The 110,660-nt window shown below is 36.3% G+C and overlaps 5 protein-coding genes across 5 annotated transcripts; 3 read left to right on the top strand and 2 right to left on the bottom strand.

The window, feature by feature from the left end:
• The first annotated feature begins 4,483 nt into the window (after positions 1 to 4,483).
• On the top strand, positions 4,484 to 7,019 carry LOC129279926 (echinoidin-like). The gene is made up of 3 exons (XM_064112386.1): positions 4,484 to 4,684; positions 5,641 to 5,815; positions 6,643 to 7,019. Exons 1-3 carry the CDS (start codon positions 4,554 to 4,556, stop codon positions 6,892 to 6,894), a joined length of 558 nt encoding a protein of 185 aa, XP_063968456.1. The 5' UTR covers positions 4,484 to 4,553; the 3' UTR covers positions 6,895 to 7,019.
• Positions 7,020 to 15,896: 8,877 nt separating this feature from the next.
• Positions 15,897 to 27,797, top strand: LOC129279973 (monocarboxylate transporter 12-like). The gene is made up of 4 exons (XM_054916035.2): positions 15,897 to 16,201; positions 23,098 to 23,238; positions 24,969 to 25,898; positions 26,609 to 27,797. The coding sequence occupies exons 1-4, from the start codon at positions 16,000 to 16,002 to the stop codon at positions 26,731 to 26,733; spliced, it is 1,398 nt and encodes a 465-aa protein (XP_054772010.2). The 5' UTR covers positions 15,897 to 15,999; the 3' UTR covers positions 26,734 to 27,797.
• Positions 26,775 to 33,555, bottom strand: LOC129280607 (cytochrome P450 2U1-like). The gene is made up of 3 exons (XM_054916611.2): positions 32,929 to 33,555; positions 29,320 to 30,291; positions 26,775 to 28,259 (listed from the first exon to the last, which is right to left on the bottom strand). Exons 1-3 carry the CDS (start codon positions 33,314 to 33,316, stop codon positions 28,072 to 28,074), a joined length of 1,548 nt encoding a protein of 515 aa, XP_054772586.2. The 5' UTR covers positions 33,317 to 33,555; the 3' UTR covers positions 26,775 to 28,071.
• Positions 33,556 to 36,202: 2,647 nt separating this feature from the next.
• Positions 36,203 to 46,737, top strand: LOC129281051 (cytochrome P450 2U1-like). Its single transcript, XM_064112004.1, has 4 exons — positions 36,203 to 37,836; positions 38,684 to 39,469; positions 40,948 to 41,928; positions 42,694 to 46,737. Exons 2-4 carry the CDS (start codon positions 39,115 to 39,117, stop codon positions 42,888 to 42,890), a joined length of 1,533 nt encoding a protein of 510 aa, XP_063968074.1. The 5' UTR covers positions 36,203 to 37,836; positions 38,684 to 39,114; the 3' UTR covers positions 42,891 to 46,737.
• Positions 46,738 to 55,689: 8,952 nt separating this feature from the next.
• Positions 55,690 to 76,395, bottom strand: LOC129280143 (uncharacterized). Its single transcript, XM_064112590.1, has 6 exons — positions 76,374 to 76,395; positions 74,428 to 74,684; positions 68,861 to 68,942; positions 63,114 to 63,278; positions 60,915 to 61,011; positions 55,690 to 59,167 (listed from the first exon to the last, which is right to left on the bottom strand). Exons 1-6 carry the CDS (start codon positions 76,393 to 76,395, stop codon positions 58,312 to 58,314), a joined length of 1,479 nt encoding a protein of 492 aa, XP_063968660.1. The 3' UTR covers positions 55,690 to 58,311.
• Positions 76,396 to 110,660: the final 34,265 nt, after the last annotated feature.

Below are 110,660 nucleotides of genomic sequence, written 5' to 3'. Positions count from 1 at the left end.
TTATTCATAATGTGTTATGCACTATACAAGAACTGACTTTTATTATTATATTGGGTCCAGAAGAAAAGAGAGAGGTGGGTTTTTCTACTGATACTTAGTACAACAAAACCCTTATACTTTGACTACAATTTATAAAATATTTAATGTATAAGCAGCTTCTGGCTTCAATTAACAAAATAAAGAAATTGGATATAAATAATTTCAATCTTTGTTCAAACATTTGAGATTTCAGAAAATCAATACTGATTAATTCCTAAAGTTTTAAAACCTTATCATAACACTCGAGTATTTGAAATGTATTTAAGAAAATTATTGCTTTGAATTGATAAGAACTTTGGATATTCACAGAATAAATTAAACACAACACCCAATCACACACAATCATGCATACGCACAAAACCTGTGGAGCGTTTCATCAACATTCTCATCCAACAAGTCGTCTGATCTGACAACTTTCCTTGACTTTTATTGGCTGAGAACCACTGTTGCTATGGTAACTGTCGGGTAAAACGTCCGACAAGTCCTTTCATGAAACGCTCCCCTGGAATGATGACAGTGAGCTGGCCTTGATGATGCCAACGGTAACAACTATAAGTTTTGATGTCCCCAATGTGGTAGCCGACTCCAATCTCGAGAATAAAACTACATAAAGATAATAATCCAAATGTCTTTCCAAGTATAATTTCCCTTAAATGTTTAGACATATTTACCAAAAACAAGCGTTCACATTCATCCACATGTATGCAAACTGAACCCTGTCCGTTTCATTTACATTCTCCTTTTATCTAAATCATTAAAGATGTGAATTAGTCTTTATATTAGACACAAATATATCCAAAGATTGAGTTACACTGTCATATGCTCCATCATACATCTACAAGAATTATCAATCAATGATTAATGATCGAATGATTACAAAATAGAATGTTTCTATCGTCTTGTCTAATCATTCCATTGTAAAAAAAAATATTTAAAAAAAATCAATAATTGATTAAAACCTCGCTTATGTTTTGATAAATATTAATGTTAGTATTTTACAATTCTAATGCATTCGAAAGCTGTATTCTGCCCAATATAGAAATTAATCGATAATTAATGCTTAGCACCGCATTGAGTTTTCAAATACATCACAAGGACGACTCCTCCTTTCTTCTGATAATTTAATTTACAAACTTTATCCAAATGATGTAGGTGTTCACCTTATAAAAGTGAGAATGCTTTGGTGACTTAAACAGCTTGAAGCCTTGAAGACAGATAAATCATGAAACATAAACATGGCGACTGACGGGAAACTCAAGCGATTAGATGTTAACTTTACGAAAGCACAAACAAAACAAAAAACCTAATACCTGCACTAACCAATGCTCATTGGGCCCGTATATAGTTTGGGTGTGGCACGTATGTGTACGCCTTATACAGCGTGTCCCACGAAAATATTAATGACACTCTAGAAGGGTATACTATAATATTAGAATTACATTATGCTGTTTAAATTTTTACATTCCTTACACCCGTAAATTACAATTCATTTCTTACAACTGGATTAAGTTTTATGTGATATGATTCAATCATCACAAAGATAGGGTAAAAGGAACACATACAAATTGTTCCCTCAGCAAAATGACAGATCAACCATTTATAACCCACTCCTATTTTAACTTGTCACAATGTAGTACTTGACCCTTTACACCATGGGTTAGGCGCCCAAATCATATACCTCAGGCAGATATTAAACTATGTCGGGTTTTTTTCTAACGACAGTCAGTTTAGACCCCATTTTTGGAAGCCATCTTGGATTTTCAACATACAGGACCACTAAAAATGTCCTTGTAACTTGTCCAAAATTACTTAATCCTTTAAACAATTGGTTTAAACACCAAATCATATTTTCCCAGGCGGATATTAAACAAACTATGTCGGGGTTTTTTTAACGACAGTCAGTTTAGACCCCATTTTGGAATCCATCTTGGATTTTTGGACGTACTGGACCAATGACTATATATTTGTAACTTGTCCCATTGTACTACTTGACCCTTAAAACCACCATTAAATAAAAGTCAAACTAAAGACCGTAAAATAGGTAATTATGAACGCGAATTTGTAGGCTATGTAATAATGATAACGATACTAATTGTTCTCATACATCCTGGTATTAGATAGGCTACATATAGCCTATAGATGTCAAAGGATGTTTGAAAAGTGCTATTGCCTGGGGAAAATGTTATTCAAGGAACTTGTTTTTTCCTGCAAATTGATTTTGTTTTATTATCATAGTGCGTTAAAAACAGCCGTGTATGACTTCAGACAAAGTAGGCCAATTGAATTTTTTTTTCCTGGGGACGGGATGGTAGGAAAGGGATATGAATATGCCACAAGCGGATCCAGGATTTCATAGGGAGGAGGGCCAATAATTGGAATCAATATGGTAGATTTTGGTGGTGTGTATAGTATTGGTAATAACTCGTCAGGGAAAAGAAGGGAACTTGAAGGGAATTTAAAGCACAATTTTGAATTCATGAAAATGATTTGTATATGCCTATCAGACAGTTAAAAAAATTGCAAGTGCGAAGCGCGAGCTAAGATTATGATATATTGACCTAAAAACAGTTTAACCTCATCAGCAGGAGGGGTATACGTAACATTAAAGGCATAATGCGCGAAGCGCGTGGTGATTTTTTTTAATATTATTATTACAAGCACCAAGTCATGATATAATATTTTGATATAGGCCTACTAGGTCGATGGCTGCCTTCTTCTCGTCACTGTTTTGTATGGAGGGCAAGGCCGTTTTGGCGCAGCCTTTTTCTCCCGCTCTTCCTTCCATTTCTCTTTTCCTTTCAATTTCTTTCTCTTTTTTTGGTTGTGGGAGAATGGCAAGTCCCCTTGCCTTCTGGTCTCGCACCTGTCAAAGGCAGGATCATGTGACACCCGATTTTTCAGTTTTTCTTCCATTCCTCTGTAGTAGAAAAAGTACAAAAAAGAAAGATATAACTAAAAAAAAATGCACCGACCTTCACGCCGTCCTTCCCTTTCCCCCGTTTTCTTTCCTCTCCGTTTCCCTTTTGTTATTTATGTTTTTCCTCTTTTCGTTCATTTATTTCCCTTCTCCCTTTCGATTCCTTTGCTCCTCTTTCCCCCTCCCTCATCACCTTCCACCCCCCTCCCTCTCTCTCTCTTGCCCTTCTTTTGCTTCGTTTTTTTTTCCTCTCATTCCCCTTTCCTTTCGGTTGTCCTCTCACTCTGTCTCTAGTTCCTTCTCTTCCCATTCCCTTTCTCCCCTGCTCTCTTTCCATTCTTTTCTTTCTCCCTCTCCTTTCACCATTCTGTTTCCTTTCCTTCTCCATTTCCACCCCTTTTTTGAGGGAGGGGAGGGTATGCCCCTCGACCAACTCTTGATCTGTACCTGGTATACGCATTAGTGATTGGCGTCATCCGTAGTCATGGCAGTGTATTACTGAGAGACATCAGTGGCGTATCACGTTGAGAATGCCACTTAGGGCAGAAGATAGAACAACGAACGTTCACCCTACTCCCCCTTTTTTTCTGCCAATGTGATGTTCATCAGATTTTCATGAATTTTTCGTTTTGTCTATTTTGAAATCCCACATTGTAAGTATTATATTATTTGACTCTTGAGAAGGTTATACATAAGTTGTTAATTATAACATGTAAATATTTTGAAACAATAAATCCTCAAGGAAGAGGCACAGATAAAATAAAATTGATAGCCCCAACCCCTTTATTTAGCTACGAATCACACATCTTCTCTCGAAAGGATTTCCTTCATATTAATTACCAATTAAGGATTATAGTTTCTACGTGGGGGTCTAAGGGGCGACCTCCCTTTGAAGTTTTTTAGGAGTGAAAAAAGGGGTGAAAAAGGAAGAAAAGTGAAGCCCAAAAGAAAGAAGCTTATTTAGAAAAAAGCAACTTGGTTGGGCAAATCTCTTAGTGGAGCGTTGTGGCCCAGTGGATTAGTCTTCTGACTTAAAAAAAGAGGGTCGTGGGTTCGAATCGCAGCCATGGCGTAATTTTCCTTTAACAAGAAATGTATCCACATTGTGCTGCACTCAACCCAGGTGAGGTGAATGGGTAACCGGTATAGGGAGAAATTTCTTGAATGCTTGAGCGTCTATGCAGCCCAGCTAAAGCCGGGGTAATGATAATAGCAGGGCCCGCTGGGAGAAAGGTTTTCAGAACTGAAATGGCTTCACTGGGTAAATATACCTATATTATCATTTATTATTATTATTATCATTATTATTATTATCATTATCATTATTATTATTATTGTCCCCATATTCATGATATCATTCAATCCAGAAAAAAATGACCTCACAATTTGGTTGTCCTGCCCGTCCCTTCTCAAAATACTCCATTGCCGCCCCTGCGGGGGTCGATTACAACACTTAACATTTCTAGCCAGTGAGATTTCCTCAACTTCCTCATCATGGCATAAAGTACACAACTAGAAATGTTAAATACACCTCTTCGTCAGTTTTATATGAGCAGCAACCAGTTGCGAAAGAACAGCTGCTAATTTTGAGGCCAAAATGCTGAAGAAGATGTTGACCCTCTTGGCCATCGCAACGTTGGCTGTAATGCTGCCGACCCTACCGGGCTGCCAAGCCGACGGGTGTGGGTGTCCCCCACTGTGGACCCCTTTTCAACATAACTGTTACAGGTAAGCACCCTCGACGGATAGAGCCATGGTTGTTTTTCCACAGTATTTTTACCTGTTAATTCTCCTTGTAGGAAATTTTGATTAATCAGTCAGAATGATCTTGCTTTTGTTTATGTAGAAAATTCAAATTCGCGATTCTCTCATGAATATAATAACATTATCATTTCAATTTCAATTTACTAACTTGTTTTCTATTACAATTTTAATATCAATGCCAAGGCCTAAGATTTTTATTGTGTTTCAATTCGTATTGTTAGGACCCAGTGTGCTTCCGATCAGTATTATAAAAGACCAACAATACAAATAATTTCGAGGGACGGAAGTCTGTGTCACGCTTATGTTCACTTGACTCGTAGTAGATGATCATGGGGAAGAGGTAGGGTACATGTATGTCCCCCAATATTGTAGATGGGGGATGGCCTGTATCAGTTAACAATGATTGTATCGAAAAACATAAAGTTGCCTCATTATGTATGATATTAAAATACTAAGTCGTTCTTCATTCCAAGTGTTTATGCGAAATGTTCCTTTTTTCAGCCTCTTCCGTGTTCAAGGTAATTGCTTTCTTTGAAGTCTGAGATCGATTAAAGGGCAAGAGTCTACCAAAATTAAACATTTCGAGGAAAGGGATCGGGTTATTTGCAATACATTCGCCTTGACAATTTAAGGCACTGTGCAAGATTCTTATTAAATAAACGCTATTTCCTCGATTAACTTGCAGTTGGGGTTAATGAGTTTTCATATATCACATTTTCAAGCAATCAAAACGATCGCATGACACCGACCAATAATAAATAAAAGTGTAATTAAACATGATTCCAGAAAACCGATGACGTGTCTCGTGTCTCAAATAAAAAGCAAATTGAAGCGTATTTTATTTTTTAAGATGGAAACGATGATAATCGTGAAGTCTTATTTTTAAACTTGATATTGTCGACATCTTGCCAATTTCTTAGGTATTTCTCGGTGAAGAATATCACTTGGCTTGGAGCTGAGATGCACTGTTCAAGTTTCTCCGTTCCTTGTACTGGAATCGATGCTCCCCTTAGCCTGGGACATCTCACTTCTATACATTCTAAAGATGAGATGGATTTTCTTGCAGTGCTATATGAAGACCTCCGCACTAAAGTGGTAAACCTTTCATTCCTTTCCCTTGAAAACACTATTTTCATTTCATTCATTTGCAATTCAAGATTAAAAGTATTTCATACGTACATATCATTTTACAAACAAGGTTATACACATGTCTGTCGTGGGAGGATGCAGGACAAATACATAGATGCGTTGTAGGAAATGATCCTCGCAAACATGGGCGGAAATCTCTCCCCAAAGGTCGGGGGACCAGGGGCGGATCCAGGTTTTTCCAAGGGGGTGGGATTTGACAAGCAAAAAAAATAGGTTATCACCTAAAATGTAAGGTAATTTCGTCCAAAATAAATTTGACAAGCAAAAAAAAAAGTTATCACTTTCAAAAGGGGGGTCACACTTGGGAAAAACGTTTTTTATATTACAAATAGTTGGGGGACATTTGATATTTTGCCCCCCCCCCTTCCAAATCATAGGGGTACGCGTCCCCCCCCTGGGATTTCCGCCCATGCTCGCAAACCTACCGAATAAAAAATGAATTAAACTAGGAAACATTAAAATCGAAATTCAATTATATATAAAATGTACAAAATGTATAAAGAAAATGAAGAAAGCAACTAAGAATGGTAAAGAATCAATTTCATAGATCATTGCATCTGATAAAAAGAAGATATTGTCTTTTGAATTTGGAAATTGCCGTACTATTAAGGGAGATGGAAAATTGTTCCATAGAATGAAGTCTTTATAAGAATAAACTGTCTGCCCATATTCCACTTCTATGGCCCAGCCGTCCATATTACCCATATTGTTTTTTATGACCATTTTTTTCAAGAAGAACAAAAGAATGTTCTGCTATTATTTCCTATCATCAGATAACGTCCTTTACTAGAGTTTGGATTGGATTTCATGACAAGAGTACAGAAGGTAGTTGGGAATGGAGTGACGGCTCGAGCGTAGACTACAAGTATTGGGATACTGATCAGCCGAACAACTATGGAGGAGGGCAAGACTGTGCCGAGTTTCACACGTCCAACGAATATAAGTGGAATGATCTTGACTGTGACACAGACAACGACAGCGAATTCACTGTGACGGGTTATATCTGTAAGCTGCCACAGTGGTAATGTGTGGAAATGCCACAGTTTTACTGTATGGAGGGTTCCACTGTGGTCGTGTGGAATATATCACAGTGGTAGTTTGTATCAAGCTCCACAGTGACAGTATTACCCAGCCCCCGGTCATTAAGTAAGTATGTGATGAAAGCAAAGAATTGAACTTGGAGAGAATTATACCACAGTAGTACGTGAAAAACAAACTTCCCTAGTTCATATGGAATTCACCACAGTTATAATGTACTGTCGAATAGATAATAGTTCAGATGAATTGAAGTTTAGCACTCGGTACAATTAATAAAGGAAGTTTAGTGAATTGGTAATTCAATTTACAAAATACCCCATCAGGGACCCGTCTTACAAAGAGTTACAAATGATCCAATCATCGTAACTCTATGGAAATCCATCAGTGTCATAATTTTGTTTACAGGAAATTTGCCAAATTTCTTTTTTAAACAATGGAGAGCACACCAAATTGTCAGAAATCAATGAATTTATGGATATGCATTCATATCTAGATTTTTTTTTACAATCATGCATTTTAGATGTTGACGTTGCTGGCCGTCCATAGTTGTAATTGGTCTGATCAATCGCAACTCTTTGTAAGATGGGCCCCTGGAATAACACATTGTGCTTACATGGTGTTCGTATTGTGTTCACAATGAGCTACAATGGTGGACTATATGAAGGTAATTTCACACTCTGAATACCTATACAGTGTTTTTAGATTGTGATCACAGGGGCGGAAATCTCTCCCAATAGGTAGGGGGGACACAGGGGCGGATCCAGCCTTCGCCAATAGGGGGGGGGGGCGGAAATTTGTTTCAGCCATATTTTCCCCGATCAGCAGCTCGAAGATGATTTTTGTTTGTTTCTTTGAAGGGGTAGTCCTCATTAGTCACTTCTTAGCTTTATTCTTATAAATTAATATATAATATCATAATCCTTATTTATATGATGCGAGCACGAAGCGCGAGCAATTTTTTTTGGAAATTTTAGGTATTTTTTCCTTAAATTTGAACTGATTATGGGCAATGTTTGTTATCCTGAAAAAGATGTATATGCAACTTAATAATTACTACGAACGCAAAGCGCGAGCAGAAATGAACTGATGGAAAAGATACCTGTTAAAGTAGCATTTAACAATCAAATAATGCGAGCGCGAGCTGATTTTTTTTTACATTTCACCTAAATAATGGAAATTCTAAGCACTTTTTGTAACTCAAGCAGAATAGGTATATAAGTAAACAATTAATGCGAGCGCGAAGCACGAGCGGAAAATTTCGAGATTTATAATCGTATAATATTTACTGAACGAGACACTAATATACATGTTTTGTAAATTCTGAAAAGGATGAGTATTAATAATGCGAGCGCAAAGCGCGAGCAGAAAATTTTTATATACGTTTTGAACTGGTACCTGTTGAAAAGGTACCTGTTAAGGACTGCTTGCATTTAGCCATGAAGGCGTTACATATTTCAACAATCAAAAAATGCGAGCGCGAAGCGCGAGCTGAAAAATTTTGAACTTTCTAAAGAAAGAATGGAAAATTTTAATCAGTTTTTGTAATCGTGAACAGGATAGCTATATAATTTAACGATTGATGCGTGCGCAAAGCGTGAGCAAAATAATTCGAGATTTAGACCTAAAAATGGGCCAATCTGTTCATGTTTTGTAAATCATCAAAAGGATGAGTAATATGGGGTCTTCCTACAATAATAATGCGAGCACAAAGAGCGAGCAGACAATTTTTGATATTTTGATCTGAAACTGGATAATGATTTAAATTAGAGCACAAGTTGAGTATCTGAATAAACATGCGCGAGCGTGTTTCATATTTAGACCTAGAATCTAGGCATTCTAAATACAACTTTAATCATGAAAATCATGAAACTTTGATATTCCGATCTGAAAAAAGAGTAAATTTTAGCTTTATATTTTAAGCCCTTTGTAGAAAAATTGTAAGGTGGATATTGATCGCACTTTATAAAAGAGAGCTGATATTATTATTACTTTGAGTTTTGACATAAGACCGGGACATTCTTATACGACATGTCATCATATGAAAATTATGACTATCTTCCTATTTCTCTTGCTAAGCGCGAGATGAAACAAAAGGGACAATTTAATTATTGAATTAATATCATATTTATTAATGGCTTATGAGGGCGCAAAATCTGATGATATCATGGCATAAAAATTGGACATTTCACTTTTGTGATTATGAATAGGATGCATCAGTTAATATATTTTTAACCATTAATGCGAGCGCAAATCGCGAGCTAAAATTTTTGATGAACTGTCATGAAAAGGGGATTTTAAGTAGTTTGTTGTGTAACCAATATTGAAACATTTATCATGTTTATATAACTCGCCAATCAAAATGCGAGCGTGCAGCGCGCTAGCTGATACGTCTTGACAATCAGACCTGAAAAGGGATATTTTGAAAGCTTTATGGAATACACGAAAATAATAGGTACCTGATGAATCATAATTTGCGAGCGCGCAGCGCAAGCAGCAAATGTCAACATTCAGACCATAAAACTTACATTTTTACAGAACACTTTGTAAAAACCAATTTGTAAATTACACAAAATAATGAAAGTTCGATTTCCGAGGTGAAATATGTTTTGTATATTGACTTCCAAATTTGATATTCGAACTCCATATTGAACAAGATATGTAAATCACCTAAAAGGCAATGCGAGCGCGAAGCGCGAGCGAAAATTTATGTAGAGGCACGAAAGATTATTTTCATTTTCCAAGTCTTCCCCTCATCGTATTTTATGCACTCGTCGTCCTTCTCTTCCTTTTCTCCTCTCTTTTCCCTCCTTTTTTCCTTCTTTCTTTCCTTTTTTTCTTTTTTTGCTCCGCCAAGAGGGGGGGGGGGGGGCCCTCGGCCCCTGGATCCGCCTATGGGGACATGGGGCGGGAAAATTTGACAAGCAAAAAAAGGTTATCATCGCCAAAGTAAGGTCATATCTCGTCCCAAAATACATGTTTTAATTCGATTTAGAATGATGTATTTCTTACCATCATAAAAGACCAAAAATAGTAGGGGGGACATTTGATATTGTGTCCCCCCTACTATTTTGAGTAGGGGGGGACACGTCCCCCCTGTCCCCCCTGGGATTTCCGCCCATGTGTGATCATAGTGTGTTCACAATGTGTTTAAATGGGGGACTATGTTAAGATAATTTCACATTGTGAATACTTATACAGTGTACTTATAGTGTGTTCATATTGTGTTCTAATGGTGGACTTATTTGAAGATAATTTTACACTGTGAATACATATAAAGTGTGCTTATATTGTCATCATAGTGTGTTCACAATGTGTTATAATGATAGACTATGCGAATATAATTTCACATTGTGCTTACAGTGTGGTTATAGTGTGTTCACATTATGTTACAAAGGTGGACTCTGTGAAGAAAATTTTACACTGAATACCTACACAGTGTTTTTAGATTGTGATCATCGTGTGCTCAAGGTGTGTTGCAATGGTGGACTATGTGAACATAATTTCACATTGCAAATACATACACAATGTGGTTACAAAGTACTCATAGTGTGTTCACAATGTGTTACAATGGTTGACTATATGAGGATAATTTCACATTGTGAATAATATACAGTGTGCTTATAGTGTGTTCACACCGACAGTGTGTTACAATGGTGGACTATGTGAACATAATTTCACACTGCGAATACTTACACAATGTGGTTACAAAGTACTCATAGTGTGTTCAAAATGTGTTACAATGGTTGACTATGTGAGGATAATTTCACATTGTGAATAATATACAGTGTGCTTATAGTGTGTTCACACTGACAGTGTGTTACAATGGTGGACTATGCGAACATAATTTCACAGTGCGAATACTTACATAATGTTCTATACAGAGTACTCATAGTGTGTTCACAATGTGTTACAATGGTTGACTATGTGAGGATAATTTCACATTGTGAATAATATACAGTGTGCTTATAGTGTGTTCACACTGACAGTGTGTTACAATGGTGGACTATGTGAACATAATTTCAAACTGCGAATACTTACATAATGTTCTATACAGAGTACTCATAGTGTGTTCACAATGTGTTACAATGGTTGACTATGTGAGGATAATTTCACATTGTGAATAATATACAGTGTGCTTATAGTGTGTTCACACTGACAGTGTGTTACAATGGTGGACTATGTGAACATAATTTCACATTGTAAATACATACACAATGTGGTTACAAAGTACTCATAGTGTGTTCAAAATGTGTTACAATGGTTGACTATGTGAGGATAATTTCACATTGTGAATAATATACAGTGTGCTTATAGTGTGTTCACACTGACAGTGTGTTACAATGGTGGACTATGCGAACATAATTTCACACTGCGAATACTTACATAATGTTCTATACAGAGTACTCATAGTGTGTTCACAATGTGTTACAATGGTTGACTATGTGAGGATAATTTCACATTGTGAATAATATACAGTGTGCTTATAGTGTGTTCACACTGACAGTGTGTTACAATGGTGGACTATGTGAACATAATTTCAAACTGCGAATACTTACACAATGGTCTTTACAGGGTACTCATAGTGTGTTCACAATGTGTTACAATGGTTGACTATGTGAGGATAATTTCACATTGTGGATACTTATACAGTGTGCTTATAGTGAGTTCACATATGGTTACGAATGTGGACTATGTGAAGAAAATTCCACACTGTGATCACATGTGCTGTGTAAGTGTTTAAATGTCTTCACATAGTGGACTATGTAAGTGTGAGATTTACAGTGTTGAATTTAAATAATTGTGATTTCACCGGATGGAGCTTACTATTAGCTTCCTAGTTTAAGAACTCATTCAAACTTAAAGGTATTGTTTAACTTTGTGAGCAGCCGATTTAAAAAATTCTCAAACCAAGATGAAACATGTGTACAAGTGCATGTATTAGAACTAATAAACCCTGAAAACAACCATTATTGAGAATTAGAAGCTAAGACTACAAGGCAAACCCCGATTTTGTATATAGGCGTCTTATAGACTCCTAAATAGTACACAAAAGTGTATGGGATGAAATTAAGATGGTGTTTTTGGTCACTTTATATTTCAGTTTTTGAAGCACTAAATAATTATTTTCGAACGCAATTTTTTCTGGGCTTCATTTTTGTAACATATCACAGACACAGGTGACAAGTGTGACCTTCTAGCTCAGATTTTTTTAAAAGTCAAACCAATGTTAAGCAATCACTTTAACCGTTAAGAGGAATGTGAATAATTGGGCGTGGCCTATGATGTTAATCAAAACAATTGCTTTTAAGTGGCAAGGTGGGAACGCCCAGATTCTTGAGATACACACTCCCAAACTACAATTTTCAGCAAAAATACATATAATATGCTATATGTTAGTTTTCAAAACATGTGATCTTTCGTATTTAGTTGTATTATTTTTTGTGCCCCAATTTGAACTTTGAAGACTTTAAATGGCCTTCAAATAACATGCTATTTAATATTTTAATGCCATGCGATCGATATATTTACTTTTTTAAAGCTTTTATTTGATACCTAACACAATATGATTATTTTGTAAAATTTGAAAATAATAAATAGAGGCATGTGTAAAAATCGGCGTGGCTTATGACGTTAATAGAAAAAAAATCTTCAAGGGTGCCCAGGTGACACCCTACAGATTTTGGGTATAGATACCTTTTACTACATCCTTGAGTAAAAAAAAATGCATATATTCCAAACTTGACGGTCATGTTGTGTTTCTACTGGACTTGTATGTCGATAGTCCTTGAAGATATGGATAGATTGGGCATAAACTAGCTTGAGCTAGATGACTTTGCGGTAAGTGAATTTTTCCTAATAAAATAACAATCTATGAATGTCCCGACCATGTCCTGACTAATTGTATACCACACCTAATCATATTGGATTTTGCACATTTACTATTTCTAATTATAATCTGAACTTGAATTTTATTTTATTTATTTTTTTAAGTTCTATCAATGTATACACTCTTCATGCTCTTATTAAGGATTGTTCAAAGGATCTGATGATGAATGTTTGCTTGATTATCAAAGGTCAGGTCCTTCTCTAAAAACGCTGATTTAAATCAATAGAAAAAAGTCAAACAAGCTGATCGCTGAAAATTTCGTCAAAATTGGATGTAAAAAATGAAAGTTATAACACTTTAAAGTTTCCCTTGTTTAGTTGTTTTCACAAAACAGCTCAGTGATATGCAAATTAGAGCGTCTTTGATGTACTTCAGTTTCTGTTTCTTTTTTTATTATTGTTATTGTTTAAATTATACATTATTTCAATATTTACAGATTTGACAACGATGACCGACTAGTCTGAACCACAAAATGTTCTATACAAATGGTATTTCCACATGTTCAGGGAGGACTAAAACTTTGTTTCACATGGCAATGAGGAGAAAATTTAAAAAAAAATCATGATATTGCATTAAATGAAATACAAAGGAAATATTGAGTGGGTGATGACATCAGTCTCATTATATTCATATTAACCAGGATGTGAATATAACTGTTTAGTGTAATTAAGCGAAACTTTAAAATATATCTTTCATATTTTACATTCGATTTTGATGGAATTTTCAACGCTATGCTTGTTTGATTTTTCTCTTTTTATTAAAAACAATTTTTTGTTGGGGTGGACCTGTCCTTATAAATTATGGTAGTAAACATCCAAAGTTTTGTTAGATTGTAACCAATTATTTGGTAAAATTATACCCCCTTTTTGGTCGGGTACATTCAATTTTACATAGAGAAAGAGGGGAAATGGAAAGCCGTGAACGGGTTGAGTATGAATACGGATAGTAAAGCGTAAGAATATATAATTTTGGGATGTGTGAGTGTGTTGGCGAACGTTTATGCGTTGTGTAAGAAGCGTGGGATGGGTGGGTGTGTGTTTGTGTGTGTGTGAGGATATATGTGTGTCATTTTATACAATATACATTGTGTATAAAAACGGGACAGTTTTGAAGACTCAAAAATTTATTTCAAATTATGATGTCAATAGATGCTCTAAAGTCTTATCTTTCAAATGCCACTAAAATTAAGTTTCGTTCATGCTTGAGCGCACACGGAACGTTTTTGTCAAGGGTTAAAAAAAGAAGGTTGCGCCAAATGGCAGGAAATGAGAAAATATTGACGATCAGACATCTTGCTAATCAGCAGACTTCCTCTGAAGCTTGTTAGTGTCTTTGTAATAATTTTCAATTATGTTTTCAAATTCCATTTTCAAAGCATTCATTTACTTGAATACTTTTTTTGTATTTTCATTTAACTATGTTATCTTTTAGCATTCCTTTCTAAACAAGGAAACAAATTGTTTGTTAACCCAAGCAAGGAGACTTGAATTATTAATTGGCAAGCTTGTAATTTATTCAAATCCTTTTCTGTGAAACAAAGGTTATGGTGCCTTTAAAAGACATGGATTTAAAAAAAAATCACTAAGAAATTAAGCTCCTTTTGATTAAGAGAAATTTGACAAGCAAGAAAAAAAGTTGTTAAATATTTACTTTTTAACGCACGTAACAGTTATCCAGGGGATGCTGTCTATGATGAATAATACACGCATCACCCCCAGGGAATCTTGGGGGGGGGGGGGTGCTATTCCCTTGGCAATGGTGCTTGACAGAACAATATTAATTCTTACAGGAAAAGATTCAATTATTTCAAATGCACCATAAACTTTGTAGCACACAATGAAAAGATTTGAACAAATTACTTACTAGCTTTTAATTATTGGTTTGACATTTTTTTGTTTTTACTTATGAAGGAATATTCATTGCTAAAAGATAACATATTTAAATGAAAATACAAAACAATTCTTGTAAATTAATGCTTTGTAAATGGAATTTGAAAACATAGTTCGAAAATTATTACAAAGACACTAAAAAGCATTAGAGGAAGTCTGCTGATTAGCACGATGTCTGATCGTCAATATTTTCTCATTTTATGCCATTTGGCACAAGCCTTATTTTTTAACCCCTGACAAAAACGTTCCGTGTGCGCTCAAGCATGAACAAACTTTTGTTCTTTTTAAATGACATTTGAAAGATAAGAATTCAGAGTATCTATTGACATCAAAATATACACTTTTCAAAACTGTCCCGTTTTTTATACGCACTGTATATGAACAGTTAGGGGAGAGACAGGAAGAAAGAGAGAGTGTGTGAAAGGTGCAATCCCAACTCCCAGTATATAGTAACATACTGTAGGCCTATACTTCGCAAGTTATTAAGATGTTACCATGATTACAAAACTAAAATAAAATGCCAAGGAAACTAAATGCATCCCCAAAATAATAATAATAATGATAATCATAACAATAATAACATAATAGATATATAAATGAAAATACAAAAATAGATAAACAAACAATAAATAAATAAACAAAAACAAATAAATAAATAAAGAAATAACATAAAATGAAGACCTGTGTATTCATGCATTATTTACTCATCTAATTGAATCCTAAGTCGAGTTAGCCTTACAGAGTTTGGTCACATTCGTGCTTTCGAATTTTCATCGCATTAGATGATTAGTCGCACGGCCTCACATGGCGGAATATTTATAAGCGTAAAGAGCCAACAATTTTGTGGGGGCTAGATATGGTGTATCGCATATAATTTATAATATGTTGAGAGCAAGCAAATATTTCGGTATTTTTATTTTTTAAATTCAATTTTACGAACTGGCTCAAACCCCATGTATTTGTCAAAATTAGCACCTTCTAAAATGCATACACATGTGTTTCATTTCAATTATTGAAAGAATGAATACGAATTGCGAACAAATGTTGTATATTTTAAGATAATAGAATGTATGCCTTGAATTGGTATAAATAATTGCTCTGGTTTCTTTCAAGCGCGAAGTTATGAGCCTGTAAAAAAATCCAAACTTTGGACGCGATTATCTCGAAATCATGTTTTGGAGACCAACCGAGGTTTGAGCCAGCTCGTAAAATCACTGACGAATTGATGTAGGCCCTATCTGACCGTTTGAGAACCCAACTAACAACAGACCAAAACGTTAGATGCTTTGTAATAAACAGCTTTTATTGTGTTCATAATGGCGGAAAACCTGCCTGAAGATTCTACCGACCCTTGGAAATATGCCATTCTCTTCAGTAAGTTCTTACTTTTCTTCATCGATGGCGGGATCACCAAGTCGTTTGGAGTTCTTCTCCCCGATGTCGTCGCCCGGTACAACAGCGATTTCAAGACTGTTGCTTTGGTTTTGGGTCTCCCAAGCACCATGATGTTCTTCACCGGTGAGTATATATACTCACATGTTTATTCTATTTCTTCCTCGTTTTTTTACGGAGTACAGATTTTAGTGGTCACGCGCTCACCGGGCTTGGTGAAGGATAATAAAGAATTCACTCAAAAGAGCAAAAAAACTAGGCTTGTGGGTGCTTTAATCATTTAACCTTTCCTTTGATTGGGGGGTAGACTGATTCCTACTTTCCGTCTACTTAATTCTTAAGGAACCATTTTGGCTCGTGAAAACGCGAAAATTACCATCAAATTGTTATTTTATATACGTTCAGCCCCCGACGTTGGCTCACACATCCCCGCCCCTAGCTTCTTTTTTTACTGGGGGTGCTGAAGTAAATTTGACAAACTAATAAAAAAGGAGGGACACTTCAGAATGGTGGTTACTCTGGTCCCCAGAAATTTGACCCCCCCCCCCAAAAAAAAAAAGGATTTCACTACAGAATGGTTGTTATTCTGGTCCCGACAAATTTGACAAGGAAAATAAAGGGTTTCACTACAAAACATAGCTCATTTTGGCTACTTTTTTCCATTTTTAACCCCTACCAGAATTGTGGGGATGCTGCCCATGGAGAATAATACACACATCACCCCTAGCTTGCCAGGGCCATGCCACTACCAGAAAAAAAAACCACTGGCCTGGATCCAATCAGGCATTCACAATATATTATCTTTGCCCGGAAGCCATGCATTGCTTTTTAAAAATCCAATTTACTATGGAGCTATAGAAGATACAACAGCTTCAACCTTGTAGAAAGTCCGAACGATTCATTTTGTATACAATGTGTTGAATGAATAAGAACAAACATATAGAACTAAAATGGAGTTCCCTCTGCCCAAGCAAAAGGTCGGGGACGCAAAAAAAGGTCCGAGATGCAAGCCAGGGATCACGGCAAGTATCGTTCATCTTTCCCCGAAAAAGAAACATACACCAGACTTAATAAGGCAATGTGGGAGAAGTATAAAAAGGTGAACAAGACTATAATGATTATTTGTTTTTAATCACCACTTATACTGTATAGGAACCCTTTCTACTTCACAGACAGAAACATGGCATGGTGATTTTGAATATTGTATGCCCCGCTTTGAAGTCCGATTGTGATCCTACACGATTCTGGTCCTTTGTAAACGCTCAAAGAAAAAAATATAAAGTGCAATATGCTTTTCGTACACGGATGAGCCTGTTGAATCTATTTCAACGATTGCCCAGGCTTTTTATCATCACGTCAGTGGCGGACCGTGACCCGAAGGAGACAAAGCATTGGAGGGTCACTGTATTGTTTGTGAACAATGCTGTGCCCCTCCAATGCTTTGTTTCCTCCGGGTCACTGTCCACCACTGCATCACGTAATGTAGGAAACTTTTCCACTTTACAGTCAGAAACATGGCATGGCGATTCTGAATCTTGTATGTCCCACTTTGAAATGACACTTCTGAATAATTTTGAGATAGACGAGTGTAAGAATTAGTACGATTGGAAGTCAATAACTTCCTGGCCCTGATGGCATTTCCCAATTTTTCTTTCAAAACCGGTGACACTGCCATATACTCTAGGCCTAACAAAAAATTTCAATCCAACCTGAAGCATGGACCCGGACCAAAACAGTAGTAGTAGTAGGTATGTGCCGCGGGCGAGACAAAAAACGGGGGCCTTGGAGCGGGCTTATTGTAAAAAGGAGGGTCCTATCGGAGCATGGATCGGTACTCAGGTACTGGAGCTAGCTTACGTGGCTCCACTCCATAAGAGCGGTGACCGTAAGGGAATTGAAAACTATCGGCCGATTTCACTTTGCTCCGTTCAATGCAGGATGACCAGATTTGGACAGTCGAATCGGCCTGAAATAGATTAAAGGGGTACCCCGGGGCTGAATATATTTATATTTGAATAAATAGAGTAAAATCCATAGAGCAAAATGCTGAAAATGACAAATAACGAAGTTATTTAATTTTAAAGATTAGCAATATTTTGAGAAAACAGTTATATGCACGTCATCATGAATATTCATTAGGTGGGATGATGATGTCACATCCCCACTTTCTTTTTTCTTATGTTATTACATGAAATCATTTTTTCATACATGTGTATTAAAATGATGCGTCTCCATTATAGTTTCTGCAATAAAATAACTAATGCACTTAATCAGTTGTCAATCCAATTGTTTTAGTTCTTGGTAGAAAATTTTTGAATAAACCTAATTTCATATAATAGATTCGAAAGAACAAGTTGGGATATGATCATCATCAGTCTGCTCACTGAGTATTCATGAAGACATGCCTAGAACTGTTTCCCCGGAATAATGCAATCTTTAAAATTCAATAAGTTTGTTATTTGTTATCCGATTTTGATCAAATTTTCAGCATTTTGCTTTGTGAATTTTACTATATTTATGTTTACTGCAAAACCAATACTTTTGTGTGAGCAGGCAAAATGGACGAGGCTATATTTTTAAAAAGCTGCGAGCGAGAGAATTTCGACCTTTTGGATACTAAAATATAATTTGTGATAGATTTTGAAGCCTTTTTTATTTTTTTGTTGTAGGGGGAGCATGGCCCCATGCAAGGCCCCTTCGTTTTGTATGCGAGTGGTTTACAATTTTCTCAGTAAGTGGTGTACCTTGGGTCACAGCAGTCACGGTTGGGGAAGTACATGGGAAAATAGTCATTGTAAGTCCAATATTGAGAAACTTTCCACGAAATTGAAACGAACTCACATAAAAACTGACTTTTCAAGTAAAAACATATAATATGCCATGTAAAATGCAAGATCAGTGAAGAATGCAACTACTGAACCTGTCGACTACATATTTAAAAATATATGCCCATTCTGCTTTATAAACGTATTAATTAATTTAATTAGTTTAGTTTGGGATTGTCATTTTTCTTCAAGCAATCTGCTTATGATGACAATCCTTCTCCTGCAAATTGTGAATATCATATAATAATTTGGTAGTTAATCATTTTTGTCTGGAATTGTTTTTATTTTTTTTAGTACACTTTATTTATGATTCATGCCAAAAATGCTAACATATTATGTTTATTATGTTATGGAAAATGTATTATACGAATGTTCCATGGATGCAGAAGAAAACAATAAATCAAATCAAATGAACTGGACGTTGTTTCTATTTGTGAAACCTGGCTCACACCGAACGACGCTGCTGTTATTAGCCAGCTGACACCATGTTCATTTACCTTCAAGCACATTCACACAGCTTGTAAACATGATAAATGATAAGTAGGAGAGGTAGCTGTGCTGCTCAAAAGTCATCGAGATATCACAATGTAACATCATTTTGAATGACCCAGTTTATGCACAATTGCATTGGAAGTAACAATGGCAATTTGTCGTTGTTTGAATATGCCTTTGTTTGATTACTACTGTTTACTGTCCGGTCAAACTATTTCCTAACAAAACGATCTAAAACGAGGGCAAGTTTAACTATCTAGGGTTCAATCAACTAACATATTATGCAGTGCGGCCCAGAAAAAAGGAAACCTGTAAATATTGTGATTTAATCTGATTTTTTATAAAATTATAAATACAAAAAAAGGAAACCAGGATTCACACATCTTTTTTTTCTTCAAAGGCAAATTCATTATAATATTTCATTTACACAATCATGCAATTCAATCATTCCGCTACATTTTGATACCTAATATGTGACAAACAATTCACGCATATATGAGCAAGACGGGTTTGAAATTTTAATGTCAAAATCAGGTTGCGCAGAAAAATTAGACATGATTGGTTCGTGATACGATGCTTATTCGTCTGGTTCATTAGTATTTCTTTTTTATTATTTGTTTAGTTTCTCTCACTGATCCCTGAAATGAGAGTGGATTCAGATTAACACATGAATTTCTGCACAATTCGTTTCTGATAGGCCTCAATATTTATATTTTGTAATCTGCCATGCGTAAATGATTTGCTAAGCTGTTAGTGTCAATATTAAAGATGAGATTCCACTCTTACCATTAGTATCAATTTCATAGTAAAAACATGGTTAATAATTGTGAAATCTATCTCTGAAAACGGGTTTCCTTTTTGTGGGAAGCACTGTACAATTAAATACTTAACAAAAATAAAGTTTAAGCTTCTTAAATTTAAGCTATATTCAAGTAGAGCTATGTCTGAAGTTTCAAGAAATGCATTTTTTCCCATGATTTTTTGCAATTTTTCATACTCTTTTGCATAAATTAACAGATATGATAATGAAATGTGACAATTATACAAAAATAGCATACAGTTGACCCCATTTGGATTGTAAATGCTGGTTTCCCAACTTTGATCAATGTTATGTCAAGATATGACTATTCCTCTTGATTTAAACGTAAAATATGAGTGTAAATTCATTGTATTAAGATAATTAACAGACTGAGGAAATTAATTACCTTCAGATGTCACACACGTGACCCCTAAACACGCAAAGTTTGTGCCCCTTCTAAACCAACGCTCTGGTATTAGCATTATTTTTTCTCCAAAGCTAGATCTAGTGTGCCTTACATCTCACCAAATATGAATCCATGATAATTGTTAATTAGATAAATAATTAGCTACGAAAATGGTCACACACGTGACCCACTGGTCACGTCTGTGACTAACAATGCTTTTTGCCTGAAAATAAAACATGTTATTGCGAGAATATATAGATGACTTGACTCTATAGCCCTCCCTAGCTTATTTTTGATCAATTTTTATTAAGCAAGAATCGCAAAATTGAATCACACACATGAATTCAAAACGCAAAGCAAAAACAAGACATATGTGTAGGTGCAGCTTTTCAACTAGTGGCGTCGCCAACATCAAATTTTCACAAAGGTTAGATTTTGAGATGTCATAACTTTATTAAGTCTAAGAACTTTGTTTCTAAAACTTGGACATGGGAGTAATCAAGTTTTAATTAACGTAAGTTTCAGGTCACATTATCAAGGACAACTTTGACCTTGTGGACTTATGATTTAATATTCAAAACTTAGCCAGAGTTAAGATTTTTAATTTCCAAGATAATCTTGAGAGTTTAAGTCCCTATATTATGAAACTATCATGATTATGAAGTTTTGGCAAATGGATGAATGTAATTTCTGGTCACTGGGTCAGGGTTCAAAGGTCATTTGAGTGCCAATAAAGTGGAATCAACTAACAAAGGTTCTAATTCAAATGTTAAAGATAACGGTGATTCTGGTAACAACAAGAACCAAATGAAATGTTCCCAGAATTGAACAAGACTTACACGGACTTATGAGAAAGATAAGTGATATCAAGTTATGAAAATGTATTATTACAGAGTAATGAGCTTTATGAAACTTTAAAATTCAATAACTTCGCTATTATCGGATATTGATGAAATTGTCAGCGTTTTGCTCTGTAAATTTTACTTTATTTATTTAGATATAAATATTTTCAGCCCGGAGTATCCCTTTATTAAAGCCCGGGCACTCGATGCTGTTATGTCCCTAAACACGCCATACCGCGTATATATCGTATCTGATTGATACAGGTATGCGCGGTCACACACACACCCCTCTTGATTGAATTTTAATGAATTTTGGCCCCTGCAGACGTTTTCCATCTATACCCCACCACGACCCACATCCGCTCCTGCATTGCCATTTTAAAGACATGAATAGAGAAGTGGTCCAAGATTTCAATCATTATATAGAACCTAGAGTGAAATTAATTGCTCGAGTGACTTTTGATTTTATTGTTCGTTCTGATGTTTCGTATTAAAAGTGATGATAAATTTGCCACCAAGAAATTTAGAACGCACGTTTCCAGGTACGTTACACATGACCCTGGGCACTTTTCGGGTACAAAACTGTGATATTTCACCGGCTCAACCGCTTAACAGATTATTCACAAGTGGTTGTTTTTTTTCTCTCTGAAAAAGAGATGTCATCCATCTCTTACTGTTTGTTATTTTCCAGCCCCAATCATTCCATTCTTGATGAAAGGACAAGTCCATCCCAACAAAAAGTTGATTCGAATAAAAAGAGAAAAATCCAACAAACATAACACTGAAAATTTCATCAAAATCGGATGTAAAATAAGAAAGTAATGACATTTTAAAGTTTCGTTTAATGAAAAAAAAACAGTTATATGCACATCCTGGTCAGTATGCAAATGAGGAGACTGATGACATCATCCACTCACTATTTGTTTTGTATTCAATTATATGAAATATGAAATATTCTAATTTTCTCCTCGTTGTCAAGTGAAGCAACGATCAATTCCTCCTGAACATCTGGAAATAGGATTGTTTAATACTATTTGGTTCAGTCAAGTTGGTCCTCATTGTCAAATCTGTAAAAAATGAAATATTGTATAATTCAAACAATAAAAAACAAAAGAAATTGTGAATGAGTGACATCATCGACTCTCTCATTTGCATGTCACTGAGTTGTGCATATCACTGTTTTGTGAAAAAATAAGCGAAACTTTAAAATGCCATAACTTTCTTATTTTACATCCGATTTTGATGAAATTTTCAGTGTTCTGCTAGATTGATTTTTCTCTATTTATTCAAATAAACATTTTTCTGGGGTGGACTTGACCTTGAAGATTATGACTTCGTTCTCGATGGTTAAGCTGGAGAACACACCTTTCAGTACCGTTATGTCGCTGCGCACTTTTCGGATGCAAACCTATTAAGTTAAAGTACAAGTTTTTCTTTTTTCCTTTCCATCATATATACAGTATATATATATATATATACATCATATGCGTAAACAAATACAAACAGAAATTGATTATAATTACAAATCAACAATATATACATTACGAAAAATTGTACAATAGTAATGGTACACGCTCAACCATGTCAACAAATTCATGAGTGATAAAGTTTTCACTGAAATAGATGCCTTTCATCGATATATTGTTTGTTATTTTCAGCCCCAATCACTATATTCTTGATGAAGATCATGACTCTCACGACAATGGCAACGATCGGTGGTCTATTGAGTGCATTGCCAATCATCTGCGCTCCTTGGGCTCCATCTGTCTACATACTGGGCATGATGCTAGCTATAACAGGTATGTTTCCGAAAGTAAACCCTTAGAACAAGTGGGCTCGTGTGGAAACAGAAAATCAACGAACAAGATCAAAGGAAATTTGATAAAAATCGGAAAGATGAGAAAGTTATGGGCATTTGAATATTGAAACCAACTAATGCTTTGTTGATCCCCAACATCCACTGCATTTTGATTATTGTTTGTTCTATTAGTTATTCTTTTATAATTGTTGTTTAATTTACTATAATTAACCTTTGATTTTCATGTTGAATGTATACTGTATATCCTTTTTAAGTGGACGTGAAGAAACGTGATAAAATAATTTGTTTGATTATACTGTAGTCAACTTGACGCTACGATTGGTAAGGAGAAACTCACGTAATAGAACCTCGGTTGGGCCCGGGAACATTTTTCACCTGATTATTTCATACCGTTTTCAGTAACTGATGATTTTTTTTTTTTTTTTTTTGGTAAGCACCATGTCCGCGCTATCAAGTCCGCACCACAAGTGTTCAGAAACTGTAGCAGATCCGCGCTACTTTTAAGTCGCTGCTCTGGTGCTGAAAAAAGCAGCACCAAAATAACCTGGACATACACTGTTAGAAAATTTATCCTTAAAATAAAAGAAGTTCCTGCAGCAGAGTCTCGAGAACACCTGTAATCTTACATTATATCATGTAAAATTACAGGAAATTGGTATTTGGTGTATGGAACCTTACAAATTTCCTTTAATAAAACACACTTTTCCCCTTTTTAAGCTGAACTGTTCTGTTAGATTGCAGAAAAACTCCTGTTTTATTAATTTACAGAATAATTCTGTTATTGATTCTGTGGAAGAGCCGTGGTGTAGTGGTTCTGACTCTCGCCTTGTAAACAGAGTGTCGTGTGTTCGAATCCTATCGCGGTCTAGCGTCCTTTGGCAAGGCGTTAATCCACACTTTGCCACTCTCGACCCAGGTGCTAAATAGGTACCCGATAGGATGCGAAAGATATTGTATGTTTGATTTTGCCAGCGCCATAATAAGGCTGCGATGAACGCAAGGAATGCTCCCCAGGGAGTGGAAATTGTGCAGTTTTCGTGCGGGATTGAAATGAATCCAATGACCGGGGTAATAATATGCCGTAACGCGCTTTGAGCCATTATGGGAAAGGCGCTTTATAAAAATTGGTTATTATTATTATTGCTTTCTGCATAATCTTATCTTTTTTGTGTGTAAAATCAGGGTTTTTTAACAGTGTAGCGTGGGCTATTTTAGCCCGCGCCTTTCATAAACTCAACATTTTACGGCTCTGCCCAGGCCTGGTCTGGACCAGCAAGTTACTGAAAGCAGTATGATATCGCTTTCAATACTTTGCTGTTCCAGATCAGCTCCGGGCTTAGTCGTAAAATTTTTAATCTATGAATGCCAGACCGGTGCTATTTTGACGCTGCTATTAGCAGCACCAGACCAGCCTGCGCTATCCCTTATGTGCCCCAATATTTGAATGGGTGATCTTAAAAGTAGCGCCGCTCTAAAATGTACTTACTGAACGCTTGTGGTGCGGACTATTTTAGTTCGGGCCTGGTGCAGACCAAAAATTCATGAGTTACTGAAAACGGTAAGGGTCAGCAACTGCCTAGCTGTCAAATGAATTCTGACTGGACCCATATGAAAGAAGTAATGATGTTTCTTGGCATTGATAACAGTTTGTGAACTTTTTTATTGTCTTATTAGACTTTTAAATATGTATGTTTGTTTTATTCTGCTTAGGTTTGGGCATGGCCCTCACGTTTTTTCCGTTACTGGTATCGATGAACCGCTTCTTTTCCAAGTCTTTCATCTTTGCAAACACCCTGACCCTCTTTGGGACAACGTGCGGCGCTTTTCTGGTCCCTGTCATCATAGAGAGATCTCTGGAAGCATATGGATACGCTGGAGGGTTTCTGATCCTTGGCGGCATTGCTTTCCACGCTGTGGTTTGTGGTGCCCTCGTCAGGTCGCCTCGGGAAAGGAGACGGGACAACTTCATTTCCTCCGATTCCGACAATGCAGAAAGAGATTCATTGATGGCAGTTCCTGTATCAGACCAAAGTGAGATGGAACAAACCGACAGAGGAAATGCGTCAATAATCTTACAAGAGACAGTCGAAGAATTTAAATCCGAGGAAGAAAATGCGAGGTCATCGAGTGGCAACGATTCGTGGTGCTCATGCGATTCATTTTTGGCCCATCTGAAATCCTTCCTTTTCCTTCATGAACCCCTATACATCGTCATAGCTCCAGCAATGGTCCTACAATGTTTTGTGCAGGTCGGTTGGATGCTCTTCCTTGTGCCGCACGCGGAAGGAGCGGGAATCGACCAATCCAATGCCGTCTTTCTCTCAAGTATCGCTGGCATTAGCGGTATATTCGGCCGCATCCTGTATTTGATTCTCCTACACCTTAAACGTGACAATACCATTATCTTCTGTTTCGCTTGTGTTATATGCGCAAGTTCATTTTTCTTTGACTTTGTCAGTTCGTCCTATATCTTCCTAGCTGGAATGGCTTCCGTTCAAGGATTTACAGTCTTCATATTTGACTGTTTACCACACGCGATGATGAAGATATCAATTCAAAATGAAGAGAACATGCCTCGGGCTATTGCAACAAATTCATTTATAGTTGGGATAGGTTTCCTATCAGGAGCTGTGTTATCAGGTAATAACAGGGAACAGTTACGCAGACGTTTTCTGGAACGTAGAGAATCCATTGACAAGTGCCATTCATTACAATGAAGCTTTTGTCGGGGGTCGGTGAATCGAAACAGGAGTTTCGTCCGTGACTCTGGACAAACGGCCTATTTGCAATTTTTCCGTCAGCTCCGAAACGTTCATTCGTCCATTTTCGACAAAGGTTTTCACTGTGATTTGACTTGCATTTTCAATGAATTTGCTGCGTGCTATATAGAATTGATCCTGCCTCGCAGTGCAAAATTTCAATTTTTCCCATAAATAAACCGGTACAAATCAAATGTGGAAATTCATGCATATGGAATGCAGATGCTTCATAAGAATATGTTGAGGTCATCTTTGTTGTTCGCAACAGTGGACACATGGAAACACTTAAATACTTTTAGGAAACATTACCTTGGTGGGTGTTTTACATAGCTATCCGTAGTTACACAATATCTTTTTAACTGCTCTTGAACTATTAAAATACTTGAGGACATTAAGAAAGCTTGGTAACCCGTTATGGGGGAATGGTAGCTTATAATGACTTATATTAATTAATATGAAATGAAAAAAAAATATATATAGGCATCCCAACGTTTTGTTATCGTTCCAATTTAAGGGCATTGAACCGTAACGCATTTTACATGTACTATGCACATGAATGACGTTTAATTGTGAACTCTTTCTTTCTTGCAGGTTATATCTATGACGTCACATCCTCGTTCAGGGTATTGTTTGTCGTGTACGGCGTACTTCTCCTCATTATAACAATCAACCTTATTATCTTCAAGCTGATCGTTCAACGAAAACCTCGTGAATGAAAAAAAAAAATGACTGCCAAAAGTGACGAAGCGTTCTGTTTCGAAAACATTGATATCGCTGAAAATTCTTGCACAGAACAAGGGTTCAACTGTCGACTATTGCACTAATATGCAAATGGGCGAAGGTGCAAAATATTACAAATATGATAAAGATTTTCATCAGTTCTTCCTTTAAACACTGCAAAACTCCGGTGTTGATTTAACACCAGCCCGGAATCTATATATGTCCACATCAGAGAAGTATTAAAACAACACCAGTTTGGAATCAAACTGATGCTGTTTTGATTCTAATTGGTGTTGTATAAACACCTATCTGGTGTTAGACCAAAACGAAACTTCTAACACTTCTCTGGTGTGGACATATATAAATTCCGGGCTGGTGTTAAATCAATACCAGAGTTTTTGCAGTGTAGGATTTCATTGAAAATACCCGTTATTCATTCTAAACATCACAACTAAAAATGACTCTTGTTTTCAAATATTTTAAAAGCACTATCATCATTACTATAAAACGCGTGTGATCTATGACCAACTGACTGATTCCAATGAAAGTGTTTGGATTTTTAGCCGTGTTTCATGTCTGTGAGCACAAATTATTTGAAGCACCTATTTAATTGTTTTCAAAGAAAAACCACACGTGTTAATTCAGAATTTGAGAGTGGGGGGCAGCCAGCACCTGACGCTTATAACATTCTTACCTTCACTGAGCACAGCTTTACAAAAAACACTCAGCCTCCTTTAATTTCGAGAATGTATTTCTTTTTGTATTTGTATTCATCCAGTTTATTGCAAATCATTAACATTGTACATTGTAAAATTTTATGAAATATAATCAGCACAATATATGATATTCAAACTAGTATGGAGGTTATTATGATACTAGAGGATTGCTAAGCAACTATGATATTTCATTAGGGTGAATCAAATAGGGGTAAAATGAGAAAATTTAAAATTTGCGAGGCTCATGAAGATGAATCAAGAAAGAAATACACCTATTCCGATAATATTTCATACTAATTAAATCGATTATCAGGGCATAATTATTTTCCTAACCAGTTAATAGCACCAATACTACTTTTGTGATTAATGTCAATCTGTGTTTGCACCATGAGTGCCCATGGTCTTATAACTAAATATGTCTCATTCATGCTGAAAATGTTACTTGGATCGAAATATAAACTTTATGCTCGCAAAATGGGCATAGCACGCTCGCATCTGCGGACCTCGGCTGGGGTATATTCATAGTATCTTCTCGCACATAATACCATCAGTTCATCATGCTTGCGCTTACGTACATCATTTGTTATATATATACTTTCTTTATCTTGTGTGAAAAAACTACATGATGTCATCAATAAGAGAAGCGCAAATTTCGAATTCTTCTGGATTCAGCGTAGCTCCATTCCTCGCTTTCATTAGAGGAGGGGTGCCCTCTGGTGTTTCGAATTTAAAGCGATGCAAGAGATGAGTAAAGAAGATGAATAGTTCCACCTTGGCTAATTGTTCACCCATACATCTACGACGTCCTGGAAATCAAAGAAAGAGTAAAATATAGAGTAGAAAAAAGAGTAGAATATATATATATATATATATATATATATATATATATATATATATATATATATATATATATATATATATATATATATGTATATATATATATATATGTATATATATATACATATATATATAAATCAATATCGAATTTATGTTAAAGGTTAGTGAATACGACCAATGAGAATAGGCACCTAGTCTATGGGCTATATACAAGGCATCCATACATAATATGCCTATTATAATATTACCTATCCTAATGAAAGAAAGGAAAGGTCATTTGAATGAATTTGCCCATGACCAAACTCTGAACTGGTCTGTTGCTTCAAAATTCATGATAGAGAGTTTTCGTAGCCACTACGGAGACACTCTCTACAACGCATAGATTCCTTCGAAAATGCAATTACAATCAGAATGGAGAGCTGAAAAGAGGCTGATGACGAATGTTGGTGGACTGGGACAGCAGATCATCAGAAAATTTGCACCGGACAAACAATTGCAAATATGTCGTCCTAAGTCAAGAGATTCCGATACTGTCCCTGTCCACCAACTCGACAATGGCCTCTCAGCTCTCCATTGTCATTTGACTTGATTTGATTTTCAAAGGATTTGGTTAGTTGTAGAGAGTTTCTCCGTAGTAAATGCTAAAAGTACGGAATAATAGGGAGTAAGACTGGGGACTTTTGGCACAGGGACGCAGAATGATCGAATCATACAACGCAGAAAATGCATTAAAATGCAAGTCATATCACGAAGGCTTTTGTAGAGAGTCTGTGAATCAAAACAGCAGTTTCGTCCGTGACTCTGGACAAACGACGTATTTGCGATTTTTGGTCAGCTCTGAAACGTCGGACGAAACTGCTGTTCCGATTCAACAACCCTCGACAAAGATTTGATTATGTTTTGACTCGCATTTCCAACACATTTGCTGCGTTGTAGGATTCACTCTTCGCCGCTTTCCGAAAACTCCCTAAAATCCCTCCCGGCCTCCTCTATTTTAGAATGAAAAATTTACACATTATTTGCAATTACCGATAGAAAACGGAATGAGTTCCTCCCTCTGAATAACCTGCTTGGTTTTGGGGTCAAGAAACCTCTCTGGATTGAACTCATCAGGATTCTTCCATAGGTCTGGGTCATGATGAATGGCCCACAGGTTAGGTAGGATGACAGTTCCTTTAGGAATATCATAGCCATTAAGGACAACATCTTTCGCAGGCGCATGCGGAACTCCTAAAGGTGTGATTGAAGCGAATCTTTGTATCTCTAGCAAAGTAGCTTCCGTGTAAGGTAAGTTTGGTCTATCGATTAGACGTGGTAACCGATTTCTTCCCACAACATCATCTAGTTCCTTATGCACCTTTTCCTGAACATTTCGGTGCAATATCATGTACATTAAGGCCCACTTTAAGGTTGTTGCAGTCGTTTCGGTTCCAGCAACGAAAAGATCAGCCACTGCGTTATACAGGTTTTCCTTACTGAACGTGTGGTCACCAGGAGTCTCCTGCTCTGCTTCTATCATCTGTTCGGTGTACATTTCCACATAGCATGTAGGAGATCTTCGACCCTTCTCTTGCTCTTCGCTTATTTTCCACACCAACGGTTTCATGTATTTATCGAATATCGCTCGGAGTTCCAACATCCGCTTCACCCCACTACCTGGGAAAAACCTCAAGAATGGAAGAAAGTTAAAGAGTCCTGCCATTTCCGCGATCTCAAAGCTTTCAAAGACAGATTCAAGGATGCCCTTGAAGGCCTCGTCGTCGTAGTCAAATCGCCTCCCAAAGTTTAACCAGCAAATTATATTCGAAACACTGACGACGATGTCATGAAATGGTACGAAAGGTTTCGAGCGTCTCCTCGAAAAGCTTGTCGCTAAAACTCGTGCTTCGTCCGCGATGGTCTCTTCCATTTTAAACTTCCCCATACCGAGAGATCGAAGAGCTGAGAGTGAGAATCTACGGTGCTCGGTCTGCATCTGACTCAGGTAGGACACGATTAAACCTGGAAATAAATAGGAAAGTAATGACTCGTCTGCAGAGATAGCTAATTTATTCTTTACAGGCGGTACCAGGGTATTTTGACGGGGGGGGGGGGGGACCTGAAGGTTACGCAATTATTTTTCTTTTCTTTATTGAATAAAATGTGAAACGCAGGATTACAGACAAGTCATTGGCCCATTAAACTGTTTTCCGCGTTTCCTATTTACCCACAGAAGAAATCGAAGGCGTGGGGGTCACCCCCCCCTCCCACTGCAGCATCGCCCCTGTGACGCATGCTGTCAACTTATAAAGTATACAACGATTTTGTATTCAATGCCATGCTCATCACCTTACAGGCAAACTAGCTAGGCTACATAGTGATGAGTTATAGAATCACGTTTATCCTTTCTTCGTTTTCACAAATAAACAGCTTATGAAAATACGAACTCCGCAAAATCAGTTTTCTCAAAGTTCACATGTTTGAAGCAACATTAAACAGGGATGAACATGAGTCCAGTATTCATGGTGTATGTCAAGGCTTGATGCAAGGAGAGAATGCCCGATTTTCAATGATTTTTTACATTGTTTAAAGTAGAGTCTTTAAGAGGATAAATCGATAAAAGTGAATATTTGTCAATATTGTATGAGGTAATTTACCCGAGTTATTTAAAAAAAACAACAGAAGAATATAAATAACCTCTACCCTGAACAGGCGCCTCACCAAATAGGCCTAAATGTTCACGGTACGTATACACTCTTAAAGTAGTTGGGAAAAGAAATGCCCAACCTTTAACCAACTCTGGGCAACATACTGTCCACACAACTAATGGTTAAAATCTGCCCAAATTGGGTAATAAAAACTAATAATTGGGTAATAAATTTGCTCAATGGGATAATAATTGCCCAGAATATAAATATTCTTTTATCAACATACATTACCCAACACAGTGGACATTATGTTGCCCAACATTTATGTTACCCAATATTTCAAGTGTGTACGAAAAGGAAGCACATTCTTAACCACAAAGTGTAATTATTTTTATTAGGATGTGATTATAAGAATCCAGTCACACCAGGGTCCCGTCTTACAAAGAGTATCGATTGATTTTCACGACTGATTGTACATTGTAGTCAATGTTATCATTCGTAGAAAAAATTTCTACGATCATTGCTAAGCTTTGCGTTACGAGCCCCCGGGGCTCCCTCTTTCAAAGAGTTGCGATTGATCCAATCAACCTCAAGTATATGGAAATCCATCAGGCATATTTTTCTCTTTTAATAGGAAATTTGCACAATTTCCTTTGAAAACAAAGAGTAGCATAGGATGTATGAATATACATCATATCTAGAAAATATTTTGAACATGAATAATTTAGATGTTGGCTTTCCATAGTTGTGGTTGATTGGATCAATCGTAACTCTTTTGTAAGACGGGGCCCAGGTACAGGGATGATCTTGATCAGAATTTGCTCATAAATCGTATGTTGTTGCAAAGGGCATTTGTAGCAATGGCCTTGCGATCTCTATGCATGTCTATGGTCAGTGATCATCGTGTATGGCACGTTGTTAGGAAATCAATACAAGATATTTTTCACTTGAATAAATATATGTTCATCTTCCACTAAACCATTTCACTCAAAGAAATTTATATTTCACTTTTAAAAATGTATATATTCTTTAAAGAAAAATACATATTTGTGAATAGTGAAATATATATTTTTTTAATAAAATATATATATATATATATATATATATATATGTACATTTTTTAAGTTAAATGTATTTTCTTTGAAAGGTAAAATATATTTTTTTTGAAAAGTGAAATACATTTTTTGAAAAGTGAAATACATATTTCTTGAAAAGTGAATGTATGTTGTTTTAAAGTGAAATATATTTTTTGGAAGAGTGACATAGATTTTTGTGAGAAGTGAAATATAATTTTGTGCAAAACTAAAACACATATTGGCAAAAAATCGAAACATGTCTTTTGATAAAGTAGAATGAATTTTGTGAAAAGTGGAATACATTTTTTAAAGTGAAATATAAATATCTTTGAGTGAAATGGTTTATTGGATGAGAAACATATATTTAATCAAGTAAAATATATCTTGTATTGATTCCCTATCAGCGTGCCATAATCTTGCATTATAAGGGCAGACTCCATCGGCCAACATATTTTATGATCTGTGCACACATTCTTATTTGTTAACTCTAAATGTGCCATTCGCTGTAATCAGCGCGTGCCATATTTTTTTTTCAGAGTCTATATTTAATTCTTTTATTTATGAAAAAAGCGAATCACTCCGGAGACAATAATGTTAAACCTCTTGTCCATAAGCTGAACTGAATAATGGAATCACTCATGCATGCAATGCACTCCTCAAAATTCAATAGGCATAACAATAGCTGTATGACCATTGCACGAAAATGTGTTCATGGCACTCCAGTGGATGCATAGATATGTGTTCATGGCACGTTAAGGGTTAATAACGCGTGTCATTTTCTTTATTATCCGCGTAACTTTAATAATACAATACCATTATAGACATAGACGTTATAAGTACATAGATGTTAAGGGTGAAAGCGAGGAATGCTAATACGTTCAAATATAATTATTTTTGCATTAATGAACTAATAAATAAAGCTAAAAAGAGCATACCTTTTCCTTCTGCTATGTTCTCAATCATCGTGATCTTCGGTCTGTCACTGAATTCATCATTAGATTTCGTGAACGCCTGTCTAATAAGAGAATAATCACTAAGCACTACCGCATAGAACGATCCCATCTGCATACTGAAGATAGGTCCATACTTCTTGGCCATGTTTGCGATGATAACATGTGGCATGTCTTTGCCTGCCAGACTTGGTAGGCTCCCGAGGACCGGCCATTCTCGAGGGCCACGGGGTGGTAGATTGCTGTATTTCTTAGTCCTTCCCGATCGAACCAGAATGAATGATAGCAAGAATGCTATCAAACCAGATAATATGAATGGCGTGAGGCCAATTTGGATGAGAGACGCTGACATCTTCTCTATTGCCGCATACATCGTTTAGTACATGCATAGAGCTATTATAGCTCTATGGTACATGCATCTCCAGAGTCCAAACGCGAGTGTACAGATGATCCGGTATATTGTTTGCACAATGTCGAAGATCGATCGTTAATTATCTATCTGAATATATATCTGTCTATACGTTGCGTAACTACATGCAGCGCTCACTGACCCATCATTTACTGCCTTGCACAAATGCCTCTTTTTGTCATCAAGTTTCGATGTGAATACTGAGTTTTTGTGATGATTACTGACGTTGTAATTGGCATTGCATACCGAGTCATTAAACAGTTGTAGACAGAAACATATATTGCAACTCTCAAGAAAATGTAATACATCTTAATTCTTATTACATATGCATATGTTTTTTTGGTTTTAGTCTTGTTTGAGAAAAAGAGGATGTCAAAAAAGTTTGAATGCTACAAAGGCCTCAATAAATATCACACGTAATTCTCTTGATTTCTCTTAATTATGTGAAGAGACTTGTAACAGAAAGAATGAAAAGAAATGAATAGCTGTAATAATAGTTGTAATGTTTTTTGACAGAATCATGAACAGGTTACAGATGATGATGGCACAGTGTTTAAAACTGTTTGATGGAGATGGCGCATCATTGGATTTGTTTAAAATTAGACCAACAAAGAATCAACGTTACAACAACATTTAACCGATATTAGACAAACATTGAATCAACGTTTACGCCAACGTTGGACTAAAGTTGAATCAACTTTCCATCAACATTGGACCAACATTAGACCAACGTTGGATCAACGTCACCCAACGTTGGACCAACGCTGCCATACCTGCCTCATCTGGACATAATGATTATGCACTCATGAATATTCATTACATCAGTAAATGACCAAAATTTTAGGTAATATTGCTATAATAATTAGAGTATGTATGTTTATTCAATATTTCCACCATGAAAAGTTTCAGAAAATATGTGGCTCCATTACCATATCATTTATAATCAAAACATATTATTCTAAGTGAAATTTTCAAGGTTAAGTGTGGAAAATTATATTAACTGTATTCTGCCAAGTATATCAAAGTTGCTCTGTATATAGGAGTCAATGACAGGATTCATTGGATAGGTGTAGGATGATAGGAATAGGACGTAGGATTAGGATGTAGGATTTTAGGATAGAATAAGACATGATGATAAGGATTAGAGTGTAGAGTTGTAATGGTGGACTTCACCTTGAAACCAATTAATGTTTTGTTAATTACTGCCATACGTTGGAATAACGTTGGAGCAACGTTGTGACAACGTTGTAACAATGTTGGAGCAATGTTGCCAGACAATGTTGGAGAATTGTTGCTGGACAGCGTTGAACCAACGTTGTAAACATAGTTGGACTGACGATGTATGCACGTGCACGTCCATCGCTGCTTCAACGTTGCCCATCAACGTTGCAGCGACGCTGTTATTGATGACCCAGCCGACATTATACCAACGTTGGAGCATTAATGGTGGACAACGTTGAACTGACGTTGGAAATGTTGTTGGTCTGACGATGTATGGACGTGCACTCCCGGGGGGGGGGGCACTCGACCAAAAAAGTAGTAGGTATGTGCCGCGGGCGAGACAAAAAACGGGGGCCTTGGAGCGGGCTTATTGTAAAAAGGAGGGTCCTCGGAACGGGCTTCGGAACTACAATGTTTGTGAAAACGGGGGTCCTTGGAACGGGTTGCCTGCGTGTGAGTGCGTATGCATCCCTATGGAACGTGCATGCAGCTAGCCCGGTGGCACGGGCGCCGGGTGCGCTAGCGCAGAGGCGATGGTCGGACAGCGCTCTGTGGCCTCTTTTCACCAAAATCGCGGCTCATTGTAGCAGATCAATGTGGCCGGAACGGCGAAACGGAAAATATGCGAAGCTTTGGAGCGGATTTCTTTCTTCTTTTTTCTCGATAAGAAGATAATGCTATGCTTTGGAGCGGCTTTCTTTGATGTTTTTCTAAATAAGACAAAAATGCTATGGCCTTGGAACGGAAATTTGAGTGTAAAAATGGGGGTCCCCTCCGCGGCACATACCCACTATGCATTATATACTGAGTGCCCCCCCCCCCGGGCGTGCACTTCTATCGATGATGCAACGTTGCTTACCAACGTTGTAGCAATGTTGTATTTGACTATTTAGCCAGCATTGGATCAACGTTACCAGACAACGCTGAAACATTGTTGCTGGACAACGTTGAACTGACGTTGGAAATGTTGTTGGTCTGACGATGTATGCGCGTGCACTTCTATCGATGATGCAACGTTTGCCTGCCAACGTTGAGGCAACGTTGGGAAAAAAATTCCCAACGTTGATCCAACGTTGGTCCAACGCTGTATTGTACCTGGGTAGGCATCTTGTCAAACGTCAGAGCTGTATTAGGGACGCACCATTAGATATCCAGGGGGTGGAAGTTTTTTTTCCACACACACACAAAAAACCTGACTTGCTATATGAGCAACAACAAAAAACTTGACTCACCATCAGAGTAAAAAAAAAATTGGTCCACTGACAAATCAAACAAATGAAAGGTGCAAAAAATAACTTGTCTCAATGGACTAATGAACAAAATTGCATCAACCCCAACTTCCAGCCCCCCCCCCCCCCCCTGGGTATCTAATGGTGCGTCCTCTATTAAACTGTATACCTTCCTGATTAAGGATTAATAAACAGTCTTATTTTATCTCACTATGATTTGACTTCTGGACCATCACTGGTATAACATAAATTATTAAAATATGGAAAATTTTCTTTCATGACATACTTGACAACTGTTCGCATGCGGCGACGCGAGATCAAAACATAAACATTCATAAAATTGTTAGTTTTATTTTTGGTAATCTTCATCCACTTGTTTCTCTTTCTTTCCTTTTTTATTATCAAAACCAACGTGTCTTAAGTGCGGACTCCCGTTTATGCTATTCAACACTCACACATTTTTACGTGCATTCATTCATTATTTTCACATCTTATGAATTAAAAAACACTGTTTTATTAATTTCGTGTTGCGTTTCCAGTATTCCAATTTGAACGCCATTTTTGTGCAATCAGGCATGAATACAAAATATATCTGATAAAACACTGGTAACATTCATTGGAAGATACATCGTTTTATAGTATTTTTTATTCCCACTTGTAAATGTTGGCCAATTATTATTCATCTTTTGCATTATTGATTCACAGCACTTGGGTTTGTTTATTATTGTTATCCTTATTCACACATGGCCTTGGCCCCTCGGTGGGGGGGGGGGGGACAGGTTAATGGTTAGCGGCGAGTGGGCGCAGCGGTAAGCATGCAGTACATGTACGTACGTTTTACCATGGACCTATGAAAGCTGGACATTCATCGGTTAGTTAATGAATTCACTAACATCTGACTGTCATTGTCATGTGAATAACATTCTCTTCATATTTATCTCCTGTGATACCATCATGGTCGCCGTCAATTAAACCATGAGTTACAGAAGCTTTCGGTGATTAGACATTTAATATTAGACAAATTGTATGCGCAGAAGGTAATAAATTACCTGAATTCTCGGAAATTAATGTGCAGTTCTGGTTTACAAATGGTTATCTTAGTTCCATGGTTTTTATTTGGAAAAATGTATGAATATTTCAAGATAGAGGCTAAAATGAAATTGATTGATTGTAATTTATAATCAAATTTTAAAGATTTCCTCATAATATTCCAGAGAAACATGGTCGGTTTCTTGTAGGGGTCGTCCCCCTCTCGTTGTTAGAAAAGTCATTATGAGTGTGCAGAAGCGTGCAAATCGATAATAATAAATTTGATATCACAAAAATCGTCTGCTTCTCAATTTGCTGTTCCAAATCTGAAACATCTTAATTGAAAGGTATACTCTGCTACAAGACATCAGCCAACAAAAGGAAAAAGAGCAAAACATTCCTTTGTGAAGATCAGATTCGCCTTGGTAGTCGCTATTGTCAAAGCACCTGTATGTTATCATTAATATGCACATAATCAGGAGACGGCGACTATGATTGCATCAAAAGAATGATCGCGTTAATCGTCCATTTATTATAGGTCCATGGTTTTACCAAGGAGGTTTAAATGAGATGGAGTAACAGCAAACAAAATCCCTTTGAACAAGCTTCAAAGCCGCCAGCAGAAAGTATGTCAGGCATGCACTTTGCTCAACATCTCTTGCAATTGTGTAGACAAATGATTCCCGCATGACTCCGCAGCTATAGGTCATACAGAAAGGGAAATATGCTTTTGTGATGATAATTACTTTTTCGCCGCATCTTGGTCTGGTTATATGTGTAGTACATAATTCGGAGGCATGCAAAAATAAACTATGCAATATGTCCTGAAATATGTCTCAAATTTGCTCGACTGGGCACGTGCGGGCACTAATCTGGCATATACAGTAATGAACAACAATATTCCACCGACCACATTTGAAATTTTCATTCGCCGCAAACGATCGGAAGAGTGTTAAAATCTGGTTTCAGTAAAGGTCAAATTCTTTCTTTTTTCACTAATTACAGGTTAATTGATATAATCTGGGCAAATATCTCGTCGTAATAGTGCTTGGTTATTGATATTTTGTCATGCATTCAAATTTCAGTTTGGTTATTAATATGAAAGATGGAAAATCGATACAAATAAATTTGATATCACAAAAATCGTCTGCTTCTCAATTTGCTGTTCCAAATCTGAAACATCTTAATTGAAAGGTATACTCTGCTACAAGACATCAGCCAACAAAAGGAAAAAGAGCAAAACATTCCTTTGTGAAGATCAGATTCGCCTTGGTAGTCGCTATTGTCAAAGCACCTGTATGTTATCATTAATATGCACATAATCAGGAGACGGCGACTATGATTGCATCAAAAGAATGATCGCGTTAATCGTCCATTTATTATAGGTCCATGGTTTTACCAAGGAGGTTTAAATGAGATGGAGTAACAGCAAACAAAATCCCTTTGAACAAGCTTCAAAGCCGCCAGCAGAAAGTATGTCAGGCATGCACTTTGCTCAACATCTCTTGCAATTGTGTAGACAAATGATTCCCGCATGACTCCGCAGCTATAGGTCATACAGAAAGGGAAATATGCTTTTGTGATGATAATTACTTTTTCGCCGCATCTTGGTCTGGTTATATGTGTAGTACATAATTCGGAGGCATGCAAAAATAAACTATGCAATATGTCCTGAAATATGTCTCAAATTTGCTCGACTGGGCACGTGCGGGCACTAATCTGGCATATACAGTAATGAACAACAATATTCCACCGACCACATTTGAAATTTTCATTCGCCGCAAACGATCGGAAGAGTGTTAAAATCTGGTTTCAGTAAAGGTCAAATTCTTTCTTTTTTCACTAATTACAGGTTAATTGATATAATCTGGGCAAATATCTCGTCGTAATAGTGCTTGGTTATTGATATTTTGTCATGCATTCAAATTTCAGTTTGGTTATTAATATGAAAGATGGAAAATCGATACAAATGAAATATTTGTAAAATGTCACCCCTCGGATTCCTTCAATGAAACTGGCGGTTTCGAAGCTGAACATCAAAAGGGTCCTAATTGCCGTTCTTTCTTTTGTGCTTCTTTAGAAATGAACAGCTGCTTGAATAAATTTGTTGCCTGTTGGAACTCCAGTCATAGAATCTTCTTGGTTTTACAATGTTTGAGGGCTAGACTATATACGCAAGGTGCTGTTCACATTTAAACGCGGTTCCAGCTGGCGTGACATGCAAAGTCGACATTTTTGCGAGTTTCATGCATTCTAGGAGGACGTCTATAGGCACCGGTCAGGATGGCTCTCTGGATAAGCCTTACAACGTTTCTTCTGGGGCTGGTAACTTTCCTTGTTAGCTTGATGTTGATTCGTTCCCGGACAAGGAGAACACAAGCCAATTTCCCGCCGAAGGGTCCCCCTGAATGGCCGATCATCGGTAGCCTGCTCAGCCTCGCCGGGGAACACCCTCCGCACCAGATCCTCGCCGGCATGGCCAAAAAATATGGACCGATATTTAGTATGCAGATGGGATCGTTCTATACAATAGTACTAAGTGATTATTCCCTTGTAAAACAGGCGTTTGCAAGATCTGGAGATGACTTCTGTGATCGACCAAGGATAACTATGATAGAGCATTTATCACGGGGCAAAGGTGATTTATTTTCTTTATTAAAGGCCTATAGGCCCTCTACAACATGATCACATTGGAATGAATCCGCTTTCCAACATAACCATAGAATTGAGATTGAATGAATATAACTCATTTTGATACGAGTATGATCTCATCTTATTTCATTTTATTAAGGCGTATAGATCAAATTCTAACCATTAAAAATGCACGAAATGACAATGTTCGATGGTACAGCATAATAAGAATATAACAAACTCAAAATGACGCAGTGTCTTGTTTTCAAGTCAATGTACAAAAAAAATGTTAATGCTCCCATTTCTCACTGTCAAGTTTGATATGTAGAGGTCTGCATTTTGTTCGTGACTACAAAAATGCTTGTAACTTCCCATGTCCAGATCCGAACTATCGTAAAGAAATCAACTCGAACCTTGTACTCGCGTAGTTTGTTTAGTAAGATACGAGTTCGTGATCGTGCATGTTCACACATATTCATTGAAAGGTTACCCCGGAATGGAAATAATTATATCTAATTAAATAAAGCAAATTTCAACAAACAAAATGTCAAAATCTGATAACGAAGTCATCGAAATTTAAAGTTTAGCAATATTTTGTGAGAACAGTTATATTTACGTCGTCAAGAATATTCCTTTAATAGGTGGGCTGGTGATGTCATGTCCCCACTTTCATTATTCTTATGTTATTACATTAAATCAAAATCATTTCATATTACATACATGTTTGTAAGATATGTCTCCCTCAAAAAGAAATAAGTTACAGCAAGGGCTGTCTACTGCATTAAATCAGTTGCCAATCTTTTTTTTTATTCTTGGAGAACAACATTTTAATAAACACAATTTCACAAGAACAATTGGGGGATGTGACATTACCAATTTGCTAATTGAATATTCATGAAAACATGCAAAGAACCTTTTCACTGAAATCATGCATTTTTTTATTATGTCATAGCTTTTTTATTCCTTGTCCGATTTTCATCAAATATTTGGGGGTTTTTTTATCTGATATTTCTTTATCTGTTCAAATCATATTATTTTCAGCCTGAAGTACCCCTTTTAAACGTCCCTTTTCATGTCAGAATAGTCTGATAAAATGAAATGTCAGCTTGCGCTTTGCGCTTGAAATTATTGGTCAATTATTTTTTGTATACGCACTTAAAAGTAAAGTGCTTAACATGCCTATTTGGTCAGCCTATCAGAAAATTTTAGCCATATTGTTGGGATTTGAATGATTCCAGTGAAAAATAAGGCTAATGACGAATTTTAGCACGTGTGAAACCAAACTAGAACATGATTAGAATCAAGAACGCATGCAATCATCATTGACAATGATGATTCAAGATTTACGTGTGAAAAGACCCAAATCCGTATTCAATGTATGCCTGGACGAGAAATTCCTTTTGGCGGGGATCACCTGAATGATGCATCACATTATGAATAAATGAATAGTTTTTTTTTTCTAAACCTATTTTTTTTTCTCTCTAGGTCTCATCGCTGGATACAGCAGCCCTGTCCAAACTGAACAGCGTCGTTTCACATTTTCTGCGCTCCGATCTCTGGGCATGGGAAAGTTTCGAATGGAAGAAACAATTATAGAGGAGGTTAAACACCTTGTAAAAAACTTTGAAGGACGTCATTCTGAACCGTTCAGTCCGTTCCATGACATAATTGTCTCAGTTTCGAATATTATTTGTTGGTTGAATCTTGGAAAGCGGTTTGATTACAATGATGAGGACTTTAAGGGAGTCATCGAAGCACTCTTGGCCATCGTGGAGGTCACAGAAGTAGGAGGTGCGTTCAATTTTATTCCATTCCTGCGCTTTTTACCTCGGAGTGGTCTTAAGAAATGTCTTCAAAGCAAAGCTCATTTTGACAAGTATATGTACCCCCTTTTTGGAAAAATAAAACAGGATTTTGTTGAGAAGTCCGACCCAGCAACATGTTTCATTCACATGTATGCTGACAAAATAGCCGAAGCTGCGAGCATGGCGAAGGAAAGCACTACCACGAATTCGTTTAATGACGAGAACATGATAGTGGCTGTTGCTGATCTCTTTGTTGCCGGTACAGAGACGACAGCCACAACTCTCAAATGGGCACTTCTCTATATGTTGGTCAATCAGGATGTCCAACAAAAGGTACAAGAGGAATTAGACAGGGTAGTTGGTCTGGATAGGTTGCCTAGTTTACTGGACAAACCTAATTTGCCATACACAGAAGCAACCTTGCTGGAGATTCAGCGGAAGGCATCGATCGTGCCCTTGGGGGTCCCCCACGCAACTACCAAAGACGCTGTCCTCAATGGCTATGACATCCCAAAAGGAACTGTCATCCTACCTAACCAGTGGGCCATTCATCATGACCCAGACCTATGGAAGAATCCTGATGAGTTCAATCCAGACAGGTTTCTTGACCCAGAAACCAAGCAGGTTGTTCAAAGGGAGGAACTCATTCCGTTTTCTATCGGTAAATATTATCGGGGTGATAATTTTTTTTTCACTCGCAATCCCTCTTTGCTTATGAAGTATACCGTATGAATAAGACAATAAATTGTACAAGAGAATGTTGTTGGGCGATAAGAACTGATATCTGATGGGTAAAATTTAAAGTTCATTCCTTCTTGTATGCATTTCTGAAAGTGCATGTAAACAAACAACACACTATGATTGGCATTTCCAAAGTCAAATGCACTCCGACATCCGACATCAGTAAGGCAATGAAGCAGTATAATACTGAAAATTTCATTACAATCGGTTAAGAAATAAAGTAGTAGCATTTCGAAATTTGACTTTAGTTCATAAAGCATTTATACGTACAACATGAGCCGTATGCAAATGGGGAACCTGATGATGCCACACACTATTTACATGTATTTCGCATTTTATTGTATGTTGAATCCTAGGCCTACTATGTAAATTATGTTTTGACTTTTTCATTTTTAATTATATTGTTTCTTTACAATTAATCAAGAAATGACAGAACTATTCTAAAACCAAGCTCAAAGCTTCACATGGCCATAGAGTATAAATCTGGTTTCCCCAGACGTTTTAACCTGTCATTTTTACCACTGCCATACCTCTGCCATTTTTACGCGGAGCCAGTAAAAAAACTTGATTAAAATTTTGACCGCACCTCTGTAACCGTTTTGTCTGTTCGTCTGTTCGTCTCTCTCTATCTCTCTCTCGCTGAGATACAACTTTCCCTTAATTTTTTTTTCAATTTTTTTTGCAGGTCGCCGAAGGTGCATTGGCGAGGAGCTGGCAAAAGTAGAACTCTTTCTGTTCTTTTCTCACCTCCTGTGCCACTTTCGTTTTGTCCTACCCCCGGGAGCCCCTCCTCCCACAATGAAGGGAAGATCGCTTGCTACATACGTACCTCACCAATACTCACTGTGTGCTATCCCGAGACGTACTGAGAAAAAGGACTGATGATAACTGTTATGATTATGGTAACCATCAGGGTGACACAAACATTTGCCCCAGCGACAGTGGTGTACCTAGGATTTTCCACAGGGGGGCAAATTCGTCCGCCAAAAAATTTGACAAGCAAAAAAAAAAGTCTTCAAGTTCAAAAGAGGGGGCCATTTGTGGCTCGTCAGGGATCAGTTGTGACTCGCCAGGGGGTAGGTCCCTTGCATGAGTTGTGACCCGTCAGGGGAGGTAGTCTGCCCTCCCTTAGGTACCTAGTGCTCCTGCGACATTTGCTCCGGTCTTGATATCTCAGAGGGCGTAGGGTTAGAGTTAGGACTGTAGTAGAGGTTTTTGGTTCAGAAGAATGTAAAGAAAATGGATGGGGTTATTTAGTTTTGGAGGTTAGATTTTATGGTCATGATTTCCATCGGAGCTATTGTAGCCGGAGCAAGAGCTATGGATCCACGACTAGTATAGGTATTTTATTTTCTCAGTTTTTATACCTTTTTTATTTTCATGTCAGAATCATGTTCATCATCGCCTATTTCATTTTATTTTGATGTTCATGTACTTTGCCATTTTATTGTTACATTTCGATCACGCTATGCATCTATTATGTATTGTTAATTTGATATGTATACTTATGAATCTCTTTTCTTTTATACTGCATGTAGTTTTCCTTTTTAATTAATTCTGTAATTGTTTACCATTGTATAATGATTGTTATATGTATTTGATAGGTACAGGGCTCTCTCGAAAAGCAGTTTTTATGTACTGAAGAGACCACCCTGTCCAAGGAAAACATAAATAAATAAATAAATAAATAAATCATGACTGTGCATCTGCAACCCCAGAATCACTATATGACATCGACTCCATGATTCTTGCTCCGGCGATAATAACTCCGATGGAATGGTGATACCTCTACTACGAGTACTGCTATTACTATCATGGGCGGCAACTCAGGACGGGGTGGAGGGGGGTACCAATGTCCTTCGATTTTTTGTATACCAACCTATGAGAGAGTGTGGTCTCGTCTACAGAAAAAAAATGTCCTTCGAAATCGCCGCCAATTACTTCTACTACTACTACCACTACTACTACTACTATTATTACTACTACTACTATTATTACTACGGCCACCACCGGCTAATATTACTATTCTAATTTTCAATACTTCTACCAGTTCAAGTATAAATTATTGCCATTCTTTCGATGATAATGATTTAAGTCATGTTGAAATTTGAATTACCCAAAATTGTTGTATAGGACCTGTATACAAAGCGATGCTCAATACAATCGTGTTCAGAAGATGCCGGCCCCTTTATCAACATCCTCTTAAGCGCAGCCTGAGCATGCTCACCCTCGGTCCTAGATTTCCCCAGGTATCCGACGATACAGAACTCCCATTTAGGTGTGAAGAAGCCTGCGACCCCCCCCTCCCCCCTTCACCTCCAGCAGTAATAAATTGCCGCCCTTGGTACGAATTCAAAACCAGGATTTTTTTTTTTTTTTTGCATAGGCCTCGTTTTACAGAGCTGCAAGTTTGCAACAGAGATTCGGATTTGTACATGACTTTTTCAGCATGGTCGAAAGTTCCTACATTGGTGGAAATTTTTTATTCATGTTGTATTTAACATAATCGATAAAAACAGTGGAAGGTAGTCCGGTTCAGTTTAAAAAAAATTTACAACGGAGCCCTCCGCGAATAAAAAGAAACATGAACATGTTAAAACAAATATAGAACAAATACATGGTAAATGAATAAATAACATAACAATAATATAAGGAAATAGATAACATAAATCAAAATTAAAAACATAAACAAAAACACGCTTATAAACTTAAACCGTAATTAAGTAATGTAAGTGTGGCTGCACGTGGTATACCCCCCCCCCTCTCTCTCTCTCTCTCCCAAACCGGGCCAGGTTGTCAAGTTAGACCATGTTGATAAAAAAAAAATCAGTTTTTTGAAGTTATTTAGGGACTTAAAGTTTTGTACGGACAATTGCAATTTATTGAAAATAGAATTTGCAGTGAATGAGAAAGATCTTTTTTAATTCAAATTTAGGGTATGGTATTTGTAGACGATTTTGGGCGGAATGTCTAGTATTATAAACAATGGGTCGTATAACAGATAATTGTTTCAAGTATTTTGGTGCAGAATCATTCCAATTTCTGTAAATTAAAATACATTGTTGGTATTTAATCCCCTGTTCAACGGATTGCCAGTCGAGTGTAGTTAACAAAGAACATTGTGAAGTTGAATAATCTGTATTCAAAACCAAGCGAGCATATCTACTCCGCAATTTCTGTAATCGGGTTATATTACTTTTCAAACTATTTCCCCACGCTGTACAACAATAATCAATATGTGACAAGATAAGGGCAAAGTATAACTGTTTAATTGATTTCTTTTGATCAAATGTTTAATTCAACGTATGCAAGCGATAGAGCGTGATATTTTATAAGAGATGTATTGCAAAAACCAGCTTAATTGAGAGTCGAAAATGATTCCTAAGTATTTAATATTATCAACATGTTCCAAAGTTGTTTTCTCAAATTTAATTGTGATTGTATTATTTTGTAATTTACGTTTATTACCGAAAATCACGATCTTAGTCTTTTGTGGGTGTAGATACATTCGATTAATTTCATCGCTTTTATTCGATTAATTTTATCCTCCTCTCCAGGGTCCTAGGGTCAACATTACAAGTGCCTTTTCTTTGAACTCCATTGAGGGGTATGTGTCATTTTATAGAATACCCGAATTGAGTTGCTCTTTGCTATTTGTGCAATTCCGATTGTACTCTCGCACCGGGATACTATTTTTTGTATGTCATTGCTAAATAATTAATTGTCATGTTAATGGCCTTGGGTAAATCTATATTACTCATTTTTGTCTCACCTGCATAGCAGAGTGAGACTATAGGCGCCGCTTTTCCGACGGCGACGGCGACGGCGGCGGCGTCAACACCAAATCTTAACCTGAGGTTAAGTTTTTGAAATGACAGCATAACTTAGAAAGTATATGGACCTAGTTCATGAAACTTGGCCATAAGGTTAATCAAGTATTACTGAACATCCTGCCTGAGTTTCATGTCACATGACCAAGGTCAAAGGTCATTTAGGGTCAATGAACTTAGACCATGTTGGGGGAATCAACATCAAAATCTTAACCTAAGGTTAAGTTTTTGAAATGTCATCATAACTTAGAAAATATATGGACCTAGTTCATGAAACTTATACATAATGTTAATCAAGTATCACTGAACATCCTGCATGAGTTTCACGTCACATGACCGAGGTCAAAGGTCATTTAGGGTCAATGAACTTTGGCCAAATTGGGGGTATCTGTTGAATTACCATCATAACTTTGAAAGTTTATGGATCTGATTCATGAAACTTGGACACAATAGTAATCAAGTATTACCGAACATCCTGTGCAAGTTTCAGGTCACATGATCAAGGTCAAAGGTCATTTAGGGTCAATGAACTTTGGCCAAATTGGGGTATTTGTTGAATTACAGCCATAAATTTGAAAGTGTGTTGGTCTAGTTCATAAAACTTGGACATAAGAGTAATCAGGTATCACTGAACATCCTGTGCGAGTTTCAGGTCACATGATCAAGGTCAAAGGTCATGTAAGGTCAAAGAACTTTGGCCACGTTGCTGGTACATGTATTTGTTGAATTGCCATCATATCTCTTTAAGTGTATTGGTCTAGTTCATAAAACGTGGAAATAAGAGTAACCAAGTATCACTGAACATCTTGTGCGAGTCATAGTAGTTTTCAAAATCAGCACTGCTGCTATATTGAATCGCGTGATGCAGGTGAGACGGCCAGAGGCATTCCACTTGTTTATATTTGAAGTTCTATTTGTGTATTCTTCTGGTTGTTGTATCCGAAATGCAATTTTCTTGTCTTGGCTTTACTCTAAATTACAGGAATTTAAAATAAGATGTGTCGTAACTAGTGGAGGCATATTTTGGTAACTGGTAATTTGGTACTTAGCTAAATGCATCTGCCGTGACACCCCCAGTACAGACCATTACAGTCATGATAGCAAGTTCTAAAACAAATAAATATATGAACCTATCTCGACATTTGTATAGACCTAATTCACCTTGCCGACATGCCCGCGATTAGCATGATTAGTGTTTGTCATGTCTGTGGTGTGTCTGTGTTCTGATCTATAGGTCAAGCAACTTATTTAAAAGTTCGTTGGCACGTCCACCGTCGTGAAATGATGAGGACATGAGATACTTGTATATAATTTTTAACATGATTAATGGAACCGTAATGATTAGAATTACGGGATTGATATGTAAAGAATGAATAAATTTAATGTGTGAAAAAAAATGCAGCAGATTTAAGCATAAATTATAGCCATGGTCTATAGGCTATACGTGTTTTTTTTTTAATAAAAAGTCATCAATGGTCGCTTGTTCACTAATCTAGGGCATGTTTATGTACACTTGTGCTACATTCATACCAACCAAACTGCCCCTAACCGATAAAAACAACATGTGTGTGTGTGTATATCTATATATATATACAGTGCGTCCCAGAAAAATCGAAACCGAGATTTAGCAATGATTTATCATAACTTAATCACAAATACAATAGACAAATGACCTACCAATGTAAAGCTTAGAATCTCCTCTTTCATCTGATATTACTTAGATTATTCCTCATTCACGCATGAGTGAGCAAAAACAATTTAAAGAAAGGGTACTAAAAACTCATTTGGCGGGGGGTATCTGAATTTTATAATTAAAATCACATGCCTAAAAAGTTCAACATCTGCTCTTTAATTTGATACCTCAATCACAAAAAATGGTCAAGAATTAAAAAAGTTACGTTCCCTCGAAACAATGCTTATATTTCCATCATATCATTAAATAAACGTGTTTTCACCTGTTTCCCACAGAAGCTATCGCATGGTTAACAAAAGACTTCATGCATGGCTGATCGTCAACAAAACGAAGTGTCGAGTGAGTTTGAACGCTAGCCTGTAAAACCTCTTCATTTTATGAAATTATTGAAATTCAAGCCTTTTTTCAAATAACCAGAACTTTCTTAAAACTTGATCATGTTCTGTAATTGAGGTATCAAATTAAAGAGCAGATATTGAACTATTTAGAAATGTGGTTTTCTTTTTGAAACCCAGATACAGCCCGCCAAATGACTTTTTGGTATCCCCTCTTCAAATTGTTTTTGCTCACTCATGCGTGAATGAGGAATAATCTAAGTAATTTCAGATGAAAGAGGAGATTCTAAGCTTTACAATGGTAGGTCATTTGTCTATTGTATTTGTGATCAAGTTATGATAAATCATCGATAAATCTCGGTTTTGTTTTTTGTGGGACGCACTGTATATATATATATATATATATATATATAATGTATATATATATATATATTTATATATATATATATATATATATTTATTTAGATATACATGTATATTACATATATATACAGTATATATACTGGAGTCGGTTTCGTTGATGTGATTGTGGCATCAAGGCGGATGAGGAAAAGTATGCCTGAAAGCGCTGTGATGATTGTAGTAAAATTAGAAAGCGAATACATCATCTTTTCGGCTAAATATATACCTCAGGGCCTCTGTACACCACATAATGTAATGGAAATGAAATTCAAAATGACTCTCAAGGATATTTCTTGTATCACATTTTTGGTTTAACCTTGTCAATTTTACAATTGATTTTTGTGGACAAAATTGTCTCTTGTTACAGGGAACCTTGCATGTATGTATAGAGTTACTTTAGGTTTTGAGCTAGACGGGCACATAATTCAAGTATGATATAAAATTTCTTGAACATACACCATGTGCCAAGAATCCATCGATCTAATGAAGACCATACTGTAGGCTATTATTTTGCATTAATATGGATTTTTAGCCCAGATTTTGCACACAAAACACACATGCACACATATAAGGGAGAGGGGGAATTTGAAATACAGATCGGATATCTGAATGAAAATTTTATGTCACATCACAAACACACACACAGACATACACAATCCTGAAAGATTTGTACATAATATTAACATTACAATATAGATAATGAAAGATGAGCATCATTATTTGTTTTATGTCGACACGTTTTATTCAGGGTAATATACATGTATGATGGTGAAGGGTTGGAAATAAATGGCTAGTTTGTCTTTAAAAAAAATCACAGAACACGAATGTTTACTGTTATGACAAATTTTGATCTTAAACACGTTTGATATTATTTATCCGTTACACACCAACCTCGGATACATCTATACACTCTTAAAAATGTTGGGCAACATACTGTCCACACAACAATTGGTTAAAAGTTTATCAAATTCTGGGTAGTTTTAAAGCAATAATATGTGCTTTAGGTGAAAACTACAGTATTGGTTGAAAACTACCCATTATTTTTTAACCAATTGTCGTGTGGACACTATGTTGCCCAACAATTTAAGTGTGTAACTTATTAACATTCTTTTAAGTACCTATATTGGACAATATATATGCATATAAATTTATATATTTATATATGAATTCATTACACAATTATTGATCTATTTAAAAGAAAATAATTTCGGTTTTTATTGACTTTATTATATCCATCATACATGATTTTAGAAATTTTCTACATATGTAGGCCTATCCATTTACCAGTCAAATCAACGATTCGTGTATTTTAGACAGTTTGGTCACTTTACAAGTTAAGGTATAGGTCAGGAAACTGTATTTTCTATAATAAAGCAAGGGAAATGAACTTGGTCAGGGTGTTCCCTTTTTCCCAATTTTTAGACATTTACTTCCTACTATTATTTTCATGGACCTATCCACGGAGTTTTATCTATTCTTACTGGGGGTGCTGTGACAATGCCCAGCATCCCCAGTAACAATAGAATAATCCTCCGTGGATAGGTCCATGATTATTTTTCTTTCTTTTCCAATACATTTTATTCAGAACCTTGTACTTGCCATAAAATACATTTTAATTCCTATGCTGAATTAAATGCGGCAGAGGGAAGTGCCACGCGTTTTTCTTTCTTCAATTAGTCGAATTTCTTAGACTATTGGGTAAAATAAACCCTGGTTTCAGCAATAAAATAGACAGCTTTCCGATGTGTTTGAAATTATACACATGTCTTTCAAAGCGACAGGAGTTTGCTGGATAAATTGCAATTGCATGAAGCGACATTGAAGTATGATGACAGATAAATCTTCATTTTATTTGAATGAAAAAAAATCAATCGAATTCATATTTAAAAGACGGGTACGTAAAGGAAAAACAATACAAAACACGTTTGACAAAGGTTTCGGGTGTTCATATTCCAGCGGTTATTCTCAGAATTTTCTATATTTTGGAGGCCTATATTCATCATATTAGAAAAGTGAACGTTTAATACCCAATTAATTAGGGAAAGGACCATCCACTGCACTTTTATCCAGTGGCGGCACAAGGGGGGGGGGGCAAATGTCATGAGCATCGTACTCAAGCTGTAAAGTGCTCCAAGGCAGCGCTTTCACTCTTCTCATCTAGTCATGAAAGTCACTAAATCTAAATCTTTCATGTCATTATCTAAAATTCTTAAATTCGCTCGCGCAGGTAAATAAATTGTTTGTTTAACATCGGGCTTAAAAATCAAGTGTTTTTAATTATTTTGTATGAGCGAGAAAAGCATCCTGAATGTTCATAAAAATTACAAAAACGTTCTAAATATAAAATATTTTCAGCTCGCGCTAAGCGTTTGCATTTAATTTTGTGTTAAATGCCCAACAAAAATGCTTAGAACGTCCACTTATCATAGCAGGATATTACAGATTTTCAGCTCGCGCTTCGCGCTCGAATTATTTATTTGGTGAAATAACATATTCACGAGTTACTGCAAACAGTCCTTAACAGGTTCGTATTCAAGTCAGTAGGGCATATATATATATGTATATTAAAAAAAATTAGCTTGCGCTTCGCGCTCGATTTTGTGAAACAGGCAAACAAAAATTGTCTCCTCAATTTGCCTCCCCCACCCTAGTTTGAAAATCCCGGTCCCGCCACTGCCTTTATCACCTGACCTTCGCAACAAAAACCATCAAGGAATATGAGATAACTCCGCCTAAAGAAGGACAAAACCGCTTTCAATGGGTTATGCTATGAGGCAGGTTCGTTGCCATGACGGTGCATACATTTTTGTTAGGCATAGCTAAGATGGTTCAAGGCCCCATTTAGAAATTACCTTGAAGACTCCACCCAAACCGAGTCAGATGGGTTTTTTTTGGGGGGCGAAGGAGCACTTGGAGCACTTTGCAGAGCTTGGGTATAGGATGCTTATGACAGCATTTACTGAATATTTTTTTTTCAAATTTCAAAATTTCTTGGGGAGGCAAGTGGGGGGCAATGATCCACTTTGTGCTCCCACTGGAATCGGGTCAGTCTGTACTTGAAACGTTCTTTTTTTCAAGGGGCTTTCACAATAAAATTGCCCGTGCGATCATTTGGTCACAGTATGTTGCACAGAATCACAACGGTTGTAATACCTCAGTCACATTTGCTCTACGGCGGACGTACGGCGATTCGAAAACAGCCGTTTTATTCATTTTTATTCAAACCATCTATGTCATGTATGTAGCTGGTGCAAAAAATAATGTTAACACATATGACCAAGGTAGAAGCAGTCGCACGAGCAATTGTGAAAGGAGCTTCAACAATGCCGACAAATCATGTCGAACGTGAATAAATGCGACATACTTGTTTTCTCTTGTTCATATTCAAGAATGTTGAATGTCGTGAATTCTAGGCCTATCATGCCTATTGTTCAGTTGTTAGGCTTTGTAATCGTACTTTGAGCGCGCTGTAAAAGAGGTCTCTGATCTGGGGCACTTTGCAGAAAGAGTTGCATTTGAACGCAAGTCCAAAGATCAAGCACAAGTCCAGAATGCACGTTTTTGATTGGTTGAAAATGGAGTGACGTATGGTCTTCAGAGTTGCGTTTGATTGCAACTCTCTCAGCAACAGGCCCCCTGTACCCCGGCCCTTTGAGTAATACGCTATGGTTCCCATTGTGCCTTTCCAATGAGGTCTCTACATTTTCCGAGAGAGCAAGAAATATCCTTCTCTCTTAAAGAATGGTATTCAGGTTGAGTGGACATTGACCAGGACGGCATGGAGAGAGGGGGCCGGAAGCTTCACGATGTACGTTCTGACAAGAATAAAGACATTTTGATGTATGGAAATCTTCCTGGTAACCATGATGATCTTGAGCATTGCAGTCGATAGAAGTCAGCTGACACCTTTTCCCTGGTTTAAAGGTAAGCCAATATTTTCCCTTTTTTACTTATGTATGTATTATTGAGCTCAAGGTTGTTGTCACCCACTGATCTGTATATTAACCGCTTGTTCAACCTTAGGCTTTGGTTAATCTACATGTAGATCTGTGCAACACACAACATACATTTTATAGATTCTCTGATACATACATCACTTTGTAACCAAAAATGCTCGGTTCTATAGTTATAATTTTGTTTTCATTATCAACTTGGGGACCATTTTTTTTATTCACCAGAGCGCTCAAAATCTTTAATTTTGAGCATTTTTGTTAGTGTGGGCCCTCTATTGCAGGCGCGTAGCCAGGGGGGCGGTGGGGGCGGTCGCCCCTTCCAAAACGTCCCCAAAAAAGGAAAAGGGAGGAGAAAAGGAAAAGGGAAGGGAGGAGAAAAGGAAAAGGGAAGGGAAGAAAGGTAACTTTGTGTTTTTTTTTTCTTTTTATTTATTTTTCCTCAAAAACTCCTTCACTCTTGCTCTAAATTTATATATGAATTTTGCTTCCGCGCTGCGCGCGGTTAAATGACAATACTGAAGTTCTCCATTGTTTCCCAACACTGTTTTTTCACCTCAGCTATATGTGTTTCTTGCCAGTTAAAGTTCAAATGTATACATTAGGGCATGGAATTAGAGTAAGGTTAGGCCGAAGTATATGAAGTTCATCTTTTTTTTTAATTGATCGCGCAACTTCTGGTCGGGTCGGCTCCGGGCGTGTAAAATCTTTTTATCAATTTCTACCGTCACCTCCATAAAGTCAACTTCTCCCGCTTTTCAGCTCATTACTAAACAACCATAATTTTGGGGCAAACAGGTTCCTAATTTTAAAAGAGGAAGGTATGAAATTCGTGTCGTATTAAATAAAAAAGTACAATATTTTTTATCAAATTCGATTAAACTTCATGTCATTTTCCTACACATTCATCTCCTGTCCTGTTTTGCGCTCTAAGTTTGAAATTTTGAATGACACTAAAGTTTCTGTATAATTCAAAATGAAGCGCTTCAGGATAAGTCAAAGAAATTATCCTTTTTTATATAATTTCAATAAATCACAGAACTTTTTGCGCACTATTTTCCTTGTAATGAAGTTCAATAATCTTAGAAAATCAATTGAATTAGAGCCGATGGGGTATTAGAGATATCTGCATTTGATGAAAAGTCCGCTCTTTGAAATTCCAGAGTTTCATTGCTCTGCGCGGGGAGGAATATCTTCCTCCCGGCATATACACTTCTTCTCTGTTTTGCGAGTTAAATATGTGCACTGTCGCTAAACTGTTTGTAATCAAATCTGATCTTTCCAAGGGAAGTATTCAATATATCATTGAGAATACCCTTTTCTCTGGACCCTTTTCATGGCAAAAAAAACTGATAAAACGCTTCAGCTTCCGCGCTTCGCGCGGGGTTATTATATTAATTTCCTCCATTGTATTCCTTTTTTGTGCGTTCACAATCACTTTTGAAAACAAGGTTCATGAAAACAAGGTTCAAAATCACAATATAGTCAACAGAATTGGAGCTGATATAGGTACTAGAGACAAGAGAAACGGCTCCTTTTCATTTTAATTTATGAAACACCAAAAGCTTCGCGCGGGAGGGGGAACCTCCCCCTCCCTGCACTCACCCCCTAGGGAGCGCGCTTTGTAAGTGTTGGCACGCTTCGCGTGCATTTACCACCCCCTCAAAAATGAAATCCTGGCTACGCGGTTGCTTTATTGGTGGAAAGTATAGTTGGTCTGAATTGTCACAAAACAATCTCTAATTTTAATTTAAAAAATTATTATTAAAATATTTCAGTTTACTTTAGAGCCATGTTACATGATGAATAAATGTAGCTTTGATAGAAACTAACTGTGTAAAACAATCAAGCATTTATTCCGAAAAACAAGAGAAAAAAAGCCAAATTGCCAACCTTTTTTCTCACCACACAGAGGGCAATGTTATAACAAAACCTTGTACATCGGATGAGTGTAAGCAGATCAGTATTATTATCGGAGTGATCCGGTCCAATCCTTTTACAACAGACGCAATTCCGAAACAATTTGTATTTATACACACTAATTATAAACGGGTGTTTTAGAGCATCTATGTGATATTTGATGAAATGTGTCTTCCAAATGGTTAACAAGTAGGGGGCTCATAAATTTATATGTTAATAGCTACAATTATAATAGATGTTTTAAAATAATAATCGGAGCAAAGTATCTGAATCCGTATTTTATCACAAAACAAGGTTTTTCATGGTTGGTATTAATTTGGATTCAATGATGCAGGTGAAATACAATTTCAGAATAGGCTCAAGAATAATTTCATAGTGTAACTTTGTTCCTTCCCATTCCATACAAACATAAATAATACCTTAAATGGATGCTCCAGGCTGAAGATATTTATATCTCAATAAAGTAAAATTCGCAAGCAAAATGCTGAAAATTTGATCAAGATCGGATAACAAATAATGAAGTTATTGAATTTTAAAGATTTGCATTATTCCTGAACTGTTCTAGGCATGTCTTCATGAATATTCAATAGGTGGACTGACGATTTCATTTCCCCACTTGTTCTTTTGTATTTTATTGTATAAAATTAGGTTTATTAAAAAAAAATCTACCAAGAACTTAAACAACTGGATTGACAACTGACTAAGTGCATTAGTTATTTATTGCTGCAACTTATTTCATCATCATGGAGACACATCATTTACACATTTATGAAAAAATTAAAAAAATTATGATTTCATGTAAAAACATAATAAAAAGGAAAGTGGGGATGTGACATCATCAGACCACCTAATGAATATTCATGAAGACATGCGTAGAACTGTTTCAATGGAATAATGCAAATCTTTAAAATTCTATTTATTTGGATATAAATATCTACAGCCCGGAGTATCCCTTTAACAAGAAGCATAGCGATGGCGTAATGCAAATTTATTATGATAATGCATCTACTTAATACATAAAAATAAATGAATGTGCAGAAGCTATTCAATGCTTGGGTGAGGGGATTACTAAATCAGACAATTAAATAAATCGCACATCTTAACCCTATTTAGGCCGGGCTGTGTGGTTAGTTTATAAAACAGGGGGGGGGGGCTCCCAGGCCCCTCATATGATCTCGGTCGTCGACCGCGTGATCTTGACGAAATTAGCACACGTGTTTTCCATGGCATAATGTACAAAATGGCCTCGTTATTTTTTTTTGGAAAAAATGGTAGGATTTCATTGATTATGCTAATTTATGCATAAAATGAGAATTCTGCTCTTAAGAAATGAATATCCAAACATCATAGTGTGGGGGTCCAGGCACTCTGTGGTATACTCTGTAAATTAAATATAATAAAAATCCCTTATCAAAAGTCAGTTCTTATGTATTTTCTATTTTATTTCATATGTAATTCTTTGTTTTTTGACTTCGTCTTTTTTCGATGGATATTGTCAGTAACACTGTTTGAATCATAGATAACATAAAAATTAAAATAGATTTCAATGAGTTAAAGTGAAAGTAATGATGTATTTACATTTTATAGGAAGAAACAGAACTTGCATTGGATCTGTACATGAGACCACGTTTTCAGGAACTTTCGGTTTGACATGCAATTACAGAACGTTACGTGACTTTGGAACCGCGTACCCGGGCGTCGAAAATTTGGCCTCACAAGTTGCGCAAGATTTTGCATAAAAAAGGCCGGAGACGACAGGTAGCGACGCGGCAAAATCGTTATCCCGGCCTAGTTAGGGATAATACACTGTATTTCAAGCACACATAAAATAATCTAATAATGTTCTTTCCACCATTCCATTTCGAGGGACATTATCCCATTGAAACCCTAAATGTACTTTTACTTAAAAAACACGTATCCGTTTATCCTTTCCTTTAAAATATCTTAAAGTGTCACTTCACAAAAGCAATATTTATCACTCATCCCAGTTACATATAAAAAAGTATTATCTACATCTGAAATTCACACAATCCTTATAATTATATACATCAAGCAGTACAAGTTAGTCTGGCATTCATCGGCCTTTGTTATTTCAATAACCTGAAATCACGAATCGGAAATATTGTCAAACTCAAAGAAATAAAGAGCTAATATTAATTTTGATTGCCTAATTTAAATCACCCGACTTGTTCGTTTCGACCAATCTGCATCGTCACATATCACTGTCAGTTATTTTGGTTTATTTTTTTTAATTTGGAAGCCAAGTGTCGCTCGTTACATCAGTGGGTCACATAGCGTAACTCGTACGAGAGGATGACATAAAAGATCTTTGAAAAAAAAAAAATTTTAAACAATCATCAAAATATTGCATTACCCCTTAAATCAGCAAAATTGTGCCACTGGAAGCAAGTGATAAGAGTGACATTTCGTAATATAGAAATATACATATATCTGTAGGGGATTTCAAGTCCGGTGTGGAATTTTTGGTGTTGGCATCCGGTCCACTCTTACATCAGCACGACATAAAAGTGCATCTGATCCTTTGACGAATTTCACTCGGTGTCATCTATCAATAATGTGATTTGGCTCTTCTTGTGTGCACGGCGGCGTGAAGCAGGGTAAACTGAATAGACCAGTTCGTTGTTACTTCATGGACAATTTTGGTCAAATGACCTTTCATTTCTTTCATTATAATATGCAGATTTCAAAGCAAGATATTACGTAAGCTTGCCTTACATAGCAGGATGAAGAAATTGAATAGACCAGGTGACTAGAATAGCACACCAATGAACACTTTATGAAGGTATTTGTTGCATTCCTACTTTGAATGCATATCATAGCATGTTGCACAATGTACTTGGCAAACTGTGAAATATCAGTCGTTCGTGGACGCATTGTTGTTTTTTGTGGATGTAAATGAAAACCACCATTCAAAAGAATATATGAATAATCAAGACATCAAAGTTGGTGCTTATCTCATTAGATTTTAAACCATTAAGTCACTTTAGTACAAATGACCTTCCTCTGATCATGCGTAGAATCTTTTGATCATGCGCAGAAAGGAACTACGAACTGGCTTATTTGTGCCTCCAATACCAGTACGGGCACCAAACTTGATTTCACTGATTTGATACCAGTCGTGGCCACACAGGATGAATGTTAAAGTAAAACTTTTGCATCATTAGAAAATCACACTAGATGAACAATAAATTAACATAAACTTCAATCCATTTCAAGTGAGACACCCATAACGAGATAATTCCCGAACTCCCTTTTGAATATTTAATATGCTAAATCACACGATAGAGGGCGACATACATGAGAGCTGCCAGGTAGACAAATGCGTTGGTACTGATCAAAGATATTGCGATACGATAGGCCTATAAAATTTTTCCAAAGACGGTTTACACCTTGGTGAAATAAAATTACCAGTTACACTGATATGAAGAACTATTTGGTTTACATCACTTGAATTCTTGTGTTGAAATATATTCCGGTTTTATTTAAAGCTAGCAACGGTATTCCAGTGAGGAATCCGGTAGTAATTTATATAAGAGAAGTGCCTTTGATGACTGATGGCCGGGGGAAATATCGCCATCTATCAGCTGTTGGTCGTTGTGGCGTGCGCCAATGGTCTCAGCTACATTGGTGAAATTACAAATTGATGCAGGGGTTTGTGATTCAAGCGCTGGTTCGTGTCTTTCGGATGGTCACTTTAAATGTCGGTCCCATGCGTAAATGATCAAATATGACTGACATACGTCTGTTTAAACTTTTAAGTTTTTAGCAGATGTATGTCAGTCATAAAAACACACGTTCTGCGAAGGAACTAATAGAATTGCAGAAAGGTGCTGGAAACGAATTATTTCCTCCTTACCCCCTGATTGGTGTGAAAGAACCAGCACTGCCATATACATTTTCCCGGCCAGTTATGATAACTGTTAATACAGACTAGGATGGAATATTAAATTTCTTGATTTTATTATGTTAGGCAACACATGAATGGAAACATAAAGTGTGAGACATCAAATGCTTTGGGTAGCTAAAATATTGATCATACGTTCATCTGTTGGTAACCTGATTTGACCCGAGCGCAGACGCGTATGATAACCATCGTCAAGATGAGATGTGGTGTCCTTAAAAAAAAAATCGTCGTTGAGAAGTCATGGTGTATCAGCAAGACACTTCGTTCTCCGTGTACGATTCATAAATTTCATTATCTACCATTTCAGTGTTATCATCAGCAGCGATAGTTGTAGATGTGACGTCATCTAATGGACCACTACTTTCTTCTGATTGAACAATCGTCGAATGAGTCCCTTCTTCACCCGTCGATGACGCATGACTCTGGCCCACCGTACGACCGGTTCGGTCAACTAACGGCCCACCCTGCGCGGCCATCGTCGACGACGTGTGCGCCGGTCTACCCGACACAAGAGGAGCACGTGCATCATGTCGACGTTGAGCTGGACTTCGAGCGCCTCCTTCGCCGTTAGGATCTGGGAATAAACTGTAATAAAAATGCTCGCTTATTTCACTCATTGGACGTATAGTTGATGCACTTGTATCGAGAAGAATTGTTGACATTGTTCGGTCATGTGACACATCAGGATGAGCAGGAGTGGTTGATCTACTGCTCAGTTCATGACGTAACATTTCTATCTCTGCTACGGACAGATGTTGGCTAAGCGTGCGTATCCTTCTCATATGCACTGCGTGTAGAAGGTTTTTTAGTTCCCGGACAATAGGGAAAGTTCTACTCTCTCTCCGAGTTGGTAGTCTAGGTCTTGGTTCTGAAAGTGAACTAGTCCTGGTGATGCTAGCTAATGAGATACGGTCACCATTCTTTGATGGCATATCATGTCTGTCTGACATAGTTAATAGCTCTGTAGCTGTCCCAGATGAAGATGCGCGACTACCGTCAAAGTTAAGAGTCATGTATCCTTCTCTTTCATTCCCAGTGCGCTCCACATCTCTGTTGTAATAAGAGGGTCCGTGGTAGACGATGTGGGAAGGATAATGGTTTTTCCTGTAAATGAGAAGAACAGATCAAAACTGAAAATTGTACATACAGTATGTCCTTAATTATATACACAAAGATAGATATTACTTTCATTAGATGTGACCCACAAGTTTTTACCAAGATTGTGTGGCGGATGCGAGGGGTTGAAAGGCTAAATGAAGTGAATGGATGGTGTTGATGAGATCATGACATAAAGAAGCACACTCTTAAATCACACTCAGGTAGCGGAATGCAACGGAAGCCTTTCATGTACTACACCGTTATTCAGAATGTTCAAATATTCCCAAAAATTGTGCACCAGACGTCGGTGAAAACTTTCCAATACAATGATGGAGTCGATAGAAAATCATAAATGTTTCATTTTTTTCTTGAATGTGTAAATGATGTGTCTCAATTATGATGAAATAGGTTGCAGCTAGAAATGGCCAATGCACTTAATCAGTTGTCAATCCAATTGTTTTAGTTCTTGGTAGAATTTTTTTTAATAAACCTAATTTCATTAAATAAAATACAAAAGAACAAGTGGGGATATGACATCATCAGCACACCAAATGAAGATTCATGAAGACATACCTATCGGACTGTTTCACCAAATAGTGCAGATCTTAAAAATTCAATAACTTTGTTATCCGATTTTGATCAAAATTTCAGCATTTTGCTCTGTAAATTTTACTTTATTTATTGAGATATAAATATCCTCAGCCCGGAGCATCCCTTTCAATGAAGGAGGTAGAGAAACGGAGGGAGAGAGAGGGAGATGAAGGGGGAGTAGTGTGGAGGGGGTTAATCAATTTTATGCCTGAACTTTATGAACTTCATACTTTCAGTAACGTGGGTGGAGTGATGATTACTGTGGTTCTTATGCGGTTAGCCAAATTGTCTTCGTAATTAGATACCGTTATAGAGAGATTATTTGATTTGTTTTACCTTAGAACCTTAGAAATTCCGAAGGAAAACACACCAATGAATCCATTATATTGATTATCTAGTCTTAGTGATGGTTTAGGGTGGGTTCTTTAAGAAGGACCCTAATTTTATTAGATTTCCAGTTCATGAGTCGGCAATATTTTTTTCAGAAGTATGCATAGTTAATAATGCACCCATAACTTTCAGTATGTTTTCGTAAACAAGTAGAGGTCTAAATGTGGAACAAGTAGGGCGGTTCTCAGATCAGATAAGGTCTTTGGAAGGTACGGAAGGGTAGGAAGAAGACGGCCGAGGGCAAGACTTCACCCCTCTCCCACCCTGGCCTTACGATGCATCCTGTGTTTGTGACAGGTCTCTGGAACTGCGAGAGGTAGCGACGAATCCCTTTGGAAGCTAACCACTCTCGGTCACACATCCTGAGACGGGATGGAGATAAAAATCCTACCCTTAACTCGACCTCTAGACTTACCAGGCACCCTTCAGAACCATAATGTAGTCGTGTACACTGGAGCTGATAATGGATAATGTATACATGGATTATTAAAACTTAACAAAGTCTTTTATTTTTTGTTTAATAATGAAGAAGGTATATTAAGTCGGGCTTTCCGAAGCCCATCCTTTGTCTTTATAATTTACTGTGATTTATTTATTTCTAAAAATCGTTTTTGTCATACCTGACAAAAACTCGTAAATCGATAATACTGTTTATATTTTAAGCAGCTAAGTAGGCTCTATAACATGTAGAGAGAGTATTATTGACATAACTTTTAAATAATCTAACATTTTTTTTGAAAAAGTCGACTATGATCCTAGATTTTGTACATACCTTCGCTGGTTGCATACTTTGTAATGTATTATGACTGTGACAAGTAGCATAAGACAGGTAGCAGCGAACAGTGCAACAGCTACGGTGACTAAACTCACTGTAACAAAAGATAAAATAATGGTAGATAGTAAGTGCTAATAGAGTATATTGTGGAATGGTTCACAGGGGCGTCATTGTATTTAGTTTAAGGGGAGAGGCAGATTACCCAAATGTTTAGAAACATGGGATTATTTCTCCCCTTATTCTCTGCTCAAAAAGTTTAGTAACACGTGTTTTTATGACACGTGCTTTATTTTTAATTTTGTAACACGTGCTTTCATAAACACGTCTTGTTGAAACACTTGATCATGACCATCACTACCCTATTTAGCATCGGTTATCGTCACCTTGGGTTATAACTAGACTTTAGTCACCTATGTAGACACCGAAACAAGTTCATAATTTGCAAACATTCTTCTTATATCTGATGACGTCTACTGATTTGATTTATATTCATTTATTGATTTCCGTTTCGTTCAAAATATAAATATGACACAGGAAACAGATATAATACAAAATTGTAGATTTAAGGGACGCAATCCAAAATAGAATTACATTAGGGGATTTCAGAATAAAAAGAGGAAATCGGGGGGGGGGGGGGGTTCTTGTCAACAAAAATACAACAATCATCTAAACTTAGTTTGGGGGGCTAGTTATTTCTATATAAAGTTATGCTATTGCCATGATTACATGAATTCATTCTCTTTAATATATTCTAGTTAACCTCGACTATAAAGAAGAATAATAATAGCCAAATAGCCAAAGCGCGTTACAGCATATTATTAACCCGGTCATTGGATTCATTTCAATCCCGCACGAAAATTGCACAATTTCCACTCCCTGGGGAGCATTCCTTGTATTCATCACAGCCTCATTATGGCGCTGGCAAAACCAAACATACAATATTTTTCGCATCCTACCGGGTACCCATTTTGCACCTGGGTCGAGAGTGGCAATGTGTGGATTAAAGCCTTGCCAAAGGACGCTAGACCGAGGTGGGATTCGAACACACGACCCTCTGTTTACAAGGCGAGAGTCAGAACCACTACACCACGGCTCCTCCACACATTATAAAGAATAGCTTTCTCTCTGACTGCAGGTAATAATTATTCTAAATAGGTTTATAATGTTAAAATCATTTAAAAAATGATTTGGGCGATTTAACAGTGTGGATCACATTTTCACATAGTCCACTGTGTAAACACGGTCAACATTCTTTTTTATAATTATATGTCACACTAAACATTCTTAATGGTGAGGAGTCCACATTGTGGAATACAATTAAATGTAAACTTCTAAATCTGGGTCCCGTTGTATAAAAGTAACCATTATGGTAACTTTGCCATCCAACGGTAACTACCAATGTAACGATGCTCAACAGTCAATCAGAATTATGGAAGATACCGTTAGATAGCTTAGTTAACATGATGGTAACTTTTCTGCAACGGTGCCCTTATCATTAACATGAATCACTTAGCCCTATTGGAACATAGTGTGAACACACCTTGTGACACTATTTTGTTTTAAGCAGGGAAATTAAATCAATTCAATATGGGCCAATAATTTAGCAGAAAATTTTACTTAATTTCCTAATACATGAAATGAATTGCCGCATCTATATGAATTTATTAAGAGTTAATTGTGTGTGATCTGTCATTGACCGTGTACATAAATAGCTAGTCTTAAAATGTACCTTTCAGATAACTATTAATAATTCAGAAAATCAAATTAGCCTACAATTTCATTTGGTTTGAAAAACGTATATTTCTCTACCGGAGAGGAACTTGCGTATAGATCTTTGGTAACATATTTATTGCGATATGTGTGTAATGACTAGTACATAATAGTGTGTTGCCATTCAATTGGGTTTATATTACAAGACTACGCTGCTGAGAATGTTGCATTATGGGTGAGGAACCTGTCCAGGGCTCCGTAACACAAAGATTAGCGATCAATCGCTAAATGAACTGACCAATCAAGATCAATGTTACACGCGCATTCGGCGCAAAATACTGACTAGGAACCAAGCAGAAGTGTTCTTTCATATCTGCTATTAATCGCAAACCTTTGTGTTACGGAGCCCAGATATGAGTAGTTGAATACCTGAGGTGGCCCCTGGTTCGTATGCGCAGTAAAAGAAATAATTCAGTTCCTACTTACGCGCTATATCAGGATCTACATCTTCCGTTCCTGGACCAACGGGTGGAAGTTCACCGTGAGGATATAGTGTAATGCTACCTGTTGATGCCCCGTTGGAGCTTCGAGGGGTAATACCACCAGGTTCGGTGCCCCTTGGATCCATTGGTTTTCCTGCTGTGGGCTTTGCTGGAAGGGGATACGAGGGAAATAATTGAATGAAAGTAGGTTGGAGCAAGTAATCATCAACGGGGTTAAATGTCACCCAAAATTGTTCTTAACACACACGTGGGAATATGGCAGGTCATTTTCTGGTTGGAATTATGGCTATATTTTGAAACTTATCTACATGGTTCATGTTTAAAATGTGATAATTTTTTGTGTTTGTTATGCTCTAAGAATGATAAGCATGCAGATAAAAACTATAAAATCAAATCTGCAGAAGGTTATTGTTCTGTGACATACAAAATCAATAGTAACTGTGTGACTATCCCATTTGGATATCACCAAAGTAGCAAAATTATTTTGTGGAAATAAGCGAATGTTTATAATGTCATAAGATTCTGATTTTACATCTGATTTTGATAAAATATTTCAGCATTTTTTTTTCTTCAATTTTTTGTTTTAAATCAAATTTTAGTTGGGTTGTACTTCTCATTAAATACCAAGACATTATTTGTTTGCCACTTAATGAAAGTCATTTTTACAAATAATAGTGATTGTCATCAGTTTCCATTCTAATCCTTTCTCTCTCTCCCTCTCTCTCTTCATCTGTTTTATTATGATATTTAAAAAGATGCAATCAATATAACAAAGCGATGAGAAACCATGGGAACTACTAGATCTCACAAACAAACTCGATATCTTTAGGCATCCATACTCCCCTTTATACATTCTGCCATTCCCGTCAAGTTCATGACCGCAACTAAAACTTTCCACTACCCTTCAAACCTGCCATCTTGAGCGTCATATTTTCTCACAAAACCGAATGTTTCTAATGAAACATAGGGTACACCTTTTGCTAAACTTAGATTATGACTTCCCCACAGGTGTATTTTCCTCTTCCTCCTTTTTGATTTACGCTCATTTGATTTCCTTCCCTCGAAGTGACTCATGTGATAGTATCTATTGGGGTTCCCAAGATTAAGCAATTCATTCTGCCTCTGTGCTCTGGTCGTTCACTTAGTGAGGATCGGCTCTCAATCCGGACTGAAACACAATCCAGGAGTCGCCATGGATTCGTCCTTGCAGAGCTGGTCATGAACTTGATACGTTTGATGTAAGGTCCAGTGGGGGCACACGAGAAATCATTCAACATCTTCCCTCAGCTAGCCGGCCCACCTCTCCACCTTCCCGCCATTTGTATCACAATGCTTGTACACTCACACTGAAATGCTCTTGACTAACGAGGTTAAATACTATGGGCAAAAATACAGCGGTATTCCACATATTTTGATGACTTTAAGTTTGATATGTTTGAAGGATAGGAAATAAATTTGAGCTGTATGAATTTCTGTAGAAAAAATGGGAGTTTATCTATTTGCCCGAGTTATTAAGTGAATAATTCCTTAGTGTACATTTGCAGGGCTCCTTGTTCCACGTTGCTGTATCAAGCAGAGTCATGTCATATCATGTAAACGATGAATTTATTTTTTTATTCATTTTAGCTGTTTCTAGCCTTACATCATTGCGAACGTTGAGCATTGTAATCTGTTATCATGAACGAACCATGTGCCAAATGCGAAACATGACAATATAAGGAATACGGGCCAACCCCATTTGTGACTCACCAATTCAAGATAATACAAGGCCAGAACAGCTTAAGTCATTTAAGGGGGCAACTCCTCTCGAAAAATTATAAAGTCAATTCGGTTACGAAGCACTTTTTAGGTTTTCTTAACCTTGAACCCAAAATAAAATCACGTTATTTCTATAGAGTCAAAGTTTTACAACTCAAATTTCCATTCCACTGCGGAGCTTTATGTTGTACTTTTTCCTGAGAAGGAGACCTGGCAAAAATATATGATAAGTTAACCCTTTACAATTTCTAAAACCTTCACATCACCTACCGAATCTCATTATGATTACAATTATAAGACTGACATTTATTTCTTTAGTAAATGAGCACAAGTACATATTTTACAAGGATCCAAAATAAATTACTTGCAATTACCATCACCATCATTTGCATTATTTGTAGTACAATAAAATACATGTATTATGCCTTCTTCATACCTTGTCATATTCATAGAAAGTACTGATAACTCGGTCATAATCGTATATTACAAACAATCATATTAGCATATATTAGCATGAAAACAAACTGCTAAAACCGGGAGATAATGTATAATGTACTAATACGTTATTTTCCATGCCCCTTTCTCTATCTTACTCCCTACCCTCGTCTTAGCTCTTGATATTTTGCTTTATTTTCCTATCTCGTCCATAGTTGCCAATTTTTGTGTAAATTTCTCCAGAGAAATTACTACGGTATTATGGTTCCCTTGGGGTTTTGGAATTTTGCCTATTTCCAAAGATCATGATGATCAGGTCTTAATGCTTGCCAAACCATTTCTATATATGATAAATCATTGAACATTTTTTTTTAATCATTACCGGGGCCCCTTTTGAAATAATTATAATGATGTTCATAATGACTGCGTATGTTTCGAGCTTCTATGTTTGTTTGTTTTTCTTTCGCGATGTGGCTTTCTCTTGGTCATTTGATCCAACATTATATCATGTTTCTCTCTCAAAGCATTAATCTACCTTTTCCGAAATATATTTATATCATAATGAAAACCAAACTAGTTGAAAACAGAGAACGTATTTTTATTTACATCATGGGAACATTGATGCAAATGCAAATATACGGTGGGATATTTGGTCTACTTTGGGATACAGGTGAATTTGATAGCACCTTCATGTTGATAATTGATATGTATGCCTTGGTCCTATTCGGGTTAGCTAATTTCAATTGGGAACCCGACTTGATGGTAAATTGGTTTGAAATAGATCGAAATGTAGTGTCTAGATAACACGTTGTATATTGTACGTTTCCTACCTGCTTAAAGGGATGGTCCGGGCTGAGATATTTATATCTCAATAAATAGAGTAAAATTTACTGAACAAATGCTGAAAATGTCATTCTCATGAAGCTTACAGAGGAGAATGAAACTCCTGTCAATGTGTCAAGTGATGAAAATCGGACAACAAATAACGAAGTTATTGAATTTTTTAATTTATCAATATTTTGTGAAAACAGTTATATGCACATCATCATGAATATTCATTAAGTGGGCCGATGATGTCATATCCCCGGTTTCCCTTTTCTTATGTTATTACATGAACTCATAATTGATTCACTTTTTCATACATGTGTAAATTATGTGTCTCCATTATGATTACATAAGTTGCGGCAATAAATAACTAATGCACCTAATCGGTTGTCAATCCAATTGTTTTAGTTCTTGGTAGAAAATTTTTGAATAAACCTAATTTCATATAAAAAATAAATACAAAAGAACAAGTGGGGATATGACATCATCAGCCCACGTAATGAATATTCATAAAGACATGCCTAGAATTGTTTCACCGGAATAATGCAAATCTTTAAAAATCAATTACTTCGTTATTTGTAATCCGATTTTGATCAAATTTTCAACATTTTGCTCTGTGAATTTTACTCTATCTATTGAGATATAAATATATCCAGCCTGGACCATCGTTTCCCAGTGTGATTTGCTTATAACATCCTCCGCCACTTTTGCTCCTTCCTTTTGATATGTTCGACCTCATATTTGACTATGAGGTTTTATTCTTTCTCATCTTGATTCTTCACATGGGCACATTTTTTTTTCCGAAACAACCACGTGCATTCTATTTTCTTCATCATAATTACTAATATATCTGTAGTTTGTTTTAACTTCCAACAACTTCATGATTTAGTGAAACTTGCTACCCAACAGCATTGTAACCCTACCATCAGCATAACTTAATATACTTCTTCAATATTCTTATCAATGACCAGGCCCTTACAAGTATTTCAGTTTGGTTAGTTTTATGTATTTTCCGCCGTTGTATAAAGATAATTGGCCTGGTGACATTCCATAACCCTGTCAAACCCACTTCTTGATTTCTGACAATCTCTGTTCTCCTGGCGTATTCTGTTTTCTTTTGCTTCATGATCCTCGTTCGGGTTCCCCTTTTCCAATACATTTTTTACCCTAACATAAGGTTTCAATTAATGCATATATCTTATAGCATCAAAAGACTGCTTTCCGTAGATCCAGACTCTTCCAGGAACCACATGATTAGTAGATAGCAACCCTTAACAAGCACATTAAAAGACCCAGTATCGTTGTTGATTTTATTTATGTTTTCATTACGTTTTGTATATATATTTCATATTTTTATCTTATATTTTGTCTTAAAATAATCATAGCTCACCCCCACGAATTTCGGTAACAGAATTGTATGTTTGTTGTTTCTGTGTTCAACGCTTAATAAAAAAATGGAAGTTATAAGGGAAAACAATGGCAATACAACAATATACAGTGCGTATCAAAAAAAAGTTTACACTTTGAAAAAGCCCTGGGAATTTAAGAATATACAACATGTGGGTAATTTTTTCACATATAATCTTGGGTTTGGGTCTCATCTATCCAATGAAAGTAAAAGTTTTGACAGAATGTTACACTTGAGTGAGCACTGTCCATTTTGTAAAGCTCGCAGAAATCTGTTTGCGCAGAAATGCTCATTTTCACGCTGTGTCAAAGGGAAAGGGCAAAATCAAACTTACCCTGCGGAACATTTCTCATACATTTCCCTTGCACTTTTAGTCAATTGAAATAAAACGGATACATTCAAGTATTTTGTAACAATTTTGCCACCCAAATTGAAATTTCAACACTTAATAGGCGCAACCTTTACCCTTTTTGTGCCAGCTGGATCTGAAGACATAACTGAATCTGAAAAAAGTTTATGTCAGACATCTCCAGCATTTTTTGACTAAGTTTTTATCATTTAAAGTGGGTTTACATTTCATTTTTCATTTAATACTTGTTTCTCCACACTTTTCCCGAGCTTGAAAATGAATAACAAAATGAAAATCAAGCCTAAGCCATTTCATGTAAATCACAGCTCAATGTAAAGCAAATATCGTCACGATGGCCTCGGTGTGTGGGGGAGTTGGATGGGGCGCAATGCACTCTTCGAAGTGTTTTGGGCAAGGAAACAAGTTAAAAGGGGTATAAGATATCTTCAAATCAATTTTACTAGATAATTCCACATGTTCTTCATGATTAAGGTCTGCTTTTATTCGCATAACTATTTCAAAGTTCTGCGCAAATCATTTTTCACCTACTTTTCAAAAGTAAGTGGTGCTCACTCAAGCGGAAATATTTTTCGACAGTTATATCGTCATATGCTTAAATGGATCTGTACCAAAATGTGGAAAAATCTTCAGGATATTACAAATGTATATTTTACAGGATTTTTCCTAAGTGTAAACTTTTTTTTGATACGCACTGTAGAGACATAATACGTGTAATACAAGTTTACGACCACATGCATACAAGCCCATAACCATCCTGTCTGTCTTTGTTTAGTCGCTTTATCAAACTGACTTATCAAAAACATGACTCCTTATATTTATGCTCAATTTGATATGGCAGAGAAGCAAGCACTATAACATATTGATAAAGATAAAGCTTTGAATGGTAAAAAATATGATAAAGCTTTGAAGTTTTAATTGCGATTCAATAACTTACTTGTGTTGAATCGATCTGTAACATCGACGTCATCGATCGCAAGATCGCTGTCTTTGGCACCTATCACACCTTCAAATATGATCTAGAAACAAAACAAAACAACATTGGAAATTGAGCAAATAATTAATTATTAATAGACATTTCAAGAAATGGTGGATCAGCAAATATTTTACCTATCAGGCAGTACTGGCAAGGTTGGGTGCTTTTGAGAGATCTATCATTTGCAGATTACGTTTCACTTTTAAAACGACCTTTAAAAATGCTAGTCAACTTGACCTCTCTAAGGCATCTGCTGATGCCACAGAGAGTTTCAGGTCAGGAATTACATGGAGAAGGGAGACAAACTAAGGTCATCATGATATTTTGAGTCAGGCCATGTTTAATTCCATCTGAAAGAGTTTGTGTGTTTTTCCGGAAAAAATAAAACTCTCCCCATAAAATAATTATGAGCGTCTACCTCAATCTGATTTTCCTTTTTTAAATGATTAAGCACGTGTGCACTTGATACAGCATCCTCGTTATTACACTTATAATATCAATTTGAAAAAGAAAATGATCAAAACTTCTGCCTAACATTTCAACTGTCGTGAAGCACTTTTGTGAAGGCGTCCTGGACAGTAGCAAATAAAAAAACATTTTAATTTCCACTATGTAACTATCCTCCACTTAGGAGATAATCTATACTTGCCACTCTCTATCCAGGAAGCCTTTCCTCAACAACACCCAAAAAATAAGTGTCAGGGAAGAACATAAACATGATAAAAAAGAGAGGATATGATGAGGAGACAGAAGAGTATATAAAACTGAGGTGTAAAGTATTATATTTCCGATTGTGACGTCACCTCAAGTTTGTTTTGCCTCTTCCGAAGTACCCTGGCACCGCCCCTGTGTCAAAGGCAATGTGCCCCTGAAAAATATAAAATTAGATTTGCGGAGAATCTCAAAACGTGTTGGAGATTAACACTACGTGTTTGAAAGCCCTTGTCCCTTCCTAAATCCCAGGATAGGAAAGAGGTATAGATAGGAGTTCTAGACTGTTAGACCTTTTCAAATTACAGACATCTCTGAGAACATGCAGTTGTGAGCATTCGCTGTCCGAATGAAGTTTCAAATTGCTCATACATTTTTGTCCGAGACCCCAGCTATGTAACTGATGCCCCAGATGCCCTCAAATCCTCATCCTCATAAAAATAGCGGGCCGGCACTTTGCAATATTTTATTTCTTAAAAGATAGGCTCCCCAATCTGCACAGAGTAAAATTTATTATTTCAATTTTAGGAGATGTCATGTAGACTATTTTGGAATATGCCTGACATTAAGCTTTATAAAATAGCAAATGGTATTTCTTTGCTTCTGAACAATGCAAACAGGTGAGGGTCAATAATGGCCCTTGTGGGAAGGCTCTCTGAATAAGAATGTACAATGGTAAACGCGCCTAATTCATTTGCAATTCATATTGCAAAAAAATCAAATATCTGGTGTGACGAAACAATTCTGACAACGATGCAATGAGACGATTATCAAGATGATCAAAATAACATACTTGATTAGATCAATGACACGTGATATAGAGATTTATGTGTGTGGACCACTTTGTAAATCAGCTTTGCTGAAATGGCCATCGAACCGTTTGACAGGAAGTCAATTAATGATAATAATGATGATGATAATAATAATAATGATAAATACATGGGGCCTCGGTTTGTAACCAACCTCAATTACATTTTGTTCAAAACGCTGCCGAGGAACCATCCAAAGAAAATATGTCATAATTGAAATCGATCACAAACCTTCGCGTTAGAGGTACCGTCTCTTGCTAGGTGCTGCAATTTAAATTACATTATAGGTTACTAGGACATGGAGGAAATTGAGTCTAGTTAATTTGATTAGGGCGATGATATTCATTACTATTAACCACACGATCTGAGGGACATTGTCTTGTCTTGTCGAGTTGTCTTTTCAGTGATTATAATTGACAACCAATCACATGTAGGGATTTGTTTGGTAGCTTTGACATTTGCCACCTACAATCAATAGCAAACCTCGTCATAAAACTATATCCTTGGTCACAGCACTCTCTATAACCCACCAGCGATATTAGTCTTTTGATCACGATGTAGCCATGCTCAATGACAGGTGTCTGGATTTGACCCGTCTGCAAGTAATCGTTCAAGGTAGTGCATTGTGACTCTAATTTCATAACGCCCTACAGAGGTGAACGATTTTAATCAGTATGATTATTACTGTCTACAATCTAAATAGATATGAACACATTAGATGTTCTTTGGATGATCCTGTAATTTGACTTCCCCCAAACACCTCAACGTAATGAGCTTGTATTCAATATGACTAATTTAAGGCCTGATACATATGACGTCATAATCCAATAGCGCCCTCCCTCAGAGGATATATGAATGCGCGTAAACGGAGTTGTCAGAGATGCGCCAGCTGCAGATCACCGACGAATGCAAGGCAATGGCTTCAGCCTTTAACATGTTTAAGGTGGCGGTGCATGGACGTCAATGTGTATGGTTTATCAAACCACACATCTGCAAAATATATGTTTGTAAAAAAAAAGGTGCAGGTGTAAAATTTTCACAAGGAAAACGCTTTATAATTTAAGTCTGTAAAAAAACTTTAAATAAATATTTTTTCGACTGCGGAATAATTGCTTGACTAATTAAGAAGATATTATTTCATAGCTGAAGCACTGTCATTGATGCATAGGCTTAGAAAACACCTATTAATTGAACGATGATATCAAAAATTAGTAATAATAATAACAATAGCGACAACGTAGCTATGTATAATCGTGATAGTTAGGCGATCTTCAGGGTGTGGAAAAGAATGCTTATTGAGGCATAGTTCGGTCTTCTGGTAATGTATAATGTTAGAAACGCCCCAGGTTTCACCATGATAACAGTACATGTGTGTATACAGCGAATGAATATCAATAATGAATAAAGAAATGATAGATCAGAGGAAATATGGAAGGATTCTAAGGGGGGGGGCACATTTTTCGGAGGAAACATTAGGAAAGCAAAACAAAAGTTAAAACCAAAAATTAAGGTTATTTCGTTAAAAAAAGGTCCTCACTTTCAAAAAAGGGGGCACATCTATCTTTTAATGACATTTTTACATTACAAATTTTTATTTTGCTTCTCCAAAGGGGGATGGCACGGGCCGGTTGTGCCCCTGGATCCGCCAGTGATTCTAATCAAGAAAACATGATTGCTCGTTGGTATCTAAAATAACACTTGGCATGTATAACACCCAATAACCTGTGATTCTTATGACCAGGGTTTTACCCGATTTTGTTCTTAAAAGTTCGCACGACATTCTTTTAATACGAATGACTGGAACACAAACGACAGTCATATGAGAGCCTCGTACCTTCTTCAAATTTTTTTTGTAGAATTATTTCAGTTGAAAGTTTCGATTATTATTTAACAAGAACAAGGTAATTAATCTGCTAATCTATTTCAATATTTAAAAAAATAATGCCACATCGATGTTTACAGCACATAATATGTAATTATAATCTTATTCTGTAATGTGCGAGTGTATCTACAGGAGGTTTTAATCTTTAAAAAAGGGAATAAACGATCTAGGAACTGAATATGCGAGCCCTAACGACAATGGAGTTATTTTTACTCGATTTTATATCTTAATAAAGTCGATTAAACATATAGTGTACTAAAGTCATATCTTTCACAAAGCCAATCATCAATAACACCGGATAAATGATCAATTTATCGAACAAGACAAATAAAATTATAGGTGAAAACAATCGGCTTATATGCATTGATATCTAGGCATAATTCCTGGATCAGTTTCTATATTTTCTTTTCTTCATTATTTTTTAATATTTTTACTTATTTATTTATTGTTATTTATTTATTTATTTATTTATTTCTTTATTATAATTATCATGGTTTTTTTTTTGGGGGGGAGGGTTTTTTTAGTCACTCGCATTTTGGCATCCCGTGGCAAGACGCAGACGGTTTAGCCTTAACCATATACTGATGATTGATATGTACGACTTAAGACATATTGGCACGTATTTAGAACTCTGGTTAAAGTTTAATACATGTAGAAATGAAACTATTTAAAACTATTTTGAAATAATGACTACGATATTGTTCATTGTTGTTGAAGCATGGGGGAAGCTTTAAGAAATGTACGAAACACAGGCCTATACAGTGCACACAATGTTTGACAAATTGGGTTTCCCATAAAATAAGCCATAGATTAAGACAGTGTCTAAACAGAGAATCCAGAGTCAAGAATACAGGCCAATCAGTTTAAAAGGCGGCCATTTTAACCTTAATCTTAATCTTATCCTATTGATATTCCAGTTTCAAATGAGAATGATAAACATATCGTTAGTTACTTACCCGCCATAGGACTTTCCATAGATCCATTAACCAATCGAAACACACTTAATATACCCTTGACTCCACAAAGTCTAATCAAATATCACTATTGGGTTTTTCGCTTAAGATGGAAGCTTTGAAAAGCATATTACATGTAGTCATGATGACCTATTATTATAGTGAAAGAGGAAGGGAGTTAGTCGAGCCAATACACTAGAGACACTAAGACCTGCAGCATATAGACGACGAACTCTTGAGCATGTTGAGTAGGGCTGCTTGTAGTATGGAAGGCACTGCTGCGTTTCACAGGAAACGGCTGGGCCTCGAACGGGGAGAAGTAGAAGAAGAAATATCTTGCCGCTCCTAAAACCCGTATTACTTCATCTCCTGGCACTGCATGGCCATGCTATAAATAATCTTGAACTCCAAGATGAGCTGATTTACCAGATTTATAGGATCCTCTTGGGCTTGGGATATTTGATTTGGGATTTCTCTATAAGTCCATTTTCAGGAAATATGTATAACTTCTCACAATCAGGTGTTGATGACGTCATGTATTTGCTTTGATATCGGATTCATATTTTGATCTCTCGAATTCGAGTATCTTTCTAAATTGGGTGCTAAATGAGGTGATGACGGATTCGACAATAAATGCATATGGATATTTTGGGAGTGATAAAATAAAGCTTTTATAGAACATGAATATTTCAAAACACAAATACTGTTTATTTTTCATCACAGGAAATGTACAAATAGGGAATAAAATTGTATCCATTTCATATTTGCAGAAACATACACACATAGTTGTGCGTGTGTATATATATATATATATATATATATATGTGTGTGTGTGTGTGTGTGTGGGTGGGTGTGCGTGCGTGTATATATATGTGGGTGTGGGGTTTGTTTGTGTGCGTGTGTGGGGATGGCAATGTATGTATAAGTGTAAGAAGTAACAAACACAACAGCTGTGACAAGTCTTTTACATCTACTGCATGTACGAATATGTGTGTGTGTGTGTGTGTGTGTGTGTGTAGATTTAGAATGTGTGAAGAGGAGTAGATTTAATAATGGAATTGGGCTTTGTCAATTAGATAAAAAGAAAGAACAACATCATTTTGAGTATTTTCAAATCAAACAAATGTCTCAACAATTTAGATTAATTTGAACATTTTGCACTGTCAAACTCACCCTGAATGGCGAATCGCATGACAACTTAATGGTAGCTTTCACCCAGAAGTTCCCGAGGTTCACCGACCGGCTCCACACCAGATCTCTGTTACACCCATACACGTTGATAGTGCCTTTGAAGTCACTTGGAATAGGATCAAACATGTGGTAGTAAAAGGACAGTTCGGCCACGCCATCCGTCAGCTTCAAGTTAGGGGTCATGATGCGGGCGTCCCCACCGGTAACGTTGGGAGGCGAGGCAAGTCTGGCATAGTGTCCTGCAGATAAGGAAAGGCGAATAGGATCGTGCGTTTCTTTTGGAGACAGTATTTCTTTTTATTCTTTTTTTTCAAGAAAACATGTTAACAATGACATACATGATCATGGTCAACATTTCACATAATAAAGCTATTTTTATCTATTTCATTCTTTCAGTACAAATTCGACAAAAATACACGTACTGGCTATAGCAATGCTATATGGAAAAGAAAGGAAAGTATAATTTTCTTGAATAATTCAGATTAATACATCTTCTGTCTTAAAATTTCACATAAATCGATAAATTATAATATATGTTTAGAAAGTGCACGATCAGCTATAGCTCAAGTGACTACCCTGCGTAAATTATACTGTTATTGTTATCATCACATCATTTCATATATGGATCGCTTGTTTTGCTTTAACAACTACAAAAAAGATTGTTATGATATGAATTGGCAAACGCTCAAACTAGAAATAGATGTTATATATGATTCATGCAGAGGAAAAAATATTTGAAATATTGATGCCAACTATTGCCAATTTTCACTCGTTCATTATCATTCCGATGTATTTTGAATTACAAAGAAATGTACCAAAATGAAGAAAAAATACATCAAAACAGTCATTAAAAAGAAGAAGAAGAAGAGATCTACGGTAGACACTTGAAGATTTTGAAATGGACCAAACCTTAATCCTTTGAAGGTTGAGTACAAATAAAAACACATTGGATTTATGCATTGTTCCTAAATCATTACGACAATGTTTACATTTTGTTTTAGCCTTTAGCCTTTAGATGAAGATTGTTTCAAACATTACCCTCACCAAAAGTGCTTACCTCAATTCTCCGGAAAAGGATGATGTTGAACTTCAAGACGATTTTATTTCTAATTGAAACATTGTGGTAGATATACTTGGCATTGTTAAGAAGATATTATTTAATTATACATTTCATGTTCGAATGCTACTGACCATAAACTTTCAAATGACATTTTTATTTTCTTTTATACCTCTAGGGTGATTGTACTTTTTTAAACTTTATAAGATGACGATAGGTTTTAACTTTAGACCTAAACTAAATATATATTTTAAATCTTCGCCCAGTGATATTATCACGATTTTTTTATGTAGTCCTGTGATGATGTGACTATTTTATATTTAGCCTTATAAAAAAGATGATGCTACTTTCCCACCAGTGGACATAAGTTGATGCGATTTATTTTACTTGAATTCTTGGAGGCACAGAGACCCCTGAAAATGTTCTAAAGATGTCAAGCTTCTCAAAGCATATCATATGAAATAAAGTTCAAGTAAGGAGTGTTTTGCGATTGTTTACAGAGAACATGAATATATTAAGATCTTCTTTGAAGATCATGATATACTGTTAATATCAAAATTGATAAAGAATGTTATCAATGAATAGCCATATGATAAGAAACATTTCGCCGTCATCTTTAAGATTAGTGCACTGTTGCAACCATTGTAATGTCTTCTGTTATTTAAGCATTAGCTTTAAGATGGAGGTACACGAAAAAAGGAAACTGCAGTTCAGGAAAAGGCAAACCACATTTTGACACACGCGTCCCTAGGGGTAGGCGGGGAGGGATTAAAGTAGACACATGCATTCAATTGATATAGAACACTGAACACTTTGTAGGCGTTACACATGAGGACTCCAAATTTTAGAAGTCTGTACATAAAATGCTCACTGTCATGACTGTGTCTATCCATTTTTAGTACCGTGTACTACATGTACGAGGAAATGTGTTATATATGAAATGAAAGGAACGTATAATTCATGCTAACAACATTACTTGTAATCACAAGGGGAAAGAAAACATAGTGTAATAATTTTACTGTCCCCCTATTGTATGCAATTCTGTATATAATGAAATCCTGTACCTACACTCTAAAAAATATTAGGTTAATATGCTCCATGAGGGTAATTATGTGTCCAACCAACATTGGGCATTTCTTTTGGGCATTTTTATTTATCCAGTGTGATGAAAATTTTGCCCATTCTAAAGTAATTCCTGCTTATTTGTTAACCTTTCCTGCTTACTGGACAATATGCTTCCCGCATTTGGGTAAAATACTGCCCCAAATTGGTTGGACACATAATTACCCTCGTGCTGGTTTTAAATTGTACCCAATGCTCTCTACAGTGCAATGAAATCACAGAGCTAAAAGCTCCATTTTCAACCATGTCAACTCCATTGTTAACATGAGCAACGGTAACGTGAAGTATGAAACAAATCCAACAGCAAATATAGGGGTTTTAATTAATAAACATATGATATGGGTTATGTGAAAAAGCTTATAACATAGAGAATTATCGAAATTTACAGCTACAATTATATGAAGAGCTCACTTGCAAAAGGGGTTAGGTCCATTTTTCATAAAATTTAATTTTTATGTCTCAATTTATAGATTGTTAGTAGCTCTATAAGATGACACAAAAGAAAAGTTGAAATTCCTATTAAAAAGTGAACTAAAATGGCAAAGAAAAATCCTTTTTTTTTCAAAAGGGGTTAGGTCCATTTCAGTTTAGTTGCAAAAGGGGTTAGGTCCACACAGACTTTTTTTGGAAAATAATGTCTTAAAAAATATGAAGACAGGTAGATTTTATTTATATCAAATTTTATGTTATCATGGTAAGGTATCATGAAAAGTCAGTTTCGCATACAAATATTGTAAAATGGGAGAATAAAAAAAATGATTTTTCTTGGAGTGGACCTAACCCCTTTTGCAACTAAACTCTTCTGAAGAACTCATTTGTCAAAAGTGGTTAGGTCCATTTTTCATAAATTTTATTGTTTTCTGTCTCTTAACCTCAAAATTTTTAGTCACTCTGATGATACCAAAGAAAATTTGAAATTCAAATGAAAACGTGAATGAAAGTGGCAAAGAAAAATCACGTTTTAAATCAAAAGAGATTGGATTCATTTTAGTTTACTTGCAAAAGGGGTTAGGTCCGCAATGATAATTTTTTTCAAAAATATATAGAAAAAAATTAAGACAGGTAGATTTCATTTATACCCAATTTTATGTTCACATGATAGGGTAGCACAAGAATATTGCAATAAGTGATAATAAAAACATGTTTTTTCTCGGTATGGTCCAAAGTGGACCTAACCCCTTTTGCAACTAAACTGTTCATATGCTGAATAACAAACGTTTGGCAACTGATTTCTGTAATATCCATAGACTTTGTATAAACCCCGTTCCAGTATGCATCAGGGTTATCAGCGTTGTGACTTGTCCCTTAATTTCTGCCATCCTTCGAAATTAATTGCTTCATTTATGTTTTCTTTACTCGTTGCAGTGTTGTCAGGTTCCAGACGAGCAATAACACCGGAATTCATGTCAAAATCATCAAACTGAACCACTGAAAATAAAAGATTTCTCATATCCCCCATTTTAAACACAGTTTATAGTACTGATTTAAAAAATGTGCTTGCTTTGAAATAAAAATCAAGGGTGAAATATTACATGAGTTATGAATTCCGAGAAATGGGGAGCAAAGCGAGCTGGCCAAAATTACCTCTTGACATGGAAACTAAATTTTGTCACATTAGGAAGCGTATTTTGTAAACGAAAAGCTTCTTTTGTTTTATATTTGTAATCAGTAGTTGATAACACCACAAAAAATACTGCGTTTAAAATCACAAAAAATTGCTTTGTCGCCAATTGTCTTTTTCGTAACAATGGACCTCCGAGAATCCACAAAATTTCCCACATTTTGGTGATACAATCATGTATACCCGGATATCTTATTTTGCTTTTTCAGTGGTTAAGTCCAGCCTAGTTTTAGTCCAGTACTAAACTAAGGGCTACTAATCAAATGAGGTATGATTTTACTGCTTAGAAATATTTTTTTTCTAATGAATATGTTTGTTTAGTTGGGACTTGGTTGCGATCATATTTCGGGTTTGTGTGTGCAGGTCCAACTAGTGCGAGGCTATCGTTGGTCAGGTCTATCTTACGTTTGCCCCCAAAATCTATTTGAAAAAAACAAGAATAAAAACCGTGTTAACAGAAGACCGACGGTCTAAAGATAGCCCAATGCCCATGGTGGTATTGCAGGGGCTAGGGCCCCCGTTGGCCCAAGTAATAATAAGAGACTAAAATACCTTGTACAGTGCAACAATAGTCCATTATTACCTCAATAGAACGTCTCCTAGGAGAGTGAAGTAAGGAATTGATTGGTCATTGTGTGACAGTATGAATCTGTCGTGAGCTTAATTCAGCCGGTATATCCTGGCTTTCCTGTAAAGCCGCTGATTGATATAAGGTCATTGGATAATTATCACGCGGCTGGTCGTTCTAAAGTAAGGTCCATACTTAGTCCCCAATTTTTCTTTTACACGCACAGACTGACTTTGTTGGGTTTGCATTTTAGCTAGATTCGATAATATTTTTTATCTATTTATTTACTTCTTCATTTATTCACTTATCCCTTCATTCATTTTTTTAATATTTATTTAAATGTTTGTTTATTTATTCGTAAAAAATATTTATTCATACAGTCTATTCACTTATAAAAATTGTTTATCATTTTTTTCAATCTTACCGACTTTTTTTTTATTTTTATTATTTTATATTATTCTTCTTTAATCTATCTACTCATTTATATCATCATCTGATTATTAGCATTCTTATTATCAATATTCTGGGGTGGTTTCATCTCACAATACAATTTCCAAATATCTAGCTGGAAATGAGTAAGCATGGGTGCTTATATACCCCCCCCCCCCCATTGTTTAAACCCGTTTGTTACTTTAACAAATCTAAATAACTGGGACCAGTAGTTTGTAGCTATAAACATTTTGAAACCTACAGAACACAACATGAAAACTATTTATAAATAAATGCTTCAGGATATACATACAAAGAATACATGTAAAAGTAATCAATGTAAATTGCCTTCTATATAAAACTCCTGATACGATGCGTCTTTTGTGTTGGATAGTTCTAATTATAGAAACGAGTTTTATATAACTCAATTACTTTCCTAAATTTTGTTTGTAACAAACCTAGTGAATGATAACCTTCCAGTTCATTAGGCCTGCATTATCGACATTGACCTAATTCAAATCCGCCATTACGACTAGACCGAGCAGTGCATTATGCAGACAGCAAACGCGAGAGGAAGGTTGGACGGAAACATTGTTGCCATGGTTACACACATGATAACACATTCAGGCGCTGATGCATGGAAGGTTATGTATAAGGAGAGAGATGGGGAGAGAGTGAGAGAGAGAAAGTGATAATACTTGGAAGCTATACAAGATCAACGTATTAAGAAGTTGCTACTTTTCACTTTCACATTCGTATGCAGCACTGTCAAAAATAATAATTATATATCTTTTTGATACGGCTAGGTGGGACAAGCTACCACGATTGTCCGAAGAAACAACTGTTATATCATCCAGCTCTAAGTATCCTAAATGATCCACCCGTCAGCATTTCAGATTAATTTTGATGGAATAACGAATTCGAAATTGCAATTGCATTCATTGGATACCCTCTTGTGTATAATTTACATAACACTAAACTTGTGTTCAAAGTTTAAAATATGGTAAGATAAACATTGGTTAATGTATTCTTCGTTGAAATTTTTTTATTTTACGTTTCGAATGTTTTGAAATATAACAACAAATGAGACAAGAGAGCAATTGTCATTATCATTAATTTTCCTCTCGCATTATAGGTTTGATTATATCGATAGCGATTTCCGTTTAACAAAATTAAGGGTACCAACTAGGGTTTAGCACTGTATTGATCGTGACAATACAGAATATAGTGACTTGTACATAGTATAGTGCTCTGCTGGTCTGAGAGAGTGTAATTAGTGGCAAGACTTAAATCTAGATAATTAAATAGTAGTTCACTTGAAAAAAACGTGTATATAACACCTCGATTATTTGTCAAAACAAGGGGAATAAACAGGGGGCGCACTTCATGTGCAGCATTTCAAACCCTTTAGCGATGCCGGATGTTATTCAGTTAGTTGATATTGGTCCTAATTAATGACGGAGTCAAGGCATCAAGAATATAACCAATAAAACTCCTTAAAATACCTTTAAAACTAAATTATGTATGTAATACATTGATGTTCCTGATGAAGGGATGAGGCAGCTTTAAGCTGTCAAATTCAATTTCGACTTGTCTACTGATTGTCCGTAATTTTAGACCAACTTTAACTGATTGGACATAAATGTGCATCAGTTTTTTTTACACCAGACTGCCATATTGTCCCTTTGAATGAAATATCTAATTTAGCTTTTATGGCTATGTTTATTCACATGAGGCAACCTCTGGGACACGGTATTGATTATTTTCTACAATGTCCAGACAAATATTCAGTTGTGGTGGGGGTGAGAAGTAGAAAAAGGGAGAAGCCAATGTTGAGAGAGCAAGCTACATAGAGAGACAGATGGACACATATTACATGTATAAGGCTTTAAAGTGTGAGGGTGTATGTGTGTTGTGTGTATGTGAATGTGTGAGGGTATGCGTGGGTAGTTGAGTTTGTAATGACCTACTTCAGGGGACATTTTCGTACATTTTACACACCAACATGGGCGTCCTATATCCGGGGGTGGCCAATTATATACTCAGGCTGTGCATGTAGGGGTAGGAAGCGTCCCCGGATAGCGAAGTATGCTCATGTTATATCAATCTTTAAACAGAAACTGAAAGTGCATCTTTTTTTAATTTAAATTTTATTATTGCCTTTTAAATTGAAATCAACTTTTCTATGTCTATCTAATTTATTTTATTCATATGTATTGCTTTGTATGTAATTTGTTCATTAGTATCATATTTTTTAAGGATGCCGTATGCTTGCTACCCTGTTTTCTGTTATGATATGAGTTAAGTTATTTAGAATATTTCTGTGTATATTTTATATGTATTTAAATGTTTTTATACTTGTTTTTATCATGTATTCCAGGGCCCCACGGGAGACCAGTTTATTGCTGAGTGGGCTACCCTGGTTAAATATATTGAAATAAATAAATAAATAAATAAATAAATAAATAAATATGTCCGAAATGAGCCCAATTAGTGGATCAAATTAGGGTGTATGTATGTGTGTGTGACCGCAAACTTACGTCCCCACTTCGGCGATCAATGATAAGTAAGACTCTGTGCGAGTGTGTGTGCGCACGGAGATGGGAGAACGAGAGAAAGCAAAAATTAGCGAAACTTAGGAATACATGTAAAGCACCAGTTTTCTGACTTTTAACCTTAACATGCTTAAATTTATTCATGTGGGCCGAGCAAAGTGAGAGGGAGAGATAGTAAGGAGAGAGAAGGGAAAGAGAACGGAGAACGTACCATGTCATCGCTTTGGAACCTACGGAAAAGGGGTCTTTCCTGAGAGGAAATCAGAGCTAACATAAGTAACAGTGAAGGTCATTCTAGATCCATGACAACGAGAGTATTATGCAACGCTTACTTCTGTCATGTAACTATGAATTATAGAAATTATCATTCTTTTCCAAAAATAAATATGTTTTTCGTCATGTTGTATTTCCCGAAAGGATTATGCCAGTGGGGTAGAGTCAAGTGCGCACGACGATACAAAAATGGCATTTTCGGAGACGAATGACTGATAAACATAAATGGAGATCTTGAGATGAATGTACACATGCTTTTGCCACACCCTTTGTTATGTTGTATGTAAAAGTGCTCGGCGGAAGCTATCTATAGTATAAAATATACGCTAACTAACAAAATATGCTATGATAAAAGACCACATCCCCCTCCAGTGAGAATGATATCATGAACTTTACAATTATTCAAACAGCAATAATAGCAATATTGACAAGGAATAGGTGATAGTGATAATAATCATATCAATCATAATGATGACTGTAGTAACGTTATACTGATAACGATAGTGATAATGATAACAACTACGAAAGACGAATGGTGTAAAATATTTCGCTATGAGAAATGATGTTGGGTATTAAATAAAGAATTATCTTACCAACATAATTACTTTTAGGTTATGTAAACCACCTCCAGACATGTCCACTAATGATTTTATTTATCATGTATCTATTTTCTTTAGGGGCCGTTTCATAATACGAAAGACTGAAGACCCATTTAGACTACATGCATAACACCTAAAAACTCGTACGTAAAGTCATGCGAAAGTTTACGAACAGCATTTTGTAACAGAAGCCGGGAACGGCAAATTGGTATAATTTGTTTGTTCAGGAGCTCCAAATTAATTGTTTTGTTGCTCCAATTCAACGTCATACTGAGTAAGAGGTACAAGATGAGCATACATTAATGTACAGGCGCTGACATACGGGAGTATTTTAAGCTAATTAGACTTCCACACATACTTTCCTAATATATGACTGCAGGCGAAAATTTCAATCAACGAGTGAAGAGTAGGATATGGTTTACTTTGCACAACATTTCCAATTGTTAATTACCATAGCACAACAAACAACTATTTGGGTTCGTCATATCATTAGAGGATTCCGTTTAAGAAATAGTTTGAATGTTATGAAATTAATGCCTGCATGATTTCTATCGTTTGCCTTTCCCTAAATGGTCAAACAAGAAAATAGACAATAGAAAACGAAAGTGGAAATAAAAGTTACAATCGCGATTGATTTTTTTCTCTCTTTTTTTTTGCGTGTATGGACCGAAAAGTTTCAAGAACTATCGCGAACCTTACCTGATCCTGATGCACATCGCAACTCTTCTTCCTGTTTTTATTTTTCAAAATGATTGCGACTATTTGTGTTTGAATCATTTCGCGATTTCAAAGTCAATAAATACCGCAATGGTCTCGACATTTCTACGTTCATACTGTCACACACCGGCTACTTAAATCTGGGTCAATATCTGGTCAATAAATTTCGAGGTTTCTTCCCTGCGGTTAACATGTGCGAACATTCGAACAAACATTAATCGCGATCCAAATTATCCAGATATTTATTCCCCTCGTGTTTAAACGCCCCTATAGTCAAATTAAGATAATCATAGTTTGCAATGGTTTCAAGTATATTTGACCTAGAACGAGCTGATTATTTCCATTGTATCTTAGTTATTGATCAAAATTAATATGGGGAAATAACTCCCGTTAACACCGATTAAAGCTCATGCCGTGCTTTGAACTAAAATTTCCTGATTTTATTCTTAAAATACATCGATCAGATTAAACTTTTGAGAATTGATATTTGTTCATGAGGATATTCCTAACTGTAGATCAGTGACCGTCGAGGAAGCTCATTGGGAATTAGGTCAATGTTCCTGTTGTTTTAGGAAATTTTTGGTTTAAAATAATTACTTTTAGATTTCATCTTTTTTTATTCGATAAGTTTTAGACCTACTGGGCACACGGTAGAGAGACGGAAGTTTGGTTAAGGGAGCGAGGCATTTCACGGCAGGAAAGTAATTCACTCAGCACGTAAGTTTAAGAGGGAATATCCGAAGCTCGCTCATTACAGTAAGCAGCCCGATGGCAATGAGAAATTAATGTTAAGATTTTCTTACTTGATAAGAGGCCAAAGACCTGGGATTGCTCTTCCTTTCACCTTTCCGCACAGTGTCTTCTGCAGCAATGTTTAAGACCCACCGCTTCCTTTCCCGCCCTACTTTCTTTACCCCGGCCTTTTATTCTTAATCCATAAAATCCTTTCAGTATTAATTACCAAATAACATTGTTTTATGTTTGCACAGTGCGTTCTCGTAGCTTATTCTTGAAACAAGTTGAAAAGATGTTCCCAAAGTAGATAATAGGGGTTTTTCTCTCTGCGACCACCACGGATTCTAGAACACAAAATATTGAAAAACTCGTCAAATGACAAAATACAGCTGGGAGGTCTTTGTCAAACCATGGTGAACCGGAACAGCAGTTTCATCCTTAAGTTTCGGAGCAGACGAAACATTCCAGATATTTCGTTTGTCTAGAGTCCAGGACAAAACGGCTGATTATATTTACCGATTCTCTTTTACAAAAGAGATCAAAAGTAAATTTGTAACCAAATTTGTTCTGTTCCATAGGCACAGATGGTACAATAGGGTGGGTACAACATCCAAGCTTTGTTTGAATATTGTATATTGTATCCACCCGGTTATTTGTTTGAATCAAAGCATTGAAAAAGGAGGAAGAAAAAAAAAGAGAATTAATATCTGAATAGGTCTATGATCTATATAATTACCACACTAAATTGAAACAAAATAACATCACCATCGGGACCGAAATAAAAATGACCCAACACCGCCTCTAACCGATATGCTGCTGATCCGAAAATCCACTTGGGAATGACAGAAATTTGTTTATGCTGTTAATTGATATAATAAAGTATCTATTTATGTGTATTGAATTTTAGCTTATTATTGAAATATTAGAGTAATAGGCTTTGATATTGCCGCTCAAAAGTGAATCGCCTTGCGTGAGCATGGAAGAAAAATGATATATGCTGGATTTGCTAAATATCTTAGTTTTCTCTATGATGAGAAATGATATTTTAGCAATACTTAGTGATAGCATGAGGTTTCCTAAAATATATTATTCCACAATATGGATGCAATTCAGCCATAAAAACAAGACTTTGTGGATACATACTGCAAGCATCATCAATTTGTACTAAACGAAACCGAGATTTATCGAGGATTTATCATAACTTAATCAAAAATACAATAGACAAGTGACTTACCATTGTAAAGCTTAGAATCTCTTCTTTCAACTGAAATTATATAAATTATTCCTCATTCATGCATGAGCGAGCAAAAACAATTTGAAGAAAGGATACCAACAACTCATTTGTCGGAGGGTATCTGCATTTAAAAAAGAAAACCACATTTAAAAAAATCAATATCTGCTCTTTAATTTGATACCTTAATCACAGAAAATGGTCAAGAAGTAAAAAAGTTATGTTCCCTCGAAACAATGCTTGTATTTTCATTATTTCATTTAAACGCGTTTAACCGGTTTCCCACAGAAGCTATCGCACGGTTAACAAAAAACTTATGCAAGGCTGATCGTCAACAAAACGGGGTGTCGAGTGACTCGGAACGCTAGCCTGTAAAACCTCTTCATTTTATGAAATTATTGAAATTCAATCTTAGTCAGGTCCAGATTTGAGAAAAGTAGACTGCCTTAGGCAAATAGTGTTAATGCTGAATTGAGAAGTGTTTTAGCCTAATTTGAGGGCGCTGAGTCCAAATATGCTGTTTGCCAACCTTGATTTTTATGTTAAAATCCTCAAATTGGCAAAAACAATATAGCCGCCATTCTTCACCCTTTTTTGTTGTTTTTTGAACCCCCAAACCTGTAACAAAAAATGTTTGTCAACTGCTTTTGGTACTATTTGATCTCAGGAATAACATACTAAAAATCTACCAAAATCCGCATCCGGGAAAATTGTTATTTTCAAGATGGCGTCTAAGATGGCCGCCATTCACTGAAAATTAACATAACTGACTTTTTATCTACCCTAGACCTTTTTTCGGTGCATACAAGACTTGTTGTCAATGGTGTATAGGGGGGAAAAGGAAAGAGTTAACATAAGCACTCCAGGACACCTGAAATTCCAAGATCGCGTAAAAATGGCTGCTATGGCCTAGCAATTTACAATCCATCTATTAACTATTTTAATGCCTTTTATTTGGGTTTTTTTTTCATTGGTGATTTCAAGGGTCAAGTAGTAAACTGGGACAAGTTACAAGGACAGTCAACGGTCCACTATGTCTAAAAAAATCCAAGATGGCTTTCAAAATTGGAGTAAAAATAGCTATTGTTATCTAAAAACCCTAAAACCCGACATAATTTGTTTGATATCTGCATTGGGAATATGATTTTGGTCATGTTGGTGCCTAACCCATGGTTTAGTGGGTCAAAAGTACGTTGGAATAAGGAAAAAAAGGCAGTCTGTGGTCCTCCATGTCTAAAAATCCAAGATGGTTTGCAAAAAATGAGTATAAAATGTCTGTCGTTAATTACAGACCGACACAGATTGTTTAATAACCGCCCGGACAATATGATTTTTAGTATAACCCATGATTTAAAGGGTCAAGTATTACATCGGGACAAGTTACAAGGATAGTTTAATAGTGGTTCCAGCATGTCCAAAAATCCAAAATGACTTCTAAAAATGGAGTCTATAATGGCCGTTCTTACCGAAATACTGCCCTAGTTTGTTTAAAATCAGCCTTGGGTATATGATTTTGGTATTTAACCCATGGCTTAAAGGGTCAAATAATAAATTGTGACAGGATACAAGGACAGTCAGAGGTCCAGCATGTCCAAAAATAAAAAAAGCTTCCAAAATTGGAGTCTAAAATGGCTATTGTTACCTTAAAACTGACATAGTTTGTTTAAATCTGCCTGGGGTATATGATTATGTTGTCTAACCTTGGTTTAAAGGGTCAAGTAATACATTACGATAAGTTACAAGGGCAACCAATGGTCCTGTTTGTCCAAAAATCCAAGATGACTTCCAATAAAGGAGTCTAAAATTGCTGCTGATACTTAAACATAGACATAATCTATTTAGAATCCATCTGGGAGATATGATTTTGGTGTCTACACTATCATGACTATAGTTTCAAGGGTTAAATAATACTTTTTGATTCGTTACAATGCTATGAAGCTGTCCATTTTGCCTATTATTCAAATATGGCTTTAAAAATGTGTCTAAAAAGACTTACATCACTTAAGCATTATAATTAGGTGAAAAAATCGACACTATTGTGGCTTGCAAGGCTGAAATAATAAATCGGGACAAATAATAAGGATGCTCAGTAATGTTCTTTTCGTCGTAAAAAGTCCAAAGGGACTTCTAAAATTGCGTAAAAATGACCGCTGTCCCCCAACCATGAACCATAGGATAGTCCTAAGCACTAAAATGACGTGTCTTGAAATACTTATCAGTGAATTATGGTATATTTTAGGGGAAAGTGTACCTTATTTCTTAAAGCTTTTTTTTTCGGATGTTTACTTATTGTTGCACCACCATCTAATTATGTCACTAACTCATGTCAAACATATTTTTATTTTTATGAGTCTTAAAAACATAGCAGAGGCACCAAAATAGTGGCGCTAGATGGAATATAAAGTATTGTCATATTTCTTTTATCAATGTTGGCCAATTCGAATGCAATTTTTGGAGCGTTCTTCAATTTTTGACAAAATGGACAACAGCGTATCCCTGTAATTTGTCTTTACCTGTATTATTTGACCCTTGAAATCATGAGAAAATGTATCTAGGTATAATATATGCACTATGCAGCATATTTTAAAGAAAAAGCAACCATTTTTTATTGCCATCATGATTTTTTTACAAAACAGCACCACTGATAAACCTTGAAATTTTTCCAATGTATTTTTTCCCCTTTGAACCATGATTTAGTATGTTTTATTTTTTTTCTCGGTAGACCCCAAAGTTACTTCTATTAGGTGGATATTACATGAATTTGGACCATTTCGAAGTTACAACGTTCATTATAGACGCCATTTTAGAAGGTCATCTTGGATTCTCTTACACACTCACTGACTATTTTGTAAACATGACCTGATTCATATTTGCCTTGAAAGCTTTTTGAAGATTGTGATGATTTACTCTATTTTTTGGAGTTGATGGTACAACGACTGCCGTTTTGGACGCTATGTTGGATTTCCAGGTACCCTTGACGAACTTTCGTAACTATAACCTGTTTAAAGAGATTTTTTTGTTTAACACTAAGTTTCATGAAATAGACATCTGCAGACATCTAAGTTTCAAAAACTTAACCTCGGTTATTAAAGATTTGATGTTGACCTTGCCGCCGCCATGGTCATCGCCGCCGTCGGAAAAGCGACGTCCATGTCATGCTTCTGTAATGCAGGCGAGGAAAAAAAGTCGGACACGATAAAAATATCACAAAAGCCATCTTGGAATTAAAGATGGCTGACGAATCAATCGGATTCATTATGTTTGCAACCCAGGGTATCAAAAATAAGGCATGGACCCCGATTTCTGAAATGTAATCACCCATAAAAATCGTTTAATATGGGAAACTGCATTCAAAATGCCGCCATTTTGTTTTTGCCGATTTGAGGATGAAAACGTCGGAATCGAGTTTGGCAAACAGCATTTTTGGATTCAGCACCCCTGAATTAATTTTAAAACAATCGATAAATCAGCATAAACACAAAATGCCTAAAGCACTTTTTCTGAGCACATTTTTTTAAATCTGGACCTGACTATCTTTATTTCAAATAAGCATAACTTTATTATTTTTTGACCATTTTCTGTAATTGAGGAATCAAATCAAAGAGCAGATATTGAATTTTTTGAAAATGTGGTTTTCTTTTTGAAACCCAGATACAGCTCGCCAAGTGACTTTTTGGTATCCACTCTTCTTTTTGCTCACTCATGCGTGAATGGAAAATAATGAAAGTAATTTCAGATGAAAAAGGAGATTCTAAACTTTACAATGGTAGGTCACTTGTCTATTGTATTTGTGATTAAGTTATGATAAATCATCCATAAATCTCGGTTTCATTTTTTGTGGGACGCACTGTATAATGGTTTCTTTAATACTTCATTACGAATATAAAAAAAAAAACAATACAAACAAAACAAACAAGACAAAACAATAACAACACAGACGTAGGCCTATATGTATGAATGTAGCCAGCATGAACTTTTTAGCGTGTGTGTGGGCGAGTTAGTCAAATCTAAGCATGCAACTTGTCGAGCATTTTATTGTTAAAGGATAAAAGTGCTGGGTTATAGGATGCCATGCAGGCTAAGTGAAATCAAAGTAAATCGAACCATAAACATGAAATAAATAATAATTTAAACAAGACAGAAATACTTTACTCAAAATTAAGAATGTTTCAAGGGGAACATCACTCAACTTGTTCGACGAGATATGATGTTAGCCACCACAACATCCTCCCCAAAGCCTGATTAGAAAGACAAAATGGGTGAAATGTGAAAAAGGAAAATCGAGACAAAAAAAAATGTGGACCTGGCATATTAGGCTACCTTATGCCAAAGAGGATATAGGTATGAAGAACAATATATTAGATTTATATTACTCATTACAATCTAGTGAATAACTCAGTAAAAGTGATATCTATTCTGTCCATCAAGTACTGTCCGCGAATTTATCATTAATGACGATAATAATTGTGAAATTCTAAATTATTATTCATTAGGACGATATGAAAAATGTATCACTTTCTTTCTAATTTTGATGGAATATCTGTCATTGTTATCACCGTTGCTATCTTAATCTAGAATTATTTACACATAATTACTTCATTACAAACAACTTACAATTAAATTGATATAATTTTTATGCATGTTTATATTATATACATCAATTAATTTATGTACTATCAACGTTCCAATTGTAAAAACGAGGAACTACTTTACTACATTATTTCCTGAATATTAACCTGGTAATCCTTTCTTATTCACTCATTATTGATCATACACACTTATTATTATTATAATTATTATTTAAATTATTATCATTACTATTATTATTATTATACGAAGTGGCTTAAAAATGTTTCGTGTTGATGTCGTATGATCGTATGATACTGAATGGTTTTTTCACCATCATAAATGCCTAGCACTACTTTGAAGTAGACATAATAATTTCAAAAACAGCAAATTGTAAATTAGCCTACAAACACCACAAAAGGGCTTTTAATAAAATTGAATAGAAAGACTCTTTTTTTGCTGAAGGATGGACTGGTGGTGACCAAAGCTGCTGCTCGACATGATTACATGCAGATATTTGATCATGTTAATCATGAATTGTTTTTCATATGTTGAGCCATGCTTATAGTATTTCAGAAAGTTTGTGAGAGGTGCCCCTGACCATGCATATACATGTTTTAAATGCATGTTCATGTAACTCAAAAATGCATTGTGACTTATGTGTCTGAAGGCATTAAAATGGATTAATGCATGAATCATTTCAGTTAGTTCAAACACATAAAACAAGAACACATACGTCCATGAGATTAATATTTATATATGAATGCATTTTATTTTGGTTGAAACAATAATAAGCATTTTTAAAGGGAATTTGTTGAAGTGCTTTTCATCGTTTTAAAGGGCCACAAATCAAGTAGTTGCTTCTGTTTAAGTCGCAGTAAAATAAGAGACATACATACATGACATACATATTATAATATCATTTCTGAACCGGAAGTATTTAACTCACCTATGACCTTTCCGTATGTATGATCAGGGTAAGGTCCATGAAGGAGAGGTGATAGCGGAGGGGAATGGTAGAGGTCCCAGTCTAACTCATCATTGGGGTCCTGTTCAAACGGACACAGGTCCAACTGCTCGAAATTACAGTGGATCAGGTCTGCAAAGATATGGTATATTCATACATGTATAAGCATGATGATTGATAAGTATTTCACATAGAATGGAAAGTATCATGTACTATTTTAACAAGAAAAATAAATAATGGAATAGTATCGCATCCTTCTTTTGGGGGGTATATTGGGTAAATACAATTTGTTACATAATAAATGAATAGTTAAAAAAGTTTGAAGTGTCATTTTACTAAAACGATTTGAATCGTCTTTTTTAGATGAAATGCAGTTACAGTGGATCCGGTTAGGTTATTTTCATGCTGATAATTTGCGACATAAATCATTTAGCAAGATAAATCACGTTACACTTCACACCCTGGTGTATCTTAAAGAAGCCCTTCGCTTTTAACTGATAATCCAACGAGGCGTGGTCTACATGCTCTGGGGATAGAGTTATTTTGAGCATGTGGATTTATCCCAATCTCTAATCTGTGATCACCATACCACGCTGTCATGACATCACCAACATCTTTATCTTACCCCTTTTTCAAGTTCCATCATATCGAGTTTTATTTTATTAAAATGAGTTAGTCATGTTACAGTCATCCCAAAGACTAACTTTTCCACTGCAGTGCTTTACCATGTTTACCCCAGTTGAACATGTTTATTAGAAATTGATTACAAAATTGAGAAGTTATTTTTCTCTCCCTCTCTCAAATTTATAATTGTACCTCATGTTAAACAATTTGAGAGTTGTATGGGTTTTTTTTCTTTGCTGTCTTACTACATGGCATGCCTTTTATTTCATCGAAAAGTTTGGCCTATGTTTATTATTTCACATACTATTGTTATTCATAGAAACTGAAGGATCGAGAAAGGTTTGAGAAAAATGAAGAACACTTCCACCTCTCTGGACAATTACAATTCAATTATATATTTATTATATGTATCAAGTTTATAACAAACCCACTTTTCTCAGAAATCGTAAAATTGGATTTACCACCTTTGGAAAAAAAAAACCTTAATCCACCCCCATCCCCCTTCTAAAATAAAATAAAATAAAATAAAAACCGGGACAAGAAAAGAAAGGGGTAAAAAGTTGGCATCAAAACCTGACCTGAAGAAACCTGTGACATATTATACAATTAAAGAACATAATAGTACAATTGCAGTAGAGACAGACGACAAAGTATATTACAAACTGCCAAAACCACTATCGCTCCTCCTCTTGAAATGCTGAAACTCCCCGCGTTCGTTATGTCGTTAAGCGCCATTTCCATTTCGCTGAATGTCATTATTATTACTCGCTCTGTCAGAATCACCGGTGTTGACGGACGTAGCAGGATATCAGCGAAAAGCAGAGACGACGAAGATTAAGTGCAGGAGCTCTGTGACTCTGAAATGAATAATCAGTGCAGATCCCCGACAGACGAGAGATGCTATAGAACATTCACATCTATTTCCAAATGAACGACATATTAATCATCTCAATAAGTCTCGTGTTCTATTTCCGTGAATGCTTGTTGAAATGTACAAAATATCTTGATCATGTTGAAGAGTAACGACCGGTTGTAAGGAAGACATGGTATAGTATACAAGTTTTCTCCATTTTCAACATTTAATAAGCATAAATGTCAAATGCCAATCAACAGGGAAACTATAAATTATCTATGTTTTCTTATTCAAATACTTTCAGACATACATTCATATACAGTATGGACATGATGACTAAAACTGCATTAACTGCCTTCAACAAAAAAGAAATATTCATTATTACGCTATATACATTGACGTCTGAAAACGTCGACATCACATCAAGCTACTTACGACACCAAATTTTTTTCCACAGTGCTAAGAATTTTGACCCTGACCATTAAAAGATATGGAACAGAGCTTGTCTTAACGCATAGAACGACAGAGATGAAGTATAAAAACACATTTTTTTAATTTGTATACAAAGCTGTTTACTTTATAAAGTTAACAGTATTTGTGTAAGAGTTACACTACACCTTTTTTAAATATTTAATCCAGCATGTTTCAAATTGTTATATAACCATAAAAATTCATATAGTAAACAACATTTGATATAAGTAATATAGTAACAATATTATTGTTATATTCAAACATCACTTCAGATATCTTAATATAACCTTTGTACCCCATTGTCAATTCTCCAATCCATAAAATATCAAATAAGGGGAAATAACCCCCCCCCCCTCTCTTCACGAATGTTTCGGGAAAATAAATAATTCCAGGAAATTCTAAGGAGTCGGTTATCCTGGGAAATGAAAGACGAATGCAAGGTATCAAATTAAATTCATCAAGACTTTGGGGGATTAAATTTTTTTTTTTTTTGCAACATCATAATTCATTCATATCCCTTGAATATGCAGATTGATTTTATTTTGATACATTTCAAGGGAAGATATATGACGGGATAGAAATATGAATAGAAATAGAAAATATGTCTGCTACATTTCAAAATCTGAAGAAAGTGCACCATTTTAAACCCAAAATTGCGCCGTAATTATTATAGTTTCTTAAAGTCCAGGCCTACATTGTTAAAGGAGATTTTAAAAATATACGAAATTTCAGAACTGAGTTCCATATTCCACGAAACATCAGAATTTATTTCATGAAGACAAACGTACACACTGACACCACACACCATCGCACATACACTCATACACACCCACACGGTGTATAGTAAATTATTAATGCAGTCCTTCGCTTGACCATATTCCTATGATTCAAAAGTCCTCGGTTTTCTATTAAAATACTTTTTTTCGGGAAAGAATATGTCCTCGATTTCAAACAATGATCATATGTGTGTGAGAGGGGTGTGTGTATATGAGTGTGTGTATAGACTGATACGCCCATAACCATGATAACGCCAATGTACCCAACTGAAGTAACATTTTATCAGTGCGAGACGACAAAGGGTCGATCGAGTTAAGCCGATAGGTCGGGGGGAAATCATCTTGACAGACCTTATGTTCGAAATACGGTCAAGAGAAGCAGGTTGATAAGCCGACTAAAGCTGCGTTGCAATCATTCAATAGCCATTTATAAAAGTAGAAAGGACTGTGATTCACACCTCAAATTTATTCCCAAATCCGGGATCCCAGAGGATTTATGCTGGACGGAAATAGCCCTCTTGACAACGTCTATGCGTGCCCAAGGAACCTGTCAAATTCTATTCGTCTGTCCGTATAACGTGATATTTATGGCACGTGACTCAACTTTAAAAAGTCCTTTCAATCGGATATAATGCTTGAATCATCTAATATTCACCAACCTTACAACAACCTGCGATTCTTTTAGGCATTTTGAATAGACAATCAGCTGGTCAGATTCTCCTGGCAGCATAATAGTTGACTTTTCAGAATACTTCAGATTGTACAGGGCCCTTGACCCTTATAAAGAATTTACTAGTACTACTTGAGTCTGCTATGAATTGAAAGTTGAGGTGCCAAGCTATAATTTAAAAAAAAATATTGGCAACACATTCGAGAATTCCTTTATATAATGAAGGACAATGTCTCTTCTCTGGATTTCCTTATGAATGTAAGATTTGTAGTTAATTTCTAAGATTTTTTTGGGGGGAATGAAATGCTTAAGATGGACCCCAAAAACCAGAATAAGTAAGGTGTTAAGCGGGTAGTCTGGTGGTTTGATAGGGATGTGATCGTCATGTTCGTAAGAACCTGTTGCATGATATAGTGTTCGGTATAGAAAAGTAGAAAGTAGCAGATATCATGGAAAAGTCTGCAAAAGACCACATTTACTTTGGTAATAGCATGAATGTAGAATATGAGTTATTCTTCTTCCGAGATGGTGAGACATTCCGTCAAGTCTAGTTAGTGACTTTATTAATATGTTCATCCAATGACTTTGCAAGTCAACAAGGCGAAACATTGGGCACGTGGCAAGTTGACCTTTAACACAGTTTACATTTCGCCATGCAATGTAACTTTTCAGAAGTTGACTTTCAAGACAATGTATGTCGCCGCTACAAAATAGGGAGTTTTTGCAACCATTACACAAACCCTTCTGGAACGTTGAGAATCTATTGTCAAAAACCCTTCATGACAAAGCAGTCTTTGTCGAAAATCGGTGAATAAAACAGCAATGTCGTCCTGGACTCCGGACAAACGACATATTTGCAATTTTTCGTCAGTTCTGATCTGCTGTCCCTGTTCATTTTCGACAAAGTACTTTATTCTGTTAATTGTATTTTTTTACGGGCATTCTCAATAGATTTTCTATGTTGAAGAATCAGTCCTCGTTGCAATTGCGAAAACTCGCTTTTGTAACTTAAAAAGAAGAGGAAAAAAGTCATTCGGCCTGATAACGGGTTGACATTGATTTGACAAGATGAAAGTACCGTTCGGTCCGGTAGAATGGCGCTTTAAAATCTTCCGTAGATATTAAAAGGGCCATTTTGTTTGTCAGAGTTAACAGGAGGTTTGTCAGAGCGGAAATTATTTGGTGGTTACACATATTTACCCTCCAGAAGGATTGTCATATCACATCCGCTCTGATACATGATACACTGCTAGAGATGGGTACTACCAAATGCCTTTAAGAGACGAACTATCTTGCTAAAGAGTATGCAGCAATCGCTCTTTTAAGCCACCTCTGGCATGTCTGGCCAAGGCCGCATCATGGTAAACTTTCACACAATGGAACAATATCAATTATATAAAATATTCAAATTGCGATTAATAAACATTGTTTCTACGTCCCTGACACCTTGGGCAAAATACAAAACAATGTGTGCTTTAAACACTGCGGTCAAAGTCCATAACGACTGTAGCTGGAGAATGCGCGTACAAAGAAACCTGTGTTAACAACGTCTTTTGCTTTAAAAGAGTCAATGATAATGACGTAATATAGTCATATATATAATCATAATGGTCAGGGAAAGCTAGCTTCTAAATGAAAACGATCTCAAACTCATCGACAAATCATAAAAGACTTATTTGAACCGAAGTAAATAAAGATAAACTAAATAGAAACTGTGAAGACAATAATATGGACGAAATAACCGCGCCATGGCCACACAACAAAAGCAAAATCAAATAAAGAATAAAGGGAAGCACCACTGCTGTTTTACCATTAGGTTACTTCTTCACCACTTATACCCAAGGCAAACTTTAATTCTACATTTTCTGTGATCAATGTTATCACATAGATTCCATCGACAGTCGTCAATTTCAGATAAGATCAGAAGCTAACGTACTCGCGAAGTAATGTTTCCTTTAAGAAGCCATCCATGTGCAGCCACATGATATAAACCACATGATTGCGATATCTACCTAGTCAAGGTGACAAGGTTTAATACGAAGAGGGAATGAATATAATGAACAATAGTCTGATGTTGTAGTAACCTTAGCCTAGTATCTAGGATAGGGAAGGTCCCCAGAGACTGGCTTGGATCCAGGGTCTGCCGTGAGTCACTTGTATCACAAGCCAAGAAGCCTCACGCATTAACCCCTTCAAAGCAACTGCATCTGATCCAGGACAATAGCCAGGTAGTCCTTGATCAATTGAATGGACGATCTATTATGAAATAATAATGCTTTGGTAATGTGATGGTTGCGAGGTCATGAGAAGAAAGCATACCCGTCCGACAACAGTTTTGCCATGTTGTTTCGAGAATTTTAAGAAATTACTCAGAGGGCTACTGCACTCCAAGATCAAGCTGATTCGAAGGTAAAGAGTGAAAATAAAATAGGCAAAACAGTGAAAACTGAATGGAAACCGCATTAAAAATAGCAAAATTACTGCAGGCTTGGGAATTAACCTGTGTGATTTTCTTCTTAAACAGCATTCATGATAGGAATCCATGAACCTGACAATCTTGAAATAATTGTGGTTATAATGTCACGTAGCTAGTTTTTCTTCTGCGGGTTGAAGACCACTTCACATTTATTTCCCAGGAGGATAACTATCGGGATCTTTCGTGTCCATTGTTTCAAATATACTCTGATATTGAATGTAAAGACCGATGCCATTCTCTGGATATTCCTAGATTTGCAAGGTACCAGTCGTTTGGTACAAGCACATTACACGCTGCAATCATTGAAGAGATCACGCCAGGTACCTGTGGGAACAGGTGAAGCAGGGTAAATATCTAACCAAAATACATCTGCGAACCTACATTCAAGCTCCGAAGGCCAGCCTACCCTGGTATATGTCTTGCCCCAGACATGGTTAATTTTAATAATGCTAAAAGGTGTATGTAACCAGTCAGATCCTGATTCGGAAGCATGATATCCTACTGATAGTAAATACGGCTTAAACAACATCATCAAGATCGGTTTACCAAATTGGCAAATGTTGCATTCTATCTGGCAAGACACTGGCCCGTTGCGCACTTTCTATCCTGAATTACTATGACCGCAATTTCAGCAAGGATACGAGCACTAAACAAAGAATACCTTTCTATCTGCTACCTGCTTACTACACCTTGGTAGAGAGTAGCAAAAGTCTGGATACTTAGCGCTGAGTAACAAACACTTTTACGCGCTGGACTGCGCCTAAAATCTGCTGCACCAAGTATGGATGTAACTGATTCCCAACGCAAGGCAAGTGACATCAACTAAACGGACCACATACGGACATTATTATATGGAGTGTCAAAAAGGGTGTACAGACTATCAGACAGGTCTGCGCCCCAGAATGAAAGTCAACAGACAGCAAATTGAATGGAGGTACAATTAGTACCAAAAATGTAATGACCATTATCCGACAAGCAAGAGATGAAATGCAATGCCGCGAACGATGGCATCTTAAACAGTACCAGCAAGGGAAACACACAGCAGAATCTTTGAATCTATGCGGAGGGGGATGAAGATCAAGACCCCCGATTTTCAAAAACCCTTTCTCTTGCAAATAATGAATCGGATCCTTCAATTACAAACTAGAAGTAATGAAAAACAATTCCTTGTTTCTGTCAATCACTTTATGCATTTACTTTTCCCAACCCACACTTGGAACCAATTAGGTGGCCAAATTCGACCATGAAATGCACTTATTCATTTTTTTCCTGCACACAAACTGAATTTTGAGCAGAAGAGCCATCGCTTTCTCTGAATTGTTTCTTTTAATTCGTTAACAAGAGGTGGCATAACGTTCCTCATGGGCAGAAGTGATGTTCAATTTGGCTTGATAATCCTTTTATTTTGTTTCATTTTTCGCTGTTTTGTTGTCTTGGCGAATGTTTCGTAAAGCACCTGCAATGGAGTATTCCGTATTGGAAACAGATAGTGAGGTGAAAATGACTTCACAGACTTATAATATACATGTAGATAAACCAATGTCATATTCGCTGGCCTTCGTCCAATCTTAATAATGCCTTTTTCCAAACGTATGTTGCATGAATAGGTCATCATAGGTCGTCGATCTGCTGATGTGTGAGTAGGCAGCTGCTTTCTCAATAAGTGTTATAATTTCTGATTGAATTAAGTGATAACATGATCGTGCAATATCAAAATGTGGCAAGTCTCACCGACCCTTATTTGAACTGCAACTAAATGATGTATCTTCTAAATTCTGCAAGATTTTGCCACATCTTACACGATTGGTATGATAGCAATTGTGTATTTGGTGGTGTTTTGATTTGATCTCAACTCTATGGAAGGAGTCGACATGACCAGGGTCGTCCTGGAGGCCACATCATTGCCGGTCTTTATCTCGGCTTCAGGCAGAGTCAATGTGATGATTCTACAGAATATTTCTTTGGCCATGATGGCAGTCTCGTGACTCGAAAATCCCGGCCTCTGACTGCACTTGCGCAAGTTTCACTCTTAAACTTAAAGATGTATTTAACTTTGTGAGAGCCTTCAAATTGTGTGACTGGTAATTGTATATAAGGGTTTTTCATTCTGAATATTACTGATCTGAATGTAAAAAAAGATTTGTTTTGTTTGTTACTAGCGTTAACGTAAATTAATATCACCTAAGAAATCACCACTGATCTCCCTTTCTACTTCCCTTAGCTATGAACGTGTACACATGTGTTTCTGTGCATCCCACTTTTCACCTCCACGTTTTGCATGTGAGTGGATTGCGTGTGGGTGTGTATTAAAGGGTGGGTGTGAGGATAGCAAATATGTATACTGCATAAAATGTGTCCATAGCGGAGGGGAAAGCTTGTAAAGAGGGCTACTATTTTTTTTTCAATTTACGAAAAGTGGTAATTTTTCTTTATCTTTAAATCTATGTGCTGGGAATTTTTATACAAATTCATGTCCGTATTACCTATCAAAAGCATTCCATACATAATTTCAGTTGATTCAAGGTTTTGCAAGTTCTATACCTGTACTAGATTGGATTGATTTTAGTTGTATGCTCATAAAGTTGATATAGGTCTAAATATGCTACAATTATTTTAAGTATCGGCATGTATTGTCCATAAATGGAAATTCGTCTTGTTTTAATACATGCCGTGAAAAAAAACATGATAAAACAAAAATAGCTATAAATGTAAATGAACAATACAATCTACATTTGGAACATGACGATATATGATACATTACAAAAATATTTCAAGTGTGGCTTGGCAAACAGCTCGAGTATGAAATCGCACATGTTAATAATGTTGTTAGAATTATTTCTATAAATTGCTATTAAATAAAGCATTCATTTTACATGCTGAGCCAAAGATGTGTTCCAGCACTAGATTACTAATTAATGTCCACATGTATCTTTTTTAACCAATGAAAATTATTCACCCACACATTTGTAACGCAATCATGTAATTCGCGTTGAAACATTGTAAAAGTATATCTTTACACATCGATTCTTGAATATGAAGTGATATAATTACGAATTATATGAAATAATAGTTAAAAGAAGTTTTTTTTAATTATTTCATAACTCATGGAACGGTCATTAAACTGCGAGTAATTTCTTTACCTATTCTCAAGCATAAGGATCTAATTTATGCAAGGAAATTTATCCATGTAACACAGATTTTGTGGGGCCTTATCATAAATGATAGAAGGTACACTATGGAATGCTATGAAGTCAAAGCTAAACTTCGGAGAACTCCAGATTACCGAATATTCCCTCATATCGGAAGTGACAGACGTTACAAAGATATGCTAATTCCCTTCACCATAAGATGCATAAATCCCATAATCCCAAATAACCTTTGTGGTTAGAAATTTTAAGGAATTTTTCATATTTGGCATTGACAGCCTGAACTATTTTCGTTTCCAATGAAAGATGGAATGGTATGTGAATAGTATTGTCACAACCCAGCCACTAATTGCTCGCGAGGAGTCTACATCCTTGGACCAGCTCTTACCGGAATCCGTCTATTACTGTCTACGCTCTTAGCGCTCATTCTTTCGGGTAAAATGGTTAATTAAAGGGATCTCCCTCTAACCTTAATGGTTCCTGTATCTGTCTTTAACCAGGTCATACCTGATGAAGTGACCTGATAATTTTAAATCTACGTTGAATTTCTACCTATAAGCGTAGACGGCACTTAATGAAGAATTCAATTGCTTCCTGCTCATTTCGTCAGTGCTAATAGTGTTATTTTTTTTTCATTTTAGAGTGGATTTTTTTAAACATCATTGCACAGGTGTTTAGTGTTTCTCATTTGATTATTATTTTTCCACCCACTTCCTTAATAAACCTTTCTTCAAGGGAATGATTAATTTCTTTGAAAATATGTCCCTAATCTCAAGTCTCTCGGAGTGCTTCCGTTGCAGTCAACTGTACATAAAATCCCCCAAATCAATTCATATTTCACCATTTATGCTTCATTTCCTTTCGTTTTCTTTTTTTTTTGTCATTTATCTTTCGTTCGAGGAACTTTAGGGCGTCCTTTGCCCCCAACACATCTATACGCTAGTTCTTGAATATATGGCATTGACGACCTCATGATTTTGTTACGATTATAATTTATCACTATTTACTCTTCTTCATTTTATAATCATAAACTGCATACATGAAACATTCATTGAATGTGCTGTTAACGTTTCAGATTAATGTTCTACTTAGCAATTCTGATCGGTCGATTAGACAGTGACGTACATGCCTTATGAATGCCTTCCGCTTCCAATCCCCAACGTATTCCAGTGAACGTCTGCTAGATTTGCTTCTTTCGCTCGTCTTGGGCGTGTCTATTTGCCTAACTTGATATTCCAAACATACCCCCATCAAAGATCACTGTCTTCCCCGGTCATACACATATTAGACTGTCTCGTTAAAAAAGACCCACCAATTTCCTTTCCTAAACAAGGTATCACACGGTTTCGTGACATGGCTAAAACCGTTGAGATTCGGCAGGTTTCTTCTGGCAATTCGTCAATAAATGTGAAAAAATAAATATAGCCGACAATTATGGGTAACATTGTAGATATTGACAATCTTTATTAATTCTCACTTTAAGTTATACACCTATACATTTCAAATAATATTGTGAAAAATAGTGGGATGAGACAGGATGAGATCTATAAGATAAGAACGTCTAAAAGGCAATTTAATATTGATAACGCGTTTGATTATTTTTCATGAGGGTAATTCCCCAAACACATCTCCAAATCTGCATACAATCCTTGTAACTGATGCCTATAAAATGCAACATTAACCTGAGGTTTATCATTAATAATCTTAGTCCTCTTTGATATGCTCTTATATATGTAGAAAATCCTTGGGGTTTTAACAAATATTGGACCACCGATATATCTAAATGTTCATGAAATCATAATTGACTATCATATTCATATCCCAAACTTCCACATTCAATTATATGCTCACAATTTCATATGGGCATTCATTTTTCCTCGGTCCACCCCTTCGAGCAAGTTTGAGCCCTCCTGGCAGATATTGCCCTAATGGAACTGTATAGCCTGTTATGTGCCTGGAATACTGAGTTTTCATCGTTCGAATGCTGCGAGAAATAGTACAGAGATGGGTCATGGTATGACGAAAGACACGTTAATTGCGTGTTCTAGTTTTAGAGTTTCATCGCGACCAGTCTGAAGGAATGACCTGGAGCAATTACAACACTACTTAACTACATGTTTGACCTACAACCCATTAAAAGAGAAGAGTGAATCAAAGTCCGAACTTGCCACAACTCTTCAAATTAAAGAAATACCGGTGATGGGTCTGTAACGGTTTCGTGAAATATTGCAAGGTTTAATCTTGTAAATAAACGAATCCGAGAACGAGGGCCAATTTCATGAAGACCTACAACTTTGCTAACTTTTTCACTATCATAACTACCATGAAAACCTTGATTGTGATTGGTTGTTGAGTCCTGCTACCATGGCAAAGTTTAACGTACACCATAAAAACGGTGGTGTTAAAACTGACACCAGTTGGTGTTAATAGAGGACCACACCCTGAAGTGTTTAAATTACAACCTAGAGATTGAACATGACACCAAAGAGTGTAAATATAACAACCAAAGGTGTTGTAATAACACCTATAGGTGTTAAACTAACACTGTCAATCTAACACCGGTGTAAAATGACTGGTGTGGTCCTCTATGTACACCGGTTAACACCCGAGTCTTTGCAGTGTAGTTTTAACTTCTGATTGCAATTGATTCTGTTTTAAATTTACTTTTTCTTATCTGAATAAAGAATTGCCTCAAATTCATAATGCATTCTCTATCCATATGAAAAAGAGGATGTATATCGGGTAACATAAATGAAGCTTACTAGTGTTCAACGTGTCCTCTGTATCATGGTTGATCAGAGCATAGTACATGTAGGTCCGTGATCAGATCGTGGATGACGCTTGTCGGGAAACGAAGGAAGATGCCCACCTACTCGACTTTCTAATTTGGTACATCAGTCTGTGAGTGAGAGTCGTACCCCCCCCCATCCCCTCCCACTCTCAACACACACGTACCCACACACATGGTGATAATATTAAGTATTGGCTGGATATCGACCGAAGTATTCGAATAGGTTCTTTTCTATCTCGTATAGGTATCTTATCTGGTTACATGATACTTATTATTATACATTTTCTTTTCATTTCTGTAATATTTCTACCATTTTTTATTGCTTATACTGTGATTTAAATTATTTTACTCCTTTGTTGTTGTATCATATTATACTTGTACATATGTTTGCATGTTTTTTAAAGGATGTCAAATGAATTGAATTGAATTGAATTATTCTAGAGTTCTTAGATCACTAAAATTATAATAGAATCACTGTTTATTCTAGCAAATTTCATCCCGAACTGACTGGCATATATGTATCGAATATATAGGAGAAGAAAAACACATCTCTCACGATGACGGTGCCGTCCAGTGAGTTTAGGCAGCAGTCTAAACGTTTCACACAATCGTGACAATAGAAAATGCCCGTATGGATAACGAAAGCGTCGTGTCACTAAACGGTGTGTCTGAGAATTTTGCATTCTTCCAGGACAAAACACTAAATTTGCCAGAATTCATGAAAGAAATATCCCATAATTTCACATATATATCTATTTTATGTGCTACCTATTACGATGGAATTAACTTCCGACAGAATTTATTCGCCATTACCACTAGCATTCTAACCCTTTGTGGATGCATACCCATAGGACTAACATTAACACGTTAATGCTCACTTCATATGCGGGGGTGTGTGAGTTTTGATTGGTGATTCATAATTACCTTACCTACAATCAAACTGAAATGAGGTACCTGGTAAATGTCAACTGCAATGTTGATTTTATCTCATTTTGTAACGAGATTGTTACAAATCGTGGTAAAGACGGGTACACAACAAGATCAGAGTCACAAATTGGCACTTGTATAACTGAGGCGAGGGGATGTTTGGTGAATTTCATATTGTTTGATTCCCTTACAGGGTTCTTTAATTAGAATATTTTAGACGGTGAAGTGGTTCCGAAAGGCAATTTCGAAACTGTTTGTATAATAGATTGTTGTGGAAGAGAAGGTAATGATTGTTTCAAATTACCTCTTTTTCTTGTTGTTGTTGTTGCTTGTCGGATCCCCTCCTCCGTCCTCCTTGTGAGTTCTCCATGCATGCCCCTGGGAAACCGCTTGAATTTTGGTTGGTATGCTATAATACATATTAATAGACTTCTTGTACCAAATACACACAAATGCAGAGTCAAATATCTATTTTGTGTGGGGATTGAAATATTGCACACATCAATGAGGGAGTGAAGGCCTTTTCTTTATTTTTGCTTATCAAATTGTCCTTGATAAAAAAACTAGCACCCTCTCTTAGAATATCGTACCAGGGACCTTGTCTTAATGGAGACCACTTGTAAATGGTGTTGTGTGTTAGCATTGAGGTGTCCCGACTGAAAGCACCGCTTTCCTCGTGAAAAAAAATCATTGTTCTCTTAGTGACGAGATAAGAGTGTCCAATCCAGCCACGGAACCAAATTCCCTTTAAAAAATTGTTTCCTACATAATTGACGTTTATCTTAGGCGCGCGGTAGTCGCGTTTGGCCACACTGTTAAAGACTTTAATATATATAGCCCTAGTATTATGACAAGTTTGAAGATTGTATATTTTAACATATTCGTCTTCGGATATAACCCAATAAATCACAATTTCGATATTTCTAATGAGTTCTACCTTTTCAGGTGCATGATTTTACAGTTATCAAAATGGCAATCTTTAAGTTTTGACAGCTTCCGAAGAAACTTATTCATTTACGTTTCATTTGCATTGATCATGATAATTATGAGGATCCTTGTCGGTTTTGTCCTTATTTCTCTGTTGACTGCTTTCTATGTTCCTTTCATGTCCCCTTAGTGCTTATTATATTCACCCTGCCATCACAGTGTGCAGAAGAAGTGTGTTTACTTGGGTCTTGTAACTGTGTATTTTATTTCATATATAACCAACTAATGGATATCCAAGATAGGCATAGGGGGATAATCTTTGCATATTTTATGACTTGCTGGAACTCTTAAAGGAGACGCATTTTCCTGAGGTCTGTTCCTGGGTCAGGAATAATATTTCCTTCTGCTCCTTCGTTGCCATGGTAAAAAGCATAATTCTGTCAGTTGAGTAAGATCACTTTAATATGAATAGGAATTAAACTGAGCTTAATTTATTAAGACAGCCTGACCTGTCACGTACCAATACTTCTATATCGACTTTATCTCTTTCGGGCACACCACCAACCCTATAACATGAGTAAGCATTCCTTGCCCGTATGAGCAATGACTTGTGCATGCAGGTAGGGTTATGGAAAGGACCGATTACGAAATCCGCTAATCCCACCCCTGAAAGACCTGTCTTAGGTTCATTTGAATATCTGTTAATGAAAGTGGGTCAAAGTAAAATAGATATCTCTGAGTATGTTCTTGCAGTTAACTAGTTGTGCCGTTGATGCAGTGTTGCCTTATCGTGTGCAATGTGCCCTATTGTGTTTGTATGTACTTGTTCAATACTCTGTATCTCTGTTTTGTTTAGGTTTTTAATCAGTATAGAATTTTAGAAAGCATTATGTAAGTCTTTTCATGCAATTATACCATCAATATTGGTCGGTTATAAAAATGCATTTCACTTCAATGAAAATTAAAACTGCCCTGAACAATGCAATGGAATTGCCAGAAACATTAATTTAATGAATTTAACACCAAATGTCATGGTCATTGTTTAATTGTAGTAATTGTCAAAGAAAGTCTTAAACTGGTATCAATATGTTATCTACTGGTCCACCTTATTCCTATCTATAGCATGTATATTGTAGGAAATATCATCTTGATGTGTTTTTTGTTTTGTTTTGTTTTTGGTTTTTCTTTAATTAGATTTACAGGGAATGTATCAGGAATCCATAGAGCTTAAATTACAGGCCCTTGATGAAATAAGCTACGAAACTGCTGTGCACAATCAAACACAACCAGTTTCACATACAATTAAATGTATGTGAAACTGGTTGTGAAACTGGTCGAATAATATTGAATGGACTCACATTCCGATATCGTTTCAAATATAAAAAATCGAACTTATCAGTCTACCTCTTCCCAACCGTAACGGATCAGGGAGAAGTGCCGATGCCTAAATTTACCGAATTCACTGATCTATTACGAACCTCAGAACTCATCCAATATCATTATTGCATAATCATGTTGCAAAAACGATAACATTTCTTGTCATACACTTACTTTTGTCTTGAAGTGTCCCTTTGATTTGTGGTAAAATCCATGGTATCGTCCACAGTAATAGGCTGGTCGGTGCATACATGATGATTGTACGAGTCCCCTATTCGTAAACTATTTACGTGATTTCTCCCTCAAGTTGCTCCTATAATCTTCAAGGTCCCGGAACTTAGTTTTTGACCGAATTGGACACGGCGATTTCTAGAACGGTATTTCATGTCCACAATGGACACACTTTAGACCCTTGGTTCTAATGAATTCTACAGTGAAGGACATGATGCAGAGGGAATGACTACTCCATGAAGGTTATCCTAGGACTAACATAGCGGTGAGGCTGATCATAAAAATACTGCAAGGTGAGAAATGAAAGCCCCTGCCAAAAGAAGTCGTTTGCTACAGAGCGCGAAAAGGCTCTGAACAGCATCTACAGTATATGATCTCAGCTGTTAGTAGCCAGTGATCAGTCTGGCGAGACCTGTGTGTTTGCTGGTTCTGGGTTGCCTCGTTATTGTGGCTGACAGGTGATGACTTGAGCGAGCGTAATCTAAAGACAAGTCTGTCATCTAAACGTCTACGCCGCCACGGAGCATGCTTCGCTAAGAAGCGCCCACGATCAGTTCTTTCAAGCAACGTACTATTTACAGTCGGACGGGAAAGAACCCTTTTAAACGCACTCTTTCTATTCGTTTCCTCTGCGCCACTAGTCACTTTCGCTTTCCTTTCATTCTCTCCCTTCACCCACACATGAATTTCCTCTTTGCTCTGTGCAATGTTTGTCTTCAGTAGATTGTTAACTGTTTTTCATTAAAAGTGCATTTGGACGACGTACTGCCATTGTGCTCCAGACCTCCTTAACCCTCAATCTGTCTCTCCTAACTAACTCACTAAGATCTATCCAGTATCCCCTTTCAGTCGTTTTCCTTTTCTCCCTTTTAGAGTATATATGTCTATATTCAGATCTAATATTTCAGACAATCGGCTTGACCGTTCAGGCAAATACTTTCCTCGTATATTTCCATAGATCCATGAACAGGCATAGTCCTACATGCATCGTTGGATATAAGTAAAGTTAGTTAGTTGTTAGGTAACACCTCCCTCTTCATGCTTTCTATGCCTTCATCCGTTAAAATCGTTTTTATCATGTTCATTCCACAGCTCTTACTTGCTAAATTTAACGAATTTAGAATGTTTTCTCGTTGTAAAATCGGAAACATTTACTTCTCTCTATCACCCAATCGTTTACAAGCATGTGGGGGATAAAATATTAATTTGGAAAAGAGTTAAAAAAGGATAATCATATCTTGTTTCTGGAGTAATTGAATCAAGAAACCATGATAGCAATGTTAACACACGTGATCATTGTAACAATGCTTAGGGCTGTTTCAGTGCACTGCAAAAACTAGGTGTTGATTTAACACCAGACCGGAATCTATATATGTCCACACCAGAGAAGTATTGAAACAACACCAGTTTGGAATCAAACCGATGCTGTTTTAATACTAATTGGTGTTGTATAAATATCTATCTGGTGTTAAACCAAAACGGTACTGGAGTTGTTCTAGTGTGGACATATATAGATTCCGGGCTGGTGTTAAATCAACACCAGAGTTTTTGCAGTGTGACTGCAAACACTCACAGTATCGAACTTGAATGTGATCCCTATTCTGAGCAAAAATTCGATTACAGTCGGTTCCGTTGCCACTTATCAGGATTATCAGACCTCAATACGTCTAATTTCACTTTCAACTTTCGCTTCCATGAAGCCTTGCCTGTTCTATATGGGTATGAATGCCCGTATACAACATCTAGGTATTACTGGATGTGAAGGAAATTGATCGTTTTGTTGTTCATCGAGATTTCCCCCGGTTTGTCCCCCCTCCGTCGCCCCCTCCTCGTAGAGTCGCATCCTCCTCTGCCGGGGCTTTGTAATGAATCACATCTTATCCAATCCCTGCAAAGATTTTGAACTAATCGCCCCACTTCTTATTAAGATTAAAAAAGGTTATTCAATAATCATGGGTCAGCTATCTTCCTGTCGTTGGGCATGACACTGATCTACCGATTTAATCACCTCTTTTATGTGTCACCTACCTCCAAAATATACTGATTCAGTAGGTATAATTTTAGGCCTGATTCGGAACGTGAACGGGCTCTACGATTTGTTGTCGATGATAGTGATAATGAGAAGATTAGCTACACGTTCAAAAATAACTTGTACACAGCTGTACGGACACTATGGCCAGGTACTCAGGCTAGTTGCAAATAGCAGTAAATGTAAAGAAAGAATGATCCATTTTTTAAATGTTATTTTTACGATCGTATGACTTTTAATTTTGCTACTGTAGAAAGTTGTAATATATCCTTCGAACTGGGATAATTTTCCGATTCAAATTTAAATAAGATTCTGTTCACAGTTACACATTCATATTAGTATAAGACGTTAAAAAAACATTATATTTACATGGTTATCTAAAGTAACTTTTGTTGGGAATTGTTACTTTAGGATACTTACCGTTAAATACTTCATATATCAGGCAATTCGGTCCAGACGGGATTTCATTTGGGGCAAAGAACTGGTTAGTTACTGTTTTGCGATATCATTTATGAGTAGCCTCACTGTAGTTAGAGACAGGTGACTTTGATATATCCTTATACACCTAGAGTTAAAATCTCTTTGGGACCATAGTTCCTTTTTCTCCTTTTCATTTGATCTATCTTCCATATTCCATCACTTATTGTCTCTGATATAATTTTTTTGGTTTATTTTTAAAAGATTTCATAAAAAATTACTTTGTTAAGCTCAGAACGGAAAATATTCAAATGTGTGTGTGTAGTTCAAGGGTGTTAAACAGAATCTGGACGAGTGCGTTGAAAGGGTGAGATGAATTTTATTCCTCTAAAGTTAGAGAGATTTTGGAAGGCGGTTCCTTTCCATCCTGCTATTTTTTCTTATATCTTTAAATTTTCTACGTATGTGTGTTTATGCGCGTGTGTGTATGCGAGTGTGGGTGTGCGTGATCTTGTGTATGTGTGATACGCTGATGAAGGTGGGAGAGGGTGTCCATAATGGACCGAAGATAGGCACTTGGGTTTGTTGGAAGGCAAAGAGTAAAATAAAGGAAACGGTTATTTCTCCACTAATGTGTCATGTACCCAGCATGAACATGAGGAGTGAAATTAAAAATCTACAAATTATCAAATAGTATGAACAAATAATGTAGAAAGATTGCATTTCAGCACACTAAGATGGGAACGATTTGTTGACTTCTGGGTGCCAAATAATAGGAACTTGGCAAAAGACCGGATATTATCTTTCGCCGATCAAATCTTGATGGGAGGTATAGGGCTAACCTAAGATCGGAGGGTGCAAGAAGAGTTTGGTCTGCCCAAATACCAGGTCACGACTGCTTCATTGATGGCGCATTGCGCTGGGTGTTGCTGATATTAGTGAATCCTTTTTTCTACGACGTGTGGAGGGTTCAAGAACATAGAAAATGTATTGTCTAATGCCCTTCATGACAAAATACAACCAAGAAGTCTTTGTCGAATATTTATGAAGCAAAACGCAATTTCTCCTTCATTCTGAAAAAAAACGACATATTTGCAATTTTTCGTTCGCTCCAAATCTTAGGAGGATCTGCTTTTCCGGTTCACGAATTCTCGGCAAAGGCCTCCCAGTCGGTCTTTGTCACATGACAGGCATTTTTCAACTTTATTGTTTTTAACACTCCGTACGTCGCAGAGTGTAAACCCCGTATTTTTTATTATTATTTTGACGCCGCTGAAAAGCCAGCTCAAACTTGCTTCACCTAATCTGTGACCATCAAAAGGATAGTTTGGATCGCTGATCCCTTGATCTTGTTGGCAATGGGGGCATCAGTCCTACTGAAAAGACCACCCATCCAACTTGTCATTGCTCGTACAACTTGACAAAAATAAGTCTCATGATGAGATCCGGATTACCTTAAAGTTATAGTATAAAAGTTCAAATGCATATCTATTTTCGCAGACGGAAGTCTCATTGACAAAAAGGATCATTCCGATTTCCCTACAGCATTCATAACCTTTCCTTAACAGTTTTTCGAATTTCCAAAATGCATCCGAATAAAGGCCATACCGATAATTCCCATTTCCTTTATATCGCTCCATATGCTGTCCTAGTTAATATCAAATTTGATAAATGCAGGGTGATGCTAATAATCTTGTTTATTATTTGAAGTCGTAGTTGTGTGTCCTTAGAGTGCTGGTAATTTTAATCCGATGGGCTTTGTGAGGACAGTGATACTAATCTCTAGTTTCCTAGTCAATCCATCAAGGCCAACCAGAAGGTAGTGTGACCCTACGTCCTGACAAGGTGTAAAACCATGTGCCTTGAACAGTCACAAACTTCTACACTAGATCCCTGATGGGTGCTTCATAAAGCTGTTCGCGCTACTTGGGGCTGACATTGCTCCTAAGAACATGATCCAGTTGTTCGCGACTTCCAGTTGTTCGTGAAGTCATGCGTATAACTTTATGAACATCTTTATGAAACACCCACAAGAACCTGGATAATTATAAAGGTTATGT

The sequence above is a fragment of the Lytechinus pictus genome, chromosome 17 (genome assembly GCF_037042905.1).
Source record: "Lytechinus pictus isolate F3 Inbred chromosome 17, Lp3.0, whole genome shotgun sequence".
NCBI lineage: Eukaryota > Metazoa > Echinodermata > Echinoidea > Temnopleuroida > Toxopneustidae > Lytechinus > Lytechinus pictus.
The sequence above is the reverse complement of the archived record's forward strand: the minus strand, read 5'-3'. Positions and strand labels throughout refer to the sequence as shown.

Coding starts and splice junctions, on each gene's coding strand:
- LOC129279926 (XM_064112386.1), top strand. CDS start 4,554: ATGCTGAAGAAGATGTTGACCCTCTTGGCCATCGCAACGTTGGCTGTA. Junction 4,685..5,640: donor TTTCAACATAACTGTTACAG/GTAAGCACCCTC, acceptor CCAATTTCTTAG/GTATTTCTCGGTGAAGAATA. Junction 5,816..6,642: donor AAGACCTCCGCACTAAAGTG/GTAAACCTTTCA, acceptor TCCTATCATCAG/ATAACGTCCTTTACTAGAGT.
- LOC129279973 (XM_054916035.2), top strand. CDS start 16,000: ATGGCGGAAAACCTGCCTGAAGATTCTACCGACCCTTGGAAATATGCC. Junction 16,202..23,097: donor CACCATGATGTTCTTCACCG/GTGAGTATATAT, acceptor TGTTATTTTCAG/CCCCAATCACTATATTCTTG. Junction 25,899..26,608: donor ATCAGGAGCTGTGTTATCAG/GTAATAACAGGG, acceptor TCTTTCTTGCAG/GTTATATCTATGACGTCACA.
- LOC129280607 (XM_054916611.2), bottom strand. CDS start 33,316: ATGTATGCGGCAATAGAGAAGATGTCAGCGTCTCTCATCCAAATTGGC. Junction 30,292..32,928: donor GAACATAGCAGAAGGAAAAG/GTATGCTCTTTT, acceptor ATTTATTTCCAG/GTTTAATCGTGTCCTACCTG. Junction 28,260..29,319: donor ACTCATTCCGTTTTCTATCG/GTAATTGCAAAT, acceptor TTTGATTTCCAG/GACGTCGTAGATGTATGGGT.
- LOC129281051 (XM_064112004.1), top strand. CDS start 39,115: ATGGCTCTCTGGATAAGCCTTACAACGTTTCTTCTGGGGCTGGTAACT. Junction 39,470..40,947: donor GCATTTATCACGGGGCAAAG/GTGATTTATTTT, acceptor TTTTCTCTCTAG/GTCTCATCGCTGGATACAGC. Junction 41,929..42,693: donor ACTCATTCCGTTTTCTATCG/GTAAATATTATC, acceptor TTTTTTTTGCAG/GTCGCCGAAGGTGCATTGGC.
- LOC129280143 (XM_064112590.1), bottom strand. CDS start 76,395: ATGGATAGACACAGTCATGACA. Junction 74,685..76,373: donor GGATAGACACAGTCATGACA/GTGAGCATTTTA, acceptor CCTTATCTGCAG/GACACTATGCCAGACTTGCC. Junction 61,012..63,113: donor TGTAGATCCTGATATAGCGC/GTAAGTAGGAAC, acceptor CTTTTGTTACAG/TGAGTTTAGTCACCGTAGCT.